Raw genomic sequence first — 144,179 nt, 5'->3', positions numbered from 1 at the left:
CTCATAGGTGGGAACTGAACAATGAGATCACTTGGACTCAGGAAGGGGAACATCACACACCGGGGCCTATCATGGGGAGGGGGGAGGGGGGAGGGATTGCATTGGGAGTTATACCTGATGTAAATGACGAGTTGATGTGTGCAGCAGACCAACATGGCACAAGTATACATATGTAACAAACCTGCACGTTATGCACATGTACCCTACAACTTAAAGTATAATAATAATAAATAAATTAAAAAAAAAAAAAAAGACCCTGCTGATAAAACAGGGTGCAGTATAAAAACTGGTCAAAACCCACCACATTCAAGATGGCAGTGAAAGTAACTTCTGGTTGTCCTCACTACTCATTATAAGCTAATTGTAATGTACTAACATTTTGTTGGAAGATAATGTTAGCGAAGTAGGTAGCGAATACAGGTTGTATTCTTTCATCTTAATCTTTAATTAGATAGATTGTGGAACAGATAAGTAACAAGTTTAAACTATGTTTAATAGAATGGCGCCTCTACCTCACTTTTCTATATTCATTCTTATAAACTGATGCTGAATGTAGACTTTGGCTGTGAGGATGGATAAGGAGCCAATGGATGCCTGAGGAATTGATGGTGGACTTGATAGAGTTCAGGAAATGGAACTCAGATATTACTGAAGATGCTAGCCCAAGCGAGTGGCTTCATTAATAATGGCACAGACTGAAGGAGGAAGGAAGGTGGGTTTAGGAAGCAGAGACAGGATACTCAGTTTTAGAAACTGATTTTAGAATAAGAGCAGGAAATTCCCTTGATGATTACCAATAAGCAGATGGCATTTTTGGTTTGAATTTTCAGAGAAGGCTTAAAGCTAGAATTGGAGAAGTAGAAATCATCAGTTCAGATATGCTGGTTGAAGCCAGCATGGGGAAGATCAACAGTAAGTGTTTATAAAGAGAAAGGACATCAAAGTACAGACTTTCTTGCTGAATAAAATCACACTCAAACAGTCTAGGTTTTATCACCAAGTTAATGTCTTTTTGGTTATCTCCTTCCTCTGGGGTGCTCTTTTGTCCCTAAAGCTTGGGAGTGCTATCTTTTCTTTTAGGTTTCTATCTAAAGGCCATTAAGTCCTTATATTGGCCCTAGGATCTTCTATGAATCCATCTATCCATCTAGATACCCAGCTCACAAGTAGTTATTAAATAATAGATAATAAAGTTACATAGATGAATAGGGCATAGTCCCTGTTCTCATTGGATTTAGTCTCATGGCAAGGAAAGACATACAAACTGTTAATTAAAATGTGATAAACATCATGATAAATATGTGTGTGGGCTATTGAGGAAAAGGAGCAAATCACACAGTCTGTAGGGGAAGTATGAATGGGAAAGCTCTTTTGTAGAACATGAGGCCTGATATAAGTCATAAAGAAGGGACAAGAGTTAACTCAGAAAGTATTGCAGCAAGGTAAGGTACATTGCAGAGGATTTCCTAGGAAGAGTATGAAGAAGAGTATGAAGAAGAGTAGAAAATTGAGATGCATAGTGTCATCTCATACACAGTTTGTACCTAAGTCTTCCCATTTGTCCCAGGAATGTTTTCATGGCTATTTTCTTTTCTAAAGCAAGGACTCAATTTAATTTTATATATTACATTTTTTTTGTGCTTTTTCATAACTTTTAGTCTGGAACAATTCTTTCACTTGCTTTGTTGTTTCAATGGTCTTAATTTTTTTTGAGTAATTTAAAACGTGTAGAATTTTTCAGAATTTTTCTGATGCTTTCTTCATGATGTCTTTTAATTAGCTCCTCTATCTCTATATTGACTACTAACAAACTGGAAGGTAGCTCACTAAGTCTAGAAGCTTGATGAGGTTCAGGTTAAAAATTATGACACTTCATAGTTGATGTAGAATACTTCATATTGTGTAACACATCTGGAGGGATATAGTATCAAGTTGTCTCTCTATTCATGACGCGAAATTCTGTCACTCAGTTAAGGGGCCGAGCATTAGGCCATTCCATTGTAAAAGTTGGTATTTTCTTTCAGCAATCATTAAGCAATCTGTGGAGTGATATATGTTAGGAGACTATTCTTCGTAGGACTCTTCTCTTTCTGACCCTTATGCAAGCAGAGGATTGATTGTTTTCACTCTGGGCTGTCTTTTCAAATATATTTGTATAGCAAACTGCCTTGGAAGATTGAGACAATATCCCCTTCTGGAACAAAAGGCAGATTTATTTCCTGTCCAAGATAATAAAGATAAAATCTCCTTCTAAGGCAAAAGTTGAGTAGGTTTGCTAGGAGTCCCTTTTTCCTAGCCCAAGAATCAAACCCACTGTGTGTATAGCATGCACCTGGATTAATCTGAACACCATAAGGAACAAAGGAAAATAAATGCAAACAGTAAGCTAATGTTTCCTGCTGTGCTGAATAATAGTCATTTCACTCTGACCTAGGAGTGTTGTGTCTTTTCCAGTACCCACTAAATTGGCAGGTTAACAGCCTGCAAGCAGCATAATATCTCAGATACTTCACAGTTCTTGACTGCAATTATACTCACTATCAATTTTTCCCTATGATGAAATTTTAAAATTATTGCTTCTGCATTTTTAGTTGACATTCATTCTTCTATAAAGAGAAGCCTCTTGTTTTCCTCTCTTAAAATTTTCTTTTTTATGTCACTGTAGGCTCCCTGATTTTTATTTATTCAAAATACATAAAATAAATAAAAAGTTTTCTTCAAAGAGCCTTGGTTCCTTGAATGGGAATTAGTATTTAGAAATTAAGATCTAAGCTCTAGGTATTTCTAGGCCTTATTATTAATGACTTTAGAAAATATAATCTTAAAAATTATGAATATATGTTGATATTTCCATTTTAAGTTTAAATTTAATGTTATAGGGTTTTACTCGTAAAATCTTTTATTTTATGTTTGCATCTTTGTCTCTTTTTTTGATTATTTATTTTTAATTTTTTAAATTTTAAGTTCATGGGTACATGTGCAGGTTTGTTACATAGGGAAACTTGTGTCATGAGGGGTCGTTGCATAGATTATTTCATCACTCACGTATTAAGCCTAGTACCCATTAGTTATTTTTCCTGATCCTCTCCCTCCTCCCACACTCCACCCTCCAATACCCAGTGAGTGTTATTCCTCTCTATGAGTCCATGTGTTCTCATCATTTAGCTCCCACTTATAAGTGAGAACATGTAGTTTTTAGTTTTCTGTCCCTGCATTACTTTGCTAAGGATAATGGCCTCCAGCTCCAACCATGTCCCTGCAAAGGACATAATCTCATTTTTCTTTATGGCTGCATAGTATTCCATGGTATATATGTACCACATTCTTTTTATCCAGTCTATCATTGATTGATATTTAGTTGATTTCGTGCTTTTTCTATTGTGAATAGTGCTGCAATAAGCATATGTGTGCATGTGTCTTTATAACAGAATGATTTATATTCCTTTGGGTATATAACCAGTAATGAGATTGCTGGCAGAATGATATTTCTGTCTTTAGGTCTTTGAGGAATTGCCACACTGTCTTCCACAATGGCTGAACTAATTTACGCTGCCACCAACAGTGTATAAGCATTTCTTTTTCTCCATAAACTTGCCAGTATGTGCTATTTTTGATTTTCTATTAATAGCCATTTGACCAGTGTTAGATGGTATCTTGTGTTTTTGATTTGTATTTCTCCAGTGATCAGCAATGCTGAGTGTTTTTTTCCTGTGATTGTTGACTGCATGTATGTTTTCTTTTGAAAACTGTCTGTTCATGTCCTTTGCCCACTTTTTTATGGGGTTGTTTGCTTTTTTCTTGCAAATTTTTAAGTGTTTCATATAGATGCTGGATATTAGACCTTTTCAGATGTGTAGTTTGCAAACATTTTCTCCCATCTGTAGGTTGTCTGTTTACTCTGTTGATGGTTTCTTTTGCTGTGCAGAAGCTCTTTAGTTTAATTAGATCCCATTTGTCAATTTTTGCTTTTGTCGCAATTACTTTTGGCATCCTTGTCACGAAATCTTTGACTGTACCTATGTCCTGAATGGTATTGCCTAGATTTTCTTCTAGGGTTTTTATAGTTTGGGGTTGTACATTTAAGTCTTTAATCCATCTTGAGTTAATTTTTGTATATAGTGTAAGGAAGCGTTTCAATTTCAATCTTCTGCATATGGCTTGCCAGTTATCCCAGCACCATTTATTCAATAGAGAATTCTTTCCTCATTGCTTGTCTTTGTCAGGTTTGTTGAAGATCAGATGGTTGTTGTAGGGGTGTGGTCTTACTTCTGGGTTCTCTATTCTGTTCCATTGGTCTATGTGTCTGTTTTTGTACCAGTACCATGCTGTTTTGGTTACTGTAGTCCTGTAGTATAATTTGAAGTCAGGTAGTATGATGCTGCCAGCATTGGTCTTTTGCTTAGTATTGCCTTGGCTATTCAGGCTCTTTCTGGTTCCATGTGAATTTTAAAATAGTTCTCTCTAGTTCTGAGTAGAAGGTCAATGATAGCATGTTAGAAACAGCATTGAATCTATAAATTGCTTTGAGCAGTATGGCCATTTTAACAATATTGATTCTCCTATCCATGAGCATGGAGTGTTTTTCCATTTGTTTGTGTCATCTCTGATTTATTTGAGCAGTGGTTTGTAGTTCTCCTTGAAGAGGTCCTTCACTTCCCTTGTTAGCTGTATTCCTAAGTATCTTATTCTTTTTTTGTAGCAATTGCAAATGGGAGTTTGTTCATGATTTGGCTCTCTGCTTGCTAGTCATTGGTGTATAGGAATGCTAATGATTACTGCAGATTGATTTTGTATCCTGAGACTTTGCAGAAGTTGTTTATCAGTTTAAGAAGCTTTTGGGCTGAGACTGTCGGGTTTTCTAGATACAGGATCGTATAGTCTGAAAACAGGGATAGTTTGACTTCCTCTCTTATTTGGCTGTGCTTTATTTGTTTCTCTTTCTTAATTGCTCTGGCCAGAACTTCCAGTACTATGTTGAATAGGACTGGTGAAAGAGGGCATCCTTGTTTTGTGTAAGTTTTCAAGGGGAATGCTTCCAGCTTTTGCCTATTCAGTACGATGTTGGCTGTGAGTTTGTCATTTGTGGCTCATATTATTTTGGGGTATGTTCCTTAAATACCTAGTTTATTGAATTTTTAACATGAGTGGATGTTGAATTTTGTTAAAAAATTTTTCTGCACCTATTGAAATAATCATGTGATTTTTGTCTTTAGTTCTGTTTATGTAATAAATCAGATTTATCGATTAGAGTATGTTGAATCAACTTTGCATTCTTATACTTTCAGTCTTAATAAACTTTTCTTCAGTCATGAATTCTAAATTCTCTTAAGTATCTTTTTGAGTCTCAGGATGCCTCATTCTGGACCTCTTGATGGCTCCACAGGCTGACCATTCTAGCCGCAAACATGCAGGTCTTACCTTCTAAGATCTTATCCAAGATGTTTTCCTTGTAGGAACATGGTCGGCAGGCTAAGAAAAGCTTCATTCAACTAATTTCAATTGTGAATCAAGGCTCCTAAACTTAACTGCACTGAATCTACTCATTACCCTTTCATTTCTAAAATATCAAAGCAAGCTCCTGATTGGTTTGCCTGTTTCCAGTCTTGTCTCTGTAGACAAGATTATTTTTAATAACAGTGAGTTAATCGTCCTATTGTATTTATACAAATCAGAGACAGGGTTGATTTTTAGGTGGTACAATTATTTTATTCACTACTAAGAAAGAAGTTTAGCCATTAAAATAATGACCCAATTTTTAGCACTTAAATTTCTATTTTCTATGAAAATATCTTTTAAATTTAATGAGACATAGGGTTACATCATATGTCACTATAGAGTCATAAGATTAAAGTTTGGTTTCTGGTCTGACATGTAAACAGTTTGGAAGGTTTCTGGTCTGACATGTAAACAGTTTGGAAGTTGTTAGTCATATTCTAACAAGAAAAATTTGAACAGGCTGGGCACAATGGCTCATGCCTGTAATCCCAGCACTTTGGGATGCTAAGGTGGGTGGGTCACCTTAGGTCAGGAGTTCAAGACCAGCCTGGCCAACATGGTGAAACCTCATCTCTACTAAATACAAAAAATTGGTGAGACATGGTGGTGCATGCCTGTAATCCCAGCTACTTGGGAGGCTAAGGCAGGAGAATCGCTTGAACTCAGGAAGCAGAGGAATCTTGGCAGTGAGCCAAGATTGGCAACAGAGTGAGACTCTGTCTTGAACAAAAACAAAAACAAAAACAAAAACAAAAAGAAAGAAAGAAAAGAAAAAAAAGAAAAAGCTCAACAAACTGAAAATCAACAACTGTTTTTAAATCCCTCATAAAATTATTGACACAGGTCAAACTGCTACCCTAAAAACTAGAGAGACTGGCAGATACAGAGATCAGAGACCTTACTGGGAGCAGAAGCCATATCTGGAGACTTAAATTTAAACACTTAAAAGATGATTAAATAATTGCTGAAGTCTGAAAGATTAAAAACCCTGGGAGCCCAGGTTTTGGAAGGCAATACCCATACTTTTATGAGTTTTACCTCCAGGAGCTTCATCAAGCTCTTAGGGTCAAGGTCAGAGGAAAATTACCTCATGCTTCTAATACCAAGAAGAGAAGAGTAACTATTTTGAAATATACCTAGAGTGTTCTGTGCCCTCGAAGGAAACTATTTTATCAGCTTCTAACCAATGTGAGTTTTACCAGAGCTTAATAAACCTATGAGGGAAAGTAAATACCCAACTCCTGCACCCTCTGGTCTTCTTTCTCACGTGAGGCCGAAAAAACTAGAAAGTATGTGCAAAGATCACAGTCTAGGGGCATAGTCTTACTAAAAGACTAAGACATGGTAATAAGATTGTAGAGTACTTTCTTCCCGCCACCCCCACCATATCAATAGGGCTCCTGTATAACCCGAGATTATAGCTGAGAGCAATTTCAGAGCACAAACTCTATTTAAGAAGGAGTCTCTAGAGAAGCCCAAAGGCAACAAGGAAAAGAGAAACAAAGACACTAGAGGAAATGTTAGTCTCTGATACCTACAGGTACAGCAAATAGTAAACACAGTCTAATTCCTATACAGATAAACATAAAACCTCACTCTAAAAGGCCATATGCCTCAGTTCCTTCAATCTGATAAAATGTCTAGCTGTTAAAAATAATTACAAGGTATACTAAAAGGCAAAAACAAAGCAAAACAAAACCAACAACAAACAAAACACAGTCCAAACAGACAAACCAAACAACAGAACCCAATTTAGATATGGTGGAGATTTTGGAATTATACTGGAAAATCAAAATGGAAAATATGGACAACATGTCAGAACAGATGGGTAACATAAGCTGAGAAATAGAAACTCTAAGAAATAATAGAAAGAAAATGCTAGCAATAAACAACACTAGCAGAAATGAAGAATGCCTTTAATGGGCTCATGAGTAGAAATTCACATTTATATAGAAGAATAATCAGTGAGCTTGAAAATATACTCATAGAAATTTTCATAACTGAAATGCAATGAGAAAAAAATAAGGAAAATGATGGAAGAGAATATTCAAGAAGTGTGAGACAACTACAAGAGGTGTAACATATAAGTAATGGCATTACCAGAGGAGAAGGAAGAATGAGAAAGAAGAATAAATATTTGAAATAGTAATGACTGAGAATTTTCCAAACTTAATGACAGACAGCAAACCACAGATCCATGAAATTTAAGCTCATGAAGCTCAAATCATGAACATCAAGCAGCATAAATACAAAAAAACCCTATATTTAGGCATATAATATTCAAACTGAAGAAAATCTAGGATATTAGGCATATCATATTCAAACTGAAGTAAACCTAAGATATTAGGCATATCATATTCAAACTGAAGAAAATCTGATAAAAAGCAGAAAACATCTTACCTAGAGAGGAACAAGGATAAAACTTTTATCAGACTTCTCTTCAGAAACCATTTAAGCAAGAAGAGAGTAGAGTGAAATATTTAAAGTGTTGAAAGGAAAAAAGACAACCTAGAATTCTGACTTCAGCAAAGGTAAAGGTAAAATAAAAATTTTCTCAATCAAACCAAAATTGGGGAAATTTTTACTAATAGACGTGCCTTACAAGATATATTAGTTTTTTTAGAGAAAGGAAAATAACACAGGTCAGAATATTTTATCTACATAAAGAAAGAGTATAACACTCTTTCTTTAAAAGGAATAAATTAAAGTGAAATAGAATCTTGTATTTTTTAGAATTGATCTAACCAATAACATTTGTTTAAAACAATAACAACAATATATAGCTTATGGGTAAGTGAAATGAATGACACCAGTGTTCTAAGGGATGGGAGGGAGAATTGGGAATACTTTATTATAAGATACTCTTACTACCCATGAAGCAGTATACTGGTATTTGAAAATAGACTTCGATTGTGAAAATTATTTTATAATCTGTGTAATATCAATTATCTATTGTTTTAAAAAAGGCAAAATAAGGTATTTCTACACCTTCTTCATATTCAAGGCCAAGTCTCCCGATCACTTTTCAATTCAGTCTCTTATATACACAGTATTGTCCTTCCAGTTATCAATAACATGGTGATGCAATGTATCTTAAAGGAAGTCATAGAACTAAAACCAAATTGTGCTGGCATTTAACATGGCTTTGGAATTACTATATGTAGTTAATCTACCTTGGACTCTTCCTTTAGGAATTCTGGAATGCTGCTAAACTTGTCTGATGCACCACCTTCTAACTCCTTCCCACATCCATTTGGTTCTTGGGTATAAAAGGACTGGTGCTCTTATTGTGCTCAGGTTTTGCTTTTATACTGCTGAAACCTATTCTATAAGTTTTAATTCATGCACTAGTAATATTTGCACATACAGAGGCAATGATGACGGCTTGATCCTCACATGATACCAATAATTATAAGATACATTCTAATTTTAGAAATATTAAAATTTAGAAAAAAGAGTTCACTGCAGAATTGATGAAACAAAGTAAATTATTTGGATGACTCTTGTGCTTAAACCTCCTGTATTAATCTGTTTTCATGCTGCTGATAAAGAGATACCCAAGACTGGGCAATTTACAAAAGAAAGAGTTTAATGGACTTACAGTTCCATGTGGCTGGAGATGCCTCACAATCATGGTGGAAGGCAAGGAGGAGCAAGTAACATTGTACATGGATGACAGCAGGCAAAGAGAGAGCTTGTGCAGGGAAACCCCTCCTTATAAAACCATCAGATCTCTTGATACTTACTTACTATCATGAGAACAGCATGGGAAAGACCAGTCCCCATGATTCAATTACCCACAACTGGTCCCTCCCACAACACCTGGGAATTCAAGATGAGATTTTGGTGGTGACACAGCCAAACCGTATCATTCTGCCCCTGTCCTCTCCCAAATCTCATGTCCTCATATTTAAAAACCAATCATGCCTTCCCACAGTCCAACAAAGTCTTAAATTATTTGGGCATTAATTCAAAAGTCCACAGTCCAAAGTCTCATCAGAGACAAGGCAAATTCCTTCCACGTTTGAGCCTGTAAAATCAAAAACAAGTTAGTTACTTCCTAGATACAATGAGGGTACAGGCATTGGGTAAATATAGCCATTCTGAAGGGGAGACATTGTCCAAAACAAAGGGCTACAGGCCCCATGCAAGTCCAAAATCCAGTGAGGCAATCAAATGTTAAAGCTCCAAAGTAATCTCCTTTGACTCCATGTCACATCCAGGTCACACTGATGCAAAATGTGGATTCCCATGGTCTTGGGCAGCTCCACCCCCGTGGCTTTGCAGGGTACAGCCCCACTCCTAGCTGCTCTCACAAGCTGGCATTGAGTGTCTTCAGCTTTTCCAGGCACACACTGCAAGCTGTTCATGGATCTACCATTCTGGGGTCTGCGGGATGGTAGCCTTCTTCTCTTGCAGCTCTACTAGGCAGCAGCCCAGTGGGGACTCTGTGTGGGGGCTCCAACCCCACATTTCTCTTCTGTATTGCTCTAGCAGAGGTTCTCCGTGAGTGCCCCCCACCTACAGTAAACTTCTACTTGGATATCTAGGCATTTCCATACATCCTCTGAAACCTAGGCAGAGGTTCCCAAACCTCAATTCTTGACTTCTGTGCATGTGCAAGCTCAACACCACGTGGGAGCTGCCAAAGCTTGGGGCTTGCACCCTCTGAAGCCGCACCCTGAGCAGTACCTTGGCCCCTTTTAGTCATGGCTGGAGTGGCTGGGACAAAGGGCACCAAGTCCCTAGGCTGCACACAGCAGAGGGACCCTGGGCCTGGCCCACAAAACCATCTTTTCCTCCTAGCCCTCCAAGCCTGTAATGGGAGGGGCTGCTGTGAAGACCTCTGACATGCCCTGAAGACATTTTGTTCCTTGTCTTGGTGATTAACATTTGGCTTCTCATTACTTATGCAAATTTCTGCAGCCAGCTTGAATTTCTCCTCAGAAAATGGGATTTTATTTTCTATTGCATTGTCAGGCTGCAAATTTTCCAAACATTATGCTCTATTTGCCTTTTAAAACTTAATTCCTTTAACAGCACCCAAGTCACCTCTTGAATGCTTTGCTGCTTAGAAATTTCTTCTGCAATATACCCTAAATCATCTCTCTCAAGGTCAAAGTTCCACAAATCTCTCTAGTAGGGGCAAAATGCCACCAGTCTGTTTGCTAAAAACATAACAAGAGTTACCTTTGCTCCATTTCCCAACAAGTTCTTCATCTCCATCTGAGACCATATCAACCTGGATTTAATTGTCCATATCATTACCAGCATTTTGGTCGAAGCCATTCAACAAGTCTCTAGGGAGTTCCAAACTTTCCCACATTTTCGTTTCTTCTTCTGAGCCCTCCAAACTGTTCCATCCTCTGCCTGATACCCAGTTCCAAAGTTGCTTCCACATTTTTGGATGTCTTTTCAGCAGTGCCTCACTCTGTTTTTACCAATTTACTCTATTAGTCTGTTTTCAGGCTGCTGATAAAGACATACCTAAGACTGGGCAATTTACAAAAGAAAGAGGTTTAATGGACTTATAGTTCCATGTGGCTGGGGAGGCCTCACAATCATGGTAGAAGGCTGGGAGGAGCAAGTCACGTCTTACATGGATGGCGGCAGGCAAAGAGAGAGAGAACTTGTGAAGAGGAACTCCCATTTTAAAATCCATCAGATCTCATGAGACTTATTTACTATCATGAGAACAGAATGGGAAAGACCTGCCCCCATGATTCAATTATCTCTCACTGGATCCCTCCCGCAACAGACGGGAATTCAAGATGAGATTTCGGTGGGGACACAGCCAAATCAAATCACCTCCCCAGTTGATTGTGTGCTGAGCACTGTGATTTCCCAGTCTGATCTTCTGTAAAGGAAGTCTTTGCTGCCAAGCTCGTGGGAGTGCTCAGAGGACAGTTGGCAGCTGTCCATCCATCTGGGGACTTCATAGTTGCAAAGAGACCCCATGTGCCAAGATAATTCCCCTTTCAGAGTGGCCCACATCCACTGACTGATGGAGATAGGAGTATAAAGGCCTAGCTATGTCTGCTTAGCATGTGACCACTCTTATTGGCCATGTTAGCTCCCTGTGGGTTTGGCTGAAGATGTTGGATCTTGCAGTCCAACTTCTCACTTAGCCCAATTTTGCCTCCCTCCCTACTTCCCACCAGTATTAATCCCAAGGACATTTCCTAATAATCCTCTTATATACTGAACTTTATCTTGGAATCTACTTCCTGGAAAATTCAAAATGTAACAACTTTCTATGGCACTTAGAAAAAAAGTCAAAACTTTGCTGGGTGCGGTGGCTCACACCTGGAATCCCAACACTTTGGGAGGCCAAGGCTAGTGGATCAGTTATGGCCAGGAAGTTGAGACCTGCCTGGCCAACATGGCAAATATCTGTCTCTACTAAAAGTACAAAAATTAGCTGGGGTGAAGGGACATGCCTGTAGTCCCAGCTACTTGGGAAGCTGAGGCATGAGAATCACTTGAATCTGGGAGGTAGAGGTTGTAGCACACTGAATTGCAGCCTGGGTGACAAAGTAAGACTGTCTCAAAACAAAACAAACAAACAGAAAAAAAAACAAAGCTCAACAAAACTCTTTCCAGGGAACGTACAGTTTTCACCCTACTTCTTAGCTTCATCTCCTGCCACTATCTCCCTGGATTCCCAGGTTCTAGACATACTCACTGCTATAAACTCAATTGTGTCACCCTCAAAATTTACATGCAGAAGCCCTAACCTTTAATGTGATGCGGCCATTGGGAAGGATTAGACTTGGATGAAGTTACCAGGGTGGGGTGCTCATGATGGGATTAGTGCCCTTATAAGAAGGGACACCAGAAAGCTTACTTCCTCTCTTTCTCTCTGTCAAGTGGGTACACAGCAAGAAGGCAACCATGAGCAAGCCAAGAAGAGAGCCCTCAAGGGGGAACCAAAAGGCTGGCTGGTACCTTGATCTTGGACTTTCCAGCCTCCAGAATGGTGAGAAATAAATTCTTGTTATTTAAGCCATACCATTTTCTGGTACTTCGTTATTGCATTCTAAGCTAACACAACACCTGCTTTCTACTTTTTGAAAATGTCAAGCTCATTCTCTCTTCTCCCCACCGTTCTTTGCTATGTGTTATTCTTTCTGTTTATGCAGGCCTCCTCTTGAGTGGTGCTTGTTTAGCAAGATCTCTGACCACCACATTCAAATTAGTGCCACTCTCTTATTCTCTTCATAACATTTATAGCACTTATATTAAATCAACCAAATTACCATATTCGATTGTTAATTAATTTGTCACTTATCGGACTGTTTCCCTCACCTCCCTACATAAGAATATCAGTTCCATGAAAGCATGCCATGGTAGCTTAACAAATATTTGTTGAATGAATGAATGAATGAATGAATCATGATTTAGAAAGATGAATACATATATGCTACCACCACCCCACATAGTCTCCTTCTAGGTGATCTGAGAGACCTGAGAAGACTGTTGCTTTAAGCCATGATTCTCTCAGATCTGGCTTGGCTTAGAAGAAGGTATGTACAAGGCCTAATCATTAGCTATTTTATTTCTGTCATTGTTGTGAAGTGCTTGCCCAGTTAAGGTTTAAACACCAATTAGAAGATGCTGCAACAGCCATATTGTGAATTTCTCAGGGCGGTCTGAAAATTAACCCAGTATTTGGGGTGGCAGATGTCACTCAAACTGGGTTGTTTATTTAAAGGACCCTCCTGAAGAAAGCAGTCTGGCCTGGATATCTTTCAGACTGGATTGGAACGAGTCCTGGCCCTTCTGCTTCTGGTGGTTACTGTTCTGAAAGACATCCAATTGCAGCACTCTACAAATAGTTTAGTGAAAAACGCCGAGAGTGTCTCTTTATCTTTATCTTGTGTTCTTGCTAAACTGACTGAGTTCAGTATCAGCTTCTGGAAAGCATTCTAATAATCTCCAAAGTGTTTAAGAAGCATTACTCACATTATCACAGAAACATGTCTTGCTCCAGAAATGTATTTACTGTTCTTTTTAGAAACACAGATGCATTGTAGGTAAATAATACAAAACAGTTACTTTCTTGCCAAGGGAAAATGCTGTTTTTGTATTTATCTGTTTAAGAAGCAAATGAAATCACTCATGCTGGAGGAAGATGTATGATAGATGAAGATCTTAGACTTGCTCGCTTCTTAATCTCTATATTTTTTCATAACTATATTTTCTAGTTTATGGTTTTTTTGGTTTAACTGGGGAAGTCCTATCTTCTTTTAAGTCAGCCCGGTTTTAACAAACAAAAATATATCACCTTAACTCTTCCATGCTTAGGAGTCATGGCTTCTGTTAATTTACCATCTGGCAGCATGCTGGGAAAAAAATGTTTGTGTAAGTCTTGGAATGATGAATTTAATGTCTCAGCATTTAGAGATTGTCCATTACTTTATAAAGTTTTAACTTGTTTGAAATATCAAATTGCGAATGATTACCCTTTGATGACAGAGAATTTGAATGAATTAACAGCGGCAGCAAAGAGCATGCCTCCTTTTGCTTTCTTCCCTCTATTTAATGATATAACAGCCATACCATTTACAATTAGATGGTCATTTTCAAAACGGCAATTTTTTTTGTTTGTTTTTTTGAGACATAGTCTCTGTCACTAAGGTTGGAGTGTGGTGGTTTGATCATGACACGCTGCAGCCTTGAACTCCTAGGCTCAAGTTATCCTCCCACCTCAGCCTTCCTACTAGCTGGTACTACAGGCTGGCACCACCATGCCTGGCTAATTTGTGTGTGTGTGTGTGTGTATATCTATATATCTATATATCTATATATCTATATATCTATATGTAGTAGATACAGGGTTTCATCATGTTTCCCAGGCCAGTCTTGGACTCCTGAGCTTAAGCAATTCCTTGCCTCGGCCTCCCAAAGTGCTGGTATTACAGGTGTAAGTCACTGCATGTGGCCTGGAATGGCAATGTTTTAAGTATGCTGACTCACTCTTGTTGCACCTCAACTACACGTGCATGATTTAATGTATCTCCTGCGGTTGAAGCAATTTAACCTTCAAGTTATTGATGGAAATCTATAAAACACTTAACATGAGCCAAGTGCCTGGCCCATGGTATGTACTCAAGAAATGAATATTCAGTGAATGTGCCCTACTTCTTTAATTCTGTTTCCAATATTGAAATTGCATGTAAATTCCACTGAGACTCACTGCTCTGGAGGTTAGGGTGGGGAGAGGCATTTTCAATCAGGATCTTCCCAGTATATTTGTCAAAGAGCTCTAAGTGAAGTCAAAGCAGCAGGCTAAGGTAGAAACCCTTGATATTGTTATTGGATTCATCTTGGATATAGAAGGAGGGGAAAGTAGTTTAATGTGGGAGTTCTGCTGATTCTCAAAGGAGCTTTTCTCTTCTGTGCATAGGCCTAGAGTCTATGGAGACCCAGGTGTTTGAGTTGGTTTGAAATGAGTGTGCAGATTTCTGAGCCCCAGGCATTCCTTGTTCTGCTGTGTAGTTTCATAGAAAAAATCCAAGAATGAGCCAGTGGGAGGTTTTGAGGTTGATAGAAGCTACATTTTGGGCTCAGCTGTATGAAAATAGGGAACAGTAAGAATTGCTGGCCCACTGATGTGGTATTGAATCTGTGTGGCATATGTTATCTGACATCACAGTCCTGGAACACTCCTAATGGCTGCCAGAAAAATACAAAATCTAATGGAAAAGTAACCCACTGAACCAGAATGAATCAGCTGTTCATTCCTCCTCTATTGGAATTTATCTTAAAAATGGAAATTAAGCCTGAATGCATATAATTTAAAAACTCAAAGCAAGAAATAGAAAAGCTTTTAAAGGATCGTTAATCTCTCCCTCTTGCGTATCTAGTTAGTTACGTAGATTTTATGAAAGAATTTGGAATATAGATGAATCTTTAACTTACAGTTGTTCTTTTTTGAAGAGATCTATTGTTCTCATCTAAATGGTTCAATGTTTCATTGACACTCATTAATCTCTGTTACATCCTGTGAGTTAGGTAAGTGGAAAATGTTTTCCTTCCACTTGTACAACACAAAGTCCTATGGTGAACTCCTCTATTAATTTCCACATTCACCCTCTGGGCATAGAAGCTAAGTATCCATTAGCTGTGCACTCCACCTCCCTCTTCATCTCTCTACCTGAATCAGAGACAGTTCACTTTTTATGAAAAACTGGTTTTGGCATGGGGTCATGATTAACGTATTTGCATGATTGTTGCTGGCACAGAGCATGATGGTTAGACATGTGCACTGCATTTACCTCTTACAAAAGGTGGAATAATGTAAATGACATATAATCATAAGACTGATATGAAGATTAAGTGGGATTTATAGAAAACATCAAAGTTCCTGGCACACGCTAAGTGTTTCATATGAATGTTCATCAGAAATCCCAATACTAATGGTCTAGAGCTGGCTGTACTTTCTAAAGATGTTAATTGGGTTTTTAAGTTGTAAGTATTTTTAAAATTATAATGTCTTAGTTCAGGCTGCTATAACCTAATACCATGGAGTGGATGGCTTCAGCAACAGAAATTTATTTTTCATGGTTCTGAAGGCTGGGAAGTCCAAGATCAAGGTGCCAGAAGATCTGGTATCCTGGTGTGCAGATGGCTGATTCCTTGTATTCTTACAGAGTAGAGAGCAGAGAGCTAGAGCAAGCTCTCAAGTATCTTTTTCTAGGGGCATTAGTCCCATTCATGAGAGTTCTACCCTCATGACCTGTGTACCTACTAAAGGCCCCACCTCCAAATTACCATCACATTGAAGATTTGGATTTCAATGTATGTATTTTGAAGGGACATATTCAGTTCATGTGAAAAGAATAAATTTCTTCATTTGAATATAATACATAGAAAGCACATTGCAATAGAATATGAATAGTTTTTTTTTTTTTGTTTTTTTTTTTTTTTTTTTTTTTTTTTTTTTTTTTTTTTTTTTTGAGATGGAGTCTCACTCTGTTGCCCAGACTGGAGTGCAGTGGTGCAATCTTGGCTCACTGCAACCTCCAACTCCTGGGTTCAAGCAATTCTTCTGCCTCAGCCTCCCGAGTAGCTGGGACTACAGGCGTGCACCACCATGCGTGGCTAATTTTTGTATTATTAGTAGAGATGGGGTTTCACCATATTGGCAAGGCTGGTCTGGAACACCTGACCTTGTGATCCACCTGCCTCAGCCTCCCAAAGTGCTCTGGGATTACGAGTGTGAGTCACTGTGCCCGGCCATCTCTTTTCTTAATATTATATTATATTATTTGTCTATTGTCTTTCACCATTTCATACGATCAGTGACTTCCAAAAATTTCAATTGAAAGGAGTGTGTAGTGAACTTGAGAGTATAGGACAATGAGATATGTAACTGCCCATGTTCCATTGCTACTTTGAGCAGAATCCTTGGGAAACACTATGGAGTGATGGAGAAAACACCATCTGGGGAGTCAGATGACCTGCTCTCCATCCCAGCTCATCAGGGAGTCTCTGAGACAAACACTTATCAGGTTAGAATTTGAAGCTCTTTATCTGTAAGGCAGAAAAAATGGTAATACTTGCTGTATAAACCTCATGAGGTTGCTGTAATGTCCCAATGAGATAATATATGGGAAAGTACTCTGAAAACTCTAACCATTTTAAAAGTAAAAGCATCACTGTGGGTGGAGACTCATAAGTAGATTCTTCCTAAAAAACGTAGTCAAAAGGAAGTGGTTGTTTTAGAGAATCTTCCACATATGATGACATTATTCACTACTGTCATTTGAAATTTTACAAAACAAGTTATTAGTTTCTTGATACATTAAACAATTTTAATCTGTTTTCACTTTATGAGATCCCAACTTTAGTGACCTTTTAAACCAGAAACTTCTACCATATTACTGGGAAAAGTGAGAAACCTAGTTCATAGATTTAGAACAGTTGTAATTTTAGCTAACTCTGAATACAAATGTACAGGAGACATTGCAGTTTCAGTTGCCCAATACCTAGCATTAGAAAGTAAAAATTTAGACCAAATTCCTAGACAGTATGTCAATAATGAATAAAGCTTGATTCCTTTTTTTTTTTTTTTTTTTTTGAGACAGAGTCTCACTCTGTTACCCAGGCTGGAGTGCAGTGGTGCGATCTTGGCTCATTGCAACCTCTGCCTCCCGGGTTCAAGCAATTCTCCTGCCTCAGCCTCCCAAGTAGCTGGGACTACAGGCACATGCCACCACATCCAGCTATTTTCTACTAAAAATATAAAGCTTGATTCTTAACTGAACAATGTATAACAGTGTTAGAACACACAGATGACTATGTTAGGATTAATAAATGGTGTTGAATTATCAGACTGCAAAACAAATTGCTGTGATTTTTGGAGACACAAATGTTATTAGCTTGTACATGTTAGAAATTATGTGCATCTATATACCATGCTTTCATTCAACAAATATTTTTCTGATCACGTTCTATATGGCCAGCACTGTGTTAAGTCCTAGGGATACAGAGGAATACATAGTACCGTCCCTCTATTTTGGTAGTTGTAACCAAGGTAAATCATGGAGTGTGTTTAAAAAATTGTATACAATTCTAGGATTCAGATTCAGTAGCCTGCAGTGCAAACTGGGAAAGTAGAGTAAGAAACACATCGCTCATAATAGAAATAGCTTCCCTGAGATTTTGATGTGTCACTCTGGTTAATAATCACCAATCATCACCACTAATAGGTGGGGACAGACACAGCATGGTAAAAACAATTTCTGAGATGTGGACAGGATATTAGGGAAAGCCAAGTAGGGACATTTCATGTGTCCTCAGAGGGAGCTGAGTAAGGATGGATTCTGGGGAAGGTGACTCCTAACCTTTCCAAATATTTTTTCTAATCACAAACCTAATGCAGTAAACCAATGAAGAACACGAGAAGCAAAAGTCATCCATTATTTACAGTTTTGATATTCTTAAATTTTGCTATTACATATATAGAGTAAATTTTCTTTTCTTAAATATTCCATTTTTAATTGTATAGATTTTTGAATTTAAGATCTTTAATCACTCTGTAATTCAGGGAAATATGTCATAATTACCTTCAAGTATTTCTCTCATCTATTTCTTTGTTATTTCTGGGATTTCTATTATGTATATGTTGGCATCAAATTCTGTTCTTCGTATCTCTTAATTTTCATCTCTTATTCCTTCTTAGAGTTTATAGATTCTGCAATTTATTCATTTATTACGTTCTGTTTTCAACTATCATATTGAGTCTAAGAAGGGATAAGAGATGAATATTCAATATTCAGTATTTCTACTTGGCTTTTCTTTTTGACTTTGAGTTCCTGTTTCATATGAGCACTAACCTGTCCTATTAGTTTGAGAATTTAATTCTTATTCTTAATCTTACATTGTGTAATAAAGCTCTTCTTTGTAGTAAATGCACTTGGAATTAGTTATACATCGCTACAAAAAAATTAATGACAAATTATCTTAAAATATAGTGGTTTAAGAAACAGTAATTTTTTTTTTTTTTTGCCTTTCATGATTTCTGTGGGTCAGGAATTCAGACACTGTACAGGGATATGACTTGTTTCTACTCCACCTTGTTGGAGACCCCAGCTGGAAGGCTTGAAGCTTGGGGACTAAAATCGTGTGAATTGCACTCACTTGCATTTCTGGTGGTTGGCACAGGTGTTACCTGGAGGACTAACTGGGGCTATTTACAAGAATCCATGTGTGACCTCTCTATGTGGCTTGAGATTCCTCACAACATGGTAGCTGAACTCCATGCATGGGAATATGGTACGATTTGTTGGGGGTGGGGGTGGGGGGGAGAGAGAGAAAGAGAGAGAGAGAGAGAGAGAGACAGAGAGAGAGAGAGAGAGAGAGAGAGAGAGAGAGAGAGAGAGAGAACCTGGCAGAATTGTATTTCTTTTTTTTTTTTTTAATTTTTTTTTTTTTTTAAAGAAGCAGGCTATTGCTATGCTATGTTGCCCAGGCTGGTCTGGAACTACTGTCCTCAACCGATCCTCCCATTATGTACCCCCCACCCCCAAGTAGCTGGGATTGTAGTCTATAGACATGTACCTGTATTCTTTTCTTGACCTAGCCTTGGAAGTCACATAACATCACTTTTGTTCTACTCCATTGTTTGATGTAGGCAGGAGTCTCTGCCCAATTCAAGAGGAAAGAACATAGACCACATATCTTGGTGGGAGGAATGTCAATTACATTGTAAGATGAGCATGTGGGAATGCATAAATATATAGGTGTGGGCATCTTTGTGAAACACGATTGTTCACATATTCCTTATTGTCTAGCTATTTTTGCCTATGAGCTCAGCTTCCCCTGAGGCTGTAACTATACTTTCTGTAATATATGAGGAGGCGTGGGGAACCTAAGTGCTAGCTTGTGCATCTTTTGGTGAGTTTAAGGCAAAAAAAAAAAAAAAAAAAAAGATGCACTCTTTCTTTTTGTACAGGTGGAAGTTTCCAGAAGATTACTCTTTTGTTTTCCTATAAGAGATTTTAATAGATTAGTACTTTGGATTCAAGGTTTCTCCTTTCATTACTATTTGATTCATAATTAAAACATTTTCCTAGGAATTCAACAGTCCAAGCTAGTTCTCTACCTGTCGAGAACCAGAGGTTACCCATTATCCTTATTTTTCTAAATAGTTTGGAATTTTAGTTTTGTTTTCTTCTTTGCCCTAGGAATTATTTAGTACAGTGTGGTTTTGTTTTCTAAAATTTTTGATTGGGTTTCAAAATTTATACTTCAAAAGTTTTTCTTTTTTTAAAAAAATTATTAAACTTTAAGTTCTGGGATACATGTGCACAACGTGCAGGTTTGTTACATAGATATACTTGTGCCATGGTAGTTTGCTGCACCCATCAACCTGTCTTCTAAGTTTTAAACCCCACATGCATTAGGTATTTGTTCTAATGCTCTCCCTCCCCTTGCCCCCTACCCCCAACAGGCCCTGGTGTGTGATGTTCCCTTCTCTGTGTCTATGTATTGTCATTGTTCAACTCCCATGTATTTGTGAGAACATGAGGTGTTTGGTTTTCTGTTCCTGTGTTAGTTTGCTGAGAATGATGGTTTCCAGCTTCATCCATGTCCCTGAAAAGGATATGAACTCATCCTTTTTTATGGCTGCATAGTATTCCACACTGTATATGTGCCACATTATCTTTATTCAGTCTATCATTATGGGCATTTGGGTTGGTTCCAAGTCTTTGCTATTGTGAATAGTGCTGCAATAAACATACATGTGCATGTGTCTTTATAGTAGAATGATTTATAATCCTTTGGATAGATACCCAGGAATGGGATTGCGGGGTCAAATGCTATTTCTGGTTCTAGATCATTGGGAATGGCCACACTGTCTTCCATAATGGTTGAACTAATTACACTTCCACCAACAGTGTAAAAGTATTTCTATTTCTCCACATCTTCTCCAGCATCTGTTGCTTACTGGCTTTTTAACGATTGCCATTCTGACTGGCGTGAGATGGTATTCCATTGTGGTTTTGATTTGCATTTCTGTAATGACCAGTGATGATGAGCTTTTTTTCATATGTTTGTTGGCCGCATAAATGTTTTCCTTTGAGAAATATCTGCTCATATGCTTTGCCCACTTTTTGATGGGGTTGTTTTTTTCTTGTAAATTTGTTTAAGTTTCTTGTAGATTCTGGATATTAGCCATTTGTCAGATGAATAGATTGCAAGAATTTTCTCCCATTCTGTAGGTTGCCTGTTCACTCTGATGATAGTTTCTTTTGCTGTGGAGAAGCTCTTTAGTTCAATTAGATCCCGTTTGTCAATTTTGGCTTTGGTTGCAATTGCTTTTGGTGTTTTAGTCATGAAGTTTTTCCCATGCCTATGTTCTGAATGGTATTTCCTAAGTTTTCTTCTAGGGTTTTTATGGTTTTAGGTTTTATGTTTAAGTTTTTAATCTACCTTGAGTTAATTTTTGTATAAGGTGTAAAGGAGGAGTCCAGTTTCAGTTTTCTGCATATGGCTAGCCAGTTTTCCCAGCACTATTTGTTAAATAGGGAATTCTTGCTTGTTTTTGTCAGGTTTGTCAAAGATCAGATGGTTGTAGATGTGTGGTGTTATTTTTGAGGCCTCTGTTCTGTTCTATTGGTCTATATATCTGTTTTGGTACCAGTACCATGCTGTTTTGGTTACTGTAGCCTTGTAGTATAGTATGAAGTCAGATAGTGTGATACATCTAGCTTGGTTCTTTCTGCTTAGGATTTTCTTGGCTATATGGGCTCTTTTTTGGCTCCATATGAAATTTAAAGTAGTTTTTTCTAGTTCTGTGACGAAATTCAATGGTAGCTCAATGGGAATAGCATTGATTATTTTTTTTTCTTTTAGCAATCTACATGTGATTGTATTTTTTATCATATGACTTTGGTCCCATTGCCATAACTGTTTGGACTAGAGGTATCTGAAACTAACTTATAAATCTACAGACTGAATACCAGTCTATGTGGTGGCATGAAAAATAAAATGAGTTGAGCCAATTTATCTCTTTTGCAAGTTTGAACTAAGAAAATCTAAGTAAATAATCCAGATAGCCTTGCAATTGTTGGTTGAAAAATTCATAAAGAAGAATCAAAGCCCTATCACTTTTGATGTGGTACCTTACAGACTAAGTAAAGAGGGAACATGATCTAAGAGTAAGTAGAGGACACCAGTTGGTAACTAAGGGTCATACTGCAGGAGAGAGAACTTGCCGCCTGTGTAGAAGGTAGAACAAGTAAGGTTAATAGCGTCTCAGTTACTGGTGTCATTACAGTCCAACACTATGAAAATGCTTAATATAAACATTTATTTTTAATTTATTTACTTTACTTACACATTTGTTCATTTATTTTCTTGACGTAATTTCTTGAGATAAAATTTTGTTACAACTAAAACAGTGTAGTCTGAAGGCTTGATAGAAGTTTTTCTTTATTTTATATGTTTGGTTCTCTTGGGGAGGGTGTGGTGATTAGATACCCTTGCTCATTTCTTCTACCTTTGTGAAGATTACCTGAGAAGTGCGCATGCATGCTTGAAGGGTAGATGGGAGAATATTCAGGCAAGGAAAGTAGTGTTGAGAAAGGCACAAAAGCAAGGAGCAGCAGGATGTGTCTTGGCAGTTAAAGCAGTTTGTTGTTTTGTGAATATGAATTAAGAAGCAAATAGCAGGAAGAAATGAGGTCTTCTGCTTCCATGTAAAGCAGAATAATGTTTTGAAATGTTGATTTGTGTTTTGTTCTTGCTGATATTCAGATATACAGATTAGATGCATTTTCCTTCCCCTCTCCATTCAGTTAGCTCATTCCTTTGTTCGTTCCTTTCACCAACAACTGTATCACTCTCCAGCCACGTCCCCACTCCTATAACTTCTCCATCCCTTCTTTCACTACCTCCTCCCAGGCAGCCGACAAACCATCTCGTTTACCTCACTTGAAAATCAAGAAAAAAATAACATTCCTTTCTCTCCATTTGACACCTTTTAGTCTTCACCAAACACATTGAAAAAAATAGTCTAGACTCACTTTGTCTCTTCCCAATCAGCCATTAACCTCTTGCACTCCAGTTTCTGACTCTATGACTTAAAGTACCTGACACATTGTATTATAGTTTATTTTATCCCCTCCTAGACAGTGTGTGCCTTAGAAGGAGGACTGTCTCTCAGCATATGTAGTATCTGGCACAAAATGTGTACTTAAGAAAATCAACAAACATTGTATGATGAAGCCTTATTCATTCTTCACTTAAGCTTACAAAACTAAATTTATATTTCCTTGGCTTAGATGGTGACAGAAATGCAATATACCTTTTTCTAGGGTTATTTTATATATCCACATTTTACTTCCTTTTTCTTAAAATTCAGTTGGATTGTCTGCCCCTCTGTCTGTCTGTGTATCTCTCTGTCTGTATATACTCACCTACCTTTCTTCCTGACATGTATCTATTATCTAAAAATGATAGATTATACATCCATGTTTATTTAAACCATGAATTTTTATCAAGTTTACATAAATTGTCTTAATAATTATATACTCTGATGATTCTCAACCCAAGGTAATTTATACTACAGATGCAGGTAAATGGTACTTTCCCATTAAGATAATGTTCCCATTAATACAGGAATAGAGCACCAGCATCACATAGGCCAAAGTGGCTGAGGAGGTTGGACAGAACATAGTAATCACTTGCTACTCCTGCACAAAGTGTTTGTGTCACGTTATTTCATCTCTAAAAAGAGGATACTGCTCATCTTCTTTTAGCAGTTTTAGGGGGCTGGGTGCAGTGTAATCCCAGAAATTTGGGGGGCTCAGGTGGGAGGATTGCTTAAGCCCAGGAGTTCAAGACTACATTAGGCAACATAGGAAGACCCCATCTCTACAAAAAATTTAAAAATCGGGCATGGTGGGTGCATAGCTATAGTCACAGCTCCTTGGGAGGCTGAGGCAAGAGGATTGCTTGTGCCCTGGAGGTGCACCCTTGGGTGCAGTAAGTTATGATTACACCACTGCCCTCCAGCCTGGGCAACAAAGTGAGACCCTTTCTCAAAAAATAAAATCAAAGAGAACATTGTGTGTGGTACCAATAGCAAAATAAATAAAGAAGTTACCTTATCTGGGGATATTTTTCTAATGGGAACATATACATAAGCATATCACCAGAAAAATGTACACACAATAATTTGGGGGTTGTGTCCTCCACCAAACAATTGTTGAAATTATTATGAGATCTTGAGTGAGATGCAATTTATCAGGAAAGGCTCTATGGAAGAGGTCAATTTTAAATCATGTTAAGTGCTTGCATCTTTATTCAAGAGAAAGAGGGCCTGACTTTGAAGGAGAGAAAGGACTTCAGGATAGAAAGAAAGGTATGTTAGCTCACAATGAAAGTGAGCAAGCTGGTAGACAGTTTTGATGTTGCCAGTTATTATCGGCAGAGACAGAGTTCTAGATCATTTCTTAGCTGAGAGAAAAGTGCTGAAAATGAGTACACACTGACAGGCAGAAAATTTGAGTCTTGAAATACAATTATGTATATAAGACTGAAAAGGAAAAGAAATAGGCTGGGCGTGGTGGCTCACACCTGTAATCCCAGCACTTTGGGAGGCCGAGGCAGGTGGATCAAGAGGTCAAGAGATCGAGACCATCCTGGCCAACATGGTGAAACCCTGTCTCTACTAAAAATACAAAAATTAGCTGTGCGTGGTGGCGTGCCCTGTAGTCCCAGCTACTCAGGAGGCTGAGGCAGGAGAATCGCTTGAACCAGGGAAGCGGAGTTTGCAGTGAGCCAAGATCATGCCATTGAACTCAAGGCTGGCAATAGAGCAAGACCCCATTAAAAAAAAAAAAAAAAGAAAAGAAAGAAATGTAAGTATGTGACATAGTACATGACCATGAAGAAGAATAACAATGTAATGAAGTTTTATGTTTCTGATCTAATCATGATGCTCATGGGGACATTGGGCTGGGTCCTGACAAAACCTTTGTACCTGATAACAAAAGGAATGGGCAAGACATTAGAGTAGAGATGTTATTTAGAAAACCAAATGTGTCATCCTATGAGACAGAAAGAGAGAGGGAGACAGAGAGATAGATAATAGAATTTGGGAAATTATTATTTAGAAGTAGTATTGAACAAAATGGGTAACTGAGTTACTTTGGAGAAAGAGAATGGGACAGAAAAATGAGCATCTTGCAGCAACACCACAGTGACTAGGCTCTTTTCTTTCTAGGAAAGTCAGGAAAAGTCCCCACAGTAAATGGTTTTCTTGAGGTTTGCTGAGGTTTCTTAAAATAGTTGCCTTCAATTCTTTGAGCGATCACACATCTCCATTATTGTAGGGTAGAGCTTTAGTGCCTTATTGCCCATTTGGTGAGGTCACATTTCCCTGAATATTCTTGAGACTTGTGGACATGTGACAATGTCTACACATTGAAGGATTAGGAATTTATTTGAGTCTTCATGGTTTGTCTTTGTGCCTGTCCTTGTTCAGGGGGCCTCCAGGGATTCTAATCAGACTGATCTGTGTTTCCTGAGGCCAAGATCACTGCAGTCATCACAGCACTAGAGGATACCCCTTGCCCAGGCTTGCTGAGAGCCTTGAGAAGTCTCTGGGGTTGATGTGACTTTCTGCTCAGGTGGACCTGGGGAAGATTCAAAGAGGATACTGGGGCTGTATGGGAACACTGACCAAGGTTGTGAGTCTAGAAGACTGCCCTGGTCGTTCAGACAGGTGTGCCTCCCAGCAGATCTCTGAACAGACAGATGGGTCCCCAATTGCAGTGAGAGTGGCCAGAGCTGAGATTGGGCTCCTTTGGGATCTGCTGGATAGCCTGTCTTGTAGGCTCAGACAGGCACATGACTCTTGGCAGTAAATACTTATCTTAAAGATTTGAGTACAAAGGGAGACGAAGCTCTAGGGCACTTGGTAAACTACACAGAAGTGTAATATATGGCCTCGGTTCTCAAAGTGTGGTCCCCAGACCAGCATGCTCATCAGTGCCCAGGAATTTGTTAAATATGCAAGTTGTCTGGCCCCTCCCCAGACCTACTGAATCAAAAGCTCTGGGATGGGGCCCAGCAGTCTGTGTTTTAACAAGGCCTCCATGCAATGGTGAGACATACAAAGTTTGAGTGATATTGATTTAAGATGTAGCATGTGCTCATTCCTGTTTCAATACATCACTAACTGTGAAAGAGAGTCCCTAGAGATGGAGATTGCAGGATATTAATGTAAGCAATTCTGCAAAGAGAATGCATTCATGAGAGGTGACTGAGAGGAATCTTTGTGAGAAGAAGCACGAGAGAATGTTTTTGCTAAGAAAATGCCTTCTTTCAAACCTAGGGGTAGGGAAAACATGAAATTATATCAGCGATGGGGTTTTAATATACTTTGTTATAGTATAATTAAAGAAAACTTGTGAATGGTGCTAATAAGAGGATATCTAAAAGCTTCTTTCCCCTCCCTTCCTGTAGCAAACATTTTCTCAGCAATGTGGGGCAAAAGATTCTTTTTCTATTTGTTTGTTTTGTTTTGTTTTTAGAGATTCCTTTGTAAACTGTAAGAGAGTAGTACTTTTTGTCCCCAATACAGCTGTTACCTTCTTAAGGCTTTTCTCAGATTAGAAGATACAAAAGTTGGTGTGTTGATCCTTGCAAAGGCCACATGTAAATACTGAACACATTTGAGTCTGGAGATTTAATTGAACATCAGTCAGGATTTGCCTTTTCTAAAATGTTAAAGGATCACCAGTTTGTGAGCACTAAAGCCAATATATTCAGGAATAATTGTGGCTGACATATTCCATTTAAGAATTTCAGGGGAGAGAATAAATTAGAGCATATTGCAATGGGTTAAAAATAAGTTCATATCATTTTTTGTGCTATCTGAGATAAAATCAAGCTTGATAAGGAAACAATTCTTTGAGGGTTGATAAGTACCTATAACTACCTAACTGTAACCCTACCTAATTTTTTAAAAAAATGTATTTAGGGGGTACAAGTGCATTGTGTTACTTGGACTCATTGTATAGTGGTGAAGTCTGGGCTTTTAGTGTACCCATCACCCAAATAGTGAACATTGTACCCAATAGGAAATTTCTCAACCCTCACTTCCCTTCCACCTTCCTGCCTACCCACCTTTTCTGGTCTCGGATGTCTATTAGTCTTCTCCATCCGTCCCTGTGTACCCATTGTTTAGTTCCCGGGTGTAAGTGAGAACATTGAGTATTTGACTTTCTGTGTCTCAATTATTTCACTTAGGATAATGGCCTCCAGTTCCATCCATGTTGCTGCAACAGACATGATTTCATTATTTTCTATGGCTGAGTAGTATTCCGTGGTGTGTGCCTGCACACACACACACACACACACACACAAACACACACACACACCATTTTCTTTATTCAATCCTCCATTGATGGACACACTTAGATTGATTCCATGTAATTGCTATTGGGAATAGTGCTGCAATAAACGTATGAGTGCAGGTGTCTTTTTGGTACAATGATTTCTTCCCCTTCTGGCATATACCCAGTAGTGAGATTGCCAGATAGAACAGTAGTTCTACTTTTAGTTCTTTGAGAATTCTCCATACTGTTTTCTGCAAAGGTTGTATTAATTTACATTCACACCAACAGTGTATAAGTGTTCCCTTTTCTCTACATCTGCACCAACATCTGTTGTTTTTTGACTTTTTGATAACAGCCATTCTGAGTGGCATAAGATTGTATCATCCTGTTAACCCTAGTTTATAAAATAAAATTTGTTGAAAAATAATATAGGAACCTAAAAGAGGACAAGAAACTAAGTGTAGAGCTTGATGAATTAGCACAAAGTGGATACACCTGTATAACCACAATGCAGAACAAGAAGAACAGAAACAGCACCCAGATGTTCTCCTTGTTGTCACTTTTCCCTGAGTGTCATCTGCTTTGAGCTATAACATTGTAGATTTGTTTTGCCTGCTCTTGAAGATGTATATTAATTTGTCATATAGTGAATATTCTTTAGTTCTGCCTTCTTTTGCTCATCCCTGTTTGTGAAATTCATCCTTGTTGAATATAGTAGTTCATGTATGTTCATAGATGTGTACAATTATTTTTATATTTTAAAAGAAAAATTATCATATTAACAAAAATTGGGAAAATAGAGGTTTAAAAACCCCTGATAATATCCAGATATATATATATATAATAATAATTTTGATAAACATAATCTCAGGTTGATTTTCCCAAAGTTGATGCCTAAGACTAGGATGTGAGAACAGGTGGTTTATTTTGGAGATGATCCCAGGAAACAGCAACAGGAAAGTATAGAAAAGAGACCAGGAAGGGAATATGGGGTGATTACTGATCTGACTTCTGCTTTTGGCAGCTGGAGCTCAATTCTGCTACAGATTTGGCAGTTGGTTTACAAATCACCCAGAATTGCTTCACCCAAAGGACAAGGAAGCTGAGACATTTATCCACCAACTTCCACATTCATTGGAAGCTGTTCCCCATGGTGTAACCTCCCTGATATCTCTAGCTTTACCTGCACATAGGCAGAATGCATTCCCACAGTTGCAGAAAACTCCCAGGTAGAGAGTGGCAGGTACTTTCACTGCTGGTGGGCCCTGCAGTTGAAAGTGGGTCCCAATAATGAATTATTAGTTTGTCGGGGGAACCTGCCCCCAATATTTCAACATAGGTTTTTTCTATTTTCCATAAGTGTCGGCCAGCTGAGAAATAAATAGAAAGAGTACAAAGAGAGGAATTTTACAGCTGGGCCTCCGGGAGTGACATCACATATCAGTAGGACTGTGATGCCCACCTGAGCCTTAAAGTCAGCAAGTTTTATTAAAGATTTCAAAAGGGAAGGTGGTGCAAGAACAGGGAGTGTGTCACAAGATCACATGCTTCAAAGGGCAAAAAGAAGAACAAAGATCACATGCTTCTGAGGAAACAGGACAAGGGCAAATTCAGAACTACTGATAAGGGTCTATGTTCAGCTGTGCACGTATTGTCTTGATAAACATCTTAAACAGCAGAAAACAGAGTTTGAGAGCAGAAAACCAGTCTGACCTCAAATTTACCAGGGCAGGGTTTTTTCCCCACCCTAATAAGCCTGAGGGTACTGCAGGAGACCAGGGCATATTTCAGTCCTTATCTCAACCGCGTAAGACACTCCCAGAGCGGTCATTTATAGACCTCCCCCCAGGAATGCATTCCTTTCCGAGGGTCTTAATTATTGATATTCCTTGCTAGGAAAATAATTTAGCGATATCTTCCCTACTTGCACATCTGTTTATAGGCTCTCTGCAAGAAGAAAAATGTGGCTGTATTCTGCCCAACCCCACAGGCAGTCAGGCCTTAAGGTTGTCTTCCCTTGTTTCTTGAAAATTGCTGTTATTATGTTCTTTTTCAAGCTGCACTGATTTCATATTGTTCAAATACACAAGTTTTACAATCAATTTGTACAGTTAACACAGTTGTGGTCCTGAGGTGATGTACATTCTGAGCTTATGAAGATAACAGGATTAAGAGATTAAAGTAAAGACAGGCATAAGAAATTATAAAAGTATTAATTTGGGGAACTGATAAATGTGCATATTAAAATGAAATCTTCACAATTTATGTTTAGAGATTGAAGTAACGACAGGAGTAAGAAATTATAAAAGTATTACTTGGGAACTGATATATGTCCATATTAAAATGAAATCTTCACAATATATGTCCCTTTGCCGTGGCTCCAGCAGGTCCATCCATTCAGGGTCCCTGACTTCCCGCAACACTAGTTGGCAGGTAGCTGTATCCAAACTCACAATGAAGGAACATAAGTGCTTGAATAATCATCTTTATATCTTGGAGAGCATGCTGTTTCTAATATGCACATATTCACTTTCTTGTGGTCTAGGTTGGATTTTTGTCTTGCTCCATGGCTAAGTGTTAGCCACAAGCCCCAAGGAGTCAGAACTGTTTAATTACAGCAGTGATGCTCTATTGCAAATTCCTGGTTTACTTTGATAATTAGCTGTTTGCACTTGGCCTCTTAAAAAGCACTGGCCTAAAAATCAATCAGGAAGTTTATATGAAAAAATGGAATTGTAAAGGCTATACTATTCCATCTATTGGAATTTTAATAATTTGGTCTTTTGTAAAGAATGGGGTTGAAACTGACCTTCAATTCTTGATGAAAGACTATTACTATGTTCGCATGAGTTTTAAATTTAGATGTAACAACTCACTTGTGTTATTTGGAAAGCTTAGAAGAAATGTTTTTAGTTTGTGAAAGTAAGGTGTATAAAATAAATAAAATTCTTTATGTACTTCAATTTCCTTTTTACTATCTAGAAAGCATTTGGAGACTATGCCCATGAACACTGCATATTATTGATTATCCATAATGGATATTATTCAGAATTTGGTTTTAAACGATTGCCCCTACTTCACATATACTCCCAGCTGCTACATTAGTCATCAGAACTATTCAGGGGTGAAAACATTTTAAGAATCATAGACTTTCTGTTGAGGTAGCCTATCATATTTTAAGACAGGCATAATCATGATAAAGTTATTTTCTATTGAATAGAAATTCACCCTTTGTAGTTCTCAGTCTCTTCCATCTTCACACAGAGGCAATCTAGAACAATTCTCTTTATTCCTTCCTTGAAAGCAGGCACAGATGGATGACTGTCTCAGCCCTCCTTTCCCACTTAAACAATCTTTTTAAAGGCTGATCTTTGAATTGTTCATAAGGACATGGCATTGCATTCTTTTTTCTGCTTTCTTTTGGTTAAACATAAATTGGTGATGACGTTTTGGTAATAAGTGATCTAGAACCAAAACCAAAACCAAAACCAATACTCTAAGTGTGTCCTCGTATGAAATATGGTAGAACTAGTGACTCTCATAGTTTTTGAAGTTGTTTCTTGATATGGGGAAGGTTGAATCAGGAAATCTCTGGTTGGAGACAAACTATAATAAAGAGTTTCAAATTTTACATGTGCAATGGGAATCATGAGAGGTTTTAGGAGGAAATTATAAAATCAGGTGCATCTGTTAGAAAAGAAACGTTGGTAGCAGTAAAATATCTATATTACAAAGGAAAATAACAATTTTGGACTGAACTTATTCTACTTTTATATTGTTTATAGGTTTGATCAATAAGCAATCAATGTCTTACATCTATGACATATTATATACACATGTTGAGCAGGAACAGGAGGAAGATAGAGTCCTGCATGGTCCACCAAGCTCTCCCTTCCAAGTCACTTAAACCTTCTTAATAAAAGTATGATCATTCAGCCACTCACTCTCACCTCGTGTATCTTTGTCTTGTACATAGGGCTGCTAATAAAAACAATGACTGATTGCACATCATAAATGATAAAAATGGTGGACACTCTTCTACACACTCTATCAATGTTAACTGATTTGCTCCTTCACTCTTTGAGATAGTATTATTTTCATCATCATTTTAAAATGACAATGTCAGGAGCAGAGAATTTAAATAAGGTGTTCAACATCTTACAACTAGTAAGTGGCAGAGCTGCACTGCAGCTCAGAGGTTTGACTGCAGTGTGTCTGTTCTGAACTTCTTCATTATGCTATTTCAGTAGAGCTAGGACAATGTAGAATAAATGTCATCTAACTTAATCTCATAGAAAGTAACCCCTACTTCACGGCCTGTTGTCATAGATGTTTATATTACTTGTGAGCAACCTCATTACATGGGAATAACGACCGAAAGATAGAAATAGCAAGTCTAGAATAGCAACCTGGATAGCTTGCTGCTGTTTTGAGAGTAAATATGTTTCAATTAAGAAACATATTAAATAGGTAAAGAAAGTTCTTCTTTTACCAAAAACAAATTAAAAGTGGGATTTAATTTGCTTTTCTTTTTCAGCAAACTCCGAGTTGTCTGTTTTGTTTCAGCAACCCAGAGTTGTTTGTTTTAAAAACAGTTGAAACTGTTTTTAAATCTAATTTACATTGTATTTAATACAATTACCACTTCATAGCTAGAGTTTTAAATCTGAAAATATTGGTATTCTGCTTGATGTTTGATTTTAATACTTGTCCATTTATAGTCAATTCTCATTATTTATGGTAGTTATGTTCTATAAAGTTGTCACCAACACTGAATTAGTGAATACTGAAGCTTTGCTCCAGGGGGAAAATAGGGTTAGGTTCCTGTTGGTCTCTGGGCATGACATTTTTGCCAAACAATTAACATGAAACCTTCTTTTATGTGCATTTCTGTTTAAAGACACCTTATTTAATGTATATTGATTCATTAACAATGAACTCACTGTCAGTAGCACTGTAACTCATGCCTGAATGAAGCTTGTCTAACGCACATATTTCTTCCATGAGGCACATTATAGCCTTCTTGGGCTTAGGGGAACTAGACAGCACCTTAGCATTAGACTTGAGGGCCATTTAAAACAGTAAAATCACAAGAAAATGCACAAAAATGAAAAATATCTAGCAGTAAATAGGTTGTGAAAAATGATACTTGTTTACAGTATGAGAACTAAAACAAGAAGGCAAAGTTTCACTTTGTTGGACTTCAGCTGAAAATGTGCTGCTCATTGGGTAACTCAAGTTTTTGGCTATTTGTACATGTCCACTAATGACCTTCAAAGAGCCATGAGTGTTGATTTTTGGGTTATAAATAAATTTTAGCAAGTAGGTAAATCCCCAGATACAAAATCTGTGAATAACGAGGACCAACTATATATACTTGCCTTTGTATTTGATTAAAATCCAAGAATTGCAAATTTTTTGAGGGTATCAATTGAGGATAGACTTCAAGATGACATTGATAACTGACAGGATTTAGAAATCTCTAGTATTTTCTCAAGGTGATTATTTCTCGAAAGTCACAATGCTTTTAGATCATCTTTTAAAGATCAGATTAAGGATTGTTGTTCTAATGGCTAAGAACTCTCTTGCTGAAAAAGGTTAATGGTATTAACTGGGTTTGAAGTCTACAATTTTCCATTTCTTTAGTTCTTGGGAACAGTGAGGATTACAGGTATTACAATTATATAAACCTTTATAAGAAAGGCTTTAAACATCTCTGTTTAAAGACCTGTTATAAAAGCAAAATTAGTAAAACTACTGCAGACCAAAAACAAATCTTAAAAGTAGGCAGGAAAAAAAAAGACACATTTCCTAAAAAGCGGCAATAATAAACCTGATGGTCAGCTTTTCAACAGAAACCATAAAATCCAGAAGACAGGCCGGGCGCAGTGGCTCACGCCTGTAATCCCAGCACTTTGGGAGGCCGAGGCAGGCGGATCACAAGGTCAGGAGTTCGAGACCAGCCTGACCAACATGGTGAAACCCCATCTCTACTAAAAATACAAAAATTAGCTGGGTGTGCTGGCGGGCGCCTGTAATCCTAGCTACTCAGGAGGTTGAGGCAGGAGAATTGCTTGAACCTGGGAGGCAGAGGTTGCAGTGAGCCAAGATTACGATACTGCACTCCAGCCTGGGAGAGACTCCGTCTCAAAAACAACAACAACAACAACAACAAATCCAGGAGACAATGAATTGTCATTTTGAAAGAGCTGAGAGGACAGAACTGCCAACCTGGAATTATAAATGTTGTGAAAATATCCTTCAAAACTGAAGGTGGAAAAAAAAAACTTTTTCAGACAAATAAAATATTAAATAATTTTACACCGGCATGTCTACAGTCCAAACAATATTAGCAGGAGTTCTGTAGGCTGACGAGAAGTGATTCTTGACAGAAACTGCAGAGAGAAGTAAAAAATAAAGCAATACAATGCAATGGAAGGATACAGTGAAGGCTCACTCCAATAATCCAGCTAGGACAATCCTAATGGTTAGTGGTTAATGTCCCACAGTATCAATTATTCAGTGCTGTTTAACTGTTATCAGCATTACAGTCCACATTCACATTTAGAAAAAACATTTCTGCTTCTTCTAGGGGACAGTCTGGCAAAAGACAAAATGATTCACCTTAGTATCTCAGTCTGTGGCCCCTGTGTTTAGTTTTCTCTGAGTCCAAAGGGTGAGAATTTGTCTTTCATTTGAGCCAAGAGGCTCGTCTTGAGGACTCTTCTAAAACAGGAGGAACAACTCCAGTCCACAAATTGTTGTTGTTCAGCTAATAAACAATTAAGGAAGAAATAAAGTAAGGAAGGAACAAAGGAAGGAAGGAGGGAGAAAGAATAGACATAAAACAAAGGAAAGCTTTCTACTGGGCTCCCACCTCAAATTATTTTAATTTTTATTCACTTCTCATTTTAAATATTAGGTAGATATTGTGCAGATTTTTTCCCTTCAAATTCAAGAAGTGTTTACAGAGTCAAAATATCATGAGATCAAACACCTGCAGCCCAGCACTGTAACTATTTTAAATCAAGAGAAGTAAAAAGCATGGAGAGCAGAGAACCCTGCTTTAAATCTGAGAGATAGCAGACAGCATTCCAACAGGACCACTGGGTGTCATTTTATCTACAGGGAAGTTTCATCCAAGTGCTATACATCATTCTGCTTTAGGAAAAGGGGAAAAGTGTACAGAAGCACATGCCATGATTGTAGCCACAACAGAATGTCAATATTTTCCAATTGTCCATATACGGAAGCCTGACACTGGATATTAATGTGAGTCTGTGAAGATGGGAGCCACACCTCCTCCCCACACAGGACACTATCACCCCCTTAGCCAATCCCTTCTCCGTTTTCTCCTCTTTTAATTTTACTGTCATTATATTGCCCTCTGGGAATAGGGAAATTCAGGAGGATTCATAGGGATTCTAAGACAGGGAAGGCTTTTTGCTTCTGTCTCAGGGAACTGGTACTTTCCTCCTGTGAGAGGCAGCAATTGTATTTTCTCCTCCAAGGTCTGGGTAAATGTGGCATTTTGATTTGCTGATATGACCCCTACCCTGTCCCTGATAAGGGTTGTCACCTGTGCTTGATGTCCTTCCCAGAACAAATGAGAGCATGTAAGGGGGGACACCAAGGAAGATGTTAGAGGAGAAGGCCAGATTCCTCATTTATTTATATGATATTTAAAAAAATTAAACCTTTGATTGTCTCCGCTAATATAACTGCTCTGAAGCCCTGTGCCAGAGCTACTTACCGCTTCTGAGCATGGATGTTGTCTTTGTTGGTCTCTCGATGCCCAGAAAAGACAGAGGAAATGGGTTCACTGCTCCTGAGGCTGCTCTAGTCCTTCCTCTTAGTCACAGGTGAGGCTGGACTTTTCTCACCTCGCTTGTGACTCCTCAAGTGATGGGCTCCTGCCTCCTCTCAGGTGTCCCATCTGTTTCAGTGCCCTACCTGTCGCGAGCCTCCTGGCCCGTGCTGGCCAGTTCTTCTCTTGTCAGGGAAGTTAGAGAAAGAAGCCACCTTCCTGTCCTCCTGCGTGTGGTGTGAAGAGAGGCTCCTTTCAAGCAAGTGTCTTCATGGTGAGGATAAACTCACAGGCTCAAGGAAGAAACACGATTGTAAGAACAACAGTGGGGAAAAGGCAGGATCCAGGTATTTTGGCGAGTATAAAAGGCTGCCTTAAAATAGCTATCCATGTACCCATACAGAATGGAGTGTACACACACAAACCAGGACAAAAACAGCTCACAGGGTTCCCTAGGCAAGGAAGGAAGCAGTTCAACCTGGGAGAAGGTGGGAGAGGGAATATGGGCAAATGATACTGTGAATGCCAAGATTATTGAGTGGACACTCAGCCAGGACTGATGGCTGAAAAGAGATGATTTGGGGACTTACAGAACTACTGTAGAAACAGACTGAATCAGGTGATTATCCAGAGTGACCTAAAATAAGGAGTCCCTAAGTGAGGACTCTGATGAATAAAGCAGTATTTTAATTACTCTCTTAGAATGGCCTATTTTTGTATAAAAATATGCTATATTTTCCCCATGCCTCTGGTGAAACAATTTGTGCTATAATCAGAATATCTGGCCTGAAAATAGTTTGCTCTTCATGGCTACATTGTGAGATGGGATGTAGGTATAATGACCATTTTTTATTTTCAGGGAGCCTCAATTTGTAATATTCTGTCCCAAAAAAGAAAACATGTTTATCTAGCATAGTTTTTGATTTGGTGCATCAGAATATGTGACCTATATATGGAGCATAAAAGATAATAATAGTATTTCCAGAATCACACTCTCAAAAAAGAGCTTCAAGACTCAATGTGGCACTTGGAAAGCCGAGTCACGATGCTGTTGGTGTGGGCTCACGCCCTGTGTGCACAGTGCACATGGCCATGTCTTGCCTCCAGAGGCAGAAGACCTCATACTGTGTGGGGGGCACATAGGGAGCAGGGGGAGCTCCACAGGGTAAAGAAAAGGCTCTTACCAGATGGAGCGTGGATTTCAGATGAAGATGACCCAATTAGCCTTGATTCCAGCATGTGCACAGATGCTATGACTGAAATAAAGTAGGAAGTGATGCTGGTGAAATGTTGCGTAATGAAATACATAGGTTTTTATTGAAGAAAAATGTTGAGATTTTAAAAGACTTTTTAAAAGGCTTTTAAGGCTTGCCCCAATGGTATGAGGCTTTTCCAAAGTCTCTCTTCCTTATTGATTAAAATGTAGCCTCCAGAATCCCACTCAATGCCCAAGTTCACATCTCAGCTTTATCACTCTGACCTTGGGCATGTTATGCATCCTGACTGCTCCTCAGTTTCTCATGTGTATACTAGTGGTGTGATTATACCTAGAAAACAATTGGTGCAGTGGCTTGGCACAAAAAAGACTTTCATCTAATGTTAGTTATAATTATTTATGTGTGAAACTAAATAGGGAGAAAATTCACTTATACTCTTCTCTTCTAATTGTTATTAATATGTTGACAGCTTATTTTCTTATATATTTATTTGAGAAGGGTGTGATTCAAGATTTTTGTTTCCTTAAAGATACTTTGGTGATAACCAACTTAACTGCTAGTGCATAAATGGAATCTTGTGTGTGTAAGTGTGACTGCATGTTCATGATTGTGTAAATGAGTGATGGCTCTGGGTGTGTGTGCACGGTTGGATGAGTGTGTAAATCTGTGAGTGTATGAACCTGTGTGTATATATTGATAGATGTTGTATAAGTTTCCTGAGGCTGCTGTAACAAATTACCACAAAGTTGGTGGCTTAAAACAGCAGAAATTTTTTTTTCGCACAACGCTGGAGTCCGAAGCCTGAGATCAGTGTCACTGGGTTGCAATGAAGGTGTTGGCAGGGCAGCACTCCATGTAGAGGCTCCAGGGCAGAATCTAATCCTTGCCTCTTCCAGCTTCCGGGGACTGTGGGCAGTCCTTGAGTTGTGGCCACATCACTCCTATCTCTGCCTCTGTCTTCACACGGCCTTGTCTTTTCTGTGTGTATGTGTGAAATCTCTTCCTGTTTCTCTCTTCTGAAGACAGTTGACTTGTGATGCCATTTAGGGCCCATCTGGATAATCCAGGATAATTTCCCCATCATTAGATTATTAGTAATGTTAGCAAAGACCCCTTTTCCAAGTAAGGTAACAGGTACCAGGGGTTAGGACCTGATATTTTGGGAGCGGGGTGCATTTTTCAGCCCACTGTAGGTGTCTATGTGTATGTGCATATGTATGTATGAGGGCATATGGATGTGTACATAGATGAGTATGTACATTATATGTGTAATTGGTATATGTTTGTATGCGTGTGTGAGTGTAAACGTGTGAGTGTAGGTGTGTATGTGCATATGTGTGATGAGTGTATGTACACGCATGTGGGCCATGGGTGTATATATATGCATGTGTGTATATATATGCATGTGTATATGCGTGTGTGTGTGGGGTATGGATGTGTATATATACATGTATATACATGCATGTGTTTCTGCATTATGGGTATGTGTTGGTATATAAATATGCATATGTGTAAGTATATGCATGTATATATGTATGTGAATGGGCGATGGGTATGTATGTATATGTATATTTTTTATGGTAAGTAAGTTATCTATCTGACCTTTGCCTAAAATATTTTATTACGGTTCTGAAATAATCAGTTGCGAGTCTATTGTAATGAACCAGTACTCTTGTAACAGATGGTCAAATAAACACAATGTTTTTACCTTCCCAGAAATCATCTTAAGCACAAAATTGTTATAGTTTATGAGAAAAGAGCAACCCTGTTTAAATGCTAGTAAACAAGCAAGCACATACCTCTCTTACCTCTCTCTGAACCTCAGAAAGAGGACCCAAGTGGGAGTTCAATTTAATGAAAAATGCATTAGGAGCCGTTCTGATGGCAAGGAGCATCTATTACTCATTTTAATCTCAGCCAACCAGGTAGATCGGCACTGGTCCATGAACCCCGGCTATGAAAAAAAGGAGAGAAGTCTTAATGAAAGCCAGACAGTGGCCCTAAATGAGACGTTTCAAGCTTTCTTTTTTTCTGCATTTAAAATCTGTCTGTGGAAATCACATTTGGGTTTTATGAGGACTGGAAGGTGTTATAATCTGCTTTGGAGTTTGGTGTAAGGAAGAGACTAGGAAAGAGAGAGCCACGGTTAATTGCACTAGGGCAACTTTTAAAAGGCCCAATATGAATTTATATATGTTATCATATTATATATATGTTTTCAATAATTATTTTAAATATCTATATATGCTATAGAAATAGAAAAGAGAGCCCATTCAATAGTGTGCAGGAACTATGTTAGCTACCATGGAGATGACTAAGGTGATGAAGTAATGGTATCCACCTTGGTCAGTTAACAGTCTATTTCTGGAATATAAATGGAGGCAGGGTGTATGGGAAGAGAAGTGCATATAGGGCAATTTGGAGGAGGGGTAGAGCCTATGGGAAGGGGATCTAGGCTGCATTCATGGCAGCTGGTGCATCATCAGAGCTTTGATACGTGCCTGAGAAGCCAGTCGATAGAGCTGACCAAAGAGGGAGGATCAGAACTAATTGTACCACAGCAAAGATAGGAAAATGCAGGGCATACTGGAATAACATGTAATCCAGTTTTTCTGGAACATAGGCTACCTCTTGAACAAGATTTCTACACCTCAGTCATACTGATATTTTGACTTGGATAATTCTTTGATGTAGGAGGCTATTCTGTACGTTGTAGGACATTCAGCAGCATCGTGGGCCTCTACCCACTAGATGCCAGAAGCACCTGCCTTCCAGCTCCCCCACTGCCCATGTTATAATAGATAAAAATTCTCCAGACATTATCAAATGTATCGTGAGGGGCAAAATGGGCCCTATTTTAGAACCACTGCTCAAGAACCTTGCTACTCTAGGGACTCACATGCATGTTAAAAATCTGAGAACTGTTACTCTGAGGAACAGTAGTAGAAGGGCTTGTAATTATAGTTGGGGTTAGATTATAGAAAGATTTGAATGTTTTGCTACACATTTGAAGTTAATTTGATAGAAAATGAGGCTGTATTGAATGTTTTTTTTCCATCACAAATTTATTTCAGAAATACTGGACTAGTCATCTACTATTGCCTACTTAACATTCTTCTCACCTTTCTTACTACCTCAATCTTAATTGTAGGGGAATGCAAATGATAGTTAAAAACTATATTTTCTCATTTTCCTTGTGGGTGAAGGGGTCATGAGACTATATTCTAAACAGAAGTAACTTGAGGGTTTTCTAGGGAAGCTCCCTAAAAAGAGAGCTCTTTGTCCTTGTTTTCCTTACATCTTTCTTCTTACTTCCTAGAAATGAACATAATGGTTTGAATTCCAGAAGACACCTTTAAAGTTTAAGGAGATGAGCCCCTGTATAAATATGGTGGAGAGCAAAGTTAAAAGGAACCTGAGCCAAAGAGAGAGAAAAATAAACACCAGTCTTATTTCAACCACTATTTTTCAGAGGTTTATTACTTACAGCTGAATGCAATTCCTAACTGATTAAGATTGTTATTGATGTGATAGATGAATTGGAGAAAAGGCAATCGTGCAGAAACTATTAAAATAGTCTAGGTAGAGGATTTGGAGAACATAAATGGAAATGAAGAGGTATTTATAATCTGAGTTTGTTTGAAAATATGATAATTTTTATGTTTGTCCCTGGAAAAATAATGATATAGTTTATAAACATTAGAAATCAGGAAGAGGAGTGGGATTGGAATAATGCCGTGAGTTTGGTTTGGGGCGCATTGAACGTGAGGATTAATCAGACATAAGCTAGATGTGTATATCCAGCAGGAGAGAAGTTGCCTGTGAAGATACAAGGATACTAGCAGTGGAAGCTGAGCAGGAGTGAGGATTGGTAAAATAAAAGGAGAAGAAGAAAGAGATGATTGTGGGCATATTGTTGAGCTGGAGAGGGAAACCTGGAGAAGAATAAAGGGCTAAGTGTTGTTATGGGATTGCTGTTGAGCAGGTTGCCCAGGAGCGATTTTACAATGGTGTTTAAACAGGGAATTCAGTTGCTGGTGCTATTTTATGGGAAAGCCCACTTACTCCAGGAGCAGTCTCCTCTGTGGTGGCCCTATAAACCGGTGAGATCGAGTGTTTATTCTCTTTCAGCAGTTCGGTTGACTAACAGAGGCATACTCCATCTTTTATAGACTCTTCCCAGGCTGCCTTGACTCTTCAGATATCGCCGTTAGCTAATGCTATCATAGAAATTGTTGACCCATGCTGCGTATGATATGAAGAAAGTTGCTGCCTTCTGGAAAATATTTTCTCCTTTCTCTGCTCAATATCTTTTGCATATGCAAAAAAATTCCACGAAAGTTGATTTATTAAACAGATGTAAATATAGATCATATGCTAGGGGTTTTCATGGATGCAAATATAATAAAGCTATAATATAGGCCTGGTGGAGTTTATGCCTAGGATGAAAATCAGATAGGTGTGATAAGTACTACAGTATGGTTTACCTCAGTGTTCTCTGGTCATAGGAATTAAAGGCTTACAAATACATCTAATGATAGGGCTCTTTGTAGTATAGTTGAAATCAGATAGTGTGATGCCTCCATCTCATGTTCCTTTTGCTAATTTTCCTAGGTATTCAAGTTTTTTAAGGTTCTATATGAATTTTATGATTTTTTTCTGATATCTGTGAAAAATGACATTGAAATTTTGACAGGGATTGCATTGAATCTGTAGATTTCTTTGGGTAGAATGGACATGTTAGTAATATTACTTCTTCCAATCCATGAACATAAAATATCGTTTCATTTATTTGTGCCTTCTTCAATTTCTTTCATAAATGTTTTATAGTTTTCAGTGTACAGGTCTTTCACCTCCTTGGTTAAATTTATTCCCAAGTATTTTTTTGTAGCTACTATAAATGGAATTGTTCTCTTGATTTCTTTTTCGAAAGTTTGTTGTTAGTTTGGAAAAACATTGATTGATTTTTGTGTGTTGATTTTGTATCCTGCAACTTTACTGAATTTATCAGTTCTAACAGTCTTTTGGTGGAATCTTTAGGGTTTTGTATATATAAGCTCATGTCATCAGCAAACAGGGACATTTAACTTATACCTTTTCTATTGGAATGACTCTTGTTTCTGTCTCCTGCCTAATGCTCTGGCTAGGACCTGTAGCGCAGTCTTGAATAGGAGTGGTGAGAGTGGGCATTGTTGTCTTGTTCCAGATCTTAGAGGAAAAGCTTTCAACTTTTCCCTGTTAAGTATGATGTTGGCTGTGGATTTGTCATAAATAGCCTTTATTGTTTGAGGTACATTTATTCTATAATTTGTTGAGAGAGTGTTTATCATGAAAGTATATTATATTAGGTTGGTGCAAAAGTAATTGCTGTTTCTGCCATATACTTTTAATATTCTGTCAAATGATTTTTCTGCATCTAATAGTATAAGAATATAATTTTTGTCCTTCATTGTGTTAATATAGAATATCATGTTTATTAATTTATGAACGTTGAACCAGCCTTGTATCCTAGGGGTAAATCCCACTTGATCATGGTAAATGATCCTTTTAATGTATTGTTAAATTCCGTTCGCTAGTATTTTGTTGAGAATGTTTGCATCTATGTTCATTAAGGATATTGGTCCATAGTTTTATTTTTTTGTGATGTTCTTATCTGGCTTTGGTAATTCTGGCCTGATAAAAAGTTTGAAAGTGTTTCACTCTCTTAGATATTTTGGAATAGTTTGTGAAGAATTGATTAAAACAGCATGGTACTGACATAAAAATGGACACATCAACCAATGGGACAGAATAGAAAGCTCAGAAAAGAACCCAAATGTCTACAGTCAATTGATCAAAGGGGCAAATAATATATAATGGAAAAAGGACAGTCTCTTGAATGAATGGTGTTGGGACAACTCAATATCCATATGCAAAAGAATGAAAGTGCACTCTTATCTCACACTACATGTATAAACGTCAGTTCAAAATGAGTAAAAAACTTCATAACACCTGAAACTGTAAACCTACTAGGAGAAAACAAGGAAAAACCTACACAACATTGGTTTGGGCAATGATTTTTTAGCTTCAGCCACAAAAATGTAAGCAACAAAAGCAAAGCTAGACAAATGGGATTACATAAAAATAAAATGCTTCTCTACATCAAAGAAAACAATTAACGGAGTGGAGAGACAACCTACCAATTGGGAGAAAATGTTTGCAACTCATACTTCCCAATTAGTGTAAGAGACTAACATCCAAACATATATAGAACTCAAACAACTGTATAGAAAGAAAACAACCTGATTAAGAGATGGGCAAGACAGTATCCTAGGTGAATTAACACCAAAATAGAAAACCAAATACTGCATGTTCTCACTTATAAGTGTGAGCTAAACAATGAGTACACACAGACAAAAATGTGGGGAAAATAGACACTGGGGACTCCAAAAGGGGAAAATGAGGGGGGAAGGGTTGAAAAACTACCTATTGGGTGCTGTTTTCACTACTTGGGCTATGGGATCATTAGAAGCCCAAACCTCAGTGTCATGCAATATGCCCATGTAACAAAACTAAAAATATACCTCTTGGATCTAAAATAAAAGAAATACAAAAATAAGAAATGGGCAAGGGATCTGAATAGCCATTTCTCAAAAGAAGACATACAAATGTGAAAAAAATATTAAACACTACTAATGATTAGGGTGATGCAAATTAAAACCACTGTGAGATATCACCTCATATATGTTAGAATAGTTATCAAAAATACGAAAGAAAACAAACGTTGGCTTGGATGTAAGAAAAGACCATAGTGGGAATGTAAATTTGTACAGTCATTATGGAAAACAGTATGGAGGTTCCCCAGAAAACTGAAAATAGAATTACTGTATGGCCCAGCAATCCTACTTCTGGGTATTTACCCAAAAGGTTTGAAATCAGTATGTCAACAGATATCTACACTCCCGTGTTCATTGCAGCACCATTCACAATAGCCAAGATGTAAAAGTAACATAAGTATCCTTAAAGGGATGAATGAATAAAGAAAATGTAGATATACACAGTGAAATACTATTCCATCTTTAAAAATGATGAAATTCTGTCATGTGTGACAACATGGGTGGAATTGGCAAACATCATGCGAAGTGAAATAAGCCAAACACACAATGACAAACGCTTTGTGTTCTCATTTATGTGTGGAATCTAAAACAATGGTATGCACAAAAACAGAGAGTAGAAAGGTTATTATCAGAGGCTGGGGGTAGGGAAAATGGGGGCATGATGGCCAAAGTGTACAAAGCCTCAGGTTCAAAATAAGTTTGATTTTTACATTTTTCCTTTTTTGAGATTAATACACAGCATGATGAATATAGTTAACAATTAAGCACTGTACATTTAAATTTCACTAAAAGAATAATTTCAATGTTGTATAAAAATGTGAAATATTTGAGGTGGAGAATATGTTCATTAGCTTGATTTAACCATTGAAGATTGTAATAAAAAATCATAACATATGTACCTCATACATATATACACCTATAATTTGTCTTTTAAACAAAAAACTATTACTCTTCTTTCATTTGTCCAGAATATGTGGGTTCTGGGGGTCTGTGTGTTTTCACCCTTTTGGGGAACGCCGCCTCAGTCTTCCCTTCTCCCTTGTCCATACAATTTCATTCTCCTTTAGCGTTTCCCTCCTCTACATGTAAATAGTCTCCAGTATCATCTATTTTTCTCTTTTCAAAAAAGGTGACCATTATATAGCCTCTGTTTCTTCCTTTGTTGTATTCACAGTTGCCTATCTGCAATTATGAAATCTCAATGGTCTGAAAACCAGAAGTTTTTTTTTGTTTGTTTTAATAGCTGATTTTGCAGCAAAACCTGCCCTAAATTGGTATGAGGTGGTATAGAGTGTTTATTCATCCCTAGAACATTCATTTTATTTTTGTTAAAGAAATGTTAATATGTTTGGTTAAGGAGCCCTGCTTTATACCTTATATGAGAATAGTATTACTACATTTAAAATTTTTAAAATTCTTAATTCTAAAAACATATCTGGTCCCAAGAGTTTTGAATGAGGGAATGTGGCTCTGTCTGTTCTTGAAGCTCTATGCAATGCAAAGAAGATGAGGAAAGGAAGTTATAATAACTGGGAAAGTGGAGACAGCATGATGATCATTTGTGAGTGATGCCATATGCTAACTGAAAAAGCCATGAGAATCAACTGAAAAGCAAGTCGACATAAATGAGATACCTGAACCCAAAATAAGCATGCATATCAAAAATCCAGCCTACGCTACCTTCTGGGACTAGTCTCACAGTTAGAAGAATTTGAGGAGCCCCACTTAGCTCATTAATTTAAGTGACTAAGATCAAATGGAGATTATGGACAATTTTGGCTTGATTTGTACTCCAAAATGAGGAGCTGGGTTCCTGCCTGTACTTGGGGCCAACTTCCCACTTTGCCTTCCAGTTTTTCCTGACTCCCAGAGACTGCAGATCTAACCCTCAACAGCAGCTCTATGACTGGGGAACCACAGCCTGCTTGGCAAACTTTTTAGTTCAACCTTCCTTTCTAATGCCTTTTCAAGGTTCTCTGACCTGCTGGAACCCAAGCTTCCACCTGGATGGATTCTGCTCCCTGGTTGTCTCTGCTCTGTTGCTTCCAATACTTGTTGCCTGCTTGTCTCTAGGATGCTGTCCCTTGTGTCATTACAGCTGCCAACTTTGGTCTTTGTTAGAGATGACATTCAGACAGCTTTGTTGAAATTTTACCTACAGAGTGATTGTGCAGCATGTCATATAAACAACCTCAAAAAATCACAGAAACAGAATGGCACAGCTGTGCCTCTATGCCCAGAGAAGCCATCGAGTTTTGGTGACATTTTAAATCAGAGCAGTGACTAATGATGCAAGTGGGATGTAAACTCTGAATCATACAAAATCGTTAATTTAATTGTCTCTGCACCAGGCAGAGCTGAAGCAGTGGGATCTATTTTGTATGGCACATGTTTGGGCTTCACAGACAAGAAGGGTCACAAAAGGAATCTTTTCAGAGAGGCCAACTTCCATATTCTGAAATATTCTTTCTTTCCTCTTTCTCTCTCCCCTCCCTCCTTCCCTTTCTCCCTTCACTTCTTCCATTTCTCACTCATGTATCCGGTTTTTTTCATCTGAAAGTGAGAGATAATAACAGTATCTTCCTTATAGGGTTATTGCCTGGATTAAATAAGTTGACAGTACTTTATATATGTATGAAGTGCTTTGAGTGCCTGGCCCAAAGTAAGCATTTTTTAGGTGTCTACAATTATTATTGATACTGACTCTATGTCTGGCCCTGTTATAGGAGCTAGGGATACAAACATTAAAAACACAGGTCCCTTGGAAGGCCGAAGTGGGAGGATCACGAGGTCAAGAGATCGAGACCATCCTGGCCAACATGGTGAAACTCCGTCTCTACTAAAAATACAAAAATTAGCTGGGCTTGGTGGTGTGCACCTGTAGCTACTTGGGAGGTTGAGGCAGGAGAATCGCTTGAACCTGAGAGGCGGAGGTGGCAGTGAGCCGAGATCGCACCACTCCACTCCAGCCTGGCAACAGAACAAGACTCCATCTCAAAACAAAACAAAACAAAACAAAGTAAAACAGGTCTTGCACTTAAGTATCACCAATATACAGGTATTTGCAGGATATGCTGTTCTGAAGCACTGGCTTTGGCATGAGGGGTTGGATTTGAGAGCCAGCTCCATTGTATCTCTCATTAGCTATGTCACCTTGGGCGAGTTACTTAATGTTTCTAAATCTTAGTTTTCTCCAGTGAGGATAATAATAATAATTCATGTTTTATAGATTTGTTTTTAGAATAAGGACACAAGGCAAATAAACTACTTAAGAGAATGAATATTCATCTAGGTCATAAATACTGAATTCCTTTTTCTGGAGGTGCTACTCGTTATGGGTCAGCAGATGATCCTAGACAGGACTTCACATTAGAATCCCTATCCTTCCAGATGAGATGAGAAGAGCATGGGCTTCATTGTGCTCCTCTGAATCTGGTACTGGGGCATTTGTCAAGTTGAGTGCTTTATCCTCAACACATTGGCTCTGCCAAGACAGCTGAGGGTCTATATGAAAGAGACAGGGGTTCTGTAATAAGAAGACTTGGGTACTTTCTCTACTTCTCAAATTCTGTTTTTCCATCTGTAACATGGGTATAAGTATGGTCTCTAACTCACACTTATAGTGAAGGTCAGTTGAGATAATCTAGGTCAGGAATTGAGCACATCAAACATGCCTGACATACGGTTGTGTTCTATTAAATTGACAGCTATTATTGTTTTGCTACTTTGATTCATAGTTAATTTTCTGCTTGGAAAAGAGCTTGCATAGCTGGGGCTCTAGTTATCTACTTTTGTTTTGGAAGATTATCTTAGTTTTTAAAAACCACTGTTTTCTTATTTCAAGAGCAATATATGTTCATCACTGGAAGAAATCTCAGAATATTCTGTTTTGTATTTTCTAATCCTCCATCCCTGGGCAGAGTGGGAGTCATACTGGGTGAGATGGTGCAGGCTGGCTAGACTCCCTTGCCTAGCATATCATTTTTGGTTGGCATGAAGTTTCATAAGGAATGATCACCAAGAATCACTTAATTGCTACCCCATTATTGGTTGTCCCCAAAGCAAGCACAGGCTGAAATTACTAAGTTTATTATTTCTCTCTGGAGAATGTATTTTTTTAAGTTTTAGGGTGAAATTCAGATTCAGTGATGTAATAAAATAATAATTGAAAATAGATTAATACTGTCTGCCATTGTCTTTGTTTATTTCTATAATAGCGTGATTTCACTCTAAGCAATGGGTGATGCTTCCAATAACTATCATTTATTAAACACCAGACACTTTCCGTGCATCATCTCATTTGTTCCAAATGACAAGCCTATGAAGTAGGTATTCAGTTCCTCTGTTAGCCGTGAAAAATCTCGACCCAGATTAAATAACTTGCTCAAGATCAGAGAGTTAGGATTTAAACCAAACTCAATGTGCCTTCAGGCTTTTTAAAACTACTGTGCCCCCAAAGTTAGAGTGGATTTAAACAAATAAATGAAGAATTAAAAAGCTTTAAACAGTAATCTTTACTGAAGCAAAAAACTTCATAAATATTTCTTGTAACACAAAAGAATAAAAACAAAAAATGCAACATTAAACTACAACTTAAGCATACTTTTCCCAAACTCCCAGCCTCATCCCAGCCTACACACTGAGTCCTGATATTTAAAAATTTAATACAGCCAGCCAGTGGGGTTCATAAAACTGTGACCTTTATTTAAATTGTCAGGAGGAAGAAGCTTATAATAAACAGGCAAGAGCAACCAAAAATTGCATACAAAGAGCTTTGGAAACATCTGAATACAAATCATTTTCTAAATGTAGGTTGCTCTTATCATCGATTATATAAGAAACACAACCTTAGACCTTCCCTGCATTGCAATAATAATGAAGGAAAACCCTTATGCTCAAAATGATTAAAGCATTTAACACACAAAATGAACACTAGGGAGAAAGTCTTGTCTTCATTATACTCAGCGTTATGCCACACAATAAATATAATCTCCCTTAGGTTTTACTAAACACCCAAGCTCTTTAATTTACATTATTTTATTCATTTGAATTCACTTCAGATTTATGAAAGGAAAATAAGAGATCTCACAATAAATGAAAAGGTGTAGTTAACAAGATACCTTAATGAATCTTAATAAAATCCATGTGGGAGTGAAGCGAACATCAACTTACCCTGAAGTCACATCGGTTGGTGGTCAAATATTTTTATGGGGTGTGAGCAAGTGTATTCATCATTAGAAGATAATGATTAAAATTACTGCTTGTATATGCCCTTCAATTTAAGTTATGATCATGCACCATCTCCCAATTTTTGCTTCACATTCAAAGCATTTTATAAAAGGGAAAATAAGCTAGAAAGTAAATGATAGTATTTTATTTGATGCTTTGCATACAAGCACTCAATGAAGGTAGATGACTGGCTGAAGAGAAGTGAACACTTTTCTTGTTTTTAATCACATTATACCTTAGATGCTGTGAATATCTTGGCATCTACTTATTTAGCATTTATGGTTTCAACATTCTCAAGTAATACAATGACCATGATATATAGACTTGTTACATTTTGCTGAAAATTGTGTCTTTTTAATAAAAATAAAGTGGCCAGGCACGGTGGCTCACGCCTGTAATCCCAGCACTTTGGGAGACCACGACGGGTGAATCATCTGAGGTCAGGAGTTCAACACCAGCCTGACCAACATGGATAAACCCTGTCTCTACTAAAAATACAAAATTAGCCAGGTGTGGTGGGGCATGCCAGTAATCCTAGCTACTCGGGAGGCTGAGGCAGGAGAATCGTTTGAATCTGGGAGGTGGAGGTTGCGGTGAGCTGAGATCGTGCCATTGCACTCCAGCCTGGGCAACAAGAGTGAAACTCCATTTCCGAATAAATAAGTAAATAAATAAATAAATAAATGTCAAGCATCATTATCTTAGCAAATGTAGCAAAAGGAAGAAAAAGTTTTGCAGTTCTATTATCAAGAGTAATGTGTTTTTATGTGTTGTCAAAAGACAAAATTACAACAAATTTAGTTTTAAATCTAATTTGTGATTCATGAATTGGAGCAAACTTCATTCTACAAAATTGAATGAGAGTTCTGACTGGGCAATGCAGAACCGTGGGTTTTGTAAGGTGGAAGCGAGGAAACAGAGCAGTAGAAAAAAAGCTAATTGGTTAATGTTGGGTTACTTCAGCTGCTTTTTTTTTTTTTTTTTTTTTTTTAAATAGGGTTAAAGCAGAGAGGACTTTCTTATTACACTGACCCAGGTAGACTGGAATCTCCTGTTTATCCAGAAAACCTGGGCTGTTTGGAAATCTATCTGCTTTCTTAAAGTTTCAGTTTGATTATGTGGCATTTAGCATGAGTATTCCATTTTGGTTTGGTCTGATCTGTAAGGGCCTAGTGTAGGAGCTCTGTCCAAAACAATGGCCTCCCATTGTTAACAGTGTGTATTTATATAAAATGATATAAAAAATTAAAATTTACAAAACAGATGCCTTTTTCTCGTATTTCTTGTATTTTTTTTCTCTCCAGGTCAGGAGTTCTGTCTTCATCATCATCGAGAATCTAGGACCCAGCACAGCACAGTGTCTAGACCATACTAAGCAGTGTCTAGAACATAAGATACTTCCTGAATATCTATGTTAAGATCTTTCTGTATCATTGCATATTCCACCACATCTTTTTGATGACTTCATAGTTTTCCATCCCATGGATGTATTGTGATTTATTTAGCTAAATTCCTGTTTTTTGCTTAGCAAAGAGGTTACTGATTTTTCGCTATTTTAAGTGGGAGTAAACATTCACGTAGTGAAATCTTTTCTTAGAATTCCACTTGGACATCTTTGGAATTGTTGGTGTGAAGAGTAAGCACAAATATATCATTTTTAATACCTGTTATCAAAAAAGTCACCAAATGTATTTAAATATTTTACTTTGGCTTCTATAAATATATGAAAATGACTATTTTCCACTTTTCCTGACTTGCAGGTCTTTGAATCTAGGTATGGGGGAAAATCTAGGTAGTAAGGCCAATTGATCAGTATTTACTCCTTAATGAAGTTTTATTTTTCTCAAGTGTACATTTTATGAAATGAATCATATCCTCAAATTTGTAAATTGTAAAAGCTATTGAAATGATCCTCTTTTGAATGTCAATTGTCAGTGGATACCACTAGTGCCATTAGATACTAGTGTCATTTAAAGACCACTCTTTAGTCAGTGAAAGCCCGACTCCTTTGTGAGTTTGGGTAAATAAAATTTCAGTAGATGAAGTCATTTCACTGGATTGTGAAGATCAGTAACTCATCCCAAATCTCATTTTAGAAAGTAAATACAGCTGGAGGAATAATATATACCCTAGAAGTGTCAGGTTAGAAAGGATTTAACACCACACAATAAACTATAAATAACAGCATTTTGAAGAACTACGGCACATTCATTAATGTCAAATAAGGAATTTGGAAATAGCCATCAACCAACCATTGTGGTGATAGGACCATTTCAGAATTCTTCATTGGCAGGGAAAGAGAAAAATCATGATCAAAAGTGGAAATGAAGAGATTTTTCCAATTATCTGTTGACACTAAGAGAGGATGTAATTTACTCTCTCTTGAATATGACCCTTTAAATGTGTGAAATAGGATTGTTCCTCGTATAGTCCACGTGTTTCAAAAAGTCCATGAACTCTTTGAAAGTAATTCACTTGAGTTTTCAAGTTGCATGTAACATGGTACTAAACAATTTAATTTTAAGAAGCATGAAAAAGACAAAGCCACAAAAAATTAGTAAAAAACCTTACGGTAGTGAATTTAAATGGTGGCAGAAAAAAATCTTTTGGAACTGAGAAGACCAACCTTGATATGTGCTCAGAAACAGTAAAAATCAAGTCTGAGTATAAAGATCATGGATGGTCACAAACTCTTGAGAGTGATGTTCAATATGACACTTTACCTAAGGGGGCAATAGACATGACTTTTCAAAATTCCAGATGAAGCAACTTACCATAAAATTATCGATACATAGATAAGAACATAAAACAATTCCTTTTATGGTGTGTCTCTCAAAGAACGGAGGAAAAGAATAGCAAATGGTGGTAAAAGTCTACCAACTTTTTTGCTACTGCATTAGCTGTCTACATGCTAATTGTTGTTTGTGTATTTTAACTCAATTGTTATGAAATAGACCTATAGACATGTCATTCTATGGATTAGAATCTTCATGTATTGTGGTAATTATATTTTGAGAACAGAATGTGGATTATCTTGCAAGTTTTTAAGGAGCCAGAATATTGCTTTCTCTAGAAAGTTACCTAGATCCCTTTTGTTCTGCCTACCTCCCCTTTATTCTGATTTTATTCACTTTGGAAAATTGATATATGCATATTTTTTTCTATCATATCTGTGAGAAAATTCTACAAATTGTGTTTTCCAGGGAGAAGTTTGAAAGGGATTCCATTTCTCACAAACATAAAGACAGCTCAAAGATCTAATGATTCCAGGTTTTATTTATTCATTCATTCATCAGATATTTGCTAAGAGCCATGTGCTATATTGAGCACAAATGATGCATGCTTTATACTCATGGAGTTCCCATTTTAGTTGGAAAGCAAAAAGTGAATAAATGAATGCACATAAGACTAAACAAACATAAATATTTACAAATTGTGATAAGAGTTAAGAAAAACAAGAACAATAGCCTGAGATTAAGAAGAGAAGACAATTCTACTATTTATAGGGTGATAGATAACAGTTTACTTTTTATAGGGTGGCAGGGCAGTCTTCCCCCAGGAAGTGAAATTAAAGATGAGAGGCAAAGGATGAGCAGGAGCTAGTCATCCAAACAATGCCACATGTAGGAGAAAAAGGAGTTTGTGCAAAAAGCCACGAGTCAAGCAAGAGCCTGTTGTGTTGGCAAACCTCAAAGAAAACCAGTGTGAATGGGATGATGAGTGGGGAAGATAAAGGGCTTGAGGGAAGCTGGTGAGGCAGTCAAGGCGAGAACATGAAAAAGAAGTTTGAGTTCTACCTTAAGTATAATCCCTTAAAAGATTTAATCAGAAGTGTAACATGAGCTTGACAAAATTTATGTTTTAAGATGACTCTGGCTACTTAATATGGAATATAGTGAAAGAGCGGAAGAGTAGAAGCATACGCATTGTCAAGAGTTGTAGAAATGTTGGCTAGAAGATGATGGTGTTAACAGAGTAGAAGGCAAGAAATTGATTATTTGAGATATAAATTGATGATGGGATCAAAGGTGTGGGTAGTGCATTGTATACAGGAGCGAGGGAGAATGCAGCATTTCTAAGACTTTGGCTTATGCATCAGGATCAATGGTGGCACCATCTTACTGAAATGTAGATGACTGTAAGGGCAGATTGCAATTTATGGATTAGATGATACAGCAAGGTTTTTCTAAATTTCTCTGGTGATGGGTCACTTGGGGTACTTGTTAAAAATACCTGGACCCTATTCCAGGCACTCTGAGCCAGAGTTTCTCACTGAGTGTTCTAAGAAGTCCTATTTTTAAGAAGCATCAGAGAAGACTTTTTATCACCATTGAAGTTGGGAAAACATTGTATTAGAGAATGGAATCTCCATGGAAGAGGGTTCCTGTATGACATAGTGCAGAACCAGAAGATGGGGAAAGAGGAGGCTTGATTTCAAGGAAGAGGAGATTAAAGGCCATTGGACTTCCATTGGTTAAGAAAAGGACCCTAATAGGCCGGGCGAGGTGGCTCACACCTGTAATCCCAGCACTTTGGGAGACCGAGGCAGGTGGATCACGAGGTCAGGAGTTCGAGACCTGCCTGCCCAATATGGTGAAACCCCGTCTCTAGTAAAAATACAAAAATTAGCCGGGAGTGGTGGCATGCACCTGTAGTCCCAGCTACTTGGGAGGCTGAGGCAGAAGAATTGCTTGAACCTGGGAGGCAGAGGTTGCAGTGAGCCGAGATTGCACCATTGGACTCCAGCCTGGGTGACAGAGCGAGACTCTGTCTCAAAAAAAAAAAAAAAAAGAGAAAGAAAAGAAAAGGACTGTAATCAAAGTACTTAGCATAGTATCTGGCACACCATACATGTTGATTAGTGTCAGTGTAGAATAGTCAAAATTTTGTATGCTATATTCAGATGTGCAAAAAACCACCATCTTTATTTTTCATAACTGGTCTAATGTTACTTATGGAGGTAGTAACGGAGTAAGGGAGAAAAAGTATTGGTCAAATCCAATACATCGAATCTGATTTGTTTACTTAAATAATCTTGTTAAATATTTCTCTTTCTGTCACTTTTTAAATAAAACCTCATTTTAAAAGGATTTTCTCCTCCCTTTGCATTTTTCCAAGGGAACATCTTACTGGGAGCGAATGGCTTGTAAGACTTCAGGTAGTAGGGAAAGGAGCTATTATTTTGTAATGTCCTCTGACTTCTCTGGCCTCTGTAGAGATAATCTTTTTCTGATGTTCACGTCTGTGACTGGTGAACTCATTTGTTGTTCTTTAGGCATCAGAGCTGAGGCTTCACCACCACTAACTAAGCCCACGTCAGCTCTGAGGCCTGGCTTTGATGCCTCCCATCAGCCTGGGGTTACAGCATCTTCTCACCTGGAGAACATCTGGAAAGCTAGTCCTATAAACTCCTTTCCACATTGTTCAAGAGATATGTAGGATGTTTTGCATCTCTTTCAGGATGCTTGAGCACCAATGAAGGCTGTAAGATCGTCCTTTGCCCACCCTTGCCACTTCACCTATGGTGCTCTGCTACAGCCACCCTGGTTGATGTCAATACATGATGCAGTCTCCGTTCAGAGCCCCGTAAAGTAGAGCAAAATCTCCTCCTATTTCTGTTTTGTCCCTATCCCACATGCTCTCTCCTTTCACTCAGTCCTTAGCCCAGAGAGGGAAGGTTAAAACACACACATCTGCTCATCTTTGCCTTCCTCTGACTTTTCTCCTCCCCTCTATGCTTCTCTGGGGGTCAGAAGTATGGACTTTCTTCTTCAGATAACTTTCTTCAAGAACTTTTCCACATTATGTCTTCTTTTCTCCAGATGCGACATCTACTTTTCTCACTGTTCCCTTCTCCAGGGTAATAGTGAAGAATGACCAGCAAGGAATGGGATTTATGGCAAAGTAACAAAAAACATATTGTTTTACAATTTGTAATATAGTGTTTGAAAACGTGAATTTTCCTTGTTGCTTTTGGTTATCCTTGATTTAAATTCCAATAATGTTAGTACAAAATCTCTCAAAATGTATACTTAGTTTCCTGGATCACATAAAAGTAGAGTACTAGGGGTGGCTTCCCATTCTATACCTAGTTTTGGTTGGACAGAAACTTAAGAAATACAGTAGTTGTACCAGCTGTAAGGAAAAGAAAAGCAAGCTCACTCTTGTGAAGAAGTGAGGGGGAAAAAATTGGGAGCCAGATTAGGAAGAAGTCATGTGAGAGCCTTGGGAAGCAGTGTGCAGGCTCAATTTATGTTTAGATACATAGAGTGTTAGGCCTGGAAGATACTCTAGCAATAGATGAATGCCCTCTTTTGCAGATATGTAAATCAGTGCTCAGTAGTGCAAAGTTATCTGTATGGATTTTAGAGCTTGTGAGAGACAAGCTTGAGACTTACTCACATCCTTGGAGCATCTGCTTCCTAATCCTGAGCTCCCCATCCTCTGGTTCTGCACTGTGTCACACATTATTTTCCAAATATCCTAGCAAGCATCAGAAATTACAATTTTAATACTACTTTCAAGTAACCAAAAAGACTAAGATTTGTGAATAAATTATAATTCCTAATTGATCATCTTTAATCACAGCGCCATCCCAAGGATTGCCTTCGAATAGAAATTCAATTTATTGTATTAATTTAAATCATAGTATTAGTGACATTAGCTGCTACGGGTAACATTAGCTGCTGTAGGCAACATTAGCTGCTAGGGTAACATTAGCTGCTATAACAAAAAATTTCCAGAACCACTAATACAGGTGTTAGATGGGTTCCTTCTGTCTTGTACCTCTGCCATCCTGCAGTGGAGAAGTTCCCAAACTTTCTCAGTTCACAGAATCCTTGTCGCCCCTAGTATTTTTTTTCACAGTGCTCCTAAGCCAAAAGAAATAGCTAACAGCACTGTTGATTAGGTAGTTTGACTCCCAAACTGAATAAAGATATATGTTCTAGCAACTGAGTACCTTCTTGATAAAAAAATCATACACATACATGGAAATAAAAATATTTTTATTAATACAATTGTTCAATTATTAAATATATTCTACAGTTGTATTAATTGGAATGTGTATGCCCATTGAGTACTGCACAACCTCTCAAACCTTGAGATTCTTGAGTTTCTTTAAATAGATTAAGAAGCTAAAGATAGAATGTGAGGCTGAGTGCAGTGTTTTCAGATTTTAAACACTATTTTACACTTGTGTTGCCACATCTAATTAAAGAGCAATTTTAGTTAGAGACTCACTTTTACTAATTTCCCTCAGATCATTCAACTTAGTCATAGTAACAATTATTTTCCTTACATGCTCATATTATTTGTTTCCATACTATTTAATTCAATGACATAATTACAATTATATATAAAACTTGCATAATTAAGTTTGGGAACAAACACAAGTAAGTGTAAACCCACTGGATGAGTAGAAGTCTCCAGGTGTGTAGTAGCCTGCAAGGGGCAATCATTTAGCAGCTGCACACATCACTGTGTTTGACAATACAAAAGCTTAATCCACTGAGCTAGATAAGTAGAGGACTCAGGGCTGCTAGATCTATGCAGATGAAAGAAATCAAGGGTACCTAAGGCTTTATTCTTGTTTGACCAGTGCTGAACTGGTCAGAAAATCTAAACATAATTGTGTTGCTTCCAGAGACCCAATGTCTTCCAGGTCCTTTGTTGATAGGTAAGGAAATGGAGACTCAGATAAATTGTCTTGGCCACAGCCAGTGTTAAAATCAGGTTTCTGGTTTTTTTTTTTTTTTTTTTTTTTTAAGACAAAGTCCCACTCTTTCACCCAGGCTGGAGTGCAGTGGCGCCATCTGGGATCACTTCAACCTCTGCCTCCTGAGTGATTCTCCTGCCTCAGCCCCCTGAGTAGCTGGGACTACAGGCGTGCACCACCACACATGGCTAGTTTTTGTATTTTTAGCGGAGTTGGCGGGCGGTGGCGGGGGTGGGTTCCGCCATGTTGGTCAGGCTGGTCTCGAACTCCTGACCTCAGGTGAGTCAACCAACTTGGCCTCCCAAAGTTCAGGGATTACAGGCATGAGCCACCTCGCCCCACCTGACTTTTAGATCAATATTCTTTCTGGTATAATATACCACAGACCCAGACTAGACAGATCAATTAGGAATTATTTATTCACAAATCTTAGTCTTTATGGTTACTTGAAAGTAGTATTAAAATTGTAATGTCTGATGCTCACTGTGATGATTGGAAAATAATGTGTTCTGGTACTTCTTTAGTATTCAGAACTGTGAACCACTTTACCTGACACTCCAATCAAGCTAAAATTAACTAACTGTGAGGTAATGAGGATATAGGTAAACTAGTTCACACATGTAATTGTGAAAACAGCTCTTACCATTAAATAGCAAGCATTTTGGTTTGAACCACACTATCATGGTTTAATTAATGCCTGTTCTATGCAAGCCTTCTTTAGAGATTACAGAAGAAAATAAACTGTTCTTTTCATTTTTTTTTCAAAAAGAAATGATAGAAAACAGTTTCTTCCTTCGTCTTAGTGGAATCGACAGGAATGGAATTTCTAAAAAGATTTTTTTTCGCCTACATATTAACTGCCTACATATTAACTATGAAAATTCCAATCTGGTACAACTGCTCCTTTATTTTAAAAACATCAAGTCAGTAGCCCCCTTGGTTTAAAAATATAAGCACTGTGATTTCTTTTTAGATCTTTATTATATAAAATGTGAGTTTTTGAATTAATTTTTTTGCACAGAATCTTGCACAAAATTTTGCTGCACAAAATTAAATTATATTTTCTTCTTATTTCCTGAGTTGTGTGTATATACATATTTATGTTCAATTACATACACACATGCACACACACACATGTGTCTCTGTGTATAATACATATGTGTATATATGTGTTTATGTTCAATGTAATATTTGTGGGACATATATGTATATATGTGTGTGTTCAATTACACACACACAGACATACATACACATGTGTATGTATAATACATGTGTGTACATGAGTGTGTGTAATTGAACATATGCATATACACGTATGTATTATACACACAAATATTAAAACTTAGACACAACAAACCTCTGTTTTAGGGAAGTGAATTTTATATCATTTGAAAATAAATTGTAGGCAGATTAATTATTCAGGATACATCAACTAAAGAAATGTTTTAGTTAATGTATGTGTAGATAATATTCAGTAAAGCACACCACTTAATTCAATGGACCAAACGTTCTGGGCTTTTAGATAGTTTTTAATTTTTTGGCTATTACAAATAGTGCTGCTGTGAATGCACTTGAACATATCTTTTGGTACACATATCTACAGGTTTGGTTTTATACTTAGGCATAGATTTGCTAAGTCATAGGCCTTTTACATGTTCACTTTTAGTAGCTACTGCCAAATGGTTTTCCATAGGTGTTATACCAATTTACACTCTACCAGCAGTGAGTTACTGCTGTGTACCCTCACCCACTTAGTCTTCTTTATATTAGCTACTCTGGTGTATGTATATTATTTCATCATAGTCTTCATTTGCATTTCTATGATGACTAGTGAATGAATGCTTTTAAATATGCTTATTAAACATTTCAAGTACTTGTTCAAATCTTTTATCCATTCTTCTATTTTCTTGTGTATCTTTGTCTTATTGATTTGTAGACGGTCTTTATATATTCTCCATATGAATTAATTGATTTATAGAGGCTCTTTATATATTCTCCATGTGAGTTCTTTGCTAGATATGCTTATTGCAAATATCTTCTTCCAGTCCATGGATAGGCCATTCTTTTTGTATCAACCCTGATGCTGTTAGATTATTCTATGGTCAATCAATTCTAAAAGAAAGGAAAGAACACTGGCTTTCGTTAAGAGTAGCCTTGAGGTAAATGCCTGAACCATTACTGTGTGATTTTGGGCAAGTCTCCTAACCTTGAAGAATCTCTTTGCTCACCTTGTAACGTTAATAATAACCACTCATAATATGTTGTGAAGATTAAATGAGCTATTTTATGTGACAGAGCCTGGCAGAGTGCCTGGCACATATTAGATCTAGATGCTTAATAAATTTTACAGGATGGAAGGGAATAAAATACTCTTAGTTAATTTCATCTTGGGTATCTGATACTGGCCACAAACTTTTAAAGATTTCAGTGGCAAGTTCGGTGTTATTGCAGAGCCTCCCTGAGGCCTGCCTTACGTGCGTTATGTCTTCATTATCCTTTCTTGTAAACTCAAGGGAGTAAAAAAGCCTGAAACCACCAGCCCCTGCTCTTGCTTCCTGAGATGGGGGGTCAGAATATTTGCTTTTTTTCTGTGAAAGTGAAACACGTTAGATAATTAGATTTTTAGGAGAGTAAAACACATTGGAAGTAACATTTAAAAAAACAAGGAACACATATTTCTAAGAGAAATAAATTGAAGTGTGTCCAATTGTAACTAATTATCTTTCATATCTTTTTCTCAATGAAAGCTTTCCTTGGGTTCAGATGGATACATTACAGGCTACGTGTATACCTATATATTCTGCATTTTATGTATATATACATATATAGACATTATGTACATATATTTCTGCATTTTTAATATGTAAGTATATATACATATGTACTTATATATGTGTATATATACTTATATTTATATATAAGTATACTTATATATGTATATATTTATAAGTATTTATATATAAATATATACTTATAGATATAAGTATATATTTATAAGTATTTATATATAAGTATATATACTTATATACTTATATATGTATATATTATATATTTTATATATACACTTATGTTTATAAGTGTATATATAAAATATACTTATATTTATAAGTGTATATATACTTATATTTATGTGTATATATAAAAATATATAAGACAATTATATATATAAAATGCAGAAATATATATACATTATATATATACATATATACATGTTCTTCTCAAGTGTTAATGACATTTATTTCAGTTATAAAACAAATGAAATTGTGGCCTGCTTGGTGAGACATGACTAATCCAGGAGCAGCCAGATGGCAGTGCCAGTCAGTTCTCTTGAGTGATGTGACATCATGATCTCTTCCAAACACCTGGGTACAGACTTGTAAAACAATAGGGAAAAACAGCACTTCTGGATTTGAGAGTTTTCTAAATCAGATTAACAAATAGAAGCTTAGTATTAATTTATGCCATTTAAAAATCTACCACTCAGCATTTCTATAGTAGCCACTGACATTATTCATTTCTACCACAGGTAAGGCAGAGGACCCCCACTTCAGTGGTGGCAAACAGAAAAAGTAGAATTGAACAAAATTCAAGTTATTGTTGTAATCATCAGATGATTGTAAATCATCAGAGGAGCTACAGTAATTACCCTCCATATTCTAAAAAGGTAGATTTACTCAGGTGAAAAGATATAGAATTCTGCCCTTTGCTTTTCAATACATGTCAACTGTGACTGAATATGTGGAGGGATTATCGGAGTTGGTATTTCTCTCAAGCTATAAAATGATTTTACAAATCCCCCACTTCCATTCCATTTATAGGTCTTTGTTCCCCCCTCCCTGAGGAATTCATTTACAATAAATGGTAAAGTGCTGGGAGTAGAACACTTACTTTTACAATCTGTTACTATATAATTAAACCAGATCCAAGTGGCCTATTGACTTCCAAGGTTTAATGGGTTAGTGTGGTTCATGAAAACTCCAGGGGGACGCCTGTAAAACCTGATTTGGGACCACATCCTGGTTTTTAACAATGTTATCCTTTGAGGAATTGTCATTGAAGAAGTCGTATATTTTCAGTGTTCTGCAGTGCAACAAGTACTTTCTATTGACCAGCAACAAGGCATACTGTTTACAGCCAGTTATTTGAGGTGACTTGTTAGTCAGCCCTGGAAATCCTATAGCAGAATCTTGTCCCCAATCCTGTCTTCTCCAAGAGTTTGTTGAACATCACTCATGTGCAAGCTTTCTTATGTTTATACTTGATGATATCCTGAATTCTCAAATTTGGATAATACTTACTGGTTTAAAACTGAAAATAATAGCACTTTTTAGGCACTTTAAAATGGAAATTTCTGTACTTAAATTGGACGGAATCAAGGGTTTAGATAGATGTGTAAAGTGTCCAGGACAGATTTTGATAATTATATAATCTGTTTTGAAAATTCTTTAAAGGGGTTGCTTTGTAGGGCAAAAGCCCAGGGAAGTTTCTCCAAGTAGATCTAGAGGTCTTGAGAGATGCAAAGAAACATTGAGACTAATGCACTGGGTTCTTCCAGGTCTCCTGGGAGCAGAATCTTTGGCCTGGAAGTCGAGAGGAAGAGGAAAAGGCAGGTTTTGTGAGTTTCATTGTCAGGCATGAAAGCTGTGGGTGGAAATTCAATGGAGATCTTATTAATCATCTCAGCAATTAGTCTGTGGACCATGAATTAGTAAGATACTGTAATGTTTGTAATTTATTTTGGTTATGTTTGTCATCTTATATATTTCCTATGATGATCAGCGGTGCAATCATTGGAATGTAAAGGTCTGGATATATTAGTTTTGAGGAGGAGTGATGAAAAGAGTTATTTGTTTATTTTTTTTTTCAGAGCCACTCTTGATGATAGAATGGGTGACGTGACAGCCACCAAAGTAATGTGACATGAAGTAGAAATGAGACCTGAAATGTGGCCTGGACCTTTACCTTGGAAATGCCCATAAATCGTGTCCCTATTCCTTAAGATTTTACTTAAAGTTATTTTAAGAATGTTGTGAAGTTTCCAATCATACTAAAATCTTCAAAAAAAAAAAAAAAAAAACCCACAGAATTTACATTTCAAAAGCACTATTGTTTTCATGATAATGGTGGCAAGTAATTTTCAAATTTGGATTATTTTAGAAACAGATTAAAAGAAGACAACTATAATATAATCCCAATAAACAAAAGCAAATAAAAAGGCTAAATCATGGGACCATCAGTATATAGATTCTACTTATTACTGTGGTCTTTATTCCTTATCTTTATGATGTAGTTCATATTTTTTATTATGCAAGTTTTTGAACAAACACAAAAGTTCAGAAAACAGTATAATGAACAGCATATACCTATCACCCAGGTAATCCAGATTTTTCACACTTACATCATCTATCTTTTGTTTGGGACTGAAATATTTTAAAGCACATCTAAGACCTTATCCTGACTTATCTTTTCATTTTAGTGATCTCCTTGCAAGTAATTGTAACAGATAATGCTATCATCATTTGATAGGAAAAGAAGCTGAGTTCCATACTTTTAATTTGCCTAAGGTCACCCAAGGAGTTAGTAGCAGAGCTACGATCGCCTCTTTCTTAACTCCATTAGACTTGCTGGCATAATTTCACAGTTCCCAATGCCCCTTGTCCTTGAGAACTGTTCCCTGTGTAAGACTTAGTTTTAGCAGCTCTGTCCTTTTACTGTGTGACAACCCTAACACTCCCAACCAAGATGTAATGGATAGACCGTGATGGACACTCAAGCTCTGATGGGCCAGTCAGATTCCTTCCTTTTGGAATTCATTATTGGGGCTATAAAACAAGTCTGTCTTCCAGGAGGTGTTGAGATACATGCTACTTTGGAAATGATGGGTCAGAGAAAATCTCCCTGGTAGGAGATACCTGAATAAAGTCCAGAAAGAAGAAAGTGGGGAACTGATATGGTTTGGATCTGTGTTCCTACCAAATCTCTTGTTGCATTGTAATCTCCAGGGCTGGAGATGGGATCTGGTAGGAGGTGACTAGATTATAGGAGAAGATTTCTCATGAATGATTTAGCTCCAGCCCTCTTGGTACTGTCCTTGTGATAGTGAGTTCTCACGAGATCTGGTTGTTGGAAAGTGTGTAACACCTCCCCTGTTCTCTCGCTTCCTCCTGGACCAGCCTGTGAAGTGCTGGCTCTCTCTTTGCCTTTTGCCATGGCTGTAAGTTTTCCCGAGGCTTCGCCTAAAGTTGAGCAGATGCCAGCATCATGTTTCATGTACAGCCACAGAACCATGAGCCAATTAAACCTCTTTTTTTTTTTTTTTTTGTAAATTAGTCTCAGGTACTTCTTTATAGCAGTGTGAGAATGGACTAAAACAGAGACCCATGCTGACATCAGGGAAAAAAAGGTGATCCAGGCAGAGTGAACAGCAATAGCAAAGCCCCAAGGTGGGACATGCTTGGATGTTCAAGGAAGAGGTGAGAGTAGGGCATACAAAGGCAAGCATGGCAGGTGATGGTGGCAAGGGAAAGGTCATAGAGGGCCTTGTGAGCCAAGGTAAGGTCTTTGGAGGTTTGTCTGAATTTGATGGGAGCATTCTGCAAGGTTTGGAGCAAATGGGTGATAAAATCCAACTTACAAGTTGAAGGGATCCCAAGTAGCCATGTGGAGAATAAACAGCAGGGACCAGAGGGAAGAAATGGGGAGAGTTGTTCGGACATGGCAACAACCCAGGTAAAAGATGATGGTGGCTAGGATGACAATGATAGTTGTGGCAGTGGTGAGATACAGTTCCTGGAAATTGTCCCTCAAGAGACCTAACTTCCCCAGGGTTCTGTGAGAAGATACAGAAAAGTTTCTAAAAATTTCTTTTTGGTTTGTTTAACTAGTTTGAGCTGTTTTCTTTGTCTTACAGTAAAAAAGTCTTGCTAAAGACTGTGTAGTCTTTGCCATTCCGTAGTGCTTAATGAATGCTTACTATGTGCATAGTTGACTGTGGCAGGTTGTAGTTCCAAAAGAAGGCCAAGCAATATTTTCCATCCCACCCAATCTTCTTACAACGTGACCTTGCCGTCTCCTATTAACAGCTGGAGTCTATGTCACCTCACCTTAAGATGGGACTGCCTGGATCATCAATAGAATCTGGTGGAAGTAACACCATCTGACTTTCTGAGACTACATCATGAAAGGCAAGATGGCATTCCTCTGGCTCTCTCAGGAGGCTTCCCCTTGGAATCTGGCCACCATATTATGAGGTGGCTCAGGCCACATGGAAAAGCCACACATAGGTGTTCAGCCCCAGCAGAAGTCTTAGCTGACATGGATTGTCTGCATAACCTGTTAGTGAGGAAACCGTTGAGATGACTCCAGCATCATCCAGTGTCTGACTGCAACCACATGGGAGACCTTTAGCAAGAGCAACCTAGCTAAGCCCAGTCAGCTCCAGAACCATACAAATAAAACAAATAATTGTTTTAAGTCATTAGTGTGGGGTGGTTTGTTACATAGCAATGGATGACTGATTTTGTTACCATATGTATTGCATTATCTAGGACATCTGATTTAAACCATTATACTTTTCTAATAATAGTGAATAATTATACGGTACTTCTTATATGCCAAACATTGTTTTGTATGCTTTACATGTAATAACTCTTTTAATCCTCACAATGGGCTTGTGAATTAGGTACCATTATCATCCCATTTTACATATGAGAAAATTGAGGTATAAAGAGACTCAAGGTGAAACACTTTATAAATATTGTGCCAAGTTTTGAACCGGATGGTATGAGCTCCAAAGCCCATATATTTACACATTACCCTAAGCTGCCTCAGATCCTGATGGACTATTTTTCAGGAGCTTTGCCTCAATTCTGTGTCCCTGATAGCCAGTAGTTATGACAGTACTTAGAGAACAGCAGAGATAATATAATCCAGAATAGTTGGTCTAAGAAGTATTTGTGTTTGCCATTCTTTGCCTAGAAAAAGTAAATGCAAAACTAAACATCCAACAGATGAAACAAAGCAAAATAAAACACATTGACCCTCCTAAAATTATTTTTTTCTCAAAATCAAATAAAAATGTATTTCCTGGGCCACCCAGATAACTTTAAGCATCCTAGTCAATGCACTTCTGTGCAAATACTTAACAGAAGCCATATTTCTTACTGTGCTGTGGTTATTTTACTCTGTCATGGAAACAAGAACGTTACAGAAATTTATGAAAATGGGTCCAAATATGCATTTAGGCATGGCTCAAGACAATACTTTAAGTAGATCAAAATTTTTTTTGTTATTTCCACCATTCCTTTTTTTTTTTTTGTCTTTTTCTCCTCAGGTGACTCTTAGCCTACTTGATGACTTCCCCTAAATTTAATCCAATAAACACTTATTGAGCTCAGAACTTCTTTATAGGCAGATATGTGATTAACCAACACAATGCACTCTCTCAAGATGTGACCAGTGGAGGAAGGCTGGGGGCTGGGGGTTTGTGCTTATAGTGGGAGAAGCTTCTAAAAACTTCATAGAGAATGTGAGAGACAGAACTTACATTTCCAAGCAGGGGCAGGAAGAAGGACATTGCAGATGTATGGACCAGCATGGGCAAAGGCTATGAGGTATGTTCCTGAAGAGTTTAGGTATCAGTGAGTGGGCCCCAGGCTAGAGAGTATTTTCAAGAGAGGAGTAGCAAGGAACAGTTGAATTGAATCGGAAGAGAAGGGAGTAAACACTTACAGGGCACCTAATCTTAATATATAAAGTCAGGCACTTGACTATTTCACTTTATCTCCACCCAAATCTGTGAGACATAGGAGAGATGCCTATACCCAAAGAGCTCTAGAAAGTGCCGGAAACTCAACCTCAATGGGTAAATGAACTCCAGAGAGGCATTAGCTCCAGGTTCTTTCATTGTGGAATGGAAGGTTTGGACCTCAGTTAAATTTCTGTATTAGGAGAAGTATTTTTAGAAGTGGAGAGTTGAAAGCTGGCTCTATTAGGCAGCACATATCACTTTCAGAATTACAACCTACACAACCCAGTCCTGGTATCTCATTTCCAGAGAAACTCACCCCAGCACTCTCTGGGGTTTGCTCTGTGGTGAAAGGCAGGATAGGATGCCTCCTAGTTCTGCATTGGCAAGAAGAGCAGAGTGGCCTCAAAGTCACCAAAGTGTCACAGTGCTTCACCAGCAGGACTGTTTCCTCACTTGCCATGTGGGACATATTCCTTATCCTCCTTGCCTCAAAGGATGTTAGTGACAATTAAAAATAACTAGACAAACATTTCGGATACAATGAACTTTGCCTTTTATCCCACTCAATTCCATTTAATTTTAATACCATTTTAAATTTTCAGTCACTTCTCAGAGGGTTGTGGGTGGGCAGGGAAGGGTTGATTTTTGTTTTTCTTATTTTACCAGGATGATAACAGTAGAAAGAAAACTAAATTTGGAAAGAAAACCAAGTTTGGGATCATAGCTTAACCATTTATTTGTAAACTGAGTAGTCTGGCGGGGGGAACCTCAATCTTTTGAACCTCAGGTACCTACAATTAACTCATCATCTACCTCACTAGGCTATTATAAAGATTTACTACCTTAATTAAAAATGCTTTGAAAATTACAAACTACTGATATTTGCTATGATATGTAGAGTTGTTTTTGTGTGATTGTATTACCCTAGCTCCCTATAAATAGTCGAACAGGATCTGAGGCAGTTTAGGCTAATAAACTGCCTCAGATCCTGTTGGACTATTTATCAGGAGCTGCATCACCCATGCATATTTACAAGAGATTTTTGTCTCTAACCTGACTCATTTAACAGGAACAACATGTCCATATGCCAGAACATAGGCTGGCCCATAAATCACATCCTGCCCTTCTCTGAACAATCCAGTGTGTCTGTCATGTGTCGAGCCTAACAAAACACTGAGAAGCAGTCCATAATCCTAAATCCATTTATTTGTATAATGTCTCCATTTACTGAGTTCCTGGCATTTTGTATAATACCTATGTACTAACGCTTGGAAGTATAAGAGTAGTAGTTGAGGTTTTATCAAGATTTGAGTATTGAAATCTTATTAAGATATGAAAAAAATGCACATTCTTCCTCTGCCAAAAGAGATCTAGGTACCAAGATAAAATATGGCTTCTGTTTTCCACATACATAAAATTTCCACGTGCAGTATTGATAACTTTGAGGATTGTATAGATAATGAAAACTGCGCTAGTTGCCACAGGTCTATCTTTAGTCAAGATGAAAAAGAAATTACCACTAAAGAATATAGATGGGGGCCGGGCGCGGTGGCTCACGCCTGTAATCCCAGCACTTTGGGAGGCTGAGGCGGGCGGATCACAAGGTCAGGAGATCGAGACCACGGTGAAACCTCGTCTCTACTAAAAATACAAAAAATTAGCCGGGTGCGGTTGTGGGCGCCTGTAGTCCCAGCTACTCGGGAGGCTGAGGCAGGAGAATGGCGGGAACCCGGGAGGCGGAGCTTGCAGTGAGCTGAGATCCGGCCACTGCACTCCAGCCTGGGCGACAGAGCGAGACTCCGTCTCAAAAAAAAAAAAAAAAAAAAAAAGAATATAGATGGGAACAGAGACAAACTTTAGTCCTAGTAGACTTGACTTTATGTAATCCACAGTTTTTCTTTACTTTATTTGCAGCTGAAGTTGATCCTGGAAAGAGAATTTTTAGGGAGAGAACATTGTTTTCTTTCCCAGAACATCGTGTCGGGCAGGTAAGCTAGGAGGCACACTTCATTCTTTTTCTCTCTTTACCTGTAACGTTGATATAAAGAAGTTCACAGAGTAAATGCTACTTGGGAAAAGTAGCATTTTCAGCATTTTCATTTTAATACACAGAAATGACTTGTCATCCAAAATTTAAAGTCATGTTACTTCAGAGAGTCCAAAGCACAGGAAAATAGTTATTTTATCAACTAATTGCCTGCCGCTGAATTTGATTTAAGCCTGCTCTACTGCTCCCATAACATTTTACAAATCACTGTCTGCACTTCAATAGGCTCCGTGCAACGTGCTGGTAGAATCTATTTCTTTCCATAGGACCTTCCTGTCTTAGAAGTGACATTGATAATTATCTCCCTTTCACATGGGCGCCCACCAGCTGAATTGCCTAGGTGACTTCCTGCCCACTCAGATGATTAGAGTTTTGCAGCTCACATTGACTCAGGCAGCAGGATCAAATTTCCCACCTCCATCTGGCAGTTCCCTCTTCGGTCTGCTGCACCCTAAGGACAAAATGAGGGCAGCTACGTCATCCTTACCTACCTCTCTCTGAGGGTGAGAATTTCTCCTTGAATGGCTGTGAAGGCGGCAGGGCGTTGCTTCATTTTAGGTGAACATTAATATTAAACAATGGCTCTCCCTGGGAGTAGGTGGCTGCAGGTTGAATGCTAAGCTGCTTCGATAAGACTGAAACTGAACAAGAAATAAAAAAGAAATTAAATCTAGAAGAGGGCTGAAGGAAGAAAGTACCGAATTTTTAAAGACTTGCCAAGTGCAGAAGCTTAGCAGGATGAAGATCATTTGTGTGTAAACGATGGCAATTTTCCATTGCTCCATATCATGCAGTCTTTCAGTACATTGAATTCAGCTTAGAAATATGTTTGTGATTTCATTCAGAACCTTAGCATTTTGTATTATAGTGAGAAATACATTATTCACGTTTTGATGGCTTATATTAGAGGATTTTAGTAGTTGTTGCCCCAAGTTTTCACACTGTGTCCACATCTTTTGTAATGTGATTTTGTGGTTCCTCCCAAGAGATGGCTTCCATTTTTCTACCTCCTGAATGCAGATTGGCTTTTTAACATATTTTGGCCAAAGAAGTTGGTGAAAGCAACCACATACCATTCTAGCTTCGAGCACTTCCTTCTTCTCTTGGAACCTTGCTACAGCCGTGTGAATAGTCTGCTGGAGGATTAGACACCATGTGGAAGGGCTTAGTTGTTTCAGCTGAGGCCATTTTAGAACCGCCTATAGCTAGCTGAATGCTGCCTAGCAAAGAGTGATCCACAGCTGACCATAGATGCATAAGTGAGCCCAGGTGTCACAATGACCTGAATGATAATATAAGACTGTTCTTTTAAGATTCTGAGTTTTGGGTAGTTTGTTATGCAATGACAGCTAACTGATGATGCAGCCACCAAGAATATAAGGCATATTATTTATTTTTGTTTTAAATATTAATTTAAAACTATTTTAGAGCTTTAAATGAATAAAACAACAGGAAAAATGAATTTGGATTCACTGACCCACTTACAGGCAAATCACCTGAGTGGCAAACAGTGAAACTTGAGATGCAATCTGAGGTCAGGCTCTTCAGTCTTATGAATCATGATGATGCAGTTGGATTTGTTTTTCCTTCAGGGCAATGACGATTCTTTGAAATGTTTTTTTTCCTTGGAATTAAAAAAAATTATAGGATGTTGCAAAAATAGTGCACAGAGGCCATAAACTTTTCACCCAGCTTCCTCCAATGGTGACATCTCATGTAACTATAGCACAATATCAAAACCAGGAAACTGACATTGATACAATGCTGTTAACTAGAGTATAGATTTTATTTGACCTGTTTTTAAATTCACTAATTGTGTGTGTGTGTGTGTGTGTGTGTGTGTGTTGGCAGTTCTATGAAATTTGATTCCATGTATACATCCATGGGACCACTGATCAATCAAGATGCAGAACTATTTCATTACCACGAAGGAAATCTTTTCAAGTTGTTCCCTTTCAGTTGCACCTACTTCACCATCCCCATCTCTGTCCTCTGGCATCCACTAAATCTGTTCTCATTCTTTTTTGTTTTGTAATTTATTTTTAGAATATCATACAAATGGAATAATACAGCACACAATCTTTTTGGATTGCTTTGAAATGCTGTAAGCAGTGGAGGAATGTGGTTGATTTTCATTTTAGTAAGACCACTACAGAACTCAGATTGCACTAAGAAGACGGTTTTGGAGAAATGGGAGACTTGAGGAAGGGGAACAGGCAATATATTGTTCTAGTAATCCAGGTGAAAGATGATGATGGCTTGAGATAAGGGGGTGGTGGTGTGGACAGAACAAATTGTGAATGATATTCAGGAGATTGAATTGACAGGATTTATATCAGTTAATGTAGAGTAAGAGTCAAGGAATGAGAGAAGTTGAAAATTCATCAACTCATTTGATCATTTGTTTAAAAATATTTGAGTGCCTGCAGTTGTACTAAGTGTGGTCAATACAGCATGAACAAGACTGTGACCTCATGGGAGTTTACATTTTCATTGAGATGCAAATTGCTAAACACACTCATACATACACACATATGCACACACATATAATACATAGATACCACTTGCAAAGTAGAGGATTAAAACTGGGTAATGTAAATAAAAAAAATAAATCTTATTGTCATTCATTATGATAGGAAACTCCAGAATAGAAGGTTGAGAAAGGAGAAGAGGATAACTGAGAAACTTGCTAGTTAAAGGTGTCTTTGCAGGATATCCTGAGGGCAGTTGTATAAATATCTCACCTAATTCCTCAAGATGCTCTCAGATAGCAAATCAAGAGTCTTTGAAATTCTAACTATTGTTCTCTGTAGGAGTACACACTAAGAAGAGTTAGAGGAATGAAAGAATAATAAGACAAGTTAACGTTCATTGGATGTTCACAGTGTGCCTGGCACTTTTCTAAGCTCTTTACATAGATTAACTCTTTGCCACAATCCTATAAAATTTAATTAATTGATCTTAGCAGCAATCCTATACAATAGGGAGTTATTATTGCCATTTTCCAGATGAGGAAACTGCTAAGGAATAGAAAGGTAGCTAGTAAAAGAGCACTCCAGGCCATTGCCCTCACCACTATTCTATGCCATCTCTCTTTCAAATGTGTACCCTTACTGAAACTGTGTAAGTGCATGTTTTACTCTAATTTTTATCATTCTTGTATTTGTGGTAGTTTTACTTACCAACCTATCTAAAGTAATTATACTTAAGCTCCCAAGTGCTCCCTTTAATAAAAGAGAGTCTGTTCACATCATATAAAATATTTAATTTCCCATTAGAGAGGATCGTGGTCTCTAAGGCTCTACCAATCTTCACTGGGATCGTTTCACAAATGACTCTTAGTATATCTGGGCAATTTATAATTTTCCATCAGGGCCAGGGCTAGGATGAGGTGCTAGGAAACAAGATTTAAGGATGCGCTCATCTCAGGTGCTTACCCTACACTTGCATGACTCTAAGAGTTCATGTCTCCTTAAATGTTGTGCTCTAAGCACTTAGCTTGTTTCTCCTTAGTCCCTGCCTCATTTCGCACGTGCTTTTATATATGGTATCTGAACTTACACTATAACAGCATTTTGCCCTTCTGGTCTGTGGTCCCTAGCTGCTTGAGGGTGAACAAAGTTCTGTCATCTGGGCAATTGTATCTTCAGCACATAGCACACAGTAGATGCTTAATGACTATTTTCCAAATGAATTAAGAGGAGCCTATTCAGAAACATACTCTAAAAATCTGGATTACATTACATTTTCTGTACCCTTGATGTGTTCAAATACCGAAAATGGAGAGATACAAATCAACTAGTTACACAACGATGAGCTAAGTTCTGTGATAGAGGCATGGGCAGAGGGCTTTTCAAGCAGAGAGGAGGTTGTAAGAAAAACTATCTGAGAGCTGTCGGGTGAGATCTCATATCTTGAGTCAATTCTGACCATCCCACCAACTTCTTCCGTGCATACACAAGTCTGCAGGGCAGCCAGGCTGATTCGTTGAAAGCAATGGGCAGTCATTTCTGAACTTGAATTACCTAATGGAGGAGCTGGGGATGGAGTACAGGAAGGAGGAGGAGGAGGAATACACCTTCTAAAAATTTAATTTGTCATGCCATCAGGACACCCAAATGGAATATTCTCTGGAAGACTTGAAATTCTAGGGGGCTCAAGAGAGAATCAAGGATAAAGCTGTAACTTTGGAAGCTGTAGCAGAACAGCAATATTTGAAGATTTGGAAAAAAGTGAGATCACCTAGGTACAGAATAGAGTAAGGAGAAATAAGCAGGGAAACACTGATAGAATGTGTGGTGTCCATTTATAATCATCATGCTTCACAGTAACATCCCGTCTTTCTGTGTAGGAACAGTTTGTCTACAGAAATGCCAAAGCACCCTTCCGGTTAGAGTTGTCACGTGGCATGACAGCTGACACCTTCTTCAATAAGAATGCATTTGGGCTATAACATAAACACCAGAGGGGTAAGCCCTTAGCATACTACTCTCAGGGGACACCTTTTTTGTTTTGTTTTGTTTTGTTTTTTAATGGACAAAGGTGTTCTTTGGTTTTTCAGAAGATAAATTTGTAACCAACCGTCTATTCTTAGGAGACAACGATATTATTCCTGGAAATATTTGTAAAATTCCATATGAACAAGACCGGTGTTTCTTGCATTTTAATTGCCTCTCTCTCTCTCAAACCCCTGTGATAGCAAAATGTTGTTTTTTATGAGGTTTTTCCGGAGTACTAAATCTTGACATAATCAATACTATATATGTTAACTATCTTCAGGCTGTCTGTAGTAAGTTTGAATTATTAGATTCCTCTGAGGTCTAGACTATTTTTCTTTCGGCTATCACTTACCATTTATCTATCCATCTATAGTACATAGATGTTTTACAGGAATATTTCTAGGTACATAAATAAATTATGTGGCTGGTGGCAAAGATTGGTTGTTATAGCAAGGCTCTAGTGTATTATATTTAATAACCCAAACTGTAATAAAAAAGAGAGAGAGATTGAGAGAGAGAGAGAAGAGGAGAGACTGTGCGCTTCTCAGTCCTTGCTGGTGCCTTCTTGAAATTGCCAGAAAAGACACTCTGTAATGGGACTGTGTTGTCTGTGACGCTCTCACATCACAGACATAGTGACTTGGGAAAGCAATAGTATACTGCAGATATAAAGTGTTATTAATTAAACGTCCCAATACAGCAGTTCCCAGAAGCTACGATCAACTAGATAGAGCATATTATGTTTTTCTTTTCACAAGTGCCTATGAGCATTTGTGGAAAAAATATTAGATTCATTCTCTTATCCATTCTCCTCAAATCTTCTCCTTCCTCTTCCTCCCTTCCCTGCTTTATCCTCTGAACTCTACTACTTCTCTCCACAAAGAATTGAGAACAGCTTAGATGAGGGCACACATGTTTAAAAGGTAATTAAACATTAAGATCAGGGAAATTTTAAATAAAGCTAGAAAATCAATACCAGGGAAAGGAAGAATACACATTCACAGTGTATCAGGGTCAGCCTAGTTCTTACAGTTGAGCCCCAAATTGGCTCTGAATTTTTTAGCAGGTGAAGCAAAATGGAAGACAAGCATGGCTACATAATTCTTCTTTTAAAAAAGGAAGTATCACAGTTTCTCAGGGGAAGCAAAGTTATCCTAGCACAGATTATTTTTTCTTAGAGTCTCTTACGGGGGTACCAGGCATTTAAAATTTTTATTTAACCTTCACAACAAGACAAACATTATTTTAAATAGGTTGCAGTTGAAGAAACTGAGAACAAACCCATAAAACAGTTTATTCAAAATCATACCAGTACTAAAAGGTGGTATCAGGATACAAACCCAGGTTATCTGATTCTTATTCTGGTTCCAGAATGCTGCTATTTTCATTGCATGCATGCCCTCTTCTAAGACATTGTAACCTACTCTGCTTTCTTTAATAGATGCATTCCTAAAAGGCTTTTTTTGTTAAATATATGTATGTATGTACCTGTAAAATATCAAATAGAACATATATATCCAATCAAATTGTATTTTTCCATTGACAAGATTCATGATTTCAGGGATTTTTTTTTCTCACAACTAATATTTAGCTGGAAGTAGCTCCCAACTTTTAAACTTATCTTTGTTAGCAACAGAACAATTTTTCAATTGAAATTCTCCACAGAACCCCATGTACAAGAACAAATTGAAACAGAGCTGCTCTGGAGGAGGCTGGGGTGGGCCAGAGGGAGCACTATGCTCCCAGAGACCACTGGAGCAACTCCATCAAACACAGCCTGAAGCAAATCCCTTTAGAATTTACAAACAGCTACCATAGTCACTGCCTCGTTTAATTGTTTAATTTGTAGTTTGAAATAATCCTGTTGAGCAGATCAGTTTGGACTTCCTTTCATTTTGAAATTAAAAAAAACTGAAGCTCTAAGTTAGTGATGTCTGGCCACTGTTCATCAGCTGGCATATGTGTTCTTCATTGCTCAGGTTGAGTAGGTCTAGAAAACAGGGAGGACAGCAGGCAGTGTGAGAAGTTGATATCAAAGAACGAGTTGCTTCCTAGCAACGTATGTTAGGAGTCCCATCTGATTGGTCAAGAAACCCTAAAGCAAAGAGTGGAGGAGCCCAAGTGACTGATGGTGATATATGCTATGGTTTAACCAAAAGTCAACATATGTCTTACTGTTCTAAAATAATTTTTCATAACCTCCTTGAACAAGTAAAAAACCAGGCCAAAGAGACTTTTAAAATGAAATAAGAGGACCAACGAGATATTGTGGTCATGTAGAAAAGAGCAAAGGAGGACTTAGAAACCCCCTTCATTCTAGAGTGGTTGGGAAGAAGGTTATACATTTCTGCTCCTCTGTTTTACCTGGACTGACTTCTTTTGAAATAAACATTTAAGTCCCTTTCTGTCTTTATTTTTCCATTACAGAAAATTCAAATATGTAACAAAGTAGAGAGAATTTATTCTCTCATCACTCAGCTTCAGTAATTACATGCTCGTGACCAATTTTGTTTTATTCATATACTCTTCCCACTGGATTATTTTGAATTGAATCTATGACATCATTTATTTATTCTGTAAATGTATCAATGAAGTCTCTTAATAGAAGCAGTGTCTTACTTACTCAAAGAGCATCAAATTCTACCTTCTCAATTGAGAGAGGGGGTGGCCTAAGGGACATTTCTGCTGTCACAACCACAGATGGCGATTCTATAACTGATTGTGAGATTCATGCTTAGGAGTTTGTTTCTGTTCTTTCACATTTGGGAAGAGAGACTGGAGACATGCCTGTCTCGGAATAAATAATGCCTGAACATTAATCGTTTGGGAAGTCAGAACTTGGTGACTATGCCTTCAAAATACGTTTGGCTACTCTTTTATGCTCTCTTGCTACCTCTGATTGAAGTAGCTTAATGCCATAATATAAGAGCATTTATTTCCATAATCGAGAACAGGATCCTCCAAATGGGGTTCATAGACTCTTAGAGACTCCAAGGATGAGCATTAGGAGGTCTATGGACCTCCTGAAATTAGGTACAAAATTTTGCATCAATGTGTGATGTACAGTTTTCAAGGGTTCATAGTTTCTCTGTTCTCAAAAGTACCTGTAACTCCCTCAAAATATTAAAATTGCTGCACTAATCTTTGCACTTGTGCATAGAGAGACCCATCTGCTATTATAGTAGATTACAGGGAACCATGAGTCCATGAGTCTATGAATGCAGGTATGAGTCATGCCAGAGAGTATGAAACCAAAGTCCTGTAAATGCCAGAGAAGGGATAGAATTTTCATTTTGATAGAAGGCGCCTTGTAGATATCAGGGAGGGAAGGCCTTGCAGTCAGCACTTGAGGAACTAATAGATAAACTGTCAGTTGATAATCAACCTCATAGCACACAAGTCTTTAATAGGGCACTTGATGCCATAGTTAGGTCGTTACTTCTTCCAGGAACCATAGTGTTCACTGGACTCCAAAGGCAACATTTTCTATTTATGTGTGTAGGGGTGAATATGGTGATATGGAGCACTGTAAAATGGAGGTTGATGGTGTTGAGATTTTATTCAGAGATATTAAGGTGATTTTAGTTCAAATATTTTTAAAATATGTATATTGCAAAAATGGTCACAATCCTTTATTCTTCTGTGGCCATAACCTTAATAATGTGACTTTGCAGCCTCTTTCATCAAAAGGTAGAGACCCTGCCATCCCCTTGAATCCGGACTGGCTTTGTGACTTGTTTTGGCCAACAGACACAGTGAAAATAATAGGTTTTCATTTCAATACTAGTTTCCAAGACACTTTGCATACCACATTTTTTGTTATCTCTCTTGGGACCCCTCCTGTCCCATTCTGTTCACCTGTGAGCACATCAGTGCTAGCTTGCTGGAAAATGACAGACTACATGCTTCAGTACTGTGTGAACCCTGCTTTTCTAGCCAAGTTCTCATGTATGAGAAGGTGGTAGCAACTATCAGCAAAACCTCTTACCATTGCTTTCCCTGGTCCTGCTGAGTGAAGATGCATGGGAGAGCTGACTGAGACCTAAATAACCCAGTCTAAATTTCTAACCCACAGAATCATGAACTACGTAAATAGTAATTATTTTAAACTATTCAATTTTAAGAGGGAGGGGAGCTTGTTATGTGGCAAAAGCTAACTCATGCATTAGGAATCACATCTTTTCAAAATAGAATCACATTCTCATTATCTGCAGAGATTTTGGTGCCCCTGAATCTCTGACATTTAACTCAAATTTCTGTTTATTTCTATATCTTGTATTCAAGTGCACAAATTACCTTTTTGTTATTATTTTTGAAGGAGACGTATCACTATTAGAAAAACACGCTTACTCTCATTTCTCCATTTCTGCACTAGGAATTTTTATCTCCTGTAAGATGAAAAAAATTTGAACAGGCAGGTATTCTTCCAAATGTATTAATTATGTCAATAAATAAGTTTTGAAAAACCAAATGCCAAATAAAATTTTATTTAATAGTATATTTATTAATTTATTTTGCTGAAGCTTCCCCTCCCTGAGGCAGAATTGCAAAGTCATTTTATTTACAGAAATGCAATAAATAAAACTAACTACTGTGAATGAAAAACATTCATTAATATAGCAAAATATGATCCTAGTATGCATTCATTATTAATAGGAAAACATTGATTATAATGAAAGGAGGATAGTAGAACAAAACACCTTAAGGTCCTCATTCAAATTCCTCTTTTATCTAGGGGCTGAGTTCATAGCTTTTGTGTCATATTCAAAGGTATTTCACACTCCAAAGAGACTAAGAACCCCTGACTTAGTATAAACCTCCTTCACAGTTTATCAGTAGGTGTTTGAATAAATTTACCTTTTTCTATGTTGACATAGCTATACCTTTATTCTATGTAAAACAGAAAATTTGGCTCTATCTTCCTGCTCTTTGCTGTTAACTAGTCGAGAAGGCACCTCAAATTGCCTTCATTCACCCACAGAAGCTATGACGACTCTGAATACAAACAAGATGAAAAGTGACTTGTGAATATTAGTCCTGAAGTCTGAAAGCATCTGGAACATACACAATAGAGAAAAATGGTGATAGAAACAAAGAAGTTCAAATGGCAGTAGTGACAACAATACGTTGAGAGCTAAAGAATGGAGTGTCTCAGCAGGTGGGAGACAAAATTATTCCTCTTTGTGTCTAATCTCAGATAAATGGGGGAAGTGCTTTGCAGGTCTTGCTTCTATCTTTTTCCAGTTTTTCTTTTCTTTGCTTTGTTTTACCTAAACCGTAGTTTGATTTCCCATCGAGAAAGCTAAAAGCATCATTTTGCTTTTTTATGTTCCTGTGTTATTTGTGTCCTCTAGGTAAGAGACACAGAGATGAATTGAGAGGCACACATGGGAGTAATACCCATGAAAGGCAAGATGGGAGGAAGAGCCTTCTACCATGATGCAGATCAGAAAACATTTCAGACATGTCAATTGAAGCTCTGTAGTAAAGACTTCCCATTAACGGAATCCTAACTAGGCACAAATAGCCGAACCTTACTACCCTGCCATTCTTCATCATTGACTGGGGGCTGCTTGAGAAGACCGTAGCCTTGATTTGAAAGCTGAGACAGATCCTGAATCGGTACTTCTTGAAGCTGAAGTCAAATTCTTTCTTGAGGGGAGACCTAAGTAACACATCTCCACACTGCCTCTGCCATTTCCCATTTACACAACTCATAAATGTTAGCCATTTCTACAAGGTCTGAGATAATCCAACAAGTAAATTAACAAGTAATTGCTTTGCTTTGACCAAGGGTTATTTAAAATGACAGAAAGAGAGTCTTTCTTTGTGTTTCTTAACTCTGTGATAGGGAGACTGGAAACGGACATTTAAAAAAAGATACAGCATGGCATAGTGGAAAAAGAATAGGGTTAGATATAGTTGTATGTTATGACCCTTCTGGTTCCTACCAATGTCTTAGCAAACTGTATCCTAGAAACCTCATTAAGAAATGAAATATTGCTGTAAAAATCACAGTTCCTACAATGAAGTTTCATAGTTGAATTGAGGTGACTTAAAAGCCATCATTCTCAGCAAACTAACACAGGAACAGAAAACCAAACACTGCATAGTCTCACTCATAGGTGGGAGTTGAACAGTGAGAACACGTGGACACAGGGAAGGGAACATCACACACCAGGGCCTGTTGGGGGCTAGGGGGCAAGGGGAGGGAGAGCATTAGGAGAAATACCTAATGCATGCAGGGCTTAAAACCTAGATGACAGGGTGATAGGTGCAGCAAACCACCATGGCACATGTATACCTATGTAACAAACCTGCACGTTCTGCACATATATTCCAGAACTTAAAGTAAAAAAAAAAATCAGTAGTTACAAAATTATCCCAGAACTTAAAGTAAAAAAAAATCAGTAGTTACAAAAGTATCCCAGAACTTAAAGTAAAAAAAAAAAAAAAATCAGTAGTTACAAAAGGTCCTCTAATCATCATATAACCTCAGTGTTCTTGTCAGCACGGTCATTGTCATCATCACCATCATCATCATCAAGTGCTTACGGTGTGCTGTATTCCATTCTAAGTCCTTTAAATGCATTATCCCATTTAAACCCCATATAAAAATTCTAAAAAATTAGTTAGGTAGCTCAAAAATATTTGTGGAATGAAGCCTTTCTAGGAAGAGGGAATGAAAGCGGGAAAGCATGGGAACAATGAGAACACTGGTGCTTTCAGGATTCTACCTACCTGTCATTCCTTGTATCAGAAGTATAAATTCCATATTGGGAAAGTGTGCGGAATAGAAAAAAACTGGCAACAATGGGGGAATGACGCAGATCTTGAATAACTTTGTGATGTAAGCTATGACATTTACCTTTTACATTAATAATGATGAAGAACCACTGAAGGAATTGAAGTCTTAGCTTCCTGTCTTTCTTCCTGGGCAAAACGGTATCCTTTCCCAGCTCTCAGGATTTTTATGGTTTAGTGTAATAGGATGTCCACACTGAGAGCATTAGGCAATGGTACCATATAGTATATCAAGCCTTCTGTAGTGCTGCCACTTACCTATACATTGGCAACACCTGTGAGCTTGTCAGAAAAGCAAATTCTCTATCCCTACTCCAGGTTGACTCAATCAGACTTTCTGAGGGTACGGCTCAGGGATTTGTGTTTAACAAGCTCTCCAGGTGATCCTCATCATAAGTTTGAGAGGCTCCACTCAAAACCAGAGCTACTTGAAGTGTGGAGGTCCTCCCTCCGGAGCAGTCGGTCCAGTGTTTCTGGCTTGTGAGGAAGGTGTGGACAGAAATTGAGGGTAAGTGTTTAGAATCACTTAAGCCATGAATCAGAGGATTTTATTTTAGTTGACTCTAATACTTAAAGTTTGGGTTTGTATTTTGTATGTCTTCTTTATTTCATTTTCCTGAATTATTTAGTGTGTTTTACGAAGTAACAATTTGTGATGAATTGGGTGCAGGTACACAAACACACACACACATACACTCACACAAATCAGTGCTTTATCCCAGAAGTGAAAGAAGCAGTCTTCTATACTGGGCCATGGTGGCTCTTTGGGCTCTTTTTCAAGTGTGGACACCTTGTTTATAGAGGACATTGAATATTCCAATTTGGGAAAGTAAATGTTAACATATTTTGCACTTTGAATATGCCATTATCATTCCCCAGGGCCCCCTGACTTCCCTGCACTGGGGCCACTTGACAAATGAGTCTGTTTTTCCTGACTGCTGTTGCTAGGAAGCAACTTGCTTGGATACCAGCTTCTCACTCTTCCCACTGACTTCACTGTTTTCCAGATGTGTTCAGACCCAGAGATTAAACAATAGACAGAAAAGACAGAAGGAAAACAGTTTACTGCAATATGTTTTGGTGGTGTTATCATAAACAATTTTTGAATTGGCCTATTGAAACAGAGAAAAATATATAGATAATTCTCACGTTGTAAAATTACCAGAAGTATTTAATTTTCATGGAAACAAAATACCCTTTAAAAATATCATTAGAAGGCTGTGGTGGTGCTATATAATGCTTCCAATCTTTCTTTGGGGAGCCCTTGTGTTTTACAGTTTTGAGGGGGAGTTTATAGTACTTTTCTGCTTCTGTTTAATAAAATAGACAATGAGCTGTTTTCAAAAGGGGAAGAATTTTTCAGTAGAACATAAGTAAATGAAATTAATGAATCTGTTTTTTATACGAAAAATCCATAAGCATGATTAAAAGACAATTTAATGATGGAAGCGGACTCGAGTTGTTATGGCAACTAGGATCTGAAAGTACCTGGCTGTGTGTGTGTTTTCTTTCCTCTTCCCTCCCCGATCCTTTTAAAAAAAAAAAAAAAAAAAAAAAGTTGTCTTCCATCTGGTTTAATCGCGGTGTTAAAATACCAATGTCAAAGAAAAGTATCTAATAAGGATAATTTCACATCTCTTGCAAGACAAGTGATATTTCACCTTAATAAGAAATAAATACAATAATGCAAAAGTCTTTTAGGAGAAAAGAATATGATTGTACATTATCATAAATTGCTAAAGAGTCCTTTTAATTATCTTAGGCTGTCATTCTTTAACTTGAATTATGGTAGTAGACTCATTTTCTGTTTTCTTTTCTTTTCACCGTAAGAGGAGAACGTGGATGGAGTTGTGATTGGAGAGAGTTGGAGGTGGCATTCAGTTATCTTATGCTCCTTACCTAAGTATCCTCTATCAATTGTCATGTAATAGCTGTTTTCTTTTGGTTTTGTGTTCTTTTAATGTTAAAGAAATAAGACTTTTTTTTTGGAACTGAAACTTGGAAATTATATGTCTGTAGAAAAGAAGAATCTTATAAAAGGGTTTATTTTGCTCTGCTTATTGCAGTTGGTCGCTATTTAATATCACACCATTCTCCTTAGTACGTATTTGAAAGGTGAGATTTTATGAAATCCACATTGGCAGCCAATCAGTGAGAAGGGCTCAAACCAGAATAGCTCCACTGGAAATCCATCTCTTTTTTTTTTTTTTTTTTTTGAGAGGGAGTCTTGCTCTGTTGCCCAGGCTGGAGTGCAGTGGCCGGATCTCTGCTCACTGCAAGCTCCGCCTCCCGGGTTTACGCTATTCTGGCTCAGCCTCCCGAGTAGCTGGGACTACAGGCGCCCGCCACCTCGCCTGGCTAGTTTTTTGTATTTTTTAGTAGAGACGGGATTTCACTTTGTTAGCCAGGATGGTCTCGATCTCCTGACCTCATGATCCGCCCACCTCGGCCTCCCAAAGTGCTGGGATTACAGGCTTGAGCCACCGCGCCCGGCTGGAAATCCATCTCTTAAGCTGGGAGAAATATGTAGTAAATAGGAAGCATTGTTTTTGCTTTCTTTTGAAAGTAAGTTATGAATTTTTAGGACTATACTATAACAGGTCCATATGGAGGAGTGAGCCCACTGACCTGATTCCTGCTGCCATGTTGTTCCAATAGAAATCAAATGCAATGTTTTATTTTTATTTTTATTTTTTATTATACTTAAGTTCTGGGATACCTGTGCAGAACGTGCAGGTTTGTGACATAGGTATACATGTGCCATGGTGGTTTGCTGCGCCCCTCAACCTGTCATCTACATTAGGTATTTCTCCTAATGCTCTCCCTCCCCCAGTCCCCCACCCCCGACAGGCCCCAGTGTGTGATGTTCCCCTCCCTGTGCCCACATGTTCTCATTGTTCAACTCCCGCTTATGAGTGAGAACATGCGGTGTTTGGTTTTCTGTTCCTGTGTTAGTTTGCTGAGAATGATGGTTTTCGGTTTCATCTGTGTTCCTGCAAAGGATGTGAACTCATCCTTTTTTATGGCTGCATAGTGTTCCATGGTGTATATGTGCCACATTTTCTTAATCCAGTCTATCATTGGTGGGAATTTGGGATGGTTCCAAGTCTCTGCTATTGTGAATAGTGCTGCAATAAACATGTGAGCATGTGTCTTTATAATAGAGTGATTTATAATCCTTTGAGTATATACCCAGTAATGGGATTGCTGGGTCAAATGGTATTTCTGGTTCTAGATCCTTGAGGAATCACCACACTGTCTTCCACAATGGTTGAACTAATTTACACTCCCACCAACAGTGTAAAAGCGTTCCTATTTCTCTATATCCTCTCCAACATCAGTTGTTTCCTTACTTTTTATTGATCGCCATTCTTTTTTTTTTTTTTTTTTTTTTTTTTTGAGACGGAGTCTCGCTCTGTCACCCAGGCTGGAGTGCAGTGGCCGGATCTCAGCTCACTGCAAGCTCCGCCTCCCGGGTTCCCGCCATTCTCCTGCCTCAGCCTCCCGAGTAGCTGGGACTACAGGCGCCCACAACCGCTCCCGGCTAATTTTTTGTATTTTTAGTAGAGACGAGGTTTCACCATGGTCTCGATCTCCTGACCTTGTGATCCGCCCGCCTCGGCCTCCCAAAGTGCTGGGATTACAGGCGTGAGCCACCGTGCCCGGCCATTGATCGCCATTCTTACTGGCATTAGATGGTATCTCATTGTGGTTTTGATTTGCATTTCTCTAATGACCAGTGGTGATGAGCTTTTTTTCATGTTTATTGGCAACATAAATGTCTTCTTTTGAGAAATGTCTATTCATATCCTTCACCCAGTTTTCGATGGGGCTTTTTTTTTCCTTGGAAATTTGTTTAAGTTCCTTGTAGATACTGGATATTAGCCTTTTGTCAGCTGGATAGATTGCAAAAATTTTCTTCCATTCTGTAGGTTGCCTGTTCACTCTGATGACAGTTATTTTGCTTTGCAGAAGCTCTTTACTTTAATTAGATCCCATTTGTCAATTTTGGCTTTGGTTGCAATTGCTTTTGGTGTTTTAGTCATGAAGTCTTTGCCCGTGCCTATGTCCTGAATGGTATTGCCTAGGTTTTCTTCTAAGGTTTTTTTTTTTATGGTTTTAGGTCTTACATTTAAATCTTTAATCCATCTTGAGTTAATTTTTGTATAAGGTGTAAGGAAAGGGTCTGCATATGGCTAGCCAGTTTTCCCAACACCATTTATTAAATAGGGAATCCTTTCCCCATTGCTTGTTTTTGTCATATTTGTCAAAGATCAACTGGTAGATGGAGATGTGTGGTGTTATTAATGATGCCTCTGTTCTGTTCCATTGGTCTATATATGTTTTGTTACCAGTATCATGCTGCTTTGGTTACTGTTGCCTTGTAATATAGTTTGAAGTAAGGTAGTGTGATGCCTCCAGCTTTGTTCTTTCTGCTTAGTATTGTCTTGGCTATATAGGCTCTTTTTTGATTCCATATGAAATTTAAAGTAGTTTTTTACTAGTTCTGTGAAGAGAGTCAATGGTAGCTTGAAGGGAATAGCATTGAATCCATAAATTACTTTGGGCAGTATGACTATCTTCATGATATTAATTCGTCCCAACTATGAGCATGGAATGTTTTTCCATTTGTTTGTGTCTTCTCTTATTTCCTTGAGCAGTGGTTCACAGTCCTCCTTGAAGAGGTCCTTCACATGCCTTGTAAGTTTTATTCGTAGGTATTTTATTCTCTTTGTAGTAATTGTAAATGGGAGTTTACTCATGATTTAGCTCTCTTTGTCTATTGTTGGTGTATAGGAATGCTTGTGATGTTCGCACATTGATTTTGTATCCTGAGACTTTGCTGAAGTTGCTTATCAGCTTAAGGAGTTTTTGGACTGAGATGACGGGATTTTCTAAATATACAATCATGTCATCTGCAAACAGAGGTAATTTGACTTCCTCTCTTCCTATTTGAATATCCTTTATTTCTTTCTCTTGCCTAATTGCCCCGGCCAGAACTTCCAATGCTATGTTGAATAGGAGTGGCGAGAGAGGGCATTCTTTGTCTTCTGATGGTTTTCAAAGGGAATTCTTCCATCTTTTGCCCATTCAGTATGGTATTGGCTGTGGGTTTGTCATAAATAGCTCTTATTATTTTGAAGTGTGTTCCATCAATACAGTTTATTGGGAGTTTTTAGCATGAATGCGGTGTTGAATTTTATCAAAATCCTTTTGTGCATCTATTGAGATAATCATGTGGTTTTTGTCATTGGTTCTGTTTATGTGAAGGATTATGTTTATCGATTCACATATGTTGAACCAGCCTTGCATCCCAGCGATGAAGCCTACTTAATCGTGGCAGATAAGCTTTTTAATGTGCCACTGGATTCGGTTGGCCAGTATTTTATTGAGGATTTTCGCATCAGTGTTCATCAGGGATACTGGCCTAAAATTTTCTTTTTGTGTGTGTGTGTCTGCCAGGTTTTGGTATCAGGATGTTGCTAGCTACATAAAAAGAGTTAGGGAGGATTCCTTCTATTTCTATTGCTTGGGATAGTTTTAGAAGGAATAGTAACAGCTCCTTTTTTTACCTCTAGTAGGATTTGGCTGTGAATCCATCTGGTCTTGGGCTTTTTTTGGTTGTTTGGCTATTAATTACTGCCTCAATTTCAGAACTTGTTATTGTTCTATTTAGGGATTCACCTTCTTCCTAGTTTAGTCTTGGGAAGGGTGTATGTGTCCAGGATTTATCCATTTCTTCTAGATTTTCTAGTTTATTTGTGTAGATGTGTTTATAGTATTCTCTGATGGTAGTTTGCATTTCTGTGGTATCGGTGGTGATATCCCCTTTATCATTTTTTTATGGTGTCTATTTGATTCTTCTCTTTTCTTCTTTATTAGTCTGGCTAGCAGTCTATTTTGTTAATCTTTTCAAAAAACCAGCTCCTGGATTCACTGATTTTTTTTTAGAGGGTTTTTCGTGTGTTTATCTCCTTCAGTTCTCCTCTGATCTTAGTTATTTCATTTCTTCTGCTAGCTTTTGAATTTGTTTGCTGTTGCTTCTCTAGTTCTTTTAATGTTAGGCTGTCAATTTTAGATCTTTCTCACCTTTTCCTGTGGGCATTTAGTGTTGTAAATTTCCCTCTGCACACTACTTTAAATGTGTCCCAGAGATTCTCATACATTGTGTTTTTGTTCTCATTGGTTTCAACGAATTTATTTATTTCTGCTTTTATTTCGTTATTTACCCAGTAGTCATTCAGGAGTAGGTTGTTCAGGTTCCATGGAGTTGTGTGGTTTTGAGTGAGTTTCTTAATCCATTTGATTGCACTGTGGTCTGAGAGACTATTATGATTTCCATTCTTTTGCATTTGCTGAGGACTGAGGAGTCTTTTACTTCCAATTATGTGGTCAATTTTAGAAAAAGTGCAATGTGGTACTGAGAAGAATGTATATTCTGTTGATTTGGGGTGGAGAGTTCTGTAGATGTCTATTAGGCCTGCCTGGTCCAGAGCTGAGTTCAAGTCCTGGATATCCTTGTTAGTTTTCTGTCCCGTCAATCTGTCTAATACAGACAGTGGGGTGTTAAATTCTCCCGCTATTATTGTGTGGGTCTCTAAGTCTCTTTGTAGGTCTCTAAGAACTTGCTTTATGAATCTGGGTGCTCCTGTATTGGGTGCATATACATTTAGGATAGTTACCTTCTTGTTGCATTGATCCCTCTGCCATTATGTAATGCCCTTCTCTGTCTTTTTTGATGTTTGTTGGTTTAAAGTCTGTTTTATCAGAGACTAGCATTGCAACCACTGCTTTTTTTTCCCTTTCCATTTGTTTATAAAATCTTCTTCCATACCTTTATTTTGAGCCTATGTGTGTCTTGTGAGATGTGAGATGCGTCTCCTGAATACAGCATACCAATGGGTTTTGACTCTATCCAATTTACCAGTCTGTGTCTTTTAATTGGGGCATTTAGCCAGTTTACATTTAAGGTTAATACTGTTTTGTGTGTATTTGATCCAGTTGTTATGACACTAGCTGTTTATTTTGCCTATTAGTTGATGCCGTTTCTTCATAGTGTTGATAGTCTTTACATTTTGGTATGTTTTTGCAGTGGCTGGTACTGGTTTTTCCTTTCCATATTTAGTGCTTCTTTCTTCAGGAGCTCTTGTAAGGCAGGCCTGGTGGTGACAAGATCCCTCAGCATTTGCCTGTCTGTAAAGGATTTTATTTCTCCTTCACTTATGAAGCCTAGTTTGGCTAGATATGAAATTATGGGTTAAATTCTTTTCTTTAAGAATGTTGAATGTTGGGCCAACACTCTCTTCTGGCTTGTAGGGTTTCTGCAGAGAGATCTGCTGTTAATGTGATGGGCTTCCCTTTGTGGGCACCCTGACCTTTCTCTCTGACTGCCCTTAATATTTTTTCCTGCATTTCAACCTTGGTGAATCTGACGATTGTGTGTCTTGGGGTTGCTCTTCTCAAGGAATATCTTTGTGGTGTTCTCTGTATTTCCTGAATTTGATTGTTGGGATGTCTTTCTAGGTTGGGGAAGTTCTCCTGGATAACATCCTGAAGAGTGTTTTCCATCTTGGTTCCATTCTCCCCATCACTTTCAGGTACACCAATCAAACATAGGCTTGGTCTCTTCACATATTCCCATATTTCTTGGAGGCTTTGTTCATTCCTTTTCAGTCTTTTTTTCTTTAACTTGTCTTCACACTTTATTTCATTAAGTTGATACTCAATCTCTGACATCCTTTCTTCCGCTTGATCGATTTGGCTGTTGATACTTGTGTATGCTTCACGAAGTTCTTGTGCTGTGTTTTTCAGCTCCATCAGGTCATTTATGTTCTTCTCTAAACTGGTTATTCTAGTTAGCAGTTCCTGTAACCTTATATCAAGGTTCTTAGCTTCCATGCATTGGGTTAGAATATGCTTCTTTAGCTTGGAGGAGTTTGTTATTACCCACCTTCTGAAGCCTACTTCTGTCAATTTATCAAACTCATTCTCTGTCCAGTTTTGTTCCATTGCTGGCGAGGAGCTGTGATCCTTTGGGAAAGAAGAGGCATCCTGGTTTTTGGAATTTTCAAACTTTTTGCCCTGGTTTTCCCTCATCTTTGTGGATTTGTCTACCTTTGGTCTTTGATGTTGGTGACCTCCAGATGGGGTTTTTGAGTGGTCTTTTGTTGTTGTTGTTGATGTTGATGCTATTGCTTTCTGTTTGCTAGTTTTCCTTCTAACAGTTAGGCCCCTCTTCTGCAGGTCTGCTGCAGTTTGCTGGAGGTCCACGCCAGAGCCTGTTTGCCTGGGTATCACCAGTGGAGGCTGCAGAACAGCAAAGATTTCTGCCTGCTGCTTCCTCTGGAAGCTTGGCCCCAGAGGGGCACCTGCCAGATGCCAGCCAGAGCTCTCCTGTGTGAGGTATCTGTCAGCCCCTTCTGGGAAGTGCTTCCATCAGGAAGCATGGGGGTCAGGGACCCACTTGAGGAGGCAGTCTGTCCCTTAGCAGAGTTCAAGCGCTGTGCTGGGAGATCCACTGCTCTCTTCAGAGCCGGCAAGCAGGAATGTTTAAGTCTGTTGAAGCTGTGCCTACAGCTGCCCCCAGGTGCTCTGTCCCAGAGAGATGGGAGTTTTATCTATAAGCCCCTGGTCTTGGGGTTGCTGCCTTTCTTGCAGCGATGCCCTGCCCAGAGAAAAGGAACCTGGAGAGGCAGTCTGGCTACAGTGGCTTTCCCAAGCTGTGGTGGGCTCTGCCTAGTCCAAACTTCTGAGTGACTTTGTTTACACTGCAAGGGGAAAACTGCCTGCTCAAGCATCAGTAATGGCAGACACCCCTTCCCCCACCAAGCTCTAACATCCCAGGTTTACTTCAGATTGCTGTCCTGGCAGTGAGAATTTCAAGTCAGTGGATCTTAGCTTGCTGAACTCCATTGTGATGGGATCCGCTGAGTGACACCTCTTGGCTCCCTGGCTTCAGCCCCCTTTCCAGAAGAATGAATGGTTCTGTCTTGCTGGTATTCCAGGCTCCACTGGGTAAGGAAAAACAAAACAAAACAAAACAAAACAAAAACAAAAACAAAAAAACCTCCTGCAGCTAGCTTTGTGTCTGCCCAAATGGCCACCCAGCTTTGTGCTTGAAACCCAGGGCTCTGGTGGTAGGCACCCAAGGGAATCTCCTGGCCTGTGGGTTGTGAAGACAGTGGGAAATGCATAGTATCTGGGCTGGATAGCTCTATCTTCAGGGCACAGTCCCTCAGGGCCTCTCTTAGCTAGGGGAGGGAGCTCCCTGACCCCTTTTATTTCCCAGGTGAGGCGACACCCCACCCTGCTTCGGCTTGTCCTCCGTGGGCTGCACCCACTGTCTAACCAGTCTCAGTGAGATAAGCCGTGTACCTCAGTTGGATATGCAGAAACCACCTGCCTTCTGCATCGATCTCACTGGGAGCTGCCGACCAGAGCTGTTCCTGTTTGGCCATCTTCAAATGCTATGTCTTAGTACCTTCTTTTTCATTCTTTATAGAACAGGCATTAATCCAACTTAAGTATCTAACAGATTGATTTCATATGCCCTCTATTCCAAACAATCTTTTATCTGTAAAGAGGCTAATCTACAGAAAAAGTGTCTTTGTGGCTATTAGTAGTTATACTTAGCTAGAAGTGTTGAAACGGACAATGCAACCCATTTAACACAATAAAATCAGGAGTTGTATGTGTGCTCCTGTGATCCCTATATGTTACTCCATAAATGACAAAACAGGGCTATTTGTGAATATGATGCTACTGATCTGTGATCAATGTGCCTTTCATCCTGAGTCACTTTTCTGATATTCCAATAAAAAGAGGTTCATTAAACAAAAAAGCTGAATGTACAGAAACCAGGCAGTGAACTAATCTTGAGGATTTTCTTTAAATATAACCTCCCTAGGTGAAGTTGTGAATTAATATTTAACACCAGTAATTAATAAATTACATCAAATAAACAGGTGTGTTGTGGCAGGTTGTATAAGTCAGCTGCTCTAGGTACATACAACTCTATGCCTATATTAGTCTAGATTCTCAGCTTCCTCAGGAACAGAAAGAAAAATAATAACTGAAACAGAAATCATTCATAAAGCAGTAGTTAATATATTTGGTAGTAGTTTGTAGTAAACCATATAGTTACACATCCTCAGATTATAAAATGCCAGAAAACAATAAGTTACTTGGACCCTAACTACTAGAATGACTCAAGTTTAACAATGCATAAATTCCAGGTAGAAAATATTTTCCTCAAAAAAGAAAAAAAAGGCAATTCTTAAACATACTGTGGCATTCTGTATTAGGAGAAAGATTCTAGATTCTCAAAAGTTTCTTTGACCAAAACTTGATGAATAATTACTATATATAAGACTCAAAAAAGCTAAGTGATTTAGGTTTCTACTGTGAACAGTGGCAAATCTAGAACTCCAAAGAAATGTAACCTTTGAAACCAACTCTCAGGAACTTTAGGCTTCTGTGAAACTCCTTATTAAAGGGATTTATCTACATTTGAAATCCTGTTTGTGTGAAAAATAATTATTTCAGATTATTTATGCTAGTAGTAGGTTGACTATTAGCCCAAGAGGTCATGCCTTCTTTTTATTATTATTATGATTATGATTATTATTATACTTTAAGTTCTAGGGTACATGTGCATAACGTGCAGGTTTGTTACATATGTATACTTGTGCCATGTTGGTGTGCTGCACCCATCAACTCGTCAGCACCCATCAACTCGTCATTTATATCAGGTATAACTCCCAATGCAATCCCTCCCCCCTCCCCCCTCCCCATGATAGGCCCCGGTGTGTGATGTTCCCCTTCCCGAGTCCAAGTGATCTCATTGTTCAGTTCCCACCTATGAGTGAGAACGTGCGGTGTTTGGTTTTCTGTTCTTGTGATAGTTTGCTAAGAATGATGGTTTCCAGCTGCATCCATGTCCCTACAAAGGACACAAACTCATCCTTTTTGATGGCTGCATAGTATTCCATGGTGTATATGTGCCACATTTTCTTAATCCAATCTGTCACTGATGGACATTTGGGTTGATTCCAAGTCTTTGCTATTGTGAATAGTGCCGCAATAAACATCCGTGTGCATGTGTCTTTATAGCAGCATGATTTATAATCCTTTGGGTATATCCCCAGTAATGGGATGGCTGGGTCATATGGTACATCTAATTCTAGATCCTTGAGGAATCACCATACTGTTTTCCATAATGGTTGAACTAGTTTACAATCCCACCAACAGTGTAAAAGTGTTCCTATTTCTCCACATCCTCTCCAGCATCTGTTGTTTCCTGACTTTTTAATGATTGCCATTCTAACTGGTGTGAGATGGTATCTCATTGTGGTTTTCACAAATCCATAAACATAATCCAGCATATAAACAGAACCAAAGACAAGAACCGCATGATTATCTCAATAGATGCAGAAAAGGCTTTTGACAAAATTCAACAGCCCTTCATGCTAAAAACGCTCAATAAATTCGGTATTGATGGAACGTACCTCAAAATAATAAGAGCTATTTATGACAAACCCACAGCCAATATCATCCTGAATGGGCAAAAACTGGAAAAATTCCCTTTGAAAACTGGCACAAGACAGGGATGCCCTCTCTCACCACTCCTATTCAACATAGTGTTGGAAGTTCTGGCTAGGGCAATGGGTATTCAGTTAGGAAAAGAAGAAGTCAAACTGTCCCTCTTTGCAGATGACATGATTGTATATTTAGAAAATCCCATTGTCTCAGCCCAAAATCTCCTTAAGCTAATAAGCAACTTCAGCAAAGTCTCAGGATACAAAATTAATGTGCAAAAATCACAAGCATTCGTATACACCAGTAACAGACAGAGAGCCAAATCATGAATGAACTTCCATTCACAATTGCTTCAAAGAGAATCAAATACCTAGGAATCCAACTTACAAGGGATGTAAAGGACCTCTTCAAGGAGAACTACAAACCACTGCTCACTGAAATAAAAGAGGACACAAACAAATGGAAGAACATACCATGCTCATGGATAGGAAGAATCAATATCGTGAAAATGGCCATACTGCCCAAGGTAATTTATAGATTCAATGCCATCCCCATCAAGCTACCAATGAGTTTCTTCACAGAATTGGAAAAAACTGCTTTAAAGTTCATATGGAACCAAAAAAGAGCCCGCATCTCCAAGACAATCCTAAGTCAAAAGAAGAAAGCTGGAGGCATCACGCTACCTGACTTCAAACTATACTACAAGGCTACAGTAACCAAAACAGCATGGTACTGGTACCAAAACAGAGATATAGACCAATGGAAGAGAACAGAGTCCTCAGAAATAATACCACACATCTACAGCCATCTGATCTTTGACAAACCTGAGAGAAACAAGAAATGGGGAAAGGATTCCCTATTTAATAAATGGTGCTGGGAAAATTGGCTAGCCATAAGTAGAAAGCTGAAACTGGATCCTTTCCTTACTCCTTATACGAAAATTAATTCAAGATGGATTAGAGACTTAAATGTTAGACCTAACAACATAAAAATCCTAGAGGAAAACCTAGGTAGTATCTTCCCCTAGGTTTGGAAAGCTGTCTCATCATTTTGAGTAAACTTTCTACCCTGATCTCTCCTTCTCTACCACCTCATTAAGGCCAATAACTTAGATTTTCTCTTTTGAGGCTATTTTATAAGTCCTAGAGGCATGATTCATCATTTTTTATTTTTTCAGCTACTCTGACTATGCATTTTCAAATACTCTGTCTTCAAGCTCACTAATTCTTCTGCTTGATTCAACTCTGCTCTTGAGAGACTCTGATTCTTTCTTCAGTTTGTCAATTGAATTTTTCAGCTCCAGAATTCCTGTTTGATTCTTCTCAATTATTTCAATCTCTAGAGATACCTCTATACTGTTTTGTACAGTGGCTATACTGTTGGCATTCTTCCCAACCGTGTTCAAGGGTTCTAATATCTCTATATCCTCACAAACACTGATCTTTTCTCTATTTCTTAATGTACTTTAAGTGTATCTCTCTACTCTTTTCTTGTTTGTATAATTTCTGATACATAGTATGATATTTTATCTTTGTTCCTTTCTGGATTCTTTTAAGATACTTGTTATCACTGATTTTTTTTTCAGAAATTTGATTATGATGTATGTTGGTGTGATTTTCTTTAGAATTCTTTTGTTTGATATTCATTGACAGTTTTACCTTTGTGTATTTATTAATTTTGGTACAAATTTGAATTTTTTTGCCATTATTTATTCAAATACTTTTGTTGACATCTGCTCCCTAAACTTTTTAATTTTCTTTTTCTGGGACTCCAGTTTTTTTCTTTTTTTTTTGAGATGGAGTCTTGCTCTGTCACCAGGCTGGAGTGCAGTGGCACAATCTCAGCTTACTGCAACCTCTGCCTCTCGGGTTCAAGCGATTCTCCTGCCTCAGCCTCCTCAGTAGCTTGTAGACACTTGATGTTGCCCCACAAGCTCACTAATGCTCTGTTCATTTTCTTTTATTTGTCTTTGTGTTTTATTTTGTATAGTTTTCATTACCATATCTTCAAGTCACTAATCATCTCTTCTACATTGTCTAATCTACTGCTAATCCTATCCTGTGTATTTTCTTTTCATTTCAGATATTGCATTTCACATCACTAGAAGTTATATTTAAGCCCTTTTTACATTTTACATTTGTCCTATGCTCATGATTTACTCTATATTCTTAAACATATGAACCATATTTATAATAGCTGTTTTAATTTCACTGTCCACTAATGTCTTTCATTTATCTGTTTCTATTAATTGATATCCTAATTATAGATCTTATTTTCCTGCTTTTTCTTTTCTTTTCTTTCTTTTCTTTTCTTTTCTTTTCTTTTTTTTTTTTTTTTTTTTTGAGACAGAATCTCCCTCTGTTGCCCAGGCTGGAGTTCAAATGATTCTCCTGCCTCAGCCTCCCAAGTAGCTGGGATTACAGGTGTGCACCACTACACTTAGCTAATTTTTATATTTTTAGTAGAAACATGATTTTGCCATGTTGGCCAGGCTGGTCTCGAACTCTTGACCTTAAGTGATCCGCCCACCTCAGCCTCCCAAAGTGCTGGGATTTCAGGCATGAGCCACTGTGCCCAGCCTTTCCTGGTTTTTTTGAATGCCTAATAATTTTTGACATCAGACTTTTTCATTACGTTCAATTTTGTTACATTACTTTATACATTGTTGGATTTTTGTTATGGTTTGCAGTTCAGTTGCTTGGATTTAGTTAAATCCTTTAGAAGCCTTTAAGCTTTGTTAAGAAAGGTACAACGATGTCTTCAATCTAGTAATAATTTATTCTCTCCACTAAGGCAATATATTTTGATGACTCTACCCATGCCCCGTGGATTTTGATGTCTTTCTATTCTGGCTTAGTAAGGGCCAAGAATTGTTCAGTCCTGTATGAGCTTCAGAAATTGTGATGCCTGTTCCTTTCCAGTGGTTATTTCTCTGGGCTTAGGAAGCATTCTCTTAAGATCAATCTTAAGCACAGATCAATCTTAAGCCAAAGACTTTACTAGATCCTGCTGCAGATCTTAAAGGCTCTGTATGTGTAGTTGCCTCTTTTCTGGTACTCAGGCCCACACATCTTAGCCATCTTGCCTCCTGACATTCTTTCTCTTTAATTCAGCAAAACTGTAAGGTTCTTTTACACTCTCTCCAGTGTACCATGGCCTGGAACTTGCTCATAGGCAGCAAACTGGACCAACTGTAGGATTCACCCAATTTGTTTCCATCTTCTCAGGAATCACAATCCCGATCTGCCCATTATCCAGTATCTGAAAATTATTTTTTTCATATATTTAGTTTTCCAGTTATTTAAAGTGTAACAGTAAACTGGGTCCTTATTATTTTTCTTAGCTAGTAGTAGACATTCTATCCTCATTATTTTAACTGTTGCATTTAAAATAACCCATGTTTATTAATGACATAATTTTAATAATTTGGTTCCAAATGTTAGAGATTCAAGTTGTTTCCAATTTATTAAAACTGTTGCTTTCATAAACATCATTGTACATAAAGCTTTGAATTAGTTATTTTGTTTAGTTAGCTTCCCTAGAAGAGGAATTACTAGATAAAAAAATTTGAACACTTCTTATATTCTTGATAGATATGGAGCAAATTGCCTTTTAGAAAGCAAGTTCCAACTTACATTAATCTCTACTTATACCAATTTATTGAGCTTTAAATGTGTCGCTATTATAAGTATGCTTAAAAATACTGATTTGTTCAATCCTCACAACAAACTTATGAGCTAGACACTATTAATAGCGCCATTTGAAAGATGAGAAAACCAAGGTACAATATTTAAAGACTTAAAGACTTTAATAGCTGATAGGTGATGTGTCCAGAATTCAAACAAAGGCAATGAGGCTCCAGAGCCTCCATTCTAACTAACTCCATATTCTACCTCCTTTCAAACATTGTTATTAGTTAAAATCTTTGCAAATTATTCACAAAATGGTATCTCATTCTTTCAATTTGATTACTAGTAATACTGAAATGTTTTTGGTATTTCTTAGCTTTTTATTTCCTCTCTAATGGAGTAAATATTTGTGTATTTTGCCTGTCTCATCCCTTTAAGACTAGCTGCCTTAAAGCGGGAAATGTGAGTAAGAAGTTACGGAACTATGAACTTACAGAAATGCACAATGCTAGTGCTGTAAAAATGGTTCAAGATCCTGACCCTAGGGTTGCTCTGTAGATAGGGGGTGAAATGCCAGGTTTGCTCACTATGGTCATATCTATAGTAAAGACCTGTCTTAATGGTTTCTACTCTTGGTAGTCTGAATATGTTTCTGGAAGGACAAGCAAAGAAGAAGAAAATTAGAGGATCTCTAGTGTTCTTGGAATTAGTAGCTTAAAAGAGAACTCAAAATAGTATTAAGGGTAGCCAGCACTACTCTTCTTTGAATGAGGAAAACATTGAATTTGAAGGATTATTTGGTCAGTAGGTAATCAACATCATTCCAAAAATAGGTTTTAAGGCTATATTTATGGTGCTTTTTGGCAATTCTAAGCAACTACATTTGGCTTAAAGATAATCTTGACAAAATCAAATTATTTCAAATTCCTTTCAGAATTTTTTTCTCAGTACATGTGACACAGGGAAAACAAATATTGTGAATGCTTTTACATTGAAAAGGAATGATAACTACATTAATAAATTGTTATATTTCTTTTCTTTTCTGAGACAGGGTCTTACTCTGTTGCCCAGGGTGGAGTGCAGTGGCACAATCTTGGCTCACTGCAATCTCCACTTCCCGGGTTCAAGCATGAACTCATGCCTCACCTCCTGAGTAACTGGGATTACAGGTGTGTGTCACCATGCCTATCTAATTTTTGTATTTTTAGTAGAGATGGGGTTTCACCATGTTGGCCAGGCTGGTTGTGAACCCCTGACCTCAAGTGATCCCCCCACCTCGGCCTCCCAAGGGCTGTAATTGCAGGCATGAGCCACCATGTCCAGCCTCATTGTTATATTTCTAAAGCGTTTTTCGTTATTATATAATAAGAAATTTTAATTTCCTTAACAAAAGAGACAATTTTTAGAATATAAATGTACAAAGTCAGTAATTTTATATGTAATATGAATTTAGTACATAATACTAGGAAAATAAGGAAGCCTTTAAAAATTTTTGTAGATCTGTATATTCAAGATATCTCACTATTGATGATTAAGATAGACTGGCTGACCCAAATATGAATGTCACATCAGCAATTTAACCCATCACTTACTGAGAATCTACTTTATGCCAAACAGGAACTTTGCTAGATGTTGAGTGTTCAGCAATGAATATGAACATAAATTTCTAGAACCAGAATGCTTGGCTTCAAATCTGAACTATGTGACTGTTAGCTATGTGACCTATGAAAAGTTATTTCTCTGTGCCTCAGTTTCTGTTAGTAAAATAGTGATAACCAACGCTGAGGGGCTCCCCACCCTGGGAATGTAAACAAATGCCTTCTATTTTTTTTTTTTTTTTTTTGAAATTCATGAGAAACAAGGGACATTTCCAAGTGGCAATGGTATTAAGGTTATAGCAGTTTTGTGCAATGAATAGGGGGATGCTCTCTTTTCATCTTTCTGGAAGAGTTGTACATGGGGATATATCAATTAGAATACTTTTTTTTTTTTTTTTTTTTTTTTTTTTGAGACGGAGTCTCGCTCTGTCGCCCAGGCTGGAGTGCAGTGGCCGGATCTCAGCTCACTGCAAGCTCCGCCTCCCGGGTTCACGCCATTCTCCGGCCTCAGCCTCCCGAGTAGCTGGGACTACAGGCGCCTGCCACCTCGCCCGGCTAGTTTTTTTTTTTTATTTCTTAATAGAGACGGGGTTTCACCGTGTTAGCCAGGATGGTCTGGATCTCCTGACCTCGTGATCCACCCGTCTTGGCCTCCCAAAGTGCTGGGATTACAGGCTTGAGCCACCGCGCCCGGCCTAGAATACTTTTTTTTTTTGAGTCTGGTTGGGACTTTTCTGTAAAATCCTCAAGTCCTGATGCTCACTTTGAGAAAACTTTTACAACTACTGATTCAATGTCTCCTAAGAACACACTACAACTGTAAAATGTCCTAACAATCCCTTACTTTGGCCACTTACCGAGGAACCTTATTCTTTAAAATTATAGACTACCAGCAGCTTTACTGTTTAAACTGTTATCAGTTAAAATTCCAGATCTTGCCAGGACAATCTAACTACCCCAGAATCAAGATATGAAGCATTTTCTGTAGTCTAAAACTTCTCTTTTGCCCCTTTGCATTAAGCCCTCCTAGCACTACCAGTCCTGGTCAGATCAGCTTTCTGCTGCTACAGATTCATTTTGCCTTTTTAGAATTACAAACAAATGGAATCCAAAATTAAGGACACTTATATATCTCGTTGTGTATATTATCAGCGCATTATTGCTGAGTGGTTCTCTTGTATAGCTGTAACACATTTTGTTTACCCATTCATCAGCTAGTGAACATTGGGTTGTTTCCAGGTTTTGGCTATTATGAATAAACTTCTATGAACACTAATTGATGTTCACATCTTTTTTTTTTTTTTTTCCTCTGAGACTGGGTCTCACTCTGTCACCCAGAGTGCTGTGTGATCATGCTGTGGCATGATCTCAGTTCACTGCAACCTCTGCCTCCTAGACTCAAGCAGTCCTCCCACCTCAGCCTCCTGAGTAGCTTGGACCACAGGTGTGCACCACCATGCCCTGCTAATTTTTTGTATTTTTGGTAGAGATGCGATTTCATTATGTTTCTCAGGCTGGTCTCGAACTCCTGAGCTCAAGCAATGCACCTGCCTTGGCCTCCCAAAGTGTTGGGATTACAGGTGTGAGCCACCATGCTTGCCATGTTCACATCTTGGTATGAAAATATGTATTCATTGATCTTGAGTAAATACACAGAAGTAGAATTTTTGAGGTGTATGTTAAGTGTATGTTTAACTTTATAATAACTGTTGAATAGTTTTTCAAAAAACTTGTACCATTTTATACCTTCACAAGCAATGTATGAGAGTTCCAATTTTTCTACATTCTTACCAAGAGATGTTTTTATCTGTCATTTTGATTATAGCCATTCTAATGTACACTGTGAGAGGATCTAATTAAAGAGCTTGTGCACAGCAAAAGAAACTATGATCAGAGTGAACAGGCAGCCTACAGAATGGGAGAAAACTTTTGCAATCTACCCATCTGACAAAGGTCTAATATCCAGAATTTACAAGGAACTTAAACAAATTTACAGGAAAGAAAAACAAAACATCAAAAAGTGGGCAAAGGACATGAACAGACACTTCTTAAAAGAAGACATTTATGCAGCCAACAAACATATGAAAAAAAGATCAGCATCATTGATCATTAGAGAAATTCAAATCAAAACCACAATGAGATACTATCTCACACCAGTCAGAATGGCGACTATTAAAAAGTCAAGAAACAATAGATGCTGGCGAGGCTGTGGAGAAATAGGAACGCTTTTACACTGTTGGTGGGAACGTGAATTAGTTCAACCATTCTACATGACTGTGTGGCAAGTCCTCAAGGATGTAGAACCAGAAAAAAAATTTGACCCATTAATCCCATTAGTGGATATATACCTGAAGGAATATAAATCATTCTACTATAAAGATACATGCATGTGTATGTTTATTGCAGCACTATTCACAATAGCAAAGACATAGAATCAACCCAAATGCCCATCAACTATAGACTGGATAAGGAAAAATGTACATATACATCATGGAATACTATGCATCCATAAGGAGGAATGAGATCAAAAACCAAACACCGCATGTTTTCACTCATAAGTGGGAGCTGAACAATGAGAACACATGAACACAGAGAGGGGAACAACACACACAGGTGCCTGTAGGTGGGGTATGGGGAGGGAGAATATCAGGATAAATAGGTAATGCATGTGGGGCTTAATACTTAGGTGATGGGTTGATAGGTGCAGCAAACCATCAAGGCACAGGTTTACCTATGTAACAAACCTGCACATTCTGCACATGTATCCCAGAACTTATAATAAAATACAATTAAACATAAATAAATTGTTGAGCCTTATTTTATGGCCTAATATATCTTCTTTTTTGACTGTACATGTTTGTTTATTTTATTTTCCTATAGGAAAAGCTTCTTAGAAGATCAGTTTCAAATGTTAGCATCTTTTTAAAATTTCATGAATATTTAACTATTCATCTACACTTTTAGGTTGATTCTAATATTTAAGTTTTAACTGACAATGTTTTTCTTTTTTTTTCTTTTTTTTTTTTTTTTGAGACAGAGTCTCGCTCTGTCGCCCAAGCTAGAGTGCAGTGGCACAATCTCAGCTTACTACAAGCTTTGCCTACTGGGTTCATGCCATTCTCCTGCCTCAGTCTCCCGAGTAGCTGGGACTACAGGCACCTGCCACCATGCCTGGCTCATTTTTTTGTATTTTTAGTAGAGACGGAGTTTCACCATCTCAGCAAGGATGGTCTTGATCTCCTGACCTTGTGATCCGTCTGCCTCGACCTCCCCAAGTGCTGGGATTACAGGCATGAGCCACCGCGCCTGGCCTTTTTATTTATATATATATATATATAAATATAAATATATATAAAAATATAAATATATACTTTTTATATATTTATATATACTTTTATATATACTTATATACATATACTTTTATACATATATACTTTTATACATATATATGCTTATATATAATCTTATACATATATACTTGTATATATATACTTTTATACATATATACTTTTATTTATATATATACTTTTATTTATATATACACTTTTGGCCGGGCGCGGTGGCTCAAGCCTGTAATCCCAGCACTTTGGGAGGCCGAGACGGGCGGATCACGAGGTCAGGAGATTGAGACCATCCTGGCTAACACGGTGAAACCCCATCTCTACTAAAAAATACAAAAATCTAGCTGGGCGAGGTGGCGGGCGCCTGTAGTCCCAGCTACTCGGGAGGCTGAGGCAGGAGAATGGCGTGAACCCGGGAGGCAGAGCTTGCAGTGAGCCGAGATCCGGCCACTGCACTCCAGCCTGGGCGACAGAGCGAGACTCCATCTCAAAAAAATAAAATAAAATATATATACACTTTTATTTATATATACTTTTATATATATACTTATATCTATATACTTTTATATAGATATACACACACATACTTTAAGTTCTAGGGTACATATGCACAATGTGCAGATTTGTTACATAGGTATATATGTGCCACGTTGGTTTGTTGCACCCATCAACCCGTCATGTATATCAGATATTTCTCCTAATGCTATCCCTCCCCCAGCTTCCCACCCGCTGACAGACCCCAGTGTGTGATGTTCCTTGTCCATGTGTTCTCATTGTTCAACTCCCACTTATGAGTGAGAACATGCAGTGTTTGGTCTTCTGTCCTTGTGATAGTTTGCTTAGAATGATGGTTTCCAGCTTTATCCATGTCCCTGGAGAGGGCATGAACTCATCTTTTTTTATGGCTACATGTATTCCATGATGTGTATGTGCCACATTTTCTTAATCCGCTCTATCATTGATGGACATTTGGGTTGGTTCCAAGTCTTTGCTATTGTGAACAGTGCCACAGTAAACATACGTTGTGTGTGTGTGTCTTTAGAGTAGCGTGATTTATAATCCTTTGGGTATATACCCAGTAATGGGATCGCTGGGCCAAATGTTATTTCTAGTTCTAGATCCTTTAGGAATCGCCACACTGTCTTCCACAATGGTTGAACTAATTACACTCCCACCAACAGTGTAAAAGTGTTCCTATTTCTCCGCATCCTCTCTGGCATCTGTTGTTTCCTGACTTTTTAATGATTGCCATTCTAACTGGTGTGAGATGGTATCTCATTGTAGTTTTGATTTGCATTTCTCTGATGACCAGTGATGATGAGCATTTTTTCATATGTTTGTTGGCTGCATAAATTTCTTCTTTTGAGAACTGTCTGTGCACATCCTTTGTTCACTTCTTGATGGGGTTGTTTTTTTCTTGTAAATTTGTTTGAGTTCTTTGCAGATTCTGGATATTAGCCCTTTGTCAGATGGGTAGATTGCAAAGATTTTCTCCCATTCTCTAAGTTGCCTGTTCACTCTGATGATAGTTTATTTTGCTGTGGAGAAGTTCTTTAGTTTAATTAGATCCTATTTGTCATTTTTGGCTTTTGTTGCCATTGCCTTTGGTGTTTTAGTCATGAAGTCTTTGCCCATGCCTATGTCCTAAATGGTATTGCCTAGGTTTTCTTCTAGGGTTTTTATGGCATTAGGTCTTACATGTACGTCTTCAATCCATCATGAGTTAATTTTTGTATATGTTGTAAGGAAGTGATCCAGGTTCAGCTTTCTACATACGACTAGCCAGTTTTCCCAGCACCATTTATTAAATAGGGAATCCTTTCTCCATTTATTGTTTTTGTCAGGTTTGTCAAAGATCAGATGGTTGTACACGTGTGGTGATATTTCTGAGGCCTCTGTTCTGCTCTATTGGTCCATATATCTGGTTTTGTACCAGTATCATGCTGTTTTGGTTACTGTAGCCTTGTAGTATAGTTTGAAGTCAGGCAGCATGATGTCTCCAGCTTTGTTCTTTTTGCTTAGTATTGTCTTGACTATATGGGCTCTTTTTTTGGTTCCATATGAACTTTAAAGTAGTTTTTTCCAATTCTGTGAAGAAAGCCAGTGGTAGCTTGCTGGGGATAGCACTGAATCTATAAATTACCTTGGGCAGTATGGCCATTGTCACAATATTGATTCTTTCTGTCCATAAGCATGTCCATTTGTTTGTGTCCTCTTCTATTTCATTGAGCAGTGGTTTATAGTTCTCCTTGAAGAGGTCCTTTACATCCCTTGTAAGTTGTATTCCTAGGTATTTTATTCTCTTTGTAGTAATTGTGAATGGGAGTTCACTCATGATTTGGCTGTCTGTTATTGGTGTATACGAATGCTTGTGATTTTTGCACATTGATTTTGTATCCAGAGACTTTGCTGAAGTTGCTTATCAGCTTAAAGAGTTTTGGGGCTGAGACAATGGGGTTTTCTAAATATACAATCATGTCATCTGCAAACAGGGACAATTTGACGTCCTCTTTTCCTAATTAAATACCCTTTATTTATTTATTTTGCCTGATTGCCCTAGCCAGAACTTCCAACACTATGTTGAATAGGAGTGGTGAGAAAGGGCATCCTTGTCTTGTGCTGGTTTTCAAAGGGAATGCTTCCAGTTTTTGCCCATTCAGTGTGATATTGGCTGTGGGTTTGTCATAAATAGCTCTTAGTATTTTGAGACACATTTTGAGATTTTTTTTTTTTTTTTAGCATAAAAGACTGTTGAATTTTGTCAAAGGCCTTTCTGCATCTATCGATACAATCATGTGGTTTTTGTCATTGGTTCTGTTTATGTGGTGGATTATGTTTATTGATTTGCATATGTTGAATCAACCTTTTATCCCACGGATGAAGCCGACTTGATCATGGTGTATAATCTTTTTGCCGTGCTGCTGGATTTGGTTTGCCAGTATTTTATTGATGATTTTCACATCGCTGTTCATCAGGGATATTTGGCCTTAAATTCTCTTTTTGTTGTGTCTCTACCACGCTTTGGTATAAGGATGGTGCTGACCTCATAAAATGAGTTAGGGAGAAGTCCCTCTTTTTCTGTTGTTTGGAATAGTTTCAGAAGGAATGGTACCAGCTCCTCTTTGTACCTCTGGTAGAATTCGGCTGTGAATCCTTCTGGTCCTGGACTTTTTTGGTTGGTAGGCTATTAATTATTGCCTCAATTTCAGAACCTGTTATTAGTCTATTCAGAGATTTAACTTTTTCCTGGTTTAGTCTTGGGACAGCGTACGTGTCCAGGAATTTATCCATTTCTTCTAGATTTTCTAGTTTATTTGCATAGAGGTTTTTAGAGTATTCTCTGATGGTAGTTTGTATTTCTGCAGGATTGGTGGTGATATCCCCTTTATCATTTTTTGTTGCATCTATTTGATTCTTCTCTCTTTTATTCTTTATTAGTCTTGCTAGCAGTCTATCAATTTTGTTGATGTTTTCAAAAAACCAGCTCCTGGATTCTTTTTTTTTTTTTAGTGTTTTTTGTGTCTCTATCTCCTTCAGTTCTGCTCTGATCTTAGTTATTTCTTGCCTTCTGCTAGCTTTTGAATTTGTTTGTTCTTGCTTCTCTAGTTCTTTTAATTGTGATATTAGGGTGTTGATTTTAGATCTTTCTTGCTTTCTCTTGTGGACATTTAGTGCTACAAATTTCCCTCTACACATTGCTTTTAATGTGTCCCAGAGATTCTGGTACGTTGTGTCTTTGTTCTCATTGGTTTCAAAGAACACCTTTATTTCTGCCTTCATTTTGTTATGTACCCAGTAGTCATTCAGCTGCAGGTTGTTCTGTTTCCATGTAGTTGTGTGGTTTTGAGTGAGTTTCTTAATCCTGAGTTCTAATTTGATTGCACTGGGGTCTGAGAGACAGTTTGTTGTGATTTCTGTTCTTTTACATTTGCTGAGGAGTGCTTTACTAGCAATTATGTGGTCAGTTTTAGAATAAGTACAATGTGGTGCTGAGAAGAATTTATATTCTGTTGATTTGGGGTGGAGAGTTCTGTAGATGTCTATTAGGTCTGCTTGGTCCAGAGCTGAGTTCAAGTCCTAGATATCCTTGTTAGCCTTCTGTTCCGTTGATCTAATATGACAGTGGGGTGTTAAAGTCTCCCATTATTATTGTGTGGGAGTCTAGGTCTCTTTGTAGGTCTCTAAGGACTTGCTTTATGAATCTGGGTGCTCCTGTATTGCGTGCATATATATTTAGGATAGTTAGCTCTTCTTGTTGAATTGATCCCTTTACCATTATGTAGTGGCCTTCTTTGTCTGTTTTGATCTTTGTTGGTTTAAAGTCTGTTATCAGAGACTAGGATTGCAACTCCTGCTTTTCTTTTTTTTTTGCTTTCCATTTGCTTGGTAGATCTTCCTCCATCCCTTTTATGTTGAGCTTATGTGCTTCTTTTCACCCTCAGCATTTGCTTGTCTGTAGATATTTGGAGAGTTTCAGGCATTATTTCCTTGACTGTTTTTTTTTCTGCCACATTGCCTTCTTCTGTTACTCCCAGTTATACAGATGCTGATGCTCTTAGCTCTCTGAGGCTCTATTCATTTATTTTATTCTTTTAAAACTTATCTTCTTCACATTAAATCTCTATTGATTTTTATTGGGGTTCTCTGATTTGTTTCTTCTAGGTCAAAGCAACAGTGAAGTTTTTCTTTATTCATGTCAGTGAATTTTTCATTTCAGTTATAGATTTCAACTCCAAAAATTTCAATGTTTTAATAATTTCTAAATGCTTATTAATATTCTGTATTTGAATTCTATTTTTCTTTATTTTATTCATGGTTTCCTCTAGTTCTTTGTACATATAGTAACTTCTTTAAATCTTTGTCTAAAATGTCTAACATACAGCATCTTTCAAAAGTATTATCTATTGCCTGCTTATCTTTTCTTAAATATGGATCACACTTTCCTTTTTCTTTGCATGTTTCAAAATTTCTTCCTAAAAATTGGGTATTTTATATAATGTAGTGCAGTCATTTCTGACTTTCACCCTGGGGCTTGTTATTGTTGGTTGGTTTTGTTTATTTGTTTAGTGGATTGCTTGAACTAATTCTATGAAGTCTATTTCTTACAAAGTATACAACTTCTAATGTCAGTACTTAGGACTTTTGTTGTGTTCTTTAAAAAATTTTAAGCTTAGAATTCTAGAAGTTGTTCCTAGGCCAGTATAAGTTAGTTTTCAAGCAGTGACTGATGGGTTAGGGATTGTGATTAAGTTTTCTGAACCAGTAAGACTTCTACCTGTTTCAGGAAGATTTCAAACCTACACTGCTGTTAGCCAGGGATTAACAGTTATCCAATTGCTTCAGTGAGTGTGTGTACACAGCCTTCCAAACCACTAGGGATGGGTATGATCTTGTTAGGGTCTCTTGAGGCTTTTTCCCTCATGTTCTTGTTAAAATTCTGGCAGTTCTGTTGTTTTGTTTGCTGCTACCAGTATCCAGTTGCTTCCCTAATTGTTTAAATTGTTTACCATTATGACATCATTTTATTTATTTTGTATTTTGTATTTTATTTATTTATTTTTTTAAGGAAGGTTGCCTCCAGACAGGAGTTCCTATACTCTGTTTCAAATTAAGTCAGCTTCCTCAGGCAGTGCTGTGGAGTTGGCAGTCCTCAAGTCTGGCTTCCCCAGAGCAGAAGCTCTGCTCATTGTGCTGGAGCTAAGTGCGGGGAAGGGATGGGATACAGTCTGCTTTTCCTGGACTGACTTCTTTACCCTAAGTTGGAGCTAGGTGGTATGGTAGTCCCTATTTTCCTTTGGAAGAGTATGAAACTTCTGCCCTATTATAGGCATGGCAATAGAAGCCTTAAGTCTCTTTGGCCTACGGTTCATGGCTTGCAGCGCCTGACCAGGAAAAAGCCTTCACCCTATGAGTGAGAGCTGGACAGAGAGCTATCTTAGTTGAACTCTCCTGGAGTAGATCATAAGGAACATAGATCTTGAAGGAGATTATAAGGGAGCCTTATCTGCCCCTCCCAGAGTGAAACCATTGCCCTATAGCTGAGAGGTGATGGAGGAAGTAGGGTGAAAAATGCCACCCTCTTCTTGGCCTTGCCCACCTAAAATAAACCTGTAACACTGAGTAAAAGTTGGGAGTGGTGATGAGAGCAGTTTCTGGCTCAGGTGTCACAGACTACCGCTGTTCTTACTGAAATTTTGAAGTTTTTTTTTAAAAAAATAAATGCTTCTCAATTTATTGCCTGTTCTTAGCTCAATTTCCAGAGATATTATTAAATAGTTGTATTTTTGGTAATTTGTGCCAGTTTTAGTGATTCCTTTATTAGAAAGAAGGTCTGCAGTCTCACACAGCCAACGTCTCATTTGTGTGTGTGTGTGTGTGTGTGTGTGTATTTCTGTATAATTCTACCCTTCTGAATCCACGGCTGGAAATCAGGACTTTGACTTCTCACCTCCTTTCTTTAACCTTCCTTAGTTCTCCTTACAAACATAGAAGGGTTACTACAGCCTCTTCTATTAGTGTAGCATTTCCCTTATGATAAAAACATAAAGGGAAGCTTCTAGAATTAAAAGCAAACATGTTTTTCAAGATGACTGTCATATGCTTACTTTCTAAAAAGAAAGTTCAGTTTGACTATTAAAGCTGAACAATGTTGTTGTTCTAGTCCAGTACATCACTTTCTCAGAAAGCATGGAAATGCTTCTATTCAACAAATGGGGAATCGCAGGATATCATGATTTAAGTTGAATTGATCACAGGATACTATGATTTAAATTTTAACTATAGTAGAATAATGGCATTGGTTTAGATAAAATAATAGGCAGATTAATTTTAGCTGAGGAGGTGGAAGATGATTTAGAAATGAACTGTGCCAGCAGTGAGTAGATGACTCACTTTGATGCTCCAGATCTATAAAAAGCCCAACTCCTGATTCAGTTGGCTGATCATCAACAGATGAGTGACTCAGGAGGAGTAATCATTAGAGGAAGAATGGTGGGGCAGATTGGCTGAAGACAGGCTGACCCATGTCATAACATGACATGTCATCTGCTTTTAAGCCCACTGTTTTAATTAGGGACACTATTACTTCCCCAGCCACATAAAATTGAAAAGCAAATCAAATGTTCTTATTATATCATATTTGAGGCATATAAGAGCTTGTATGTTTGGCAAGAAGCATTCTTATAAAATTAACATGCATACATCTACCATATTTAATAATAAAAACATTACCATTAGCTTTGCATATACCTTTATGCTACCCCCATGAGTAAATAGATTGCTGAATTTTATTTTTATTATTTATTTGGTTTTTAGATTTTCTGTTTAATTTTTACAAAAAAGAAACATTTGTAGCCTTCTATTACTTAATTTTTTAATAACTCAAATTACTTTTATAAGCATTATATTATAGGTAGCTCTAAGTCATTTAAAAATATTTTAATTATTTTTGAAATATAATTCGCATACTATAAAACTCAACTGTTTAAAGTACACATAAACTGGTTTTTAGAAAATTTAAAAGGTTGTGCAACCATCATGATTATATAATTGCAGAATATTTTCATCACCACAAAAAGAAACCCATACTCTTAGCAGTCACTCCCAATTTCCTCCTTTTCCCAGCCCGTGGCAACACTTTCTGTTCCTATGTATTTTCCTATTTGAACATTCCATTTTGTTTCTGTCTTGTTTTATGAATCTGTACTTAATTTCTTCTTACAGTTGAATAATATTCCATTGTATGGATATACCATATTTGTTCATTCATCAGTTGATGGACATTTGAGTGTTTCCACTTTTTGCCTGTAAGTAATGTTTTCACAAACATTCATGTACAAGTTTTTGTGTAAACATATGGTTTTAATTATCCTCGGTATGTTCCTAAGAGTAGAATTTCTGGATCATATAGTGACTCTATATTTAACTTTTTGAGAAACTGGCAAACCATCTTACAAGGTGACTACACAATTTTCTATCCCACCAGAAATGTATGAAAGTTCCAGTTTCTCAATATCCTTGCCAACACTTGTTTTCTGTTCAAAAATACTGTCAATTTAGAAAATGTGAAGTGGTGTCTTATTCTGGCTTTGATTTGCACTTTTCTAATGTTGAACATCTGTTCATGTACTTACTGGCTTTACTGGTTATTCGTGTATCTTTGGAGAAATGTCTATTCAAATCTTTTGCCCATTTAAAAATTGGGTTATTTATCTTTGTAATGCTGGATTATAAGTGCTCATTATATATGGTGAACACTAGTTTCTTATCAAATACATAATTTGCAAATATTTTCTCTTATATTGTGGGCTCTTTTTGAAAATATTTTCTTTACAGTATCTTTTGGCATATACAAATTTTAAGCTTTGAAGAAGTGTAAGTTACCTATTTTTTCTTTGGTTGTTCATGTTTTTGATGTTACTTCTAGGAAATCATTGCTTAATTCAATGTCAAAAAATTTATGCCTATATCTTTTATGACATTTATAGTTCTAGCTCTTAAATTTATGTCTTCGAATCTTTAGGTAAGATAGGGGTCTAAATTCATTAATTTGCATGTGTGGATCCAGTTGTCACAGCAACTGTGTATCCCTTTGTTGAAAAGACCATTCATTGGCTGTTAGAAAGGCAATAAACAACATGCTGGCAAGGCTGTGGAGAAAAGGAAACACTTACACACTGTTGATGGGGCTGTAAATTAGCTCAAAATTAGCTCAGCCATTGTGGAAAGTAGTGTGGTGATTCCTCAAATAACTTGAAACAGAATGACTATTCAACCCAGCGATCCCATTGTTGGGTATATACCTAAAAGAATATAAGTCACGCTGGGCGCGGTGTCTCACGCCTGTAATCCCAGCACTTTGGGAGGCCAAGGCAGGAGGATCACGAGGTCAGGAGATCGAGACCATCCTTGCTGACATGGTGAAATCCTGTCTCTACTGAAAATACAAAAAATTAGCTGGGCGTGGTGGCGGGCGCCTGTGGTCCCAGCTACTCCGGAGGCTGAGGCAGGAGAATGGCCTGAACCCAGGAGGCAGAGCTTGCAGTGAGCCGAGTTCACGCCATTGCACTCCAGCCTGGGGGACAGAGAGAGACTCAGTCTCCAAAAAAAAAAAACTATATATATATATATCACTCTACTATAAAGACATATACATGTGTATGTTTATTGCACCACTATTTACAGTAGCAAAGACATGGAATCAATGTAAATGCCCATCAATGATAAACTGGATAAAGACAATGTGGTACATATACACAATGGAATACTATGCAGCCATTAAAAGCAATGAAATCATGTCCTTTGCAGTAACATGGATGGAGCTGAAGGCCATTATCTTAATCAAACTATTAGGTTGTTGCAACATAATGGCAAAAACTGCAATTACTTTTGCGGTAACCTATTAAACAGGAACAGAAAACCAAATATTGCATGTTCTCACTTATAATGAGAACACGTGTTCACAAAGAAGGGAATGACAGACACCAAGGCCTACTTGAGGGTAGAAGGTAGGAGGAGAGAGAGGATCAGAATTAATATCTGTTGGGTACTATGCTTGTTACCTGGGTGTTGAAATACTCCATACACCAAACCCCTGTGAACATGCAGTTGCCTATATAATAAACCTGTACATGTACCCCTGAACCTAAAATAAAAGTTAAAAATAAATAAATCTTAGCTAACAACAACAGCAAAAGACCATTCATTTCTCTATTGCATAGCATAGTGGGTCAAATAGTAACCCACCCAAAATATGTGTTCATGTCCTAATCCCCAGAATTTGTGAATAATTCTTTGTTTGAAATCCAAATGCTGTATTTGGAAACTTAAATACCTAGTTTGGATCTTGGCATATGCAATTAAATTAGGGTTTTTGAGATGGGATTATCCTAAATTACCCTCATGGATCCTATATTCAATGATAGTTATCTTTAGAAGTGACAGAAGCAAAGTCACAAGCACATGGAGAAGAAGGTGTCATGTGAAGATAGAGATAGAGATTGGATGGGTTGAGCTGCAAATCAAGAAAGGCAGTAACCACTAGAAACTGGAAGAGTCAAAGAACAAATTCTTGCTGAGATCCTCTAGAGTGAACTCCTGCTAACACCTTGATTTCAGACATTTGGCCACCAGAAGTGAGAAAATAAATTTTTGTTAAGTTACCCCATTTATGGTAATTTGTTACAGCAGCAACAGGAAACTAATACAAATGGCCTTAGCATGCTTGTCAAAAATGAATTGAGCATAGATGGATAGGTTTACTTCTGGATTCTTAATTTCTGTTCCTTTGATAGACAAGTCTATTCTTATGCAAGTCTCACACTGTCTTCATTACTGTAGCTTTGTAATAGGCTACAAAATCAGGCAGTGTGAGTCCTTTATTCTCCTTTTTCAAGATTGTTTTGACTATTCTGATTCTCTTGCAATTTTAGAATCAGTCCATCTTTGTAAAAAGGCAGATGAAATTTTGATAGGGATTTTATCAAATCTGTAGATCAATTTGGGAAATATTGCTGTCTTTACAATATTAACCTTCCAATCCATGAACACAGTTTTCATTTATTTTGGTTTTATTTTTTTCAACAATATTTTGTAGTTTTCAGCATGTACGTCTTATGTCTTTCATTAAATTCTTACGTATTTTATTGTTTCTGATGCTATTATAATTGGACTTTGTCATCTTAATGTTATTTTTAGATTATTCATTGCTAATAGATATACACTGATTTTATATATTGATTTTTATATCCTGCAACCTTACTGAATATGCTTATTAGCCCTAGTATACTATTAATGTTTTGCAAATTCTTTGAGATTATCTATAAGAGTATATCACATGAAAATAAATATAGTTTATTTCCTTTCCAATCTGGATGCCTTTCTCTGCCCTACCCCTCCTCCCCAGCATCCTGCCTTTTAGAAATGTTTCTGGCCTAATTTTGCCCTGACTAGAACCTCCAGTAGCATGTTGAATAGAAGTAACTAGAGTGGAAATTTGTCTTGTTCCTTGTTTTAAAAGGAAAGCTTTGCCTTTAAGTATGATAATAGCTGTAGTTTATTGCTTGTTTTTTTCTTTTAGATTACCTTAATTAGATTGAGAAAGTTCCCTTCTATTACTAGTTCGAGTCTTTTTTGTCTTTAAGTGGTGTTAGATTTTGTCAAATATTTTCTGTGCCTATTGAGATACTAATGCAGTTTTTTCCCTCCTTCATTCTATCAATGTGGTATACTACATTTATTTTTCTTCTTTATCTTTTGTATGCTGAATCAATCTAGCATTCCTTGGATAAATCTCACTTGATCACATGGTGAATAATCCATTGTACATGCTACTAGTTTTGTTTATTAGTAATTTTGGGGCAGATTTTTGCCTCTGTACTCATTAGGGATATTGGTATGTAGCTTTGGGTTTTTTTTGTGTGTGTGTGATGTCTTTGGTTTTGGTATCTGGCCTCATAAAATGAGTTAGAAAGGTTTCCATTCTCTTCCATACTTTGGAAGTGTTTTTAGTGTATTGGTAGTAATTCTTCTTTAAATGTTTGGTGAAATTTACTGATGAAGTCATGTGGACCTGAGCTTTTCTGTTAAAAGTTTTAAAATTACTAATTCAATCTCTACTTGTTCTAGGTCTATGTAGGTTTTTCAGTTTCTTCATGAGTCTGTTTCAATAATTTGTCTCTTTCTTGAAATTTGTGTATTATATCTAGGATATCTAATTTATTGGCATATAATTGTGTATCTTATTCTCTTATAATCTTACTACATTTTATTCTATAATGTCACCCTTTTCTCTTTCCTGTTTATGTAAAGTAATAGAAGGTAGCCATGTCTTGCTATTTGAACATTGTTTCTCATTCACACCTTCTCCAAAAGGCTTTCAAGTTAAAAATGACTATAAGACAAAGACCACCTCAAAAGTATGCCTATAAGACCCTTTATGAAGATTTCAGAAAGACTTAAAGGCATGTCTCATAGAAACTCTCAGTTAGACAAAAAGCCTTCCAGAAAATTTTAAGGTATTTTCCTACAGCATTTTGACCCTATCCCAAATGCAAGAGAGCCTGTGTTGAGAGATCTGTGGTGCAGCTTTTATTTAATATAGTGAACCTTACTAAGATTCACAGGGATCCCACAAAGTTTATAAGAGAATTGCATTAGTACTGTGAACTTGAAATAAAAGGAATAGACATACTAGAAAGAAAAACAAAATAAAACCAACCCATAAGCCCTCAACTCTCTGAGAGTAGAAAGAGAGCTGAAAATTTTACACAACAGCCAAAATGTTTTTCTTCTTATGGAAAACAAAAAATAAACAAGAAGTGGGTTCCAAGAACTCAAGAGGTAAATGAAAGAGCCAGAGAGAATGATTTAATATTTCCAAAGTAGGACTGGCACCTAATCAAGACACTGCCAAATGTGCTTCTCTTTTTCCCCATTTTTAAATGGGAGTGTCCATTGCAATTATTTAGTCTGTTATTCTATTGTGTATTAGTTATTATGGAGGGGAAGTAGGGTTTTTTGTTTGTTTTTGTTTTTAGTTCACAAACCTTCTGGTTGAGAAGAGCCACACTCAAGTATCTTCACTGAAGAGAATCATCTGTATTTGCACCTAATATGGATGACACTATCTAGACTGTAAGGTCCTGTTTGTCTGAACCAGAGTTGAGGTGAGTTAACTCCTTTTTAGAAACTCTGAGACTCCATGTAAGAAGTTCAAGAACCCTGAGATGACCATGCTGGAGAGGCCATGTGAGATATCTCTGAGTACTTGTTCCTGTTGAGCATAGTCTTCCTACTTTCCCTATGAGGGTGCTAGTTGTGTGATTGAGCCATGGTGGACCATCCAGCCATTATGAGATATGAGCCAAATTATGAGATATTGCCATGATTGTTAGTTTAAAGTTAGTACTAAGTTTTGGGGTAGTTTGTTAGACAGCAATAGATGATGGAAACAGAATTCTAAAGATATAATTGTGCAGGTGTAAAATAAAACATATGAAAGGGTATTTATTATAGCACTGAAACAATCTCAATACCCTTGAATAAAGACCAGTTAAATAAATCATGGTACATATATGCACTGGACAATATGTGCAGCAGTTTAAAAAAGATTGAGGATGCTTGTATTTCATTAATACAGAAATATCTTCAAGATATATAATGAGGAAAGCAAAATGCAGAACAGTATGTTGAATATGTGACTATGCATGTAAAAAATGGAGTGCAGGAGTATGTGTTTTAATGGGCATAAATATCTCTGGAAGAACAGACAAAAGGTAATCATATCAGTTGCCTGCAAGCCTGGGTGGCTTATGAATAAGAGCATCTATAAAACTTCTTTATATTCTTTTATAATTTGTCATTTTTGTATCTTGAACAATGAAACTGAATTATAAGATGAAATTAACACACGGGTAGGATTAGAGAAACTTTGGGTATACTAGTCCAGTAGTTATAATGTGACTGCTCCCTAGCCTTCTTGACTTCAATCAGACCTTCGCTTGGTTGCAATTATTTTACTTCTTCTCAGTATGAGACTTGATCTTACTGTTTTTCTTTTTAAAATTCTTTAAACCTCTACCTTTCTGTCAAGAAAAACTCCAAATTCCTAACTATGATATTTAAGGTTTGTCTTAATTTGTTCTATACGTCATTCTTCAGCCATGATCTGCCATCACTACCTACTCTCAACATTTTACCTTCTGGCAATAATTAATTATTTGTAGTTCCTTGATAGCTTCATAATCTGTCACATCTTCATGCTGTTGTATATTCTGTGCCCACTGCCCCTGGAATCACCCCCTCCTTCTTTCTCCTTTCTCCTATGAACTACACCCTATCCTCTCAAAATAATACTCTGGTATCACTTTCTTCACAATCTAGGAATTAGAATGAATCATTTACTCCTTTGCACATACATAGACTCTTTTTTTGCAATTCTCAGTCCATAAAAATATTTATTTTATTCATACACCTATCTTCACTTTTAGATTAGGATGTCCTTGAAGGAAGAAATAATCTTTCTGTGCCAGTTTCAAACTCAGCCCCTGACATACAAAAAGTTCTCAGAAGCCCATTGCAAATGAAACTAAAAAAATTTGACACATACAATTTGGCACAGTCTTCCATCTTATTCTAGAGGTTTTGTATTAAGTTTGAAAACACTATCAGAACTAGTGTCTCCTAATGGTAGTGTTGCAGCCTTTTTACTCCTGTAGTTCGGTGGGCAGGAGTGTTACAGCTCTGCCACCTGCAGCTCAGTGAGCAGGAGTGTTACAGCTCTTTCACTCCCACAGTTTGATGAGTTCTGGGTTCTTGTCCCACAACCAAGAAGAATAAGGTATGCAGACACTAGAGAGGAGATAAGGGAGAGTATAATTTATTCAGTGAAAGAAAAGCTCTTGACAGCAAGTGGAGACCCCAGAGTGGCTAGCTGCCTGTGAGGCTGAGTTTAGCGTTTTTATGGGCTTAGAATGGTGGAGTGTGTGCTGATTGGTTTATGGGTAGGCTTGGAAAAGTCACCATTTGATTGGTTAAAAGGCATCATTCAGAAAGAACCAATCAAGAGAGTAGGTAAGATGAGGGTGAAAGTTCTTACTCTTGTTCGTGGATTCTATCCAGAACTGGTAGCTAGGTTTTTAGGCTTTAAAATGTCCTTGGCTTGAAGGTCCAGTTTCACTGGAAACCCATCTCTATCTTCGTAGGAATTTGTCTCCTGTCTCTATCAGTCACATTACTACCATCTATATTTGTATGTATTTATTTACATATTTATGTATGTTTTCATGTATGGGTTCTTAAATATTTATATGTATTTCTTTTTTACCTTTTTTCTCAGATACCACAAATTTCCTTTTGACTAAACAGTTTTTCCCAGGCAGGTATTTTTTTTTCTTGAGACGAGATGACAAAGTGCCAAAATTGAATACAGCTTTTTGATAGTATAGCTAGAATTCTAAACAATGATAAAAGGAGTTTGTAAAAAAAAGAAATATGATAAAAAAGTGTTTTCTCATTTTACTGTCAGAATAATCAATTAAAAATGCCTGTTTTCTAAGGGTTTACTTGGTAATAAGTAAGTCCTGATTTTTTTTTTCCTCCGGAAAGATAACATAGGTATCATTTGTTGCTTAGTAACTATGAAGCAAGGGAACAGTTCACCTATAGAAAAGATATATCGCACATTTGTATATCATGCCTGGATAAAGAGGCTGAGAGGGAAAGTTATTATCCTGAAAAATCCCCTGATAATCACCTTAGAGTTGCATTTGAGAACTCTAGTTCAAGTGTGGAAAAATCGATGTGCTAAACTTGTTCCTATTCTGCTAGTGAGGGGCTGTGTAGAGGTTCACTTTTCTCTGAGTGTGCTTCATAGCTTGTGAATGCATGACGTGGAGTCTTCCCTATTTTATGTTATTTCACAAGTCATTATACTTTAAGGGTATTTATGTAGCCTCATTTTGCTTTTATGCATTCAATCAATTAGAACCATGATTTCATTTAAATACCTGGATGCCTCATAAATTCAGCTTTGCTAGAACTAAAGCAAAATCTTAGAGATTGCAATGATATTCTTCTGGAGTCAATTAACACCTAAAAGCGTTTTACTTTTAAGCAAACATTTAGTGGCTGTTTGATAGACATATGCAGTATATCATTCTAGTACTATTATCTGATATATGTGGTGCATATATATCTGTATGGGATGGCATGTATATGTGAATTACCATGTCATTTCGAAGCTAGCTCTTTATTAGTCAGTGGTTGGCTCCTGTGTGTGTTTATTTTTCTGTGGTACCTCACATCACACTCAGTGCTACTCTAGGTTTTCTGTAGTCACTGAGCTCCATGGGGCCCAGGCTACTTTCAGATTGACCAAGCCTTCATCTCGATGCTTCTTTCTATGCCTACTGTCCCCTGGGAAGTCCCTGTGAATGGGCACCCATCTCATTCTCCCAATCTTTGAGGCTTCTGTTTCCTGTGGCATCCACTGAATTACCAATTTCCTTTGATTCCAAGAGGAGATTAGCTAGTCCAATAAAGTGTTTACATGAGATTTAGAGACACAAGGATACTTAGAGTTAATTTAGACAAAGTGCTGCATTTGGGAGAAAAGGGAGGTAAGGCCCAGAAAATGGGAGTAGCATGCCCAAAGTCAGAGTTCACAGAAGTAACTCACAGCCAGGGCTACTGCACTCCAGCCTAGTTCTACTTGCAGGAAACCACAATTCACATCTTTTTAGGCTTGATGGAGTTTGTAGATAGGCAGTATTTATATAAACATGAACTCTCTTCAATAATGACTTGGAGATGGTCAGTGCGGATAGCTCGCCATTGTCATCAACTCGCCAGGCCTCTTTTATCTTTCTGTTATACCACTCTTAATATATTCTCAAAGTCACACAGGATTATAGAAGTGTCACTGTCATTCATTTTACTTATAGTCTCCTAGACCAAGGCTTTAACACCCAGTGAAAACTCTTAAGGTGAGAACTTCAGATTCCTATGGCAAACTGGACAGGCCCATGTCAACCTGAAAAAACAAAACAAAACAAAACACACACACTAGAGAAAATTATCTGTAAATATGTTGTGTTTACTCAGGAATAGAAATAAGGATTATAATCCAGACTGCATGAAATGGCAAGGCATTCCGTGAGGGGAAGGCTAAAGGGAAGCTTTTATTCTCAAAAAGAAATTTGCATAAGCTGCTTAGAAACAGAGTTCACTGGCTCTAGAGGTTCAAAGCCAGAACTGTCAGTTCACTGGTGGAGATGTCATTATTCCTGGGCAAGTGTTCTTCCGAGAACATCTTATCTGAATAACTGCAGTCCTGAAGCATGTGTAGTGATAAACCTTTTCAAAAGAGGAGATGTGTGATGGACGTGAGTTTTTAGGAAGTCCTTGGACACAGTTCTTATCTCAGATACGTAAGCATGAGCCTCCTTTCTTCTGGGCTTTCATAGCTCTGTTTTGCCCAGGTCTGACAGATGGGATTTCATCCTGGTGTTTGTATCTTTCATACAAGTATTTTAAAAGTAGGTTTGGGTGTGTTCCAATCCCTGAAGTTATAGTAGAGGAGGGTGGTCTTTTACCCTGGAAAAAGCTCCCTGCTCTGTGGTATCAATATGCCCAACTGCCGATTTACATTTCTCAGTCCTCATTGCAGATGGGACGAGGTGTAGTTGTGAGATGTATCAGAGAGTCACTTGGAGAGGGTTTTAGGAAAACACTTACGCAGCTGTACAGCAATATTTCTCTTTTCTCCATTCATTGCGACCCCTCAGGGACAGTTCTCTAATCCTGTGTGACTTTGAGAACATGTTAAGAGTGATATGAGAAAGATAAGAGGCCTGGAGTGTTGATGACAATGTGGAGCCACCTGGACTGCCCATCTTTGTACTGTGAGTAAAAAATAAGCTTGCACCTTGTTTAAGCCCTGTTGTTTCATGTCTTTGCTGCAAGCAGCTGAATGCAGTCTCCACCTGGCACAGTCACATTTCAGGAGCACATCTGTTTTCTCACGGTTTCCTCCAGCACCCCACCTTGACTCCGGTAGTCCTTTAGAATGCTCATATCTCTATCATTCAGAAAATATGAAAAAAAAAAAAAAAAAACCCAGAACTAAATCCTTTCCTTACACCAATTCTGATTTTAGAAATCTCCCCATTCCTTATAGCTCTCTAGAGCCACTTTTCTCAAAAAAAAATTGTATACTATTATATACTAAATTCTGTCCGCTTCCCCATCTCCCATTCCTTTTCAAAAATGTGCCAATTTCTTTAGCAAGTTAGCTATAAAATAAAGCTCTTATTTTGAATAGTTGATATATATATATATACACATACATATATGTGTGTGTGTGTGTCTGTGTGTGTGTGTGTGTATATATATGTGTGTGTGTGTGTGTGTGTATATATATATATATATATATGAAAAATTTGGTACAAAATTCAAAAAGTGAAATATAGCCCTGTTCCCATCTGTGTCTCCCCATCCAGTTTCCTTCCATGGAGTCAACTAAATTGCGAGTTATTTTTATGTATATATTCTTTCAGAGTTATGTGCCAATGAAAGCATACACATAAGTGTTTTACTTCTTAAAAATATTTTTTCACATGACAGCATACTATACACACTGTTCTATACTTAGGTTTTTCACTTATACATCTTGGAGATCGTTTCAGTGTTGACTCTGTTTTTTTAACAACCATAGAGCATTCCATCATCTAAGGGGCCAGAATGTGATTATTTAATGAATCTTACATAGATGGACACTTAGATAATTTCAGATATTTTTATTGCTAGCAGCACTAAAATACATGTACTTATGAATATTTTCCTAACACATATAGGTGTATCTGTGGAATAAATTCTATAGTGTCCTGGTTTTAGTTTTGATAACTATTACCTAAATGCCCTGCACAGAGGTTTTACAAGGGTATGAAATTAAAGTTTATGTGATTGATATGTTTAATTAGCCATTTCTTTAGAAGTTATTGAATGACTTTGTTTTTGAAATGAAAACAATTGTAATATTGATTGTCCCTTCTTCCCCACCACTTCTAACCACTTGATTTTTGTTGATTATATTTATATTTCTTTATCATTTTATACCTTTAAGTATACTTCAGCCTTCATTATTTGGTGTATAAACTCAATGATATATATTAGAACTTGGTTATAAAAGATGAAGAAGTCTGCATACATTATGAACTCCCACTTCCTATCCTTCTTTTTCCAACTTTTACTGGGTTTATTACATTTATAACCTGTCCCATAACCACAACCCTAACACTTATTTTAGTCTTAGTCTGATACCTAAAAAGATGAACACCCATAGCTAGTTCTTTTCCAATAGGTTTCTCTTCCTTACTTAAGTAAAATTTGTATTTATTAGTTTTTATCAAGCGGAGCTCCTGGAAACTCTGTTTACAACTGTATTTATTCTCAAATGATAGGAAGTTACAATATTTTGGGGTCTTTTGTTTCATTGAAAACTCAAGTACTTTTCCACTGTTTTCTGGCATTGAATGTTGCTGTGAAATCTGAGGTGGGCCTGCTTACTTTTTAACTTTCTCTAAAAACGGTAGCTTGATCTTTTTGTCTGATTGGCTACTTTCTTCTCATTCCAATAGCTTTACTAGGTAGGGTATCTCTTGGTGTACAGCTTTTGCTGTTAATGCCCTTGTGAAAATATGTCTTGTCTATAGATTAAAGGTTTTTTTCTGGCAAGGTTTCTTGAGTTATATCTATAAATATTTTTATGGTCTATCATTTCAATTCTTCTCTCTGGGATACTCATTATGCATATTTAGATGTCCTTATATGCTTTCTATGTCTGCTATTTTTTCTACATTAATTTTTAACTATTTTTCTTTGTTTAGTTGCTCTTTTTTTCCCTGTACTTTATGATTTTCACCATGTTTTCACCATGTCTATTTTCCTTCTTGGTCTGTTATCAACGTCCCAATTTTTCTGTTATCATAACTGTGAAGGTTTTATTTTTCTCTCTGCAAGCTGTTGTATTTCCTTCTCTCACAGCTTTCTTGGGCTTTTACATCCCCACTTTGAACTACCGCCTTTTACCAGCTCTGTGAACTGGTAATTTTTCAGTGCCTTAGTTCTTTATCTCAGAATGGGGATAGTAATCGTTTCACTTGATAGAGATGTAGTGAGGACCAATGAGTTAACTTATTTAAAGCAATTAGAATAGTGCCTTATACATGGAAAGCACCTTATAAATGCCTGCTATTATTATATTTGTGGTTTTAGAGAGACAGCTTATTTAAGAGTGTTTATTTTTGATTCAGAGAAATCTGGTCCTAGTTTGTATCCACTCATTTTTCTGGTGGGTTCTTTTTTTGGGGGGAGGTGCTACCTTTTGTTTTCCAGTCTAACAGCTGGTTCTTTGAAAACAAACATACCTGTATACAATAAAGTATATACATCCCTAAGTGGCCTAATCAAGGAAAAATGTGAGTGAATGTTAAAATGGAATACCAGGAAATAGCTAGAGATGTAAAAGAAACTTAAGACTCGGAAAAGTATACTTTGCAAAACTGCGTACAAACACATTTGAAAGAATCTACAGATCAGAGAATTATCTGAAAATATATTTTATATAAATGAGGGCAGAAAGGGAGGTCAAATCCAAATAGATGGATAATCATAGGGGAAATTGATTAAAATCAGGCCTCAAATGATTTCACAGGTATTTCTAAACTTTCAGGGTTTGTTTTTTTGTCTATCTTTTTAATGACATACAGAAGAAAGAAAAATCTTCATTTTTTCATATTTTAATAGGATCAGTATCACTTTGAAATCTAAACCTGAAAATAACACACACTTTCACTCACAGACATATGCATAAACATTTTGGTTACAGCAGCAACTGTAAGTGTCACCACTATCACAAAACCTTCAAAACTACTGAATGTGCTTAAGTATGGGATTAAAAGAATAAAGCAGCACCAATAATGGGGTTTATCTCAGGAATACAGTAATGCTTTACTATTAGAAGATATGCTAATACAATTCACCATATTAATAAGATAAAAATCATATCACTTCAATAGTGTCTCCAAAAAGCACTTGATAAAACAACTTATATTGTCTAAAACTTGTATGAATATTTTTATATTCCTTCCTGGTGTGCATGTGTGATAGATTTAGTGATATTTATAGCATATATGTATAAATATCTGAAATATATAACATATAAACACATATATCCACGTGTGTGTGTGTGTGTGTGTGTGTGTGTGTGTGTTGTGTGCGCGCATGCGTGTAGATCAAACAGAAGCCATTATGCTTAATGGCAAACACTTAGGGGATGTCCTAGTGACAAGTAAAGTATGCTTTCATCACTTCTATGACTTCATCTCTCTGGAATTGTGAGCTGATATAACTGAACACGAGAAAAATAAGTAAACAGGTTAGAAAGTAAAGTTAAAAGCATCATATGTAAGTAATGTGTTTTAATAATTGAAGAGCATCAACTGAAAATCTATTAGAAACAAGAAAATAATAGTGCTAGTTACAAATAGACACATATCCACACAAAAAAATGTACACAAAATTGTAACAAAACACCAAAGAATAAGTTGAATGAGAAATATGCAAGAGAACCTTAGCTATCCATTCATTTATTAAATAATTGAAAAATATACCTTATTCTTAGAGAAGATTGAATAGTATCTTAGTTGTAAAAAAGGCAATTCTCAATTTTATTTATAAGTTAAATGAGATCTCAGCTAAAAATAACCTCAAGATTAGAAAAACAAACATGAGAGGCTGGGCATGGTGTCTCACACCTGTAATCCCAGCACTTTGGGAGGCCAAGATGGGTGGATCGCCTGAGGTCAGGAGTTCAAGACCAGCCTGGCCAACATGGTGAAACCCTGTCTCTACTAAAAATACAAAAATTAACCAGGTGGGGGTGGCACACACCTGTAATCCCAGCTACTCAGAGGCTGAGGCAGGAGAATTGCTTGAACCCGGGAGGCAGAGGTTGCAGCAGATCGTGCCGCTGCACTCCAGCCTGGGCGACAGAGACTCCGTCTCAAAACAAAACAAAACACCAAACATGAGAAAATTATATAAATCTTACTCAGAAAAATTAAATATAACAATGGCCATAAAATTGCCTGAAGGAAAATGGCTTTCAGAAATAATTAAAATGCTAAATTAATTAAAACTTTGTTTTTATACTGCAAAAGAAATGGATACACGAATATACCAAAATTTGATATTCCAGAGGTAGAACCAAACATGTGAATCTAATTTATGATAGTATCTTTAATCAACAGCTAACCAGGGATTTCTTCTACTTCTATGTCACCAGTTTACTCTATGCTTGTTCATATTATATTTCACTATATTTTTTCCTCTTTTTCCTCTTACTCATTTTGTTGTATGTTGTGGTCATTGCTTTTCAAAGGAATATTCTAACACTGATTTAAATTCCTTCAGGAAAAAGCCTTAATGAATATTTTATTTTATCCCATTATTAAAGAATTAATGTTTTCTACTACATAGTGGCTGAAGTGAGTAGGAGAGAGAGACCAGTACTAATTGAAAGCTAGGGAGCCAGCCTCACTTCTGGAAGGTGGGACGACTGGTCAAATAGCTTAAATGCTCTTTGGCTTTGAATGTGATCTCGTCTCTATAACAAAGGTGTCCTGTAACCTACGTGTGACAGTTCTTCTAGTCGAGGAGGCTGGGAAGCAGAGCCCTGGCACAGTGTGAAAATGAAAACCACAGATGTACACAGTTACTTTCTCTTCTAACATTTCAAAGTTGATTATTTGAAATTTATCTTCTTGAGAATCATTTCTAGAAATAAGGGAACACTGACTCAGAAAAATCCCTCTTATTTTTGTTTTGAGGATGATTTGTCATGAAATTAAGCTACTCAATGTGCACACTAAATTTTATATGAAATCTCATAATGCAATTTTATGTTAACTTATTCACTAGTTATATAATAAAATTGCTAGAATAATTATCCAACTCATATTTTATTAATGCTTAATTAAAGATATAGCTTAAGTAATTGTGGCACATTACAGTACTAGTGAACCAGAAACTTATAATAAACAATACAATGACAGAAAATTACTAGGTAGAGTACTTTAGTTTTATGGATCTTTTAGCTGAATTCATAAATAGATTACATTATTTTAGGATGTTTTTTGGTTCCTTATTAACCTTTTTTTTTTTTTTTTTTGAGACTGTCTTATTCTGTTGCTTACACTGGAGTGCTGCAACAGCATGATCTCGGCTCACTGCAACCTCCACCTCCCAGGTTCAAACTATTCTCCTGCCTCAGCCTCCCAAGTACCTGGGATTACAGGTACCCTCCACCACGCCAGGCTAATTCTTTGTATTTTTAGTAGAGATGGAGTTTCGCCATGTTGGTCAGGCTGGTCTGGAACTTCTGACCTCAGGTGATCTACCCACCTGGGCCTCCCAAAGTGCTGGGATTACAGTTGTGAGCCACTGTGCCCGGCCCCTTATTAACCTTTCTCAATAAATTTCTGCCATGGGTATAGTATATTCATAAAAGTGGCTTTCATTGACAGCCTTAAAACAGGTATCCACATGGCCTTTGGGTTTTTTTTTTAATCCAAGTTTTAGATCTTATGTCAATAGTGGTTTGGAAATAAATTGAGAGAAAGAGTGACAAAAAGTCATAAATTGAATAACCACCAGGACTTTGGTTTAGTGGCCTCAGGAGGCGTTGTGACTTATTGAATTATTACCTTAAGCAGAATTAAATGGTAACTTCTTTTGTATTTTCCTGCCAGTCAAAAACATGAGACTGTAGTTCACACTGCAAGCCAGAACACAATGATTGCTTGCAATGTGACTCTGTATTTCTAAACATCACCGGTCCCATGCACTGTGTGGTAACAATGTAAAATATTAAGCTGATTATGTAGACAACAGTGATGAAAGTTTATTGTTCTAGGTCGGGTGCGGTGGCTCAAGCCTGTAATCCCAGCACTTTGGGAGGCCGAGACGGGCGGATCACGAGGTCAGGAGATCGAGACCATCCTGGCTAACACGGTGAAACCCCGTCTCTACTGAAAAAATACAAAAAACTAGCCGGGCGAGGTGGCGGGCGCCTGTAGTCCCAGCTACTCGGGAGGCTGAGGCAGGAGAATGGCGTAAACCCGGGAGGCGGAGCTTGCAGTGAGCCGAGATCGGGCCACAGCACTCCAGCCTGGGTGACAGAGCAAGACTCTGTCTCAAAAAAAAAAAAAGTAAGTTTATTGTTCTAGTTTTATCCAGGCAGTTGCCTGATTTATTTATATTTCACTTTGACTTGCATAAACCAACAGATTCTTTAGGAAAATAATTGGATTAAATAATAAGCAAAAAGCAAAATCAAATGTGTTAGCTAAAGAATTACAAATTAGACCTGACTCTATAATTTTGCCTAAAGAAAACTATTATGTAGAAAGTTATTGTCACTGATCTGGCATGTCAGAGCCTGGAATAGCTTTCTTCATCTGCAATTCAATATATGAACTTTGGGAAGAACCAAATCTTATTTCTTTAATTCCTCTCTTGAAGTAGGAAGGTTGTCTCCCCCTGAAATCTTCTGGGAATGAGGGAGAATCATACTAGAAGTAGCTCACACCAAGCCCTTCAGGGTGTATTCCACCCGACTCAGTTCCAGTTGGCGAGGCACAAGGAAAGCATGCAAAAACAGAAAGAAGTTTCCAAATGAAAGCTGTTTAGAAAAGCAAGATACCTGTGTCTGACTCTGCAACTCATCATTCTCTGATGATTTATAGTATTGATGTTGATTTACATGGGGTGTGACTTATGTGCCTGCAAATGAAAGATGACGCATGGTTTACATTAGTTGACATTGAACAAGCTGCATATGGCTGGCTCAGAATCCATGGTATTATCTTTGTCAGGACTTCTTGGCAACTCTTTCACCTAATTAGCACAGCGCTTCACAGTTTTATTCGCAACTGTAATGTTCACTGTAAACTTCTTTCATTATCTCTTTATCCCTCCAGCTTTTTTTCCCCAACAAGTTAATTATGTTTACTGAAATACTTAGGATATGGTAGAAAATGATACGCAGTCAAATATAGCCTTGCCACCCTCGAACTGTCCTGAAAGCAGAAGACCAAATACAGATGGGTCAAAGGGAAAAAAAGTTTGACAAAACAGATTCTTCAGAGTTACCTGGACCTTTTTAGACATTTCTGGGAAGAAATGGGTCGACAGGTATACCTAGAGAACTCCTGTATTTCTTGGGTATTTCTAAAATGAGTCCAGTCATCCCAGAGATTCCTAAAGTAAGAGTCATAGACTGAAAAACAGGGCTGCAGGTCCTTCCTTGTGTTTTCTTTTTTTTTTTTAAATTGAAACTTTCATTAAGATGATTGTAGATTTACATGAGGTTTTATGAATAATAAATAGAGACCTCCTGTATCCTTTATCTGGTTCTCCCCATTGGTGCCATTTTACAAAACTATAGAACAACATTACAACTAGGATATTGAACTTGATCCAATCCATGAATCTTACTCAGATTATTTCAGTTTAGCTTGTACTCATTTGTATGTGCATGTGTTGGGGAGTGGTGTATAGTTGTATGCAACTTTATCACATGTGTAGGTACATGTATCCATCATGAAAATGTTGAACAGTTGTATTACTGCAAGGATCTCGTTATATACCTACTCCTACCTCCCTCTATGTTTCTTCGTCCAAGTCCTTGCAACCACAATCTGTTTGACCATTTCTAAAATTCTATTGTTTCAAAAATGTTATAAATGGAATTGAATCATGTCATATGTAACTTCTGGGGATTGACTTTTTTTTTTCTGTCCACTCATTGCAATTCACTGGAGATTCATCTAAGTTGTTGCCTGGCTGCTAATTGTTAGAAGGGTTCCTGATGGAAACTTGTTATGAGTGGCTTGGGTTTGCCAGGTGTTTTTCCTGGGGCTCCTGAGGAGTCCAGGAGAAGAATGGGCCTATCTGGGCTGCCTCCTGTCTCTATGTCGAGGATTGGAAATGCCCAGTCTGGTTGGCTGCCTTCTGTTAGGAGAGGGGAAATAACACGCCTGGCTACTGAGTTGTTCTTCCAGTCTTGGCGTCCCAAATTAGTGTGTCTTCTTACCATCTTTTAGACATTTTCTTTGATCACCTTGTGAATTATTTCTAGGGTTTATTGTTGTGCTGAGTTGGGGAGACAGGGCGAAATAGGTCTATACCAGCTTGTCCTGAGTAGAAGTCCTCATGGTAGCTTGCATATTCCTATTTGTTCATATACCTCTCTGAGCTCCCCATAAACACACATTCTCCCTCTACTTTCAGAGTTAACATATTTGCCCTATGTGTGTTTGCAACTTTTGAAGGAAACTTGGATCCAATCTAGTTTACTCTCAGGCCTGTATTGGACCTGGAATTCATGGGTTAGGATGTTTTGGGCTGTAAATACATAATAACCAACTAAAATGGACTTGAAGCAATAACCAACTAAAATGGACTTGAAGCAACAATGAAGCATGCTGAAGGTATAGGGATTACAGGTTTGTTTGAGCTCCAGCTCAGTGTCTTAGAAATTGTCTTGGATTTTGTTCATGCTGGCAAGATGACTACTGCAGCTTTAAGCATTATATCATTTACAACTTCCGAAATTAGAGAGGCACAGGTCCCTGTTTTTCGCCTTGAAGGTACATTTTCCTTGAAGCCCTCCAATAGATTGACCCTTTGTCTCATTGGCTAGGGATGCATCACACACAAGCTTGGCAACAGTGGAAATGGAACGACTAATAATTGTTTTGGAGCAATTAACATTCACTTACTCTGTGGCTTGAGACATATCCCATAAAGTACATGGGCATTTAATTTTTGAACATTATCACGTTTATTTGGAAGAAAGTGGGTGGTAGTGGCAATAGTTAAGTTATACTAGGCTAATCTATATTAATTGCCTTATTTTAATAAAAAATCATCAAATTGTGGAAATATAAACTGATAGAAATAGAATGGAAATTAGAACCAAGCAGGATAGGCTTCTGAGATAAATGGATTCAGCTACAGAGTTGGGTCCTTAAGCTGCAAAATTCTGTTTCTAAGACAGGAACTTGTTTTAAGCCTGATGGTCAATGTTTCAAATCAAGGCTTCAGTCATAATTGATAATGGAATTAGCAAGGTGGTAGGAAAGCCTGGGAAGGTAGAAACAATGACCCAGTGTTCAAACAAGAAACCAGATTTCACCCAAATCATAGTAGGCCACAGGTGACTAGGAGGGGTTGCTGATAGACTCTTGTCATTTAATATGGATTGTTTTGAAAACCAGGCAGTCTGAGTTACTAGACACAGGACATCAGTAATGCTCATGGGAAGGAAAAAGCAGGGGCTCCCATTGAAAAATCTGGTCAGCAGGCATACTTGCTATCCTAAAGTTAAGTAACTCCGCAATGCAATTTTAATCCTGGAAGATGCCTGTCAATTAGAAATATTTCTGGTCTTTATTTTAATTTGGACACTGATACAATTCAGTAGCAGAGAAATATTGAAAATGAGTTCGTTTAGCAAAGCACTGTTTGATATTATTTTGAAAATAATCCAGGATATGGATAATGGTACTGACACTGAGATGGAAAATAAAATTTATTTAATTGGTTGAATTGTTAAACAAACATGTATTAATGCTTAGGTTATTCAAAAACTACTATGTACCAGATTCTATTCTAGATACTGATGGTATGAGTCCCTATTGCTGAGAGAGCATATATTTGATTGAAATTATGCTAATTAGATGCTAGGCTTTAATCTAACCTGAGGATGCAAAGATAAACAAGACATACTCTCTAACCAACCATAAGCAGCTGAGTCTAGAAGGTAAAATAGGACAAACTCTGTACCTATCTTGCTTATAATTAAATTAGAAGGAATTAGCAGAGAACCTGGCACATAACTGATGCACAAAACCTTTTTTGCATAAATGAATATGTAAACAACTAACTACAACATTGTATGGTAATGCTATACTAAAAGTATAAAGGGAATCCTAGGGTAGTGAGGATATATGTAAGGTTAAATTATGCTCTCGGGAAATGCAGGGCAGGTAAGAGAAAGCGTCAGAGGAAATAGTTGAACTAAACCTTGAACGATGAGCAGGATTATGCTAAGTGGAGAAACAGAATGAACATAGGTGTGAACTTACATTGACGTTTTGGGAAATGGGTAGAAATGTACATGTAACAGAACCTATGGTGGATAATGAGTGGGTGGAGATGACCTTGGGAAAGTAGAATACAGTCTTCTTGGAAGAACTGAATGTATCCTTCTAAGGAGTATATACTTGGTTCTGTAGGTAATGGAAAAACTAAGTATATAAACTTTGTGATTAGGTGTGATTCTTGAGAAGGACCCTCTGGCAGCTTTATGGAGGATGGGTTGGAGACCACCACAAGCCTGAAATTTAATTCCAAAGGCGTGAATAGTAATCCAAATTTTAAAAAATTGCTGAGAGCCAGGGTTAGAGCACAGGCGTTAGGAATAAAAAGGCATTTTAGTGTCATTGAGAGATATTTAGAAATAGAGTTAACTAGACTTAATAACTGATTGGATATTTATGATAAAGGAGATAGGGAATCAATTTTTAATTTGGTTTCTAGTTTGGGAATTTGAGTGGAGAGTATTATGGTTGGCTTGTCAAGGAAAAGTATTCTTGGTGAGAAAATTGAGATAAGCTCCCTCTAACTGAATATACTATGTCAACAGACAGAGCAGCTTTAACATATAGGACAAACATTAATAGTGCATTAATCCCTTGGATAAATAGTTTTTTTTTTTTAAGTATTGTACTTTTATTGAAGTACAGCATTCACAAGTCAAAAGGGCATAGTACAAATGAACTCAAAGTGGCACTTGTATAAACCATTGGCCAGGTTAAAGAATAAAACGTGATTAATGCCTGAAAATTAATAAATCTATTGTATGACTGTCTAGCAATCTGCATACTTACCAGTTCTCAAACATAAGGTGTAAAATCTTAACCAAATAAACCAACAAAAACAACAAAAAAACTGAGTCTATTTATTACCTCATCAGTCTATCAAAGAAATAGCTAGATCTTTTCCTCAGTATTTGAGAGTGTATTTGACCTGATTTGACTTAAAATTGAGACTCTATCATATACGTTGTAGGTGGCAACTCAAAGAAGTAGGTTGTTAATATCCAGAGTAGGTGAATTTGAAATAGTACAAGAAGCCCTGTAACTACTGGTGGGAATGTATGTTAGACATATTAAGGAACCGAGGACAGAGAGAACAAATAGTGTGCTCAGATAAATTAAATTGTGTTTTTAAAAAATATTGACAGTCATTAGGGCAAAGCTCTAACTTATTAGCATTGATTTTCTGCCTGTTACTTGGGTAATAACTATAGCTAATATTTATTGGCCATTTACTACATGCTGGGACTGTTCTATGTTCTTTATAGGTATTAAACAATTTAAACCTTACTATTCTTATCAGAAGAGGCACCTGAAGCAAAAAGCTGCTGTGTAATTTGCCTGAAATCACAACTAGGAAGATATGGAGTTGGGCTTTGAATGTGGGCTCTTGGCTACAGAAGTACTGCTTGATGTTTACTCCAATAATGCTAGACTAGGAAGTAAGCCACAGGATGAGAAGCAGTGTCAATCTATGTAATTAGTGATGAATAATAATGCTCATAAGCAATTGCTAATTCTTATGGCATAAGTAGAGAAGGCTCTGATGGAATAATTTAATCAAGAGGCAGTATAATGGTATATAAATATATGAAGATATTTAACCTCTACCAATTCCTATCTTGTATTAATTTATTGAACACTTATTACAAATTAGATAAGTCCTTCCTCAGAATTCTGACTTTCAGAAGGTTTAGAAATGCAAACTTATCAGAAAATGATGACAATGTGATGATGGATCTTGTAAAGTTGATGGCAGCTTGGAACGGGAAGTGTTGCATCCTGCCTGGAAGTTGCGCAACTCTCTATGGAGAAAACATCTGAACTACCTCTTGAAGAATAATCAGATACATGTGTCAGATAAGATAGGGGAAGACTGTCTTTGAATATCGAAGGCATGGGGATGAAAAAGCCTGGTTGAACGAGCAAAAGAAAAGGCTGATGACTGGAAGGGCAGGAAAAAGCCAGTTGAAGTGGGTGTTATAAATCAGGCTAAAATTTGGTTTTAACGTTGTCCAGAAGTAGCTTTCAAGCTTTTCTGACCCTGATTGACAGTAAGAAATTCTAAACAAATTTCAATTAGACAATTGTTTAACCGTAGTTAAAATGTGCTTCCTGACGAGACTTTCTCATTAAGTCTTGCTTTTCATTTTTTCTCTTTTCTTTCTCTTTCCTTTTCTAATTGTCTAGTCTTTTCTATATTTCATTGAACAAAAAGTCATATTTGAGAGCCACCAAATTGTTTTAATGGCCTGGCAAGAGATAACTTCCTATAGTAAATGAGAATATCTGAAATGACCTATTATATTTACATTTTTAGAAAACCACTTGATTTCAGAGTAAGGATTAGAGCAAGCTGATCCTGGCAGATAGACTTGAGGTAGGGATCCAATTAGGAACATTCAAAAAACTTAGGAAGGAAATGGTGAAGGCTCTGATAGAAAAATTGGACTAAAGAAAACTTGCCATTATGATTATGATGATATGGGAGGAGGGCAGGGAACTGCTGGGTAGAGAAGGGCAGGGTCCCTGGCGAGGGCTCCAGCCTCGGACCTGTGCCCATGAACCTAAGTGAGAACAAGTAGTCCTGTTTTCATGCCCAAATGTTGCCTTTTCCAAGACTACTCTGGCCCACCATGCCCCCCATCCTGTGCCCATATAAACCTGAGACCTTAGCAGGCACAGACACAAGGGACTGAACATTGAGAGGAACAGAGGACCACATGGACAGACACCAGCAGACACCAGCAGACCAGCGACCGCAGAATGAGGTGGCAGAGAAAGAAGAGGAGGGACGTCTGGATGCTGAGATGAATTTGGCCAGGGGTGGTCCAAAAAGAGTCTGGCCACTGGGCACCCCGACTTGATGCAAAGATCACCTTCCTGCTCCATCCCCTGCTTCCAGCTCCTCATCCATCATCTGACTTGCTGAGAGCCACCTCTGTCACTCAATAAAACCTTGCGCTCATCCTTTGAGCCCACATGTGATCTGATTTTTCTGGTACCCTGGGCAATAGCTCAGGATACAGAAAACTGTCACACTGGCCCTCTGCCCTTGCTATAAGGCAGAAGGTCTATTGAACTAGTTAACACAAGCCATCTGCAGATGGAAAAGCTGAAAGAACACACTGTAAGGCAAGACCACTTGGGCTTCAGGAGTCATAGACAACTACCCTAGATGCTGCCATGGGACCAGAGCCCAAAAGTGCTCCCCAAGGCCTCTGCACCTGCCCATCTGTGTGCTCCCTCTAGGAGTTTGAGCAGGGGGGCGACCGAAGGAGCAAGCCACACCCCTGCGGCACATCCTGCAAGGGGGATAAGGGAACTCTCACATTTTAATGACAAGGAAATCAGTCTCAGATTCAGAGAGAGTTTAGATATGAAGTCTGAGAGAAGGAATCCAGAACTAGAGATGGAAATGTTTGTAATCTATATATTGAAATACTAGATGTGTGAAAACCTAATAAATTCCTTTTTAGCTTCAGAGAACTCCTTCCTGAAAAATACCAAAATGATCCATCCTTTACATGTCAAATTTTCTTCTGTAGAGGTTCCTGATTAAATGATCTCATTCAAAGGAATGTTCTTTTCTACTTTTATGACCTAATGGCAGGCTTTTAGTTTTTCTTCAAGCACTTAAAAATTTCTATCTAGTAGGTTATGTACAAAATCCCATTGTGGAATTATTCAAAAATAATAAAATGTTTGACCCCTGTAAAGTTTTATGTAGAAAGAAATTAAAACAAAAATCTTTGGCTTTAATATACCCTAACATTGAAAAAAAAATGTTCAGATGATTTAGGGAAGAAGTGGTTTTGCTCTTTAATGAGGATATATTACTGCTTAGAAGCAGTTACAATTGGGCTGTTTTGCAGTAGTGTGATGCATTAGATGGGTTAATCCCCACACAATCAGCTTGTGTGGCACTGCTGGACTTTATTAGATTTGTGACTGTACCAAGCCAAGGGGTGGGGGGCAGCATTTCTTAGGAGGAGAGTAACAATAAAAGTTTTTTCTTCAGTTTTGTTTCATTCTGCTATCTCTGTTTTCATTCTATGTGAATTGCCTTTTTAAAAAATTGAGATAAAATTCCTTTAAGATAAAATTCACAATTTTAACCATCTTAAAGTATACAATTCAATGGGTTTTGATGTATTCGTAGTGTTGTTTAAACATTGCCAGGGATTCCAGAATATTTTCATCACTCCAAAAAGAAGCCCTTATACCTGTTAAGCAGTCATGCCACATTCCTCCTTCCCTCAGCCCTGGCAGTCACTAATCTGCTTTCTGTCTGTGTGAGTTTGCCTGTTTTGGATATTTGGTTTACATTGAATCATATATATATATATATATATTTTTTTTTTGGCTTCTTTTACTTAGCATAGTGTTTTCAAGGTTCATCCATATTATAGCATGTATCAATCCTTCATTCCTTTATTTGGCTGAATAGTATTCTGTTGTATGGATATACCACATTTTGTATATCCATTCATCTGTTGTTGGACTTTGGATTGTTTCTACTCTTATGAGTAATGCTGATATGAACATTCGTGTTTTTGCTTGTCTTGGGTATACACCTAGAAATAGAACGGCTGGAATCATATGAAAATTTCATATTTAACTTTTTGAGGAACCTCCCAAACTCTTTTCCACAATTATTGCACCATTTTACATTTCCACTAGTAATGTATGAAGGTTTTCAATTTCTCTGTATCCTTGTCAACATTTGTTATTTAAAACTAAATTACAGACATTGTATATTAGTCCATTTTCACACTGCCATAAAGAATTGCCCAAGACTGGGTAATTTATAAAGAAAAGAGGTTTAATTGACTCACAGTTGCATATGGCTGAGGAGGCCTCAGGAAACTTACGATCTTAGCAGAAGGCGAAGGGGAAGCAAGGCAAATCTTACAGGGTGGCAGGCAAGCCAGTGAGAAGGGGGAAGTGCCAGATGCTTATCAAACAACCAGAACTCGTGAGAACTCACTAAACATTAGAACAGCATGGAGAAACCTCCCCCATGATCCAGTTACCTCCCCTCAGGTCCCTCCCTGGACACATGAAGATTACAATTCAGATTACATTTCAAGATGAGATTTAGGTGGGGACACAGCCAAACCACATCTCATTGTGTTTTGTAATTTATTATTTTTAACCCTATATTCACATTTCAGTCTCCTATACCTTGATCTCACTTTTCTCCACTTATGTTGCCAGCCACATGAGGTCATTTGTATGAAAACCTACTTTAACCGTGCCCTTTATTCATGGGTGGAATCATCACAGTCTTTTCCTAGTATATTTCATATGTCAATGGGAAATAATTGGTATATTAATTATCTATTGCTGCATGACAAGTTACTGAGAAACTTGCCAGCTTAAAACTACAAACATTTGTTCTCTACAGTGTCTGTGGGTAAAGAACTCATGCACAACTCTAGCTGAGGGTCTCTCAGCACTCATCTAGGTGTGGGTCAGGGCTTCAGTCTGCACTCAGGCTTCACTGGGGCAGGATGCTGCCCCGCTCACTTATGTGGTTGTTGCAGATTTCCGTTTCTCACAGTGGTTGGACTGAGGGAGTCAGTTTCTCACTGGTTGCTGCTAGAGGTTCCCTCAGTTTCTTGCCATGTGGCCCTCTCTAGAGGGTAGTGCAGAAGATGATAGCTGCTTCAGAGTGAGCAAGAGAAAGATCAGGCAAGATGGAAGATACAATCCTTTTGTAATCTAATTTGAACTCAGAAGGATGATAACATCTCATCAATGTTATCCTATTCTATTCAACAGTAAGTTGAATTACTTGATCCAGTCCATCTTCAAGGGGAAGAGATTATACAGGGCCTGGAATACCAGGATGTGGGGATTATCGAAGGCCATTTCAGAGGCTGCCTACTAGAATTTTTTAGGGAAAGGGACAAAGACTTTAGGCATGAACACATTCTCATTTTACAAATGTAAGTACTTTGACACAAAAATTTTTAGTGTTCATTTAAATATCGCTAAGGTATTTCTCCTTTTTTGCAACAAGATCTCTCTGTCACCCAGGCTGGAGTGCAGTGGCTCACTGGAGCCTGGAACTCCTGGGCTCAAGTGATCCTCTTAGCTCAGCCTCCCAAGTAGCTGAGACTACAGCCACATGCCACCATGCCTGGCTAATTTTTAAATTTTTGTGGAGATGGGATCTCACTATGTTGTCCAAGCTGGTCTCAAACTCCTGGGCTCAAGCAATCCTCCAGCCTCAGACTTCCAAAGTGCAAGGATTATATGTATGATATCAGCCACTGGGCATGGCTGATACTTCTTAAAAATATATATATTCTCAAGGTTCTGATCACTTGGCAATGCAGAGAAATTTAGCAGAAAAGAAAAATTTGGAGTGAACCAGGAAACCTGATTGCTACTTCAAGACCTAATATTAACAAAAATTCATGATATGCTTATGCAAAGCTTGTAAACTCTTTGGACTAAAGTTTCATTATCTGTCAAATCAAGGGGTACTTCCTATCAGGGGCTTTTAAGGTTGTTTGACTGCAACCCGTAATAAAAACAATGATTTTACACGGGGACCAATCTGCTACATACATATTTGGAACCAGTTCATAGATAATGGAAACAAAAGGTTCAGATAACTGAAATAAAAAATAGCAAAAAAACAGTATTTACTGTTACAAAATACAAAACTTTCTGGTATTTTCCATGACATTCTATTTTATTGATATACTTTATTTTATTTAATTTTAAAAAATGGGTTGACCCAGTTAAGTGTTTTCATTACCTTCGAATGGATTTCAATCCTCAGTTTGAAAGCACTGTGATTTCTACAGCTGCTTCCAAAACTGCAAGACAACTCTAGGATTATTTGCTGTATCTGTGAAGATAATGAAAAGAGAAAGGTGTACATTTCTCCTTTGCCTTAAGCACCACGTTGGCCAGTTAAGAATATATTAGCAAGCTGTCTGCCTCTCCGCTATTACCAACATGCGTGCGCATTACTTTGGTAAAGAGGTCACGGGTAGCTATTTCAGAAAGCTAATGACTGCATGGCACAAATAGCCCTTGGCTTTGCCTCAGGCTATCAACTCTCTCAAAAGTTCTTAATCCCCCCAAAATGACCTTTTTTTCCCTATTCTAGTAGGTTCAAGGGGTTATTGATTCTGTCACATGTATGTTTTTGCTTTGTTCTCTGGTGCATTATATTTATTTATTCCTCATCCCTGTGGATGCATCACAGTTGGTGTGATGGGCAACGCCAAGTTCATCAGGAATATTCACTGAAAAGGAACATTTCCTAGATGGGGGCCATATGTACGTTGCTTCTAAAATTTTTCACCAAATTATTCCTAATGCAAGAGCAGCACAAAATCTGTGACAACTCGCTGAACAAGTCAACTTTCATTGAAGATTTCTGCTTTAGCTTAGATATTCATGCAAATTTTGAACTCTATGATATGTGCTTGTTTTAATAGCTAATCAATGTTTTACATTATTTATGAGTCAATTTGTAATTGACTTTAACTTCCGTCACTTTTCAATCTCAGAATAAAATTTATGTTCCAGGAGGCTGCACCATGATTTTCCTTGGCTGAATGCAAAATACTCCAAGGAATTTTGAGAAGCATGAAACATGTTTTTTTTTTTTTTTTTTTCCATATGATCCTCATAATCACCCCCATGAAATAGGTTTTATTGTTCATATTTAGCAGATGAGGATTAAGAATCTCCAGAAAATTATATAATTTATAACAGCGTTAGAACTTAAAAGTAGCTCTGTATCTACAGCTCTTGCTTGCCTTATCATATCATAATGCCTTTAAACCTTCAGGAATTGAAGAATGCAGATAATTCTGAAATATTCACTGCAGAGAGTTAAAGGATCCTATATATATCCAATATAAAAACTTTGCCCCCTGAGGGAGAATATACAAAAAGTAAGAGAATTAAGACACTTGCTCCTTCAAAGAAGGAACTTTAGTATACCTGAAGATCACTGTCTTCTAAAGTAAGGTTGAGGAGAAGTCTAGAAGACTATTATGAAGATGAAATATCTGAAGTCATAGGACATAAATCGTGTTATAGGAACTAGATTGCTGATAACAAAGATTTGATTCAGATGATGTTATGGCCAGGGACCATGAGTTTCCAGATTTCTTCTTTGTCAGTTTTCTCTACCCAAGCTGAGTTTCTCTGATTTGCTCCAAATCTAAGTGTAGAACCAGAATGTATAAGAATCCTTATTTGCAAAAAAGTAAGATCAGCTTGGTGCGGTGGCTCATGCTTGTAGTCCCAGCACTTTGGGAGGCAAAGGCAGGCAAATCAACTGAGGTCAGAAGTTGGACACCAGCCTGGCCAACATGGTGAAACTTCCCTTCTCTACTAAAAATATAAAAATTAGCCAGGCGAGATTGTACCATTGCACTCCAGCCTGGGCAACAAAGTGAGACTCCGTCTCAAAAAAAAAAAAAAAAAAAAACACCAAACACCCTCTGACTTTACTTACCTTTTCAACTGCTTGCAGCCCTCTCAGTGGTTGCAAGAAGGTATAGATATACCTGTTACATGAAGAAAGAAAGCTGGAAATGAAAGAGCAGAAAGAATGGATGCATGTGTTTTAAAGCATGTTATACTTCTAAACCATTATGAGATGAAATATTGAAATGGATGTCAAAGTGGACACTCTCAGTCTTAGAACTCTAATTCATATATGCCTATATTATCTAGTATTTTGTTAGCATTTTTTCAGGATTTAGCTTTTGTCAACATACTAGATACATTTTCCCCTCTACAGATATTTTATATCCATAAAGATTTCTTAGCCCGATTTGCATCATCTACAAAATAATTACTGGTCCTAATTTCCTGAGAGCCAAATAATCACTGCCATATGTTTTTTGTTCTGGCGTTCTCATAAAAAAATAGGATGCCTTTTTTTTCCCCTGTAAAGGTCACCTTTCATACCACTTCTCAAACACCTTCTCCAAAAGAAGGATGATGCAAATATCTCATCTCATTTTTTCTTCCTCCTCCATTGTCTTCAGCATGTGACTTTTTTGACTTGGAAGTAAAATGGCTGCTGCCCTGCCAGGCATCCTTGAAAGAAATTCAACTGCTATGTTTTTATCATTTTGCACCTGGATGGTAGACATGATGCATGAAATAGCAGCCATCTTGCTATTATGAAGACAAAAGCCAAGAACAGAGGAAAATGGAGCAGAAAAAGCAAAGAGCCTGGGCCCTGATGACATCATGGAGTTAGTGTACCAGCTGTGACTGCCAACCCAAGAATTTTTTTCCGTATAACTCTATAGATACCTAAGATTTTAAACTTAAAAACTATCCTTATATGTCCTTTACTAGTCACATTTCTCTTCCTTCTATCTACAAATAACCATTATCCTGACTTAAGATAATCATTCCCTTTATAGCTTTAATACCCATATATTAGCCTTGTTTTTTGTTGTAACTTCATAAATCAGAATTTTGTTTTCTGTGACTTGCATTGTTTTCTCCACATTATACTTGAAAGATTGAGCTATGTGAACAAATACTGCATTTCATATAAATACAGGATTTGGCTGGAATTTATTTTGTAATGTTGTATGTATTCCATATAGCATGTAGCTTTCATTTATTTCCATTTCTATACAACATTTTCTATAGCATGTAGTTGTAGTTCATTTATTTCCATTGTTGCACAGCATTCCATATAGCTGTACTTCATTTGTTTTCATTGCTGTACAGTATTCGTGTATTACATAGCTGTCCTTCAGTTGTTTTCATTGCTTTGCAGGATTCCATTTGTGAGCATTCAACAGTTCCTTCAATGGACATTTGGTTTGTTGCCACATTGGAGCTATTGTGAGTGATGCTGCTAAAAAGGTTGTTGTACGTGTCTACTAGTGTTCCGTGTGCAAGTTTCCCTAGGGTATATACCTTGAAGTAGAATGTTGGGTCACAGGGATTGTGTGTTTTTTAGTTTATTAGAAAATGCCAAACTGTTTTCCCAAATGGCTATCTACTTAAGCTTCCTTCCATAATATATGAGAAGTCACATTGTTTCACATTATTTTATTCCTTTACTCCTCCATATCTACTTTTTATTTTACAATGAGTGTATACTTACTAACAGAAAAAATGTTTTCCTAATTTATTTTTTAAAAATTTATCCTTACAGAGAGAATAAACATTGTTATTTAAATATATACACATAATGAGTTTTTAATCCTTTGAAAATGATGCAGTTGAGCTTACTGATGCTTAACTATGACTTTAAAATATACTTATGGCTCTTTGCTCCCACCCCAAGTTAACTGATCGCTTTGTGTCTCTGATATAATGCACACATGAAGTACAGAGTTTTTACCAGGAAGTCCCTGATAAATAACTAGGACAAGGAAGAGGATGTGAATTCCATTATCTGATTTGGGGATAGTAAGAAATTTACTTCTCCCTTTCTTTTCTGTCATAAAACTGCTATGTGGCAACTGTGGAGAATTCTTGAATTGTAAGATAAATGGCTGTGATTTTTATAGAGTGTTGGTATTTAAACAGTAGCATGAACTACCTCAAGGCTTGAGAAAATAAAGGTCTTGTTCTCTCTGGAGAGCACTGTCTCATTTTGGAAAATTATCTATTTCTGAAATGTGCACTGCTTTCCAATGCTCGGGCTGGACTATGAGCTGCAGTGAGGATCCGGGAACTTTTACAGCAGCAGAAACAATTTGTTTCAGATAGGCACAACACAATTAGGAGAAACAATATTTTGCTTTGGAAAATATCTCCTTATGATGTAATCCACATAACAAATACATTGATTTAGATGTGTTTATTTATAATATGAAATACAACTTTCCTTGAAATGTTCCCTTGATGCATTCAAAGTTTTAAAAACTTCTTTGACATACATCTATCGTCTAGATCAGGGGACTATATTTTTTAAAAAACACGTATTTTATCAGTTAAATTTTTATAACCCTCAATAAGTAAATACATATATACACCTATATGTATATAAATACATTATTTACTTATATATACTATTGAACTAATATAATTAAATAGCATAAAACATACCTGAAATAGAAATTTCAAAACAGAAAAAAGCTGAAAAACATTAGGTTTTAAATTTTAGTTTTTTATCACTACAAGATGCTTTTGTATTCATAAAAATGTGTTAAAACTAGAGTAATGTAGTTGGACATGATTTTTTTCCAAACTAAAAAAAAAGCTCCTTTTAACACTTCATGATATAGTAACTTAAAGTCTGTTTAAGAACAAAAAGTATGTTTTACAAATATACATAGATCTAAATAGTTTGTCTACTAAATAATAAAACGTATTTTTATCTCTTACCCTCATTTTTGCAAAGCATTTGTTAAAAATAGAGTGACAAGTGTCCATTTATTCTAATGTTAAACCCAGTATGTGCTATATTTTAATAATTTAAACTGATACTCATTCTCTATTGAGATTCTATTTGGAAGCTGTTAAAACAGGTTAGAGAGGCCTATTTCTGAGTTTTTCAAGTGTTTAAATAAGATTTTCTGTGAGACCTTTTAGTATCATTTTCAATAACAAAATCCGATAAATATGGAAACATTTTTAAACATCAATTTTTGAAATACTTACACCATGAATCTCCTTTAAATAAAAGAACTTTGTGACTTATTGTTTAAATATTATTTTTACCTTGAAAGTACAGATTAGGTAGATTAACTTTTTTATTTTTTTTTTCGTCCCAAAAACATTTTCTGGGCTGGGTGCTGTGGCTTACACCTGTAATCTCAGCACTGTGGGATGCCAAAGCAAGAGGACTGCTTGGGCCCAGGAGCTCCAAACCAACCTGGGCAACATAGTAGGGCTCTCTCTCTACAAAAAGTTTTTAAAAATTAGCCACATATGGTGACCTGTGCCTGTAGCCCCAGCTTCTTGGGACGCTGAGGCAGGAGGATTGCTTGAGCCAGGAGGTTGAGGCTGCAGTGAGCCATGATCACTCTGCAGTACTCCAGGCTGGGTGACAGTGAGATCCTGTCTCAAGAAATAATTCTGGGTAATATATTGCTGATTACTACTTTTCGTCAAATTAAAGGTTGGCAAAACTGACACTTTTGCCTTTTGTAAAGTAAAAATACACAAATTATTCTTTGATACATCTTTTAAATATTTTACAATGAAATACCCAGTGATTCTGTGTGCTCTAAAAGAGGCGTATGTTCATTCCCTATGCAATTAAATATTTTAAGTATTTCTCCATGTTTAACAATAAACCCTCTTTGGTGATACAAAGCTGGGGCAACCCCTAAAGATAGGGTCCCTCTCTTGCCCAGCTTGAAGGTTCCTCATTTATATTGTATTACAGGTGATCAGAGTTGTGCAGCAGGTGATCTAGCTGGCATCTTGTAGCATTTTGTGCACTTTGCTTCTGGTTTCAATTACTTGCTGCAGTAACGTGCCTCAGAATGAGGCAGCGGATGCATTTCACAAGCTGGAGTATCTCTGAGCTCTGAATGCAGATTCCCATCTCCATTCCAGTCACAGGCATATATATTCTATGAATGGTTACATTCAGACCAAACAACCATCCTCAGTGGCTCACAAAAAAGTAGTTGTTCGTATATTTCATTACTGAAACAGCATACAGCAAATACCATAGACCGAAACATAGCATAATTCATAGCTTCATCCAGAAAAACAAATCTCCCACAATGTGTGATTTGTGGTTTGTTTCTTTTCATCTCCAGCAATATTTTCTGTTTTCCAGCAGTATATGTTGAAAAACAAATGGTTTTAGATCATCTCTCTATTATTTTTAGCCCATTATTGCAGTCCACTCTACTATCTGTTGCAGGAAGGAGACTTTCTTCATTGGTATGTGGAATTCGGTTTTCACAATGAAGTGAAAGAACCTTAAAAGAGACTTCAAACAGTTGCCATAGATTTAATAGAGTAATTTGATAAAATACTGCAGTGACGATGACATGACTTTTTCCCTTAACATTGTCATGGTCTGTTTTTATATCCTGGCTGTTCATTTTTTAATATTTTTATTAGTGTGATGGTTTTATACTATCATTACTATTTTAAAGCCAAGAATACACGTTGAATGAGATTAACTTATCAAGTGTGAGTATACACACACATATTCCAAATAGTCTTCTTGATTACTTCGACTTATCCGATGGTCATTCCTTCTAAGAGGGCAATGTAGTCCAGTGGAGATCTCAGATAAGGAGGGGGAGATGTCAGCTCTGTGATCTTATTATTTACTTGAGCATGAGTGATTAATTTTAGTTGCTATTGGTAGTTCCTTTGCAAGAATATTTAAAGACACCTGTCTGTTTTGAGCGGGTCGGCTTCCTTTAGTTTCATCAAAATTAAGTGATATAATTATGAATTGATTTAACTTGGCCCAGCAAGCTGCAATCACTTGTAATTATTCAAAGAGGAGATATGATGAAGATATCACTGTTAACTCTCTGTGTTTAAAAAAAAAAAAAAAAAAAACCTCTACATTTTCTTTGTTTTGCCTTAACGACTGTGTATCTCTAGTTCATATTTCACTTTCAGCCACTAATTCACCAGGTCTTTACATTATTTTCAGAATCCTGAAGATACAGTATCACTCTCCTAGTGTGTTTTTAACTTAGCCTTTCTTTTCAAGGAATTTACAGACATAGCCTTTGTAATCTTAGAATTTTTACGGTTGCTTATACATCTATTTCTCTATTTTTAGGATACTTACCCTGATTATGTATCATAGTTAATGCCTATTTTACAAAAATTGGAAGACTAAAGTATAAAGAAGGAAATTTAAAAGGCCCATTATCTAACCACACAGAGAGAAACCGACTTTTTGTCAATGCACACAACAAATACACATTTGTCACTATATATTATAATATGTTTATATTTAAATGAGAATCATGTGTATGTACTGTTTTGTAACTGTTTCCCTCTTCTTAAAATATTGCATACATCTAATAATTTCTGTGGGTTGTTTTCTCCAGGAGGCTGTACCCACTTACATAATTTTTAGGTGACTGCAATCTTGCTGACAAGTCACTAGGCTCCACAAGAGTCTAGCTTAATTTTGTGGCTAGGCCATAATTTACAGAAAGTCATGCAGGGGATATGTCATGCCAAATTAACTATGGTTTCTTTTTGATTAAACATGAGACAGGAAACATTATAATGATCTTTGGACATTCTTACAATATGGGACTACCCACTTATGATTATGAAAGGTCTTGAAACTCAGAAAAATATTTTTAATTTGGATAACTTGGGTGAAATGTGGTTGACATTTTGGGGCAAGCAGGCTGTGTGATTCCTCCTCAGCTTCCTCAACAAAGTTTTGGAGTCATTTCACAAAAAAAAGTCTTGGCATGACATTAGACAAAGCTCTACATGCCTTAGTAAATGACAACAAGTACTGATTTGAAGGAAGACCAGTTAGTGACATGTGTAATGACAAGAAATGAACTAATTGTCGCAGTGCTGGAGCAGTTCCAGTGATTGATAAATTGATGTCAGGCTGTCCCAAAGATCTGATTTTCAGATTGGAAAATTTACCTTCATGATGCATGCAAAACATATCTCTATTACCAAACCCAACTCGTTTATGAAAGGACTAGACACATCTGGTGTGATAAGAAACTGTCTTACTATGGGAATTGAGTTAAATGAGAGTAGAATGTGGAAACAGCAGTTAAAGGGGAATCCTCTCTCTATGACTAACTTTACTTTTTTTTTATAATCACTCACTATATAAAACTACATTTTTCTACTGGCAAAATAGATATCCTAGTATTTTCCAATTAGAAACATACACAGGAGCTAAAAAAATTACTGACATTAAAATTTCAGGTAAATACAGAGGGCCATTTAATTGCTAATGATATGCTTTATGTTTTGAATATGTAATTTTTGATGGCATGGCATGAAACAACTGTAGTATCCTCCGGGATGGTAATTTGAGGGCAGAAATAAAGAAGAATAACATGCCTCATTTAACTTATTGGAGAATTTGAGCTACATTAGGTTTATATTACCTTATAGTGTGACTTAGTATGCCAAAGAACCCAAAGCAATTTACAAAAACCAAATTCTTCTCAATTCTGGTTGATCTGTCCTGTTCTCATAAACTGGTCACTTAAAATGGTCTACCGTAGAAAGCTTAGATGTTTAACATTGACAGCTGATGCTAAAGTGTCATAAAACTTAATTTAAGCTGTATCCAAAGTCAACTTACTCAAATAAAACGTACATATACAATATTTCGTAATATATGTTAATATAAATACATACCTTCTCACACCAGTCAAAATGGCAATTAGTAAAAAGTCAAAAAAATAACAGGTGCCAGCGAGGTTGTAGAGGAAAAGGAACACTTTTACACTATTGGTAGGAGTTCATTGCAGCACTATTCACAATAGCAAAGACATGGAATCAACCTGAATGCCCATCACTGATAGACTGGATAAAGAAAATGAGGTAAATGTACACCATGGATTACTGTGAAGTCATAAAAAGGAATGAGATCATGTCTTTTGCAGGGATATGGATGGAGCTGGAGGCCATTACCCTTAGCAAACTAACGCAGGAACAGCAAACCAAATGCTGCATGTTCTCACTTGTAAGTGGGAGCTAAATGATGAGAACACATGGACACATGGCAGTTGGAACAACACACACTGGGGCCTATCAGGGTGGGGGCATGGGAGGACAGAGAGGATCAGGAAGAATAGCTAGTGGATGCCAGGCTTAATCCCTCGGTGATGGGATGATCGGTGCAACAAGCCACCATGGCACACGTTTACCTATGTAACAAACCTGCACATTCTACACATGTTCCATTGAACTTAAAAGTTGGAAATAAAATTACACGTGTTATATATTTTAAAAGAATAACATGACACATATATAAAAACATATTCAATGACCACTTATAGTAATAACTATCTTTGCCTTAACATTGCCAGAAAATGATTGTTAATAAAAACTTGAAAGATGAAGATGTCTAAATTTGATAAGGAAGTGAAATGTATTAAGATTATGGAGAAGAGAAATACTGTTAACTTCTCCCCAAAAGGGAATTCCATGTAAAACGTAGCTCTCTCTTCTTCCTTTTATTCGTTTTTAAAACTCGGAGTAAGGACGGACATTCCCACTTTCCACTCTACCAAAATTTCTGCACCAGAGTGAGGGTCCATAATGAAATTTACCAAACTAGAAGGGTGTTCACTCAGAGTGACATCTCTAATGTATTTCCTCTGAATTTCTCTGTATAATAACAGTGAACTTTTCATAGCAGTAAAATGTATTTGATATTGAGTTAAGAAGGGATATCCTCACGAAGTCACTACCTTTTCCCTCTCTCTTCCCTAGGCTTCTGTCAGCACTGATTCCCTGTCCCTTATTTAAATACTTTACAGAAGCAATTACCTCGCAAGAGTAAGTTAAAACATTGCCCATGTTGGCAGGTCCACATGCTTGAAGTACAGATGTGGCAAAGATGGAGAAAATTTCCAGATTCTTTGCATTGAAAGTGTGTATGTGCCTGTAAGGGGTGTTTTAATGAGCAGGTGGAGCCAAATGGATGATTAACAACAGACAGAAACTAATCTGTTTTCTAAGGGGTAGTCACTGCTAATACTAGGTTTTCGTGCAAGTTTGGGGCAATGGCTAATGGCTTGTAACAATCTGAGAAAGATTGAGCACCGAATCAGGAAAGATTATGCAAATATAGCCCTTGTTGATAGCAAAAGCAGGGTTATCTGGGCAGAGAGACATGTTAAAATTAAGAAATTGGTTAAAGGATGTAAAACCCTCCTTATTATCCTTGATTTGATTATACAGAAGTATCTCCGTTGCTCTTTATTGTTTGGTGTTGGTTGATTATTTCTGGTGGTTTTCGAAGAACTCTGGAGCCCTGTGTGTTGGTGGGCAAAGACAAAGCAGAAACAACATGTGGAGAAAGAGCATGGAAGAAGTATCACAGAAATCAGACTACCAAGTTAGGGAATTGGGAGGAAGGAACTTGGGACACAGCAGTAAAAGGAAACTTCTGATTTCTTTTTCCGGAACCCTTGCAGATCCTTCTGTGTTTTTTTTTTCAGTGTCTCCAACTGCTGACATTTTGGAAACCAAAGCCAAAAGCAATACATCAAATCAGCAGCTCCAGGCAGAGGACTGTTTCAAACCAAAATGATGTTTTAATCTTTAATCAAGTAAGAACGGCATGTTGTGAATGTTTCTAGGGAGTAAATTTACTAGAACTGTAAGATTGGCCCAACCTAGGTATTTTATAGGGATTTGGTTTCATTTTAGTCCCTGGTCAAAACAAAACAGCATTGTATGCAATTTATAAACCAAAATGAAGCATAACACAGTGTAGACATTCATCATAAGTTCTTTTATTAAAACTCCTAAAGTTTAGTCCAGATCTGTAATCAGATCCTACATGTAGAGTATGCCATTACATTGAGGAAGTGAAAGTAAAAGGTTTTAGAAACAAAAAACCAAGGAGGGCAAAGGGGAGTGCTATGATTTTTCTTTCCATGAAAAACATGTAGTACTGTGGAACTGATTTCAGCTGAAAACTGGGGGAAAGCATTGCTTGGATGGTTCTGTTTGTCTTGAGTCCTTCAGCTTTCCCACTCATGCAGAGGTGAATATTTCCCTAGGTTCCTCTTCTCTCTCCTGTATCACCAGAGGTGACCCCTCTGTAGGCATTTCCTAGCAGTTAATGATTGGCTAGTTTAAGGGCCCTGGGTTTTGCCTCTGGCCCTTAACCCACATCTCGTTAACTGGCAGGATGTATTTCCTTTCTGTTATTTACTTTTAGATATTCTTAATAGAACAGAAGGTACCTTGGCTGATGCAGACAACGTTACCCTTTCAGCGTCTCATTTGTAAATAACCCTGTTCTGAGTAATAGGAAGTGATCCAGCTGGTTGTAAAAAGACACAGGTTTAATGGGCAATTCCTGGTGGACTAATGGTTTTGCTGGGGGAAAAAACAATCGCACTTGCAGGACACATTGCTCCAGTGTTGGTTCTGAACATAATGAGCCTGCATTCAGACAGAGATGCAGACACACCTCTCTGGGAGTTATAAACCTTGAAATATACAGGAGGAAAAAATATTAAAACATATCTAGCTCATTTTTCTCCCTAGAGACAAACATTATTCTGTCTGAACATCATTCTTTCCTCAGGTTCAATAATTTCCAGGTGCAAGGTACAGCCGCTTTTACATACAATGTATTGCCCCTTTAAATTTTTACACCAGGTCCATACAACTTATGTATGTACTGAGGTAATACAGCCACTG

The 144,179-nt window shown here is 37.5% G+C and overlaps 1 long non-coding RNA gene across 1 annotated transcript; it reads left to right on the top strand.

Moving 5' to 3' along the window:
- Positions 1-66,602: 66,602 nt before the first annotated feature.
- Positions 66,603-143,856, top strand: LOC110741708. Its single transcript, XR_002518427.1, has 2 exons — positions 66,603-66,659; positions 142,964-143,856. It is a non-coding gene; the product is annotated as an uncharacterized LOC110741708 (long non-coding RNA).
- Positions 143,857-144,179: the final 323 nt, after the last annotated feature.

Source organism: Papio anubis, chromosome 15, assembly GCF_008728515.1.
Source record: "Papio anubis isolate 15944 chromosome 15, Panubis1.0, whole genome shotgun sequence".
In the NCBI taxonomy this organism is placed as follows: domain Eukaryota; kingdom Metazoa; phylum Chordata; class Mammalia; order Primates; family Cercopithecidae; genus Papio; species Papio anubis.
This window is presented reverse-complemented; position numbering and strand designations above follow the sequence as displayed.